The sequence below is a fragment of the Euprymna scolopes genome, chromosome 10 (genome assembly GCF_053919585.1).
Source record: "Euprymna scolopes isolate OS-2025 chromosome 10, ASM5391958v1, whole genome shotgun sequence".
In the NCBI taxonomy this organism is placed as follows: domain Eukaryota; kingdom Metazoa; phylum Mollusca; class Cephalopoda; order Sepiida; family Sepiolidae; genus Euprymna; species Euprymna scolopes.
Genome location: NC_136491.1, coordinates 101088570 through 101232748, shown reverse-complemented (window position 1 = coordinate 101232748; position 144179 = coordinate 101088570). Strand labels below are relative to the sequence as shown.

Genomic DNA, 144179 nt, shown 5'->3' with positions numbered 1-144179 from the left:
ATAAACCGCATATATGCATGTGTGTGTGTGTGTGTGTGTAATCAAATTTTCGGTGATATAACATTTTCTTATTTTCTTCAGGAGTATTATAAAAAAAATAAATGTTTATTATAAATTTACTTCAACTCCAAAGGGCTTTATCAACTGAGAAGAGCTAATTGACGTTATACCTTCACTAAACTTTTCTTGTTTAATAAAGCATTTCACGTTTTATGCAATTCAAATGAGTATTTTGTTTGAAAACATTGTATGTAATCTTACAATTGAAATTTAATAGCCCGAAACTGAATATGCGAATAAACTTAAAAATAACACCTGAATAAATTTAACATTAACAATGATATTATTCATAAATTTATTAAAATTTTCATTTTTGCATTATTTCAGAATATATATATATATATATATATATATATATATATATATATATATATATATATATATATATATATATATATATATATAAGAGCTACATGATAAGCAGCTGATGATCCTCGTTTTCTATTTACAAAAAATTTTAGTTAAGGTTTTCTCTTTTCATCCTTAGGTAGTTAAATTCTGTTTTAAAATTAAAGACTTTTGCGAAATCGGCTTATGCAAGTGCTAAGTCTATTTAACAATTTTAGTTAAGACCTTTTTTCTTTCTTTTTTTTTTAATCCATATATAAATGAATTCTCTTTGGTCATTAAAAACTTTTTTAGAAATCGGATTATGTAGGTGCTTAGTCTGCGATAGGTTGAAATTAATTTTTTTTTTTTTCCTTCCGGGAATCTATACGGCATTCTTTATTTTTGCATTTTTTTTATTCAAAGCTTATTTAGGATATATATATATATATATATATATATATATATATATATATATATATATATATATATATATATATATATATATATATATATATTATTGAAAATTCGAGCATGAAAAGTAATGGAAAAATAAAGAACTAGTTGTTAAAACTGGAAAAGTAAATGATAAGATATTATAGTTAAAAATATAATGAATTTATAACTTAAAATATTTCAGCATAAAGAATTGATTATATAATGGTATAAATTTAATTTTTTTTTTAATTCTTAATGCTGCAATATTTTAAGTTATAAATTTATTATATTTTTTACTAGAATATGTTGTCCTTTTCTTTTTCAGTTTTAACAAGTAATCCTTTACTTTTCCACGTTTAAGCTTAACCATATTACTTTTTATGCTCGTATTTTTCTATAATCCATGATTTTCCCAGGTTTCCAATAAATTCACATGTTCTTTGTTTAATTTCAGTCTTATTTTTTTTTGCACCCATAAACACCTATGTAATAATATACGGCACTCGTCTGTTTTCAATAAAATACCACCAATTATCTCCCTTTCATACTTTTATTCTGTCTTTCACGAGTTACTTTTTTCGTGACAGTAGTCGCTGAAGCGACGATGTTGCTACGGAAGCAGTCATAAAAAGCGTCGCTCACCTCCTTACATATTTTTACGATTTTGAACACCAGAAAATTCATCATAACTTTTGTTTTACTGAATGAAAATTGGAAATCTTTTTTTCGCAATATAGCTGAGAAGGTGATCTATAAACTGTAATAATTGTTTGAAATTTGATCGAAAATGAGTTTTAAAGCAGTTCTAAATGACTAAAACTGCTACTTAACCATATATTTCTGTGGAAATGTTTTATTTTTTTCAATTACATTTCACCTTTCATTTAAACCAATCCTTACTTTATGAAGTTCAATGTAATTACAGAGCATAAAACAAATAAATGACAAAAGTCTATATTCCAAATTTCATGACTCATAGTGTTGATCATCTTAGAACTCTGAATGTCAACCTACCTAAAGGAATTAATTATAAGATGGTGAACATCATGAATTTTGAATATAGACTTTTGTTATATATATATATATATATATATATATATATATATATATATATATATATATATATATATATATATATTAGTCATTTTTTCTTAATTTATTCTTCGTCTCTTTTGTTATTTACAATGAACATTTATTTCCTTTTTTATCTTTCAGAAACTAAAAGCATGACGCAAAAGTTTACACAATTTTAACCTGAAGCCGCCAAAAGTATTATTATTATTATAAAACCTTATTTTTATTAAATTTTATCTATTTGTTATATGTATATAAATTCAATAAAAACACACATTTTTCTATTATTTTCTGAATTTCTGTTATTCATTTTCCTGGAACCATATATACATATGCAGTATATTATGCAATAATAATAATAATAATAATAATAATAATAATAACTAGCAGAACCCGTGGAAATTCCGCGGTAGTTGCAAATTTTTAAAACACACATCAGTCAGAAACTTATCACATAATCAAATAATTATAATGAGGTTGGGCCATGTACCATTAAAACCTTAACAAAATCACAAAGCTCTGGGTCTTCAGATCCTGATATCTCTGCTGACACAATTGTATCAGATTGTTGAACAGTTCTGATCTGATAATTAACTTATTCGTATTGTAATCTGCACCGACCAAACACTGGCTGGAAATAACTAACTTTTTTGTTTTTGTATTGTGATCTGCACCAACCAGACACTGGATGACAATAAATAACTTGTTAGTATTGTGATCTGCACTGACCAAAGACTGGCTGACGTTAATTAACTTATTATTTTGATATTCACCTACCATACACTGGCTGGTGATAACTAACTTATTAGTATTGTGATCTGCACCAACCAGACACTAGCTGGTGATAAATAACATTATTTTGATCTGCATCCACCGTACATGGACACCTGTGGCATGCTAATAAATGCCATTCTCCAAGTTTCCAATCAAAGCTGCCAAGCAATCCAAAATTATTCTTTTCCTTGGCAAAATCCATGACTGAATTATTGGGAATAATGTTTTCTGATCCACGATCCATCCTTTAAATCGCTTTAATGTTGCATTTGTAAAGACATGCCCACGCTTCACCATGTGGAATCGGGTGCACAACATCTGTGATTGGGAAAATAATGTCATATGCTCGCCTTCATCACAAATTTAAGAGTAAGTATGAAGTGAATTTCGTGTTGCCTCGTCCAAAGATACGCTTAAATATGATATTTTAATTCAGGCAGATTACGTATTTATTATTATTATTATTATTATTATTATTATTATTTTTATTATTATTATTATTATTTTTATTATTATTATAGAGACAATTCTCTATTGATTATTATATTGAACCTAATATACAGTAGCAAAATAAATAAATATACAGTTGCTGCATAAATAAAGTAGTTGAAAGACAAATTTTTTCTTACAATTCATCAGAACTGACTTTTCCAGGGGATTTTTGTGATGTTAAAACCTTATAACATTAAATGTAGGAGATGAAAAACGAAAAAAATGTCCATATAATTAATCAGAAGTGACTTTTCCAGAGTATTTTAATATTAATCAGAAAGAAATATTTTTAGGGCATATTATAATTAATCAGCAGGGACATTTCCAGGGCATATTATAATCAATCAGAACAGACATTTCCAGGGCATTTTATAATGATTCAGAAGGGACATTTCCAGGCAAATTTTATAATTATCCAAAGGGACATTTCACAAAGCATTTTATGATTAACCAGAAGAGACATTTCCAGGAAATTTTATAAATAATCAGAAGTAAAACTTCCAAGTCATTTTTGTAATTAATTAGAAGAAACTTTTCTGGGACATTTTTGTAATAATCAGAAGTGAGTTTTCCAGGGCAATTTGTAATTAATCTCCAAATTATTTTTCCAGGGCATTTTGTAATTAATCGGAAGGGGCATTTCCAGGGCATTTTAGAATTAATCTGTAGGTGTATTTACAGGGTATTTTATAATTAATCAGACGGGACATTTCTGGGGAATTTTATAATTAATCAGAAGGGAAATTTCTAAGGAATTTTATAATTAATCAGAGGGGACATTTCCAGGGCATTTTAGAATTAATCTGTAGGGATATACCCAGGGCATTTTATAATTACTCAAAAGGGACATTTCCGGGGCATTTTATAATTAACCAGAAAGGACATTTCCAGGGTATTTTATAATTAATCATCAAGGACATTTCCAGGCCATTTTATAATTTAACATGAGGGACATTTCCAAGGCATTTTATAAATATCAGAATGGCCAATTCAAGGGCATTTTATAACTAACAGGTAGGGACATTTTCAGGGCATTTTATAATTAATCAGAAGGGACATTTTAAGAGCATTTTATAATTAACCAGAAGGGACATTTCCAGGGCATTTTATAATAAAGCAGAAGGGGGGTTTTCAGGGCATTTTATATTTAATCAGAAAAGACGTTTTCAGGGCATTTTATAATTAACAACAATGGACATTACCCGGGTATTAACCGGGAGGGACATTTCAAGGGCATTTTATAATTAACCAGAACAGACATATCCAGGGCATTTTTTTATTAACCAGAAGGGACATTTCCGAGTGCATTTTTTAATGAACCAGAAGGGAAATTTTTAGGGCATTTCATAATTAGCCAGAAGGGACATTTCCAGGGCATTTTATAATTTATAAGAAAGGACATTTCCAGGGCATTTTATAATAACCCAGAAGGGACATTTTCAGGGCAGTTATAATTAAACACAACAAAACTTTCCGAGGATATTTTATAATATGCTAGAATGGACATTTCTGGGGCATTATATAATTAACCATGAGTGACATTTCCAGGGAATTTTATACATTACCAGAAAAGGGACATTTCAAAGGCATTTTATAACTAACCAGAAGGGACATTTCCAGAGCATTTTATAATTAAACAGAAGGGACATTTCCATGGCATTTTATAATCAACCAGAAGAGACATTTCCAGAGCATTTCATAATTGACCAGATGGGACGTTGCGAGGGCGTTTATAATTTACTAGAAGGGACATTTCCAAAGCATTTTATAATCAACCAGAAAGAACATTTTCAGTGCATTTTTTAATTAATCAGAAGTGAAATTACCCGGGTATTTTGTAATTAACCGGAAGGGACATTTCTGAAGATTGCATAACTTTCCAGATGGGACGTTTCCAGGGCATTTTAAAATTAACTAGAAGGGACATTTCCAGAGCATTTTATAATTTATAAGAAGGGATATTTCCAAGGCATTTTATAATTTACCACAAGGGACATTTCCAAGACATGCTATTTATTAACCAGTAGGGACATTTCCAGGGCATTTCATTAATAACCAGGAGGAACATTTCCAGGGATTTCATAATTTACTAGATGATACGTTTCCAGAGTATTTTAGAATTAACCAGAAGGGACATTTTCAGGTTATTTTGAAATTAATCAGAATGGATAGTTTCAGAGCATTTCATAATTAACCACAAGAGACATTTCTTGGACATTTTATTATTAACCAAAAGGGACAGTTCCAGAGCATTTTATAATAAACTAGAAGAGACATTTCCAAGGCATTTTATAATTAATCAGAATAGTAATTTCATGGGCATTTCATAATTAACAAGAAGGAATATTTCCAGGGCATTACATAATTAACGAGATGGGACGTTTCCAGGGCATTTTGGAATAAACTAGAATGGACATTTCCAAGGTGTTTTTAAATTACCAGAAGGGACATTTCCAGGGCATTTTAGAATTAATCTGTAGGGATATTTCCAGGGTATTTTATAATTAGCCAAAGGGGACATTTCCAGAGCATTTTATAATAAAACAGAAGGGTTATGTCTAGGGCATTTTGTAATTAATCAGAAGGAACATTTTCTGGCTATTTCATAATTTACCAGAAGTGACATTTCCAGGGCATTTCATAATTTACCAGATCGGACGTTTCCAATGTATTTAATAATTAATCAGAAGGGATATTTCCAGGAAATTTTATAACTAACCAGAATAGGCATTTCCAGGGCATTTCATAATTAACCAGATGGAACGATTCCAGGGTATTTTATAATTAACCAGAAGGGATATTTCCAGAGCATTTCATAATTAACCAGATGGGACGTGTCCATGGCATTTTATCATTAAGCAGAAGGGACATTTCCAGAGAATTTTATAATTAATCAGAACGGACATGTCCGGGACATTTTTAATTAATCAGAAGTTACTTTTCACGGGTACTTTTGTAATGTTTTAACTTTGTTACATTTTAAATATAGTAGAAGAAAAACAAATTGTTTTTGTTAGTTTTGCTGTAAAGCGACACCAATTGTTTGGTTTTATTGGATATCATATTTTAAGAGGTGTTGTCTATGATAATAACGGCTAAAGTGAATTAGCATAATTATTATTGACTAGTATGGGTGTCCGGCGTTGCCCGGGTGTTTGGAGGTGTGCATTGAGCAAAAAAAAAAAACGTGGTAGTAGGAAGGCAGGCTCGAACCTATACCGCGAAGGAGGAAAAGAACAGGAAAAAACGTGACGTCTTTACTGTTACGACCACCGCCAAACCGGAAGTGATGTAGATTTAAATTAAGGCTAGACAATCGAAAAGAGGTGATGACTTTCGAAAATATCGATGAAAAAAGCGACCCCTTTCTGTAGAAAAGTGCCCAGTTGAGGGTGAAGAAATTAATGTTTTTTGCCAATTTTTCGGTATTTGTCGTCTGAAGTGTCGAGCTTAAAAACGATCCTGATCTTGTGAAAATCCGTCGCCTCTGTCGAAAGTTTTAGACAGACATGCAAACATACATACATACATACTGGTAGCTCAAATTTTCGAACCAAACCGATTAAAAAGCTTGCCCTATCTCTGAATACCCTTTATGTCAAATTTCAAATGTTTAGACCAGAAATTGTCTGAGTAATTTGGTAGAGACCACAGAGGTAAAAAAAAAATTTTAACTTTGACCCTTATTATGACCCCTTAATATTTATTGTTTTGGGCTCAAATAAAGTTATTAAGCTAGATCCATGTACAAGGAACCTATATCTAAAATTTCGAGTGTTTATACTCAAAATTGGAGTTTGGTAGAGTTCTCAAAGGTCAAATCATTGAATTTTCACCCCCTTATCAGCCAAATTTCTGGCCGAAAACTGATTACAAAGATTTTCCCAAATCTCAGTACCCTGTATATCAAATTTCTAGTCTGTAGACTTAAAATTGACAGAGTTATTGCGTAGGGAAATGTACACATATAGACACACAGACAGACAGACAAACAGACACTTCCACTTTTATACATATATAGATAAGTAGATAACCACTGATACAAAAAGACTGTCCGAAGCAACTACAGGCCTATAACTTCCCTAACAACTATGTGGAAAATTTTAACAACATAACTGAGAGAACACATTTATCATCCCCTTAATAATCATGGACTACATCTTGAGGAACAGAAAAGATGCCAAAAAGGAAAAAGAAGAATACATGCTCTATTATACAAAAATAAAAAAAATTTTGAAGGAGGTAAAAAATAGAAATAAGAATATAGCCATGGTATCAATAAACTATAAGAAAGCACATCACAGGATCCCTCAAACATGGATAATAGGATGCTTGGGGATGTACAAAATACTTGAAGATTATTAATTTGATTGAAAAAGTAATGAGAAAAGGAGGCATGAACTGACTGCTGTAGGACAGTACATAACTGAGGTAAAAAATACAAAGAGGTATTTTCTAATGAGATTCCCTCTCACAGCTATGATGTTCTTCAACAATATACTAAATAATGTCAAGCCGGATACAAGTTTACTAATACAGATGAAAGAATGCAGCACTTAGTGTATATGGACGATCTGAAACTTTTTGCAAGACAAAAAAAAAGAACTAGAAATGCTAATAAACACAAATAAAATTCTCAGCCAGGACATCTAAATGAATTTCGGTATGAAAAGGTGCACAGAAGAGGAAAACTGAAGACCACGGATCGTATGGAACTATACAACCATTAGGGGAAGCTGCAAGTACTTGAGAATTTTGGAAGCGGATTTCATCAAAGTAACAGAAATGATAGAGAAAATTGGAAAAGAATACATGAGAAGAACAAGGGAAACCCCTAGAAACCAAACTATACAGTAAGAACGTAATAAAAGGTATAAACACATAAGCAGTATCACTAGTAAGATACTCTGGACCATTCATAGGCTGAACGAAAGAAGAACTGAGGCATCTCGACCAGAAGACCAGGAAACTGATGACCATGCATAATGCACTACACCCAAAAGATTATGTTGACCGATTCTATGTGAAAATGAAAGACAGAGAAAGAGAGCTAGTTTGTACAGAAAGACTGTGGATGAGACCAGAAATAATTTTTAAAATACGTAACACAGAGCATAGCAAGAATAGTTACTGCAGTAAAAGACATCGAAAAAAAATGAAAAAGGTGGAAAGCAGAGAGACAATGGATAACACGAGAAAAGAAAAATGAGAAAAAGAAGCAGTTACACTGACATTTCATAAGGATGACAAAAGATGAGATTCACAAAAACACTTGGACATCGTTATAAAAAAGGCACCTAAACGAAACTTCTCATCAGGCTTTTCATCCGGTTTATTCCTGGATGTCCCATGTGAAAGTCCTTGAGAATCCTTTTTTGAAGGGTTTTGGGGATGACAACCCTTTCGCCGTATAGCAGCATTTCGTCACAAACAGAAAAAATGTCTGAAACGGTATCAAACCAGTGTTAACTTGTGCTTGGTGGTTTGCATGAAATTGTCATTCACGGGTTCTGCCTTAATTTCCTGAAGTGTGACCGGCAGTTCGTGGATAATATTATTAACCATAGTTTTCAATTCACTATTAATACGTAGTGCTGCGATTACTGAGTCTTCAAGAGGTTCCATTTTGGCAGGAATTAGTCTCGACAGACCGTCTGCATGTGCCAGTTGTTTTGAGGAGAGAAATTCTATTATAAAATTATAATTTAGTAGAATAGTTCCCCATCTTGATAGTTGATTCGCCGTGAATGTGGGAAGTCCCTTTTTTTATCCAAAAATGGGTATCAAAGGCTTATGGTCGGTTTGTAGATAAAAATGTCTACCGTACAGGAACCGGTGGAATTTTGAAACTGCAAAAATAATTCCTAGTCCTTCTTTCTCGATCTAAGAATAATTTTTCTCTGCTGGAAGCAGAGTCTGGGACGCGAAAGCTATTGACTGTTTTGAACCATTTGGCATTCTATGTAACATGCAGGCGCCAACGACATATTGACTAGTGTCGCTAGCCACTATTATATCTAACTTCGAGTTAAAATGAGCTAGGAACAGTTTTGAAGTAAAGATTTTTTTATTTCTTGGAATGATATCTGGCAATCCGCTATCCACTCCCAAGTCTTATCCTTCTTTTGTAATTGATTAAGTGGTGCACACAATTTGTGCATGTTGGGGATAAACTCTTGGTAATAATTTGCCAAACCTAAAAAGCTTTGTAATTGTGCTTTGTTTTCCTGCGTCGGCATTTCTCTAATGGTGGTCGCCCTGTCCAGATCTGGGCGTCTGCCATCTTTATCAATGATATGTCCTAGGTACTTGATTTTTTTGTAAAAAGAAATCACACTTGTCTTCTTTGATCTTAAACCCATAATTTTGTACTCAACTGAATACTTGTCTGATATGGTTTGCGTGTTCCTCCATGCTTTTGCTCGCTATAATGATGTCATCTAGATATGCTATGGCGGTATCCAGGTTGCTCAACATGGTATCCATGACTTGCTGGAATATCTCGGGTGCTACCTTGACCCCAAACGCAAGTCTTCCATATCTGTACAACCCCCGATGAGTATTAATACAGAGGAGGTCAGCGCTTTTGTCGTTTACATGAATTTGTAAGTAAGCGTCGCTCAGGTTGATCTTAGAGAAAAATTTGCCGCCATTTAATTTTATGGACACTTCCTCTGGGCTAGGTAATGGATAGTGAAAGTCTTATAATGATCCATTGAATCCAGTCGAGAAGTCAGCGCAAACACGGATTTCCCCGGACCTTTTTTTTTACGTAGACTGCTGGAGCAGCCTCCTCACTATATTCAATTTTAGCCAGTATACCGATGTTTTCTAATCTATCCAGTTCCTGATTTATCTTCTTTTTTTTTTTAACATCGGTTGTGTGCCCAGTTTCAGCTTTAAATCCACAGCCATTTTTGTGCATCTCTCAAGGCCAGGAGAAAATACATTTGGGAATTCTTTTTGAAAACTGGTTATAAGTTTCTCAGTTTCCGTTGGCTGGGTTTCTATTTTTTGCAAAATGTGGATATAGGAAGATCCCACAAATGAAATTCATCCATGCTATCGGAACTAAAGAGGTTCTCGCTATTTTTTAATACATACATTTTGAGTTTTTTCGTTTTAACCAGCAAGGTGACGTTGGTGATTAATTCACCCTCAAAATTAATTTTTGTATCATTGACGGCCGTCGCCATTCTATTAGTTCTTAGCATAGTCGATTCCCTGCCGAGAATGTTGACCGTTACGTATTTGCATAGGTTTTCATCTACGATGTCCCTAGTTACTGTTTGACGTACTCGGCTTTTGTTCTGATTTTCCCTGCAGTGAGAGCTTTTATGTCCGCTTTTATTAGATATAAGGCATCTTTTTGTTAAGAATAGGCAATCCTTGATCCAGTGTTTACGACCACATTTGAAGCAAGGGCTCGGTGCTTTTGGTTTTTCCAACTTTAGGGGGTAATTTTCTATGTACCGTCTCGGTAGGTTTTGCTTAGTTATTTTTTTTATATATATTTGCGATGCCTGTTTCGATATTTCTCACATCTTTTTTATTATTTCCACTTTTTGACAATCCTCAGTCAATTTTTGCAGTGTTATGTTCGGTTCGTTTTCTAATTTTGTAGAGATTCTGCACCTGGTTTCCGCAACTTTTCCCAAGGTTGTGCAAAAACAAGGCATTTAAAATTGTCTGTTGTTAATTCAGACAACTTAAAGTCATCACAATGCTTGTTCACTACTGCTGCGTCCGTGGCAAAGTCATCTTTATCGTCTCTGGTCACATTCAAACATCTCGATCGCTTACAAAAAAAGAGACGTTTTCGGGGAGAACAGTTCTGTTAACAGATTGATTGCCTCATTGAATGATAAATTCACGGTTTTCCGTGGCAAGATGTAGTCAACGAATTTTTCATGTTCAGCTGTTTCAAGTTTTCGCAGCAGCAGTCTGGTCTTCTTCTGGTCAGACCAGTTACTGCAGTCGACATTGAAAAAGTCTTCATATCTCCTGAAATAAGCTGCAAATGATGTTTTCATCTTCTTCATCCTTAAAATTATCTATTGCGGACCATATTGTATTTTGAGAAAAAGCTGAATCACTTTCTGGGTGCGTGTTATTCTTCACAATTTCTGCAAGTAATTCCTGTTCATAATAGACGTTCTGCAAATAGTTCCTCTGTTCGTAATTGACATTTGGCTAATTGTTTTTGTAATTCAGCTGACTGTTTTTGAGCCTCGGGCGCCTGTTTTTGAAATTCCTTTTGTTGGTTCTCTGTACGTTGTTGACGTCAGCCGCTTCAATTTGTAATTTAGTTAGATGTGCCAACGCTAATTTTAGTTCCTCCATTTTGTCTCATTGGATTTAACAATTTTAAAATGTTCGTTGTCTGGTTGGATTTAACAAAGCGTTTCGATTTTTTTCTCTCGGGACAATAAAACAAGCCAAAAACAAAATATTAATCTAGGGAAACAGTTCATCGTCCAAACAAAAAAAATCAAGTGTATATTTCCCTTTGGAAAGAAAAAAAATAAAGCAACAAATTACTTTTAGTTAGGCACCGCCAAAAATGGCCGCAAAATCAAGCTGTTGTTGTTTTTTTAAACCAAATTACATTTATTAAAATCCATTATTTCTGAGTAACTTTTTTTTTCCAGAAAGATAAAACCCTGAATTTTATCATATAGAAAACAGAATAATGTAAAACTTTTTCTACTATTTTTAATTCAATTTTAAATGTTAAATTTTCCCAAAAAGTTAACAATTGACATTTTTTGTCTTGCACAAAAAACGTACTTAAATATTTAAAAAAGAAGGTTTTTGAAATAATTAATTTATTTATTTAACTAAGATTTAGGATGATTTTCTAAGAGAATATGCAAAAATATTATAATATAAGTACCTGAATTTCAAATAATTCCACTTATTCATATAAGTAACCAGATATTTCGCGTCGATGTAGAGTCTAGATCGACTCTGTTTACGTTTGCGTTTGATAAGAAGAAAACTATGGAAGACCAAACAGGCCAAAAAAACTTATTTTTCAGTGACGAAAATTTCAATATATTATTAAGCTGAGGCTGGCCAGTACCAGATAGGTTACCATTTGTATGAGTTTGGTTTTTAATGTGTATGTGTGTGGGGGCCAGGCTCCCCAAAATGGGGGGGATCAATTTAAATCAGAATAAAAAAACATTATTTCAGCGCGTTTGGTCCACCGTAGTCGAAAGGCGGCAAACGTTTTCAAACGGGATCGAAAAACCATAATGCTATTTTTAACACAAAGGGCACAATATTTATCAAATTTTTTTTTTTTTGTATCGATTATTCAAAGCATGCCCTGTTTAATAATGGTCATGCATTATTCGGCTCGCTAAAAAAAATTGTTAATTTATTTATCAAAAATTTTTAAATGGCTTTTTTCGTATAAATATTAAAAAAAATTTTTTGTTTTGCTTAACTTAAATTGATTATTTTACTTAACATATTCACCGAATTTCACACTTCAAAACTCAAAAGCGGGATAATTAAACACAATCGAAGTTCTGATATTCAGACGTCAAAATAAGGTATGCAAACAATTTTTTTGTTTAATCTATAATTCTGTCCCTTACAACAACACAATATGTTTTGTTCAGTTTCAGATGATTATTTTAAGCATATTTGCTCCCACTTCAAAACAAGGGGGTTTTTGTAAGCAATATATATATATATATATATATATATATATATATATATATATACATATATATATATATATATATATATCGTTTATGAAAAATAAGTACACTGTTATAAAGTTCATTCTTCTCCTAATAATCGCTGAAAATTTCGTATTGATCGGATAATTACCTGATTTTTGGTAGATTTTTAAAAAAACGGTCCGTCAAAAAGTACTGACCTGCCCCCCCCCCCAGTTTTGGCGGTGCCTACTTTTAGTAGTAAAAAAACAGCGGCGAACTTTCTTCTTTTTTTTTTTTTTTTTTTTTTTTTTTTTTTTCTTTGCAAAGTAAAGATTTGCCTTTTTAGTAGCGACAAACCTTATTCTGAACTCCTTTTCCTTCCGTACGTATCTGGGGTTTTTTTTTAAGATCAATTAACACAGTTGTTAATCTGATTTTTTTTTTTAATTCCTGCGAGTCCTTCAGTCGCAAGTGTTATGCTACACTTTCTTAAGTGTGCTAAACATTTGAGTCCAACGTTGTCAATGTTTTCAGAACATTATTTTAGACATGAGTATGTTTCTCGAATCCAATGTCGCCAGTGTTATGGCTCGCAAGTAGCCACAAAGAAGAACAAAACAACGGAGAACAGTTTAAACATGTATTACATGAAAAACAGAAAGGTCACAAACAAAAAAGTGTTACTAATTCCCCGAGCATGCAAGGGTCGCTCTGGAATTAGATTCCCGCCTGGGAATGCCATGAGTAAAGTTTATATGGACGATGGATTAGTCCATTTGGAGAGTGGGTCCCCCACAACACCTACCAAACTACTCTGTCAATTTTCGGTCAACAGACTCGAGATTTTACATAAGGGTTATTGAGATTTGGGAAAATGTTTTAATCAGTTTTCGGACATAAATGTGGCTGTCAAGGGGTCAATGTTCAACGATTTGACCTTTGAGAACTCTACCAAACTTCTCCGCCAATTTTGGGTCTAAACACTTGAAATTTTAGATGTAGGTTACTTGGACATGGATCAAATGTTTAATTTGATTTGAGCCCAAAGCAATAAATTGGGATCAAAGTTGTAAAAAATTTACCTCTGCGGTCTCTACCAAATTACTCGGCCAATTTTTGGTCTAAACATTTGAAATTTTATGTAAAGTATATTCAGACATAGGGCAAGCTTTTTAATCGGTTTTTGGCCGAAAATTTGGCTACCAAGGGATTAAAGTTCAAAAGAGTTGACCTTTGCGGTGGCTAGCAAACTATTAAGCCAATTTTGGGTCTAAACATTTGAAATTTTACATAAAGGGTATTCAGACATGCAGCAAGCTTTTTAATCAGTTTTTGGGCGAAAAATTTGCCGCCAAAAGGTCAAAGTTGAAAGAGTTGACCTTTGCAGACTCTACGAAACTCCTCCGCCAATTTTGGATTTAAATACTTGAAATTTTAGATGTAGGTTACATGGACATGAGTCAAATATATATATATATATATATATATATATATATATATATATATATATATATATATATATGCACATAAAGTTATTAACAGTACAAAGTCGGGCTGAACTGCTAGTATTTAAAATAAAAACAGAAATAAATTTTCCAGATTTCGTATTTAGAGTCTAAACTAATAACAAAAACACAATTAAAAAAAAAAAAACAGGAGATTCTTTTCCTAAAATATTTATAATAAATTATCAGCTGAAAACTCTAATAATTAAAATCACAAGGAAAACTACATAAGTTACATAAATAAAAAACTTAAACATAAGTTACAAAACTAAAACGTTTACAATAAAACAAACTAGTTGTTCTTCAGACGAATGTTTAATTGTCATAAATAGATGGCTCATTATTTTTAAAAAGAGTAAATTCGAGAGATAATGAAATAAAATATTAATAATGATCTCAACATTTAACTTTATATAACTGAGCATAACACAATAGCTTAACTTTCAAACACGTCGCTAGAGGGCGCTCGCATAGCTCAATTGAGGTCTGGAAGCACAAAATGGAAACAATACGTCCTCTTTTTCCCCAAAACTGCTTACGTATATGTTTGGGCAAAATATTAATATATTTAGTTGTGTTTTAAAATATATTTATCAACAGAAACGTGAAGAAACTTTATTGTTTCTTCACGTTTTTGTTGTCGCGAAATATTGTTTTGAATACGTAAACTTTTTTATCAATTTTTACTTACGTGTTTTTGGCAAACTATTTAGATATTTTAAAAATATATTTATTTACACAAACAATGCATCATGTGTCTAGATATTGTTCTGAATTTTTAAACTTTTTATCAGTTTTTTTTATTATTATTATTTATTTACCAACTTTATTTAGAATTTTGCTTACTTGTATGAAAAAAATATATATAGCTAATTGAAATCCCATAATCAAGATTCATTGGTAAACAGATCAAAACTCCATCAAGGTCGTAATTCATTTCCCTGGGTCATTTGGATTTTGCATTATACAAACCCGTTGGTACGCACACAGAAAACAAATTGGTTATCTTGACGCTCCGCACTCCTTTGTTTACTTCGGAAGTGACGTCACACAAATCTTCTAATACGGATGGCTACAATTGTAAAAATAATTTGTTTTATTTTTCTTTCATTTTGAGCTCCTTTTTTCTCCCGTTTGTTTTTGTTTTCTACAAGTAAAAAATAATTTGTTTTACTTTTTAATTACCAGCACAGTAGCGAATTTAATTTTTTTTTCTCTCTCTCTCTCCCATTTGTTATATTGGTATTTGAGCGGAGAATCTAACACTTCTTTTCATTTTGAGAATGCGTTTTAGTTTTTAATTACTAACACAGCGGAGAATTTAACTTGTTTTTTTTTTTTTTGTTTTTTGTTTTGTTTTGTTTTGTTTTTGTTTTTTTCTCTTCCATTTCTTATTTTGAGCGGAGAATTTATTTTATTTTCATTTTGAGCTCTTTTTCCGATCCGGCGTTACCTTTTATAGGTACTCCTGCACTTTACGACCCGAGCTATTTTTAACACTATTATTTAGAAACCTATTATTTAACATAGGGGAATGGAGGGTGTATTGTAACTATTCTGTACTTTCACCTAACAATTAAATTTTTTAAAAAATATCGTGAAACTTGAATTTAACTTGAAAATACTATTAAAAAATAGCGCGGATCGCAAAATGCAGAAGCACCTTTTTATAATATAAAAGTTTGATAAATATCCAGATCCGCTACTACAGAACAGTCAGAACACCGACCACTCTAATTTGTTTTTTATAGGTAATTGAGGTCGCTGACAACGAATCTGACAGTCAAACTTGGGGTAAAAGTAAAACAAATTATTTTTTACTTGTAAACTGGTTTATTAATTGTAGAAAACACAAACAAACGGGAGAAAAAAAGGAGCTCAAAATGAAAGAAAAATAAGACAAATTATTTTTGCAACTGTAGCCATCCGTATTATAAGATTTGTGTGACGTCACTTCCGATGTAAACAAAGGAGTGCGGAGCGTCAGGATAACCAAAAAATTTTATAAATACGATTTATCTGTACCGTACAAACTATATCAAGGGCGGTAATTCTATCTACGGAAGTATAAAATTATTTCCCCTGAACCATTTGGATTTTTGCTTTTTACAAGTTTCTGCAGAGACACACAGAAAACTAGACTTAAAAATTACATTTATCTCTATACGAGATACTAGCAGGTCGTCCAGCGTTACCTCGTAAAACACGCTTAAATATGATATTTCAATTTATGCAGATTTCATATTTATTAATGTAGAGTCGATACTCTATTGATGAGTATATTGTACTTAATGTATAATAATGAGTTCAAAGTTCACAAAAATAAATAAAAACAAAAATATAACTTGAGTGCTATTAGCTAGAATCGAAACTAAAACATATACCTCCCCAGTATTATATTTTACCACCTGAACTAAGTTTGTGGGTATATATAAAATGTTTTAAAATAACATTGTTAAAAGTATAAATGTATATTTGCACATAAGAAACACATTTAATCAACTTACGCCTGCCAAGTTCCGATCTTTTATAATTTTGACTATTAGCAGCTATTTTATGTGCTAAAAACCAAATCGAAATCGTTCCACAGGTCCAAATTCTCTATATATCAAGTTTCAAGTCTGTAGACCAAAAACTGACAGTTTAGTTTGTTAGAGTCCGTACCACACAGAGGCAAACAGATGAGGTCCCTTTTATATTTACAAAGACTAATATTTATCTTGCCCCCAGCCAGCCGCACTTTCAAAATCATGCAAACCGCTCAAACAGGGATCAACCTATTTTAGAGTATTAGTCAAAGAAAATTCCAGATAACTATTATTAATAATTATGATTTTTTTTTTTTTTTATCCTCATTTAAAACCCAGCCTTAAAAAAGAACTATCCATATCTATCAATTATGCAATTACGATTTCGAACAAAGATTTAAAATTATTTACTTTCCATTTTAAAATATACATTCTTTGATACTAAGTTATTTATATGGACGTTTTATAATAAATAATCATACCCACCACGGTGAAGATCAATAAGTTAGTTAACTTAATTAATTTTAATAATTTGTAGTTGTCATTATGTCAAGAGAGATGTGTGTGTGTGCTTTTTGTTTTGTTTTTGTTTTTGTTTTTTTGTTTTTGTTTTTTACCCCAAACAAGGCAAATTGCTACTTTGGTGTACTATAGGGGGCTACTATCAGGGGCAACAACTACTGGGGTACTATGTAGGGATTTGGGCAGCAAGATGTCGGTTCACGTTACACTTGAACTTCTACATGTCAGTACTGTTGGGGAAGCAGGGACCTGGAATGGAATTCCAGAGTCTAGCGGTTCTAAGGAAGAAACTATTGGGGTAAAAACATCTTTTACATCTAGGGATCTCTACAGTGTGGGGGTGGGATTTAGCAGCCTGTCGGGTTTGTCCAGGGTGCTCACGTCGTGGGGGCACAAGTGATTGCAGTTCGTCAGAGCGTTCACCACTAAAATACTTGTAGAAAAGGCAGAGGGATGCAACATTTCGTCGATGGGACAGAGGCTGAAACTTAGATGCCAGTTCAGGGCATATCAGGTTTGCGACTCTCTTTTGAACCTTGTCAAGGAGCGAGAGACTAGTAGCAGATATGCACCAGCCCAGATGTGACAGCAATACTCCATACATGGGCGAATGGTGGTCTTATAGAGGTACAGGATACTTTCGGGTGTTAGTAGTTTTCTAGCACGGTAGAGAGAGCCCACATTTCTTGCAGCGGCTCTGGCAATGCCTTCAATGTAATTGTTCCAACTCATGTTTCCTGTGAACGTTAGGCCAAGGAGTTTGAAAGATGTACTCTTAGATAAAGAGTCGTTGGCCATTGCTATAGGTGGTAGGTGTGTGTGTGTGTGTGTGTGTGTGTGTGTGTGTGTGTGTGTGTGTGTGTGTGTGTGTCTGTGTCTGTGTCTGTGCGCGCTCGCGCGTGAGTGCGTGCGTGCGCACGCGCGCGAAGGATTATGATATATATATATATATATATATATTAATTTTATTTATACAAACATTAATGGCTACATATGTGCATACATGTTTCTGTAATCACCCACGTTGGGGGATTACGTCTTCAGGCCAAGAACCACCTTCAAAAGACTTTTGAAGGTAGTTCTTGGCCTGAAGACGTAATCCCCCAACGTGGGTGATTACAGAAACATGTATGCACATATGTAGCCATTAATGTTTGTATAAATAAAATTAATATACATGCTCTGTTCACTCATTGAGCACTATTTTGGTAGACACGTGTTGTTTCATTGGATGTACTTCTAGGAAACTAAACTCTACTGGCTATATATATATATATATATATAGACAATCCAGGGGAAGTAACTCTATTTAAATATTTGGATTAATATCCTCATTATTATTTCCCTTTAACCAATGATAAATTCGAAAGTCTATTTGAAAATTTTTCAATGGTAACATTTTTATTTTTTACGGCGGTCAACGAAAAAAAAATGGCGGGTGTCGGCACTTGTGCATTTCAGTCTTTGAGAAGAATACTTTTGGGTGCTTCTATATTATAATAACAAAACAATATTGAATTTCAAGTAAAACAAATAGTACCTACGTAATTGCTATGTCGCAAATAGTAACATATCCAAAAATTACGGAAACAATAAAGTAAAAATATTATTATTCAATTGCGATCGTCGTCATTTGTTAAAGGGGGTAACTGAGAGATTCATTCATTTTCTTTATAAGAATTTGGGACGCTAAAAAATTTAATTTTACAAAAGACGATATTGTAATTTTTATTAAACAAAATGGTAAATATGAAGAATTACTCCACCCTCAAAAATTCCTTTTAAATTGCCACTCTTAAAGATTTTCGGGGTCGCTGAAAACAAAATAACGTTTAAAATTACGGCAAACGAGTAGTTTCCAAGATATGAAGAAATGTTAGTTTTAAAAAGTGGGGGGGGTCACTTTTCTATGATAATTTAACGTAAAATGAGCACCCATTTGTGGCCACGATTTAGTTTTTACCCTCGGAAAATCCTTTACAACTACTTTATTATATGTAGCAAAGTTTTATAACATTAATAACAAAAAATGAAAAAATGCAACAATGTTATTTTTATTAAACAAAACATTCGAGTAATTGTAAAAAAAAAATCTTTTTTCAACTACTTTAGTTCATGTAACAAAGTTTTATAACAAAAAAAAAATATATATGCATAAATAATACAAAAAATGAAGAGAAATGTGACGGTAATTGCAAAGAAATTGTAATTAAAAAAAAAAAAAAAGCTGCGATGACTTTTTTTAAATGTAACAATTTAAGTTCCTTTTTATTAAAGAAAACTGCAGCAATGTTTTATGTTTAACATAAATAATATTGCTCCCTGATGCAATTCCATATTCTTGGGAATAAATATAAAAAAAATTATCAGAGATAAAAATTGTTTAGTGTCACAAATTCTCATACGAAATAAAAATGAATACATCTCTCAGTTATCTCCCTCTAATCCATGACAACGATAGCAAAAGCACTACTAGGTGTATCAGAATTTTTGTAGGAATTTTTGACACCCCTAACACGAAACTGCGAATAAAATATAAAAAACTCGTAATTTCTAAGTTAAAAGTGGGTTGTTTATTTTCTTTATGGGTTATACTTCCAAAATAAACTATTAAAGTTGTTTTAAAAGTAATAGAAATATTTTTTTTTATTTTTTAAAATAGTAATGAATTTTTCGAACTCAATATTTTCAATTTTTAAACTTTAAAAATCTATCAAAATTTTTCTATTGATTCTATTTTTACGATATTTTCAGGGTCAATGTGAAATTTTATATTCTTTCCAATAAACAGAATATAATATTTTAGACAAACGTTTTTTTAATTCACGCCCCCCCCCCATTTTCAAGTTTCTATTAAAAAGTAAATAATTAATTTACTCATCGAAAAGTAAATAATTTACTCACAAATTGAAGAGAAAAGGTCAATAAATAATATATTCAAATTTAAAACAAAAAAAAACGTAGTGTTTTTTTTTAATTTTACCTGTAAAGTTTGAAGTTTAAAACCTTTTTTTTCAAACCACGTTATTTGTTTTTTCTTTTTTTTTTTTAATGGAACCTTGGTCCTTGCTCCTTTAATTGAAAAAAAAATTAGGGCTTGAATTACATTTTTCGAGGAGTTATAAGCTTGGAAAGACAGGGGGTCGACTAATTCACGCCTCCCATTTTGAAATGTCTATTAAAAAGTAAATAATTAATTTACCAAAGTCTTATATATCACAAATTGAAGAGAAAAGGTCAATAAATAATATATTCAAATTTAAAACAAAAAAAAAGAACTGTTTTTTAGAAATTTACCTGTAAAGTCCGAAGTTTAAAACCTTTTTAAAAAAAAAAGCACGTCGTTTTTTTTTGTTTTTTGTTTTTTTAATGAAACCTTGGTCCTTGCTCCTTTAATTGAAAAAAAAAAATTAGGGCTTGAATTACATTTTTCGAGGAGTTATAAGCTTGGAAAGATGGGGTGGAATTATTCACTATTTTCAGGAAATTTCTGACACACCTAAAGCACCACATAGCTTCTTTTTTAGTTACCACTTATCAAGGCCCGGAGGCCACTCGGGGATAAGGATTATTGCATGTATTGGATCTGTACTAAGAGGGAGATGACTTATCACCTGAAAGCTAGCTATGGAATATCTGGATGTGTCTTCATAACTATCCATTCCTTTCTCTCTGATAGTTTTAGAAAAGTGGACATTGATAGAAAAAGTCTAAAGCACATTGTATCTCTCTCGTTCGATCTGAAGCACATCAGGCAAGCGGAAAAAGATGGCTGGTTACTTTTAATATGTCTAAAACCAAAGTTTTCTTCTTTTGTCACTAAAGCACAAATTCTAACTTTGCCCCAATTAAAATGAATGGTTTTCTCCTCGAGGAACCCGTCTTATTTAACCTTTATACTGCCTACCATAGAATTTACTTTTCAATTTATTTTTATTTTTAATATAAGTTTATCATAGTTACAGCATAAATATTTTTTGCAGTTAATGCAAAAGCTATACATATGAACTCTGAAAGAAATCAAGTTAATTTAGTGCAAATATGTGATAAAAATCGAATTTGGAATAAAGTTATGGATTTTACACTGCTTCAAAAATTATGTTCCATTTAATGAATGGTAGGCAAATAGTTAATAAGCTTCTAAAACTAACCGTCACTCCAGACCTTTAAATCGAAGGGAAATTCATGATTTACTTTGTGTGTGTGTGTGTGTGTGTGTGTGTGTGTGTGTGTGTGTGTGTGTGTGTGTGTGTGTGTGTGTGTGTGTGTGTGTGTGTGTGTGTGTGTGTGTGTGCGCGTGCGCGTGCGCGTGCGTGCGTGTGTGTGTGCGCTTTGTAGAGTTTGCTTACTTAACAAGAAAAAAAAAATGGTGACTCACAGTTGCTTTTGTACTTGACGATCGCACATAAGTAATGCAGACTTTTGCTGTCTCTATACAAATGAGATAGCATAGATCAGATGCATAAAAGGAACTGGGGAGAGAATGGGAAGTTGAGTTTAACCTACCTATACCAAATGTGTACACCTTGCGAGGGAAACAATGGCTTCTGGAAGGAAGACACTTAGAAAGCCTTTCCAGCTTTGAAAAGTGTGCACTCAGGTGAGGGAGTGACACACAGGTGCCCCATGGAGAGTGCTCCTTTTATTGCGGATGTCAACGTGCCTTGAAATTCTTGCTATGGGTGAAAGAAAGCCTTTCTGATACCCGACTGCTGTCCCGTAAGAAACTACATTGGATTATGGTGAGAGGTTCTGTTCCAGAGGATAAGATGGGGGGGGGCTCGATCTTATAAAATAGGAGTTCCGCATGATTTGGTCTAGGGCTTCCAGGATAAGTTGTTTTGACAATTATGAGGCATCATTCAGATAATAACAAATGCACTCTGGGTCGACAAAAAGCTTCACACAGCAGACTTAACAGAGACACAGAGTTGTGTCTGATACAGAGACTAGGAGGAAAATATCAGTCATGCCTTCTTTTACTGTGCCATCGTGCACCCATTGTGTAGGTTAGTTAAAGGTTATACAGTTCATATGTTGAACAGACAGTTTTTTTGTCCTGGAGGCTTTTTCGGTCACCTACAATTGAGCAGTGGCCATTAAAAAAACGAGGAGCACTATGTGTTTCTTTGCTTACTTACAATTATGATAAATGTGATACGGTTAATGCGACAGAAAGAAATTTACAGGATTGAGACCTTCACTGCTACCCAGCTTGTACACATTGACAAACATTGTTTAAAAATGCATATCATAGAGAAGGTGAAACTCTCCTCGACAAATTTCAATGAAAGGTGAGTGAAAGTTTCATACCCGTGTCATTTGATTGGAGTTAATTTCGAATGGTACTTGGACGTAACTTAGATAGAGAATATTGGGTAGCCAAAACGAACTGCAATACATTTTTTTGACCTAGTTAGAACTAGTGTAAGTTATTTCCTGAGTTTTCCCATTTTTGACTTAGTTCGTGTATGGATGATGTCATAACCACCCCCCCTCCCCCCCCACCATCTTTTTGCGCCCAATTTTGGTTGATAATCCCCATCCCTGTCCCCAATTAGGTGACAGATTCGCTGTTTTGTCAGAGATGTTGGACCACTTGCGTACTTTCTAAAGAGGTGTTTTGAAATTAAGGTTTCGTTTGTCTTTTTTTTGTGTGTGTGGAACCCACGTCTATGTTTTCGACTGACAAAACTACTTATTTGTCACAATCTCTAGTGTGTATGTGTGGAGGGAGGTACTTATACTAACACTTTATTCATTCATTGTAAATATTTAATGTTTGTTGTATATAAATTTCTTATTTCCCCAGCTCCCCACATCATGTATATGTTGTCATTTTTTATTTTAAGTAGGTCATAGAGAGATTTTGTTTTGGTGATTGTTACTAGTTAAGTTAAAATACATATTAGGTCAAGATTCACTCTTCTCTCTTTTTTTGGTCTTTCATGTGTTTTGTTTTTATTGTGAACTAGCAGGAGCCGGTAACTGGCGTTGCCCGGTGGAAGCCTCCCCCCACCCACCCCGTAATCTCTGAAAGTACTTATCACCACAAAATTAGAATGGGATTTTCTTAACATTGTCGAAAACTGTTGTGGCCTTATTTTAGGGGTTCACAATATCAAACAGGAGAGTCGGTAAAGTCATGTCAACGATTAGGCTGGCATGGAATCTCTGATTAGAGAGTCCAAAATGGCTGCCTTTCACAGCGATGGGAGAGTCCATGTGAAGACAGGAATAGGGGTGTCAGTTACCCCAGAACACCCCCCTTCGAAAATTTATTTCCCTGAAATATAATTTTTTCTCTTAGGGTTGACATCCAAGGGGTCTGTCAGCTTCCTTTTTCTAGTGGAACGACATATTTCCGTACTGGTTTGAGGAGGTTCCAGATCAAATGCCTCATATAGGAGGTCCATCGTCTCTTCTTCAGATGGAATTTCACTTGGCTCGTCTGAAGTGCGTTTGCGAATTTGGTTTAAGTGTTTCTTATGTGTGGAGTGTGGTCCTTCCACCATATAGACCATAGGACCGATCCTATTAATGATCGTTCCCCGCTCCCAGAAGGTACTATTATCTTTATGCATTTGGAAAAATATCTTTTCTCCCGGCATGTACTTCTTCTTGGGTATCGTCAGCTTGGTGTGTTTTACCTGCTTTGGTAATAACTTATCAAAAACTGGCCGTATTTTCCTTTTATAGAGTTGTATTTTTACAATCCTCAAATATGCTTTTATGGTCAGTACATATCCACATTGGCACGTTGGTAGAACTTGTTTCAATAAATAATTGTGGGTTAGATGCAAGTGTCCTATGTAGAGTCGGTTTAATGACTTTTCTGTTTCTGTTTTTATTTTTCTCGTTCACCGTAACAGAGAAAAAAAAATGGTTGCTTGCCAGCTAACCACACGCGTGTTCAAAAATATAAAAGCGTAAATTCAAGTTCACCAATAACTTTTCTTTTTCCCAGCATAGAATGTAATCTATTTCGTTTTAAAACAAGAAATTGATTAGGACAGCAATATATATTTTTTCTACTCACAGTTTTGGTTTGGCGATAACTTTCTTTTTTTTTTTCTTGTTGTTGAAAAAAAAGAAGTAAACTTGTTGAACTTTTCAAAGCTGGTAGAAAAATTTAAAGTTGAGTCAGAAAAATAGGAAAATAGACGTTTTTGATTATTAGTCCAAAGGAAAGGGTCCTTGTGAGGTTTTTTCATTCCTACGTCGCCAGATGTTGTGGCCTTATTTTAGGGGTTCACAATATCAAACAGGAGAGTCGGTAAAGTCATGTCAACGATTAGGCTGGCATGGAATCTCTGATTAGAGAGTCCAAAATGGCTGCCTTTCACAGCGATGGGAGAGTCCATGTGAAGACAGGAATAGAGGTGTCAGTTACCCCAGAACAAAAATCTATAAAAGTTGTCATTCTACAGAAAATTGTGGCGGTGGACCTAATGTAAAAATTACCCACGACCTATAAAAAAAAAAAAGATTTTTTCCCAATCTAGTGTGCCCCCTAGTGGGAGAACTGCATTTTCCCCATATCTAAAATAGACCTTGTGTCTGTCTTTCCTCTGCCATTAGGTAATTATTATTTTTATTATTATTACTAGCAGGGGGTACCCGGCGTTGCCCGGGTGTTTGGAGGTGTGTGTGTGTGTGTTAAAAAGAGGTGTAAAAGAAAAAGAAACGTTTTGGTCAGAAGGTCAGAAGGTCGGATTGAACCCAGAAGCCTTGATGCGAAGGTGGAAACAAAAGGGAAAAAAAGCCAGTCACCTAACCATCTGTGCCACGATGGAGAGGAACTGATAAGGGTGATAAGGGCGTTATATGAAGGTTTATGAAGCAAAATGACCTATTTTTGCGCTGCAAGCCAAAGCATTCGCAGACATACACAAGAAAAAGCGAACACACACACACACAGACACACACATTTTCGCTTTTATATTTATAGATACCCCCCTCCTGGTTTAGCTAATCTATGACGGGAGTAAATTTTCTGTAACTGCAAACAGCGGACTTCATTTTGTAAAGAAAATAAACCCCGTAATGATTTATGTTGAATTTGTTGTGTTAGTGTCCAATCTGGCGAAGAAATGAAACTGTATTTGCCCACCCACCCCCCTCTGGTAAGCAAAAGGACCTAAATATGTATAATATTATTTTTATGTGTTTTACGCGCATAAAATGGAAAGAATTAATGGCAAAAACTGGGGGGAAAAATGTAAGAAAGGGTGTTAAGAAATCATTTATAGGTGTTTAGGGCCCAAGAAAAAGTGAAAAAAAAGAAAGCTCCCAGAAAACTTACCGTGTAAAATGCAATTATGTTTATTTTATTTTATTTTGTTGTTATTTTTTTATTCATTTTTTTTTTTTTTTGGTTTGTTTTCTGCAATAAAATCCAAGAAACAAAACAAACAGGGAAAAAGTACAATTGAGAAAAAAAAAGAAACAAATAAAACCAAAAAACTGACTGTTTTTTTTTTTTTGTTTTTTTTTTTACACAGTGATCACCACTTATCAAGGCCCGGGAGCCACTCAGGGATAAGGGTTATTGCAAGTACATTACGTTAGTGTGGAGATTTGATGAAGTGTTTACTTAAGGGAGCGGTTCATTAGAAATTTGTTAACATTGGACTTGAAGACATCCAAGTTGTAGTCCGGTGGGAAGCAGGCAGACGGAACAGAGTTCCACAGGCGTGCAGTTCTAAGAAAGAAGTTTTGTTCATGGAATCCGCGTTTTGATTTAGGCACAGATATAGAGTGGGGGAAATTTTTCACAGTGGATTCAGCTAGACAGGTGTTTTTCGTGAAAGATTGGCGAGGGGGGACCAGAGATTGGAGTTCAGACGAGCACCTGCCATGGAAAAAACGATAAAACAAGGATAGGCTCACAACGTCTCTTATGTGGGAGAGAGGTTGCAGGGTAGAGAAAAGGGCTTCCCCCACTAAGCCACGAAGTCTATTTTGTACTCTGTCAAGGCAGGATAGGCTGTTTTTAGCAGCTCCTGCCCAGATATGGCAACAGTATTCCATCCTTGGACGTACTTGGCTTTTATATAGATAGAGAATTGCATCAGTAGTGAGATATCTTCTGGAGATGTAGAAGGATCCCACCATCTTTCCAGCGACCTTGGCAACAGACTTGATGTACGTGTTCCATTTCAGATCAGGAGTAAAGGTCAAACCCAGAAGCTTGTCAAAACACGGGGCCTCACCCAGACGAGAGCCATCCATCACAATTGATGCCAGATGGGGATCAGAGCGTTGATGGTGTAAGGATAGGAGTTTGGTTTTGGATGCATTAAAGGTAACCAGCCACATCTTCCCCCACTGAACCACGCGCTCGAGATCAGAGGAGAGAGAATCAAAGAGAACTTTGTCATTTACAGCCTTTGATGTGTTGCCGTAGATGGTCGTGTCATCAGCATAGATGTCAACGAATGATTTAAGTATGTGTTTAGGGAGGTCATTGATGTAGATCAGGAAGAGAGTTGGGCTTAGGATTGACCCCTGAGGGACTCCAGCATTTATACTGCAGGCCTCTGATTTTTGTCCATCTACCACTACTCTTATGAGTCTGTGTATAACGAATAAATGTTTAATAGATTTTTGTCATAATTTTTTGTTATTGTTGGTTTGTTTTATGCAAAAACAGTATTTTTAACCGTATAATTGTTAGGTGTAAGTATAACAGTTTGTTATGTGTTTTGTTTTGTTTTCTTTTTTTTATTGATTTCTTTTTTGTCACGTTTTACCAATTGGAATGTCATCTGGTTCCATATCGATAGCGTATTAGTAATTGGGCTTATGAAACCACCAGAAATTCAATGTATAGAAATGAATAATGAATGAGTAACTAATCCGAAAATAAGAAGTCAGCCCCCCTCCCTAGTATCACATATAAAATCACTGAAAACATAATAGAAGGAAAAATACAGTAAATAAAATATATAAATCGAGTAATCGTTTGAACATTTGAAGAACGCTAGTGGCTGACTGTTATAGTTTGTTGTAAAACCTTGAATCCAAGGTTAGTTCGTTTCGTTTAAGTAACCCTAAGAATCGCAGCCCCCCCCCCAAAAAAAAAGGAAATAAAATAAAATATGAAAAAAAAAAAGAAAAGAAGAAATAAACGAAATGGTATAAGTAACCCATGTAATAGACCTGTAATCGAAAGTTGCGTTTCACCCGACAGTAAGATGCCATTCAATTTTTTTTAAGCAACAAAGAACTCAAACCAGTGTTTCTCCCAAATTCCCCTGTGGATGTATCCACAATGGTGTTAAGTGGTCGCAGGGGGAGTATGAATGTAATAGAGAGAAAAGATTTTACCACTTCCATTGATTCTTACAGGTTTTGGCATTGAACTCTCACCAGAAAAAATATAGGAATGTACGGTTATCAAGGAAGTGTAAGGCTAATAGGCCTATAGCACACCTCAGATAATATGCTGCAATTTGTACACATTACATTTGCATGACATGTCTTGAGTTTTAATCCTATTAAGGTCAAACTCAGAGGGGAAAAAATTACTTCATTTTCTTTATATAGAGAAGATTATTATTGTTATTATAATTGACTTTTGGCAATAAATTACTATTTAAATTACATGAAATCGCATTTCATCTTGACAAAACCTCCAAAATAGACTCTCGAGTTGTATAAACTTCAAGAAAAAATAATTACACACACACACCCACACACACACACACACACACACACACACACACAAACACACACACACACAGTTGTGCACACACAAACCTGCAAACACACACTTGCGTGTGCATGCACAAACACACACATACATGTGCACATATGCAAACACACACACACACAAATAAAGAAACGCACGCACACATACACAGATATAAAAAAATTCTCTCATATTAAAAACACACACACATACAAAAACAAAAACAAAAAAAACTGTCTAAATAAAACTAAAATTCACCTAATTTAAAAAAGATACTAAAATAAGTGCAGCCAAAAATAACTGAAAGTAGCAAGTAACCGTTTTGGCAAGTGCCAAAGGTTAGATAATTTACTCTTCTATCTACTTGGATTAGTTGTTCTTTACAATCTATATAAATGCTTTTAGTAGTTTCGAAAAACAGTAAACATTATCTATGTTTGTAATGGAAACATGGAACCATTCTCTAAGGAAATTTAAAGCATTAATAATTTTATAAATCACCGATTTTTCGGATAATATATGATGTTAAGTATGGTACATATTTATGCGTAAGTACTTTCCTTTTTCACCAGTGTTATAATTTGTAACAGGGGCAATTTATTTTATAGTTTGGCTAATTCACACACACACACACACACACACACACACACACACACACACACACACACACACACACACACACACGTGCACACACAAACCCAAACACATACACACAAACAAAAAAAACACACACACAGGTCTAAAGAACACTCTCATATTAAAAAAATAAATAAATAAATTTCCCTAATGTAAAAAAGAAATTTTTAAAAAAGAAGAAATGAATGGAAGGATGTTTAAGGAAGTCAGTAGATCATCTCACAATTTAGGACTCTAAAACCAAGCATCAAAGAAAAGAAAGATTGTCTAACGTAGTTAGAGATTAGTTCATTTTTTTTTCATCTCATAATTGAGGACGCTTCAACCAAACAGAAAAAAAGAAAGAAAAGAGATTAATTCTTTTTGACAGCTCATAATGTAGGACGATGAAAGAAAACATTGATACAAGAAAGCAAAGCTAGTCTTGAATGTAAGAATGTGGGTATTCTAGAATAATAGAATTTTATGTTCTTAGGTAATGAGAATAGCTGGAAATCTGGGGAGAAATTATTATTTTCGAATGGGGAAGTGTAAAAGTAGTTGTATGTGTATGAGTCTGTGTTCCACTTTATAAGGTTGTCAAGGCAAGATAGTTATACTGGTTATATAATTACTCGGTCTTTATTTGTAGCAGTGTGAATACTTTTGATTTAGAGGGGAAAATATGAATTATTTCGTCAAAACAAGTCAGCGATCATGATGATGGCACTCGTAGGAAGTGATGTATGATTTTAATATACTGAATAAATGTGCATGTAACGGTGTTCAAAAGTTACATAAAATGGTGGGTAATAGTTTGGACATGATAAATTTGTATATGGCATCTGTTACTGTAAACCTACAGTGATTTGGTTCAGAAGGGAATTTCTGCAATCAAAATATTATATACAGGATAAATATTGAGTTGGAAGAAGGCGAGTAGTTTACTTTGTTCTCCTGAATTCATTGTAATGGTACGTTAATATTCTACACACGTTTAAATTGTTATTGATTGCTATTGTTATTGATTGCTGTTTACTATTATTTTTACTTGATAACCGATCGATTATTTTTACACGCTTTTTTTTTTTTTTTTTTTTTTTGATAACTTTGTTTTTGAACTGTTAACGTTACGGTTCTGGCCATGGCCACTGTGAGCCACCAGGAGCCAGAAATGACCAAGGGGGCGGGGGAGACGTCTACACACATCCACACACACACCCACACACACACATACACACCAAACTGGAGCAAACTCTCGAAAATTATAACTGACATGCAACAATTCATGGGAAAAGCCAAATCATACAAACATTTAGTTACAGAAAATCGATCTTCCCAAATTGGAACTAATTTCAAAAAGTGCAATCCAAGTATTTGTTGTTGACAAGAAAAAACCAAAAAGTTATTAATTCTCCAAGCGACCTGGCACTAAAATTATTGGTACAACCGAAACAAGACCATTGAGAATAGTAAAACGCAAGGGACTAATCACTTGGAACACATTACTTTCGAAACCCAAAGACTGTATAGAGTTAGCACAAAAAGAAATCATAAAAACGGACCGCACTTTCGTATGGAGTACTTGGGCCAACAAAAGACTTCCATATTTCATGTGCCATTCCATGTAGAGGAAGAACACATTTGGTATCCCTAATGAAATCCAGAGGTATCATTAAGATTGCCTGTGACGAACATTTGTCAACCTGGCAGTTCGAAATTATTTTAGATCACCAAGACTTTAATAAAATCCCCTATTTCAAGGAAATAAGGTAAGACAGAATACCAGTCATAGTCGCAGATAGGAGGCCTTGATATCGGACTTGCAGGCATGTGGGACACTTGATTAACGTATACCCTCAAAAAATCCACAAAACGGCATGTCCAATGGTGAACCCCAAAAATAAGGTGGGGGTTCACCTGAGCAGATCAGGGTATCCATAAGAAAAGAATGATCATCAGAGACCACTATTACGAAAGGACAACATAAACAACAATATCAAATTCCCCGATCTTAGCACAACAACTAAACCACATGGAGAAAATGAGTGGGTACTAATCACTGGGGGAAAACCCCCTCTGGGCGACTAAGCTTGGATCAAAAGAAAGAAGAAGAGAGAATTCTTAAAATGTTAGAAAAAGATCCATGGATTCCTTGAATTAAAAAATTTGGAAAAACATTTTAAAACAAAAAAAACTAGTACTGACTCTCCTCCAAGAACCCGACAGACTCAAGTATTCCTTCAAGAATAATCACCAGTCATGCTAGTAAATCAAAGTCATCACCAAAGATCATGCCACCCTCTATCACAGCGACCATAAAAAAATCAAGAATTCAAATTCATCCCTTTCAGTCCAATACATAAAAGACCTAAATTAAACTCTCCAAAAGCCACTCTTCTTACCTCCCCTCTTTAGACTTCAAGGTGTTAACTTTAGTAAAAATTGTCTAATCCTTCTTTCATCGGATTATTTTAATTATCAATACTTATCAAAAACATTTCGATACAAAACCTATCTAAGAACACTGCCAATCACATAAAGTACCTTTGTGTGAAATTTTATAAAAATCGGCCCAGCCGTTTTCGAGTTCATAGAGAATGAACTCACATACACACACAAAATGCTTTATATATATATATATATATATATATATATATATATATATATATATATATATATATATATATATTATTTTTAATAATTTAAATTTCCTATATAAACAATGCTTACTTAAACAATAACACTTTACTTATTAAAATTTAAAACAATACTATACTTATACTCGTTTTGGGGCGGAAATTCTCTTTCTCTTTCTCTTTCTCTTTCTCTCTCTCTCTCTATATATATATATATATATATATATATATATATATATATCATTCAAACACTACCGTGTTTTAATATATGGTTAAGTGGCAGTTTTAGTCATTTAGAACTGCTTTAAAACTTCACCGCTTACTCATTTTTCGACCAAATTTCAAACAATTATAGTTTATAAATCACCTTCTCAGCTATGTTGTGAAAAAAAATTTGTAATTTTCGTTCAGCAAAACAAAAGTTATGATGAATTTTCTGGTGTTCAAAATCGTAAAAATATGTAAGAAGGTGAACAACGCTTTTTATGACTGGTTTCTATAGCAACTACGTTGCTTCAGCGACTACTGTTGCTACTAATTGAAAGCATGAAAGGGAGATAATTGGGGGAAGATTTTATTGAAAGCAGACGAGTGCCGTACATTGTTATTTCATATGTGTTTATGGAGGCAAAAAATATAAGACTGAAATTAAACAAAGAACAAATGAATTTATTAAAAGCCTGGAAAAATCATGGATTACAATAGAAAAATGCAAGCATGAAAAGTAATATGGTTAAGCTTAAACCTGGAAAAGTAAAGGACTAGTTGTTAAAACTGAAAAAGAAAAGGATATTCTAGTAAAAAATATAATAAATTCATAACTTAAAATATTGCAACATTAAGATTTTTTTTTTAATTCAATTTATAACATTATATAATCAATTCTTAATGCTGCAATATTTTTAGTTATAAATTTATTATATTTTTTACTAGAATATCTTATCCTTTTCTTTTCCAGTTTTAACAACTAGTCCTTTACTTTTCCATGTTTAAGCTTAACTATGTTACTTTTTGATGCTCGCGTTTTTCTATTGTAATATAAACAATGACATTCCATCCTACTAAGTATACTAAAAACATACAACCACCCCTACTAAGTATCTGTATAGTGTCATTTATATTTAGTCAGGCATAACGACTTGACCTCCTTGATTTTATATTTGAATATGAACTTGAATTTCATCTTCCAACATATTATTAACTGAGAATCTATTTTCTTCATAAATTCACACACTCAATCTTGTTCTTTAATATCCGTTCGTGGGTTATTTACAATCAAGTTCAATATTTTTTCATGTTTGTAAAATTGAAAAAAATAATAACAGCAAATAATAATTTCAATGCAATGTTATCAAAAGTAATCATTAATCTATTTTATAAAAGGCAGTTGTTTGTTTGTCTGTATGCATATTTGTTCACCTAAAAGTTAGAAACTACACAAGATACACCGACATATATATATATTTTCTTATTTCTTTTTTTTTTTTTTTTACAAAGGAGTCACCACTTATCAAGGCCCAGATTAGTGACCAGGCAAGGCCATAGAGGAGACAACCGAAGCAGCCAAACTAAAGCTGGCCTACAAGACACTATACATACAAATGTAAGCAAATTTGGGCATATTTTATTGGTTTGAAAATATTGGTTCTTTTTTACCAATTGTCATAAAATTTTAACCATGGAATAGTATTATAATCTTCAAAAATCCTGCAAAATTTCATATAGTTTCGTCTCATAGAACCAAATCAATATTCAATTTGGCTACACGTATAGATAATATACATATACTACTTTTGGGGGCAATTTTATAAATTCCCAAATCTCAGCGATTATTGATCAGAATTTAACAAATGAAGACTTGTTGGAAAGTTAATGACCTGAATTCTGTAGTGGGCTGTGTAACATTTGCCGTTAAGGTGGCACATTAAGAGATCGTCCATCATCCAGAGTCTATTTTTGGTACTTTTTTACAGCCATAAAATGTTTCAATCATAGTCATTTGTTTTCCTACTTTTGCATATGAATACAAAATATCTGATATTTCCCCAAAACCTCTGGCCATGATAGAGGGGAGACTAAAACTTGCTGCTATGGTTTCAAATGGTATGAAATAATAGCAAGGGGAGATTTGATTCCAAATATTTCTGATATGTTAGAGATCATTTGAAACCATAGCAGCAAGTTTTAGTCCATCAAGGCCAGAGGTTTTGGGGAAATATATATATCTACATATATATTAGGTGATGGGCACCCGGTTTTGCCCAGTCAGAAAATATGCTGAAATATAATATTTTAATTTCTCCATATTTTGTATATATAAAGTTGTGATTTCAAAAGTAAAAGAAAAGTAGTTGGGCGTCATCAGTGTAAAGTGGATTTAAAAGTCTACTGAGTTCGAGACGAGCGCTGAATTTATAACACCACATGACGGCCGGTGTTCCACTTTTTCCCAACCCGTCTCATCGGTCATTCCCATTCTCTATATGCTCCCCCCACCTTATGACCACAATACCGATGTTTTGTGGTGACTTGCTGAGACAGTTCTGTATAGTTGTGAGTTAATCCTCGCATTTCTGGAGACAATGGTCTTGGTGGTCATGTTACTCTCATGCTGTGTCGTGAGATCAGACTCATTGGTTTGTGCCTAATCGGATCTTGGTTATCCACCTTCATATCTGTGTCAGATGTGTCGTTTGCCATCACTACATCATCATCCGTATTTTCCATGTCCATTCTCTCATGTATATCACACAGGAATACACTGTCCTCCATTCTTGGCATTTGGGGAGGTGATCGAAGGGGGTGGTTGTATGAGCGAATAATCTGGCATATCCCTGATCGGTTGGATCTTCCGGAGAAAATGATGATTGCGTAGTGTGATCCTGCCACTTCCATCCAACCATATCCGGTATTGTCTATTACCCATAGTCTCGACAACTCTCCCCATTTTTGTCCATTGTCATGGATATGGCCCCTTCTGATTCTGCACCTGAATGGATTCACCAACCTGAAGCTTTTGGAGTGAACGGCTGTGCATGTTGTATTGTTCTTTGTTTAGCACATGCCTTTTTGCCATCGCCCTTTCTCTTAATTCTTTAGTTTCTATCCACTGATCGTGAATCTTGTGATCCTTTATTATAACATTTTGACTGGTGATAATCCGATGTCCTGGTGAGGCGTGTTCCTATGAGTCATCATCGCCTGTGCCGCTCGATCATGACATAGGTGGCCATAGCCATTTATGCAGTCCATGAGCATTCTTTTGGCTGTTTTTATGACCAGTTCGGCTCAGCCATTACTTTGGGGGATAATGTGCAGATTATACATGTCTCTTTACACCCCAATCTCCTAGGAATGATTTATACTCTAATGAGTCGAATGGTGGCTCTTAATCAGATGATATCTCCAATAGTGCACCATACATGCAGAACTAACTCCTCAATGCATCGCATACTGCTGTAGCCTTCCCTGATGGTAGTGGGACAACTTCAATCCAGCAGGTGTATCGATCTGCATATATGATGTAACTCTTCCCATGCATATCCAGCAGGTCCATGACAGTCTTTTGAAATGGGAATTCTGGGTTCAAGGGTGGCATTAGTGGTTCTCTCAGTTGAGACAGGGTCTCTAGTACCTCAGCTCTAAATTGCTTTAGTATTAGAATTTTATCCTCTGTTATGAGTACCCCTTCCAAACCATATAGTTGGTCTGCCATCGTCCTGAATTGCCAGACTTTCGGTAGCAGTTCATATTGTGACTTTGGGAACCCGTCTCGTATATATATCACTAACATGTAGTATTCTTCGTCAGTGGCCGCAACTGCCATGATTCTATCCTAGGTTATAGCTTTGAATTTGGGTTTGGGGTCATGTGTGTATGTGGTTGTGATTGATGCTTGCATGGCCCTCTCGATCTGTTGAGTAGTATCGGTGGTTCTTAATCTGCTATGTCTTCACAGTGCCATGTATCAAGACGTGCAGTCTGGTGTGGCATTAAGTTTTCCAGGAATGTGCTTAATCCGGAACCTGTACATTAATGATCGTTCTTTGAAAGAAAACTAGCAAGGGTTCTTTATATTTTCCAGGACCTGATCTTAGAATATTTTAACCAGTGGCTGGCACCCCAAAACGAACATCCTACAAGACTCCAATCTGTATATCAATGTCAGTTCCTCACCCTCTATGAAGGAGTAGCGATATTCTGCATCCTTCGTAAACTGGGATTTGGCCAAAATCATTTTCCAGTGGTCCTAGTTCCATTGGGAATTGGTAGTAGAAAATACCCGATGCCAACCTTACTATAGTCCGTTGAGAGGCAAGTTGCTCTGTTCATCTCGAATGTTTAGACCCTCTCCTTGATTTTCCGAACAATGTTTTTTATGGACTATTTGAAAAGCTTGTTTAGAGTAGCATATTAATAGAATTTGCGGTCCTTTGTGCACAACAATTCTCGAAAGGGGGACATGATATTGGCCAGTGAAAATGCATACGATAACTGGTTAACTAATCTAAGCCATGATCTAATGCTGATGATGTTCATCAGTGTTGGGAAGTTGAGAATGGCTTCACCATCCGCTATTATTAAAATATCGGCAAATTCAACTTCCTGTAAATTGAAACTTATCAGGATTGAAGACGATTCCATTTCTGCCACAATGGGTAACATAGTCCACTGTGTGCCAGAAAGCAGATTCCATGGTTTTATCCTCGAGAAGAGTATCATCAATCCAACGAGTCCTTTGGAGCATGCGTACAGTAATGCCGTCGAACCAGCAAGTGTACTCGTCACCAGAGGCATGGAAACCTTGGGGTGCTCTAAGGTAACAATAATGGCTCCACTCTGTTATGAATGTAGGGCCGTTAGGGAGAGCAGTAAACTGTGATATCTGTTCCATGCATTTAGCACTGTTTTCTTGGTTTGTGCAAGCACAACAGACACTTGATTAAATGGGGATAGAGTGTGATGGGTTTTCCACCTCGTTGTGGCATTCAGTTTTTGTAGGTCCATCATCTTTCTTGGTGACCTGTCCTTTTTTGGTGCAACCCCCATCCTCGAACACCAGAAACATCTCTGTCTAAATCTTCTTTCACCTTCTTTTTTCAATTATGGGGGACAGGAATAGGTGTGTGTACAGATGATGGTTTTGCTCCTGACGTGAATGTGATATTCAGTGGTCTCCCTGACATCACTGGTTGATGGGTGCAGGTATTGAATGCACTTGATTTAAAGTGCTCCCATAACCATTGTTCCAAACGATCCCTTTTATTTTCAATAGGGATAAACAGGATTCTTCAGAAACAAACAACATTAATAATTAGGGGTGGGAGCAATATTTAGAACGATTTTTTCCATCAATATATAAGCATGTATGCTATACGTTAATAAGCTAAATTACAACGCTATATTTATTTGTTTAAAATTAATATTTCAGCAACATACACAATCATCAAAATTTTATATATTTTTCTTTTTTTTCATAATTAAAATATATAAAATGCTGATTATGGCATATATCACTGAAGTATTAATTTTAAACAAATAAATATTTGTTTATTTTACATGATATTGTGTTATAATTTGGCTTATAAACGTATTTCATACAAATTTTATTTTAAAATTTAAACATATCATGGAGAACAAAACTTTGACTTTCATATTACATGTGCCAAACATAATCTTGCGGACATCAGAAAATATTACCGCTGAAGGACAACATACAGATTCTATACTACTGTATTCTTCCATTTACCACCATGACGAGGAAAAAAAAGAAAATAATATGTAAAATTTTGATGATGGCGTATATTGCTGAAATATCAATTCTAAATAAATAAATATTTGTTTATTTAACATAATATTGTGTTGTAATTTGGCTTGTAAATGTATATCATACGTATTTTATTTAAAAATTTAAACAACACATCACAGAGAACACAACTTTGACTCTTATAACTGACAACTGAGAAGACAGAATTGCGCCAACAAACAACTTCCTCACAAATTTCCCTATGCAACTTAGACACTGCCAAGGAGTATGGGCTGATCTCATCCCTACTATACTAATTAAGAAATGCTCAGCTGAGCTATTTTCCAAGCTCTACAATAAATACCTTCTTGAATCTTGCTTCCCTAATAGCTGGAAGATAGCCTCTGTTGTACCAGTTTACAAGAATTCTGGTGACAGCACAGACCCTCTCAATTATCACCCTATCAGTCTCCTCCCACTCTTCGCTAAAATTTTTGAGACGTTAATTAATCAAGCACTAGTTGAACACATCGCAAAAGCTAATCTTCTCTCTGACAAACAGTGTGGATTTAGGCAATGTTGCTCTTCTGCAGATATTTTAACAGTCATCTCTGAACGCATATACTATGCACTGGATAAGGTGGGTGAAGCTAGGGCTATAGACATTGATATATCTAATGATATATATATGATAAAGTCTGGCATGAAGGGTTGCTACTGAAAATTAAATTGTACGGTATTATTGGATGTATAGTAAATATCTTTCTTAGACAATAGGACCTTCCAGGTTGTCATACATCCAAGTAGCAGAACCTTAATGTAGGAGTACCTCAGAGGTCGATCCTTGGACAACTATTATACTTAATATTCATTAACGCCCTCCCTGATAATTTGTGTCCAAGATGGGTATATTTGCTGATGATACAGTGCTCTAAAACATGCACAAGAAAAGAACACCAGAATTCTTGTACACTGGCACCACAGAGACCAGATGATGGCTCCAGTTAGTTATAACTAGTAGATTGAAACATACTCATGAATATGTAGCGACACCTAAATATTTGTGTAAAAATAAATAAAAAGTATATATATATATATATAGCAAGTTATAAAATATATACGGCAATTAAGCTACACAGAATATTCCGCATTTCATCCACACTAGGATTCATCAGGCTTATGCAAGGAGTTTTGGTTGTCTCTCGCTTTTATATATGCACATTCTATTGAGTTTTTAGTTTGCCAATCAGCTTTCTAGCTTCCACCGCACCCTTCCTAATCAGCCAATGAGCAGGCACTTACAGGACAAAGGCCCAGTTGACCTCTGGTTCACCCCTTCCTTTGTGTGTGCTATTTTAGCAGAAAGCGTAGATATGTTCTAACCTATTTTAAACCGTGATTAAATGTTTTTTTATGTTAGCTTATATATATATATATATATATATATATATATATATATATATATATATATATATGAAAATTTATGTATATGCATGTTTATTTTATTTTATTGTTAAAAACAAAACTTGGCAAGAAATTTCTAGATCTCACCGAAAAGCACTTCCCCGTAACCAATCCCTTACACAAAATTTTCAATAAAAATAACCTAAAGTTATCATACAGCTGCTGCGAAAATTTAGAGATGATAATTAAAGCACATAATAAAAAAATAAAAGCAATGAAAACAACAACAAAATAAACAATAAAAAAGTGGGCACTATGACCAAAACAAAACTCACACAAAGGACACATATGTAACTAGTAGAAATAATAATAATAATAATAATAATAATAATAATAATAATAATAATAATAATAATAATAATAATAATAATAATAAACGAACTCCGGACAATGACAACCATACTAGAAATAAAAATAAAAATACCAATAACGAACAAGCTAAATGCAACTGCAAATCCCGCACACTTTGCCCACTTCAAAATAAATGTCTAACCAAAAGCATAGTTTACCAGGCCACAATATTTGAGAAACAAAACCCAAATAGCAAGAAATATTACATAGGTATGACTTCCTTAGATTTCAAAACTAGATATTATGACCACAAAATTACATTCAAAAGTAAAAAACACCGAATGAAAACAACTCTAGCAAACAAATACTGGGAACTCAAGGAAAGCAGTAGTCGAATAGAAAATAGTAAGACAAGGTAACACATGTAGAGACCTAGACGATCCATGTAGATTATGCCTTCATGAAAAATTGGCTATCTTATACTTTAAAGAACCCCAACATCTATTAAACTGTAGGAGAGAAATAGCGAACAACTGTGTTCACAGGATAAACTTTACTCTAGGATAGCAATACAAAATAATTTTAAGATTAAAAATAACAATAGAAAATAAATAAATAAAATAAACATGCATATACATAAATTTTCATATATATATATATATATATATATATATATATATATATATATATATAAACTAACATAAAATACAAAAATAAAAAAACACATTTAACCTAGGTTTAAAATAGATCAGAACATATCTACATTCTCCGCTAAAATAGTACACACAAAGGAAGGGGTGAACCATAGGTCAACTGGGCCTTTGTCCTGTAAGTGCCTGCTCATTGGCTGATTAGGAAGGGTGCGATGGAAACTAGAAAGCTGATTAACTAACTAAAATCTCAATAGAATGTGCATATATAAAAACAAAAGACAATCAAAACTTCTTGCATAAGCTTGATGAATCCTAGCATGGATGAAACACAGAATATTCTGTGTAGCTTAATTGGCATATATATTTTATAACTTACTACCTAGCTCTACCTACGTATTGAGCACTGTTGAAGTAAATACTTAAAGTTTATGCATAAATTTATACTTTTGTATATTAATTTATGTGATTAAATGAATTAGTCACACACACACACACACACACACACACACACACATATATATATATATATATACACATATATATTTCAAAGTGTTTTTTAACATGTTTTATTTACTATTTGCTCTTATATATATATATATATATATATATACAGTGATGATCATATTTATTGGCACGGTAAAATAAAAGTTAAATTTTGTCTAATAAATTCTAAAAAAGGGATTAAATTAAAGAAAATAACAAAGTATATTATGTATTTTTAACTGGCCTTTCCGATGCAGCAATCGGATTTTAGAAAAAATAAATAGCAAAGGAACAACAAACATAATTGCAAAAAACCCTTGTTCAAAATTATTGGCACGGCTTTGTTTTTCTTTTAGTATCAGTATAATATCAATCAATTTCCGGTTTACGTGCTTTCTGAACTTTTTTATAGCCATATTATGTTTGTTTAACGCTAATTCAGTGAATAATTTTTTTCAGATAATTTTTAGATAGCGATTTATTTAAACTATTATAAGTGACTAAATTATAATTTTCAATCGCCATGGTTAAAACTAAGGAACACAGCGAAGACGTCAGGAAGCTTGTTGTAGCATGCCATACCAATGGGGAGGGCTATGATAAGATTTCAAAGAAGCTAAACCTTCCCAAATCCACTGTTAGAGCCATAATAAACAAGTTCAAATCGCAAGGCCACGTTATGAGTTTAGAGGGTAGAGGGAGAAAAAGGATTCTTTCCCCAAGAGATGAACGGAAAATTGTTCGACAGGTAAAACAAAACCCAAGGATCTCTGTTGGGGAGATTGTTGATGAACAGAGCACCTCTGGAGTGAATGTATCTCGACATACAGTTGGTAGAGTTTTGAAGAGAGCTGGTTTAAAAGCATGTCGTCCGAGAAAGACTCCCTTATTGAAGCCTATGCACCTGAAAGCAAGGCTAGCCTTTGCAAAATGTCATATTGATAAAGATGTTGCATTCTGGAAACGTGTTCTATGGACTGACGAAACGAAAATAGAGTTATTTGGCCATAATAAAGTGTCTTATATTTACAGAAAATCTGGCGAAGCTTTCCTGCCTAAGAACACCATACCCACAGTGAAGCACGGTGGAGGCAGTTTGATGTTTTGGGGATCCTTTGCTGCCTCTGGACCAGGGCGACTTGTTAAGGTCACAGGTAGCATAAAAAAGGAAGATTATGTTAAAATATTGGATGAAAACCTGAAAGACTCTGCTAAAGAGCTCTCACTTGGTCGTCGTTGGTGGTTCATGCAAGATAATGACCCAAAGCATTCGGCTAAACTGACTAAGAAATGGCTTGAGGACAATCATATTAATGTTTTGGAGTGGCCATCACAAAGCCCAGACCTTAATCCAATTGAAAATTTATGCAGAACATTAAAATTGAGGGTAATGCAAAGGAAGCCTAAGAATCTTATTCAATTGGAGGATTATTGTCAGGAAGAGTGGGCTAAAATTACTACTGAAGAGTGCAACAACTTGGTTGTAAACTATGAAAAGCGACTGAGGAAGGTAATCAAGGCCAAAGGCTATACAATTGATTATTAAATAAATCGTGCCAATAATTTTGAATAAGGGTTTTTTGCAATTATGTTTGTTGTTCCTTTGTTATTTATTTTTTCTAAAATCCGATTGCTGCATCGGAAAGGCCAGTTAAAAATACATAATATACTTTGTTATTTTCTTTAATTTAATCCCTTTTTTAGAATTTATTAGACAAAATTTAACTTTTATTTTACCGTGCCAATAAATATGATCATCACTGTATATATATATGTATATATATATAAACAGGGAGACCCGATGTTGCTCGGAATTGAATGATGATCAACAAATGTTTCACACTCCATATTTTTATTGCCATCGAAATCGGTGTAATCGCTCATTTTCAATCAAATCGCAGTGCACCAGAAGGAAGTTCTACATACCTCCCTACAGTGTTTTAGTCCACAAAACATTGTAGTCTAGATTGCACTATAGAGAACCTACTGTTGATTTTATAAAATTATTTTTTATATATAATGTTTGAATTAAAGTTTAAAACACAAACGTTAAGTAAGCTTTAATTGTAATTAAACATTTATTTCAAACGTGCCCCTGTCATATCAAAAAATCTACTGTTGATTTTATGTGTTCGGCCTTTCTGCTTGTGTGGTAATAAATTTTCTCAAATGCACTTGTGATGTTAGGCTGTATGAGGTGTTAACTTTTGCCAAAATCGCCTGTTCCTTTATTGATCGTATTATTTCGATTATCAATACTTATCAAAGACATTCCAATGCAAAACCTAACAACACTGTCAGGCAAATAAATTACCGTCGTATGAAATTTCATAAAAATTGGCCCAGCCGTTTTCATGTCCATAGAGAACAAACTCACAGACAAGTTCCTTTTATATATAGCTTAATCGCCATATATATTTTATAACTTACTAACTAGCTCTATCTACATATTGAGCACTTTTGAAGTAAATACTTAAAGTTTACGCATAAATTTATACTTTCGTATATTAATTTTATGTGAGTAAATGAAGTAGTTATATATATATATATATATATATATATATATATATATATATATATATATGTATATATGTATATATATATATATGTGTTAGTTACACACTTGGCTCAGAGAGAGAGAGAAAAAAAAGAGGCAGTAACTACTATTACTAACTGCTTCATCACTTGATTTGCCCCACCCAGTTTAAATTTAAAGTGAGCCATTGTCCCACACGTTTAATTGCTTTTAAGTCTGACTGGAGCAAGAGACACAAACCCCTTTGAAGGAAATGACGTCTTATCTTAACTTCCGTTATCCACCAGGGTCATGTGTTTAACCTTTTTTAGCCGTTAATCTTTCATCTAGATGATCACTTTTGACTAATCTGCTATTCTTTTCATTCTACACTCACACCGTTTAACACTAATAACAAAAACTAAAATATATCAATGTACAACAACAACAACAAAAAAGCAAATAAGTAGGCAATATGTATGCACTGATTTTTGTATGAATATGTGTGATACCAAAGTAATGGGCTGATAGCAGTTTTTGTCAGTGTATGAATATGTGTTATACCAAAGTAATGGGCTGATAGCAGTTTCTTTGCCTTCTCTGCTTCCCAATGATGGAACAATGTCATGCCTTTACTTTTTGATTGGATTGTTTGATCGTTTGAAAAAAGAGTTGATCTTTGGTTCTGTTAAAAAAATGTTTATAAGTTACTAGCGGCGGGGTACCCGGCGTTGCCCGGGAGTGTGGAGGTGTATTAAGGTCTCCCGGGGGGGGGGGTTAAAAGGTGTTTTAAAAAAAGTGGTACAGTAGCAGGGTTCCCTGGCGTTGCTTGGGTCGAGTAAGGAACCCGGGGAGGGAGGGGGGAATTTAAAAAAAATTAATAGTAGTGGGGGGGGGGTCGAAACAACTGTAGGTAGTTTGGGTGGAGAAGAGAAAAAAGTGGTAGTAGGCAGGCAGGCAGGCTTGAATCTGTAACATAAAGGAAGAAAAAAAAAAACGCGACGTGTTTGCTAATGTCTCCATCGTTCAACCGGAAGTTCGGAACGTTGTAATTAAGCGAAGTCTATCTAACTGATACGATGACTTGCAAAAATGGCAGCGCAAAAAAAAAAACGACCCCTCCTTGCAGAAAACTGCCCAGTTTAAAGTGAAGGAATTAATGTTTTTGACCAATTTTTTCGATATTTATCGTCTGAAGGATCGAGCTTTAAAAAAATGCCAATCTCGTGAGGATCTGTCACCTCTGTCGAAAGTTTTTGTGAGATATGCAAACACACACACACACACACACACACACACGCACACACACACGCGCACACACACGCGCACGCACACACACGCATAAAAGACAAACGATTGATGTTGTACAGATGTACTATTAGAAAAAAGATCACATGACTTGTTATTTTTCTATTTTATCTTTTACTCGTTTGGAGCTGATGTTCTCTCAACAATGTGATAGTTTTCTTAATGATACAAATTTGACGTGTAATGCTATAGTTGTAATAAAAAAAATTGTCAGAACTCACAATTGGCACCAACTCCTCTTAACTTAAACTGTAATTCACAACATATATGCTCTCTCTCTCTCTCTCTCTCTCTCTCTCTCTCTCTCTCTCTCTCCTTCTTGGCTGTCAAAAACTTGACTCCTTTTCCTCTCCGATTCGTCCTTCTTATAGCTGCTATTCCCCTAATATGCAAATTAATGACAGGTGTATATAAAGAATATATCTACAAACGTAAGCATTTTCTTTTCTTTTTTTGCTTCCTTCCCTATCTGATCACTTAACAGGCTAGACAGAGGTGTTGCCACTTATGTGAGTAGTATCTTCTATTACCTTAACCACAATAGTACAGAAAATCAAATATCAAAAAGAATCACAAATTTGATCCATATAAAAATAAATTTAGTTTTAATGGCGATAGAAGTGGAGAAATAACCAAGTATACAGTCACTGATATGAAACAGTTTTGTGGAAACACTGAAAAAAAGAATGACGACTTGGTATTTGAAACAGCTTGTAGCAGAGAAGAAATCTCCCATGCGAGATCGAGTGAAAGTTAAGCTAAAATTTACATATAAATCGACTCACACAAAGAATATAAAACTGGTTGACGTCTAAAAGGCAAACAACACATTCAATGTGAGTATCCACCGCGACAAACAGACCTTGCTAAAGTGGTGACACTTTCTTCGATGAACACGTTATCCGTGTACAAAAATTTAAAAAAAAAAAAAAAAAAAAAAAAAAAAAAAACACAATTCGACCTAACATTGGTTTAAACATTCTACTGGAATTACAAAAGAGCAACTGGCTCAAAAAAAAAAATTTTGCTTCGGACGAACAGATTATGTTGTAAGTCTTAACTTAAACTATATTGAATATTTTGCTTTAGTTTTGATAACATTTTTTTCCTTCAATTAAAAAATTACTGCAATTACTACAGACGCACAAAAGAATTTTTGTCCTCTTGTACTAGGCTGTTGAAACTTTATTACTTTATTCAAAAAAGTTTTGAAGAATGTATGAAAATTTCCTTTTATTTTATACACTCACACACACATTAAAAAGACGATTTTTCCTTTTAGTATTATTTATTAATTGAGACATTTTATATTTGAAAAAAAAAAAAGAAAGTTTTTTGTGCGCAAATTTCTCTTGAACAGCTAGTCCATAAAATTTTCTTTTGTTCATTTGGTCCATTTGTTGTTTTTTTTTCCACTGCAAAAAGAAAAAAAAGAAATGAATTGTATATCTCTACCGCCATTCGCAGAAGATGCAAAATTATGGTTTGCACAAGTGGACGCCATTTTTTCTTTGAAATTCACGATGTCCCCCCCACATAATCAGCTATGCATTTTGTGTTGTGGCATGCCGGCACCATTAGCTAAAACAGTTCAGGATATAATAACTACCCCACCTCCAGGAATGACATACGAAGACTTAAAAACAGAGGTGCTAAAACGAAACACTATTTCCGAGGAGAGAAAATTCAGAGCACTAATGCAAGATGAACACCAGGGTGACAGGCTTCCAACTGAGTTTCTAAGGTACTTAAAGGAACTGTCTTAGAAACTCAGTAATTATTAAAAACAATTTTTTGTTGTTTGCCTCCTGAAGTCCAGGCAATATTGGCCCCAAACTTTGAAATAGAAACTGCCGAACAACTAGCAGCCATGGCAGAGAAAATATTGGAATTCTCACCAAAACCAAAAAAAACCTTTGGCAAGTCATATGGTAACAGCTGCTGTGGCTAAGCAGCAACCAAATTACAACGAAGTGTAAGAGAAAATCAACGCTTTATCAAATAAGCTAGATGTATTGTGGCATGACAGGAGAGTCCCTCATATAAAAAATCAAAATTTTTCTCAACCCCAAAACGACCAAAACATTGGATTTTACTGATATCACTTCAAATACTGTGAGAGGGCACGTTAGTGCCGAGCACCTTGCTCCTTCAACCAGGGAAACAAAGCATGGAGGACCTAAGCACGTCAAGTGTCTCCAGTGAGAGTTTTCAAAATCATGCGATGTTTGTAAAAGATTACGTGTTGAACAAGTTGTTCATGGTGGACACAGGGTCTTCATGCTTAATCTGGCCATTACGCCAGGTTCCAAAGAAACCAGAGAAATCGGACATTTCATTACTTGCCATGAATTTGTCAGTAAATGACACATATGGGTAAATTCCCTGATCCTCGATTTCAAATTTCGCCAAGTGTTTCACTGGGATTTCATAATAGCTGACCTACCCTATCCGATCTTAGGGGTCGATTTTCTAGGTCAGTTTGACTTGATAGTCGACATAAAAAGGCGGAGACTCGTGGAGAACGCAACGTCCCTGAGTGTTCCAGCACATCCCCAAGCAAACACTGTATATGGTCCTCAAAATTTGACTGCCTCAACCAGCGATCAGTTTCACAATCTCCTGGCCTCCTACCCAGAACTAGTGGATCCTATGTTTAGTTCGATAAAAGTGGTGCATTTGATTTCGCATCATATCACCACATTGGGGCCCCCTATTTTTTCTCGTCCGAGACGACTCGCACACAACCACCTAAAGAAGGCAAAGGCCGAAGTCGACCACATGCTTAAGCTTCGACCACATGCTTAAGCTTCGACCACATGCTTAAGCTTGGGTTAATCCGCCCTTCAAAAAGTTCATGGGCATCTCCTCTTCATCTAGTACGGAAGGGTAAAACAGATTTTTGTCCTGTAGGGGATTATCACAGACTAAATTCGGCTACGGTTCTGGACAGATATTTAGTTCCAAACCTACAAGACTTTTCAGCTAATCTGCACGGGTGCACTAGGTTCAGTAAGACTGATCTAATCCGGGCATACCACCAAATTCCCATGAACCCAGAGGACATCCTGAAGACAGCAATAACCATTCTATTTGGGAACGTTGAGTTTCTTTCTATGCTGTTTGACCTCCAAAACGCGACCAGCACCTTCCAGATATTTATTGATGAGGTTGTCCAAGGTTTGGACTTTGTATTTGCATACATTGATGATTTGTTGGTCGCAAGTGACACGGAAGAGAACCATGTGAAACACCTTACCCAACTTTTCGAACGACTCCATACATATAATGTATGTATAAATGCAGAAAAATGTGTGCTCGGACAAAATTCTCTCGAATTTGTAGGTCAGTCAATCAACGAAAAGGGTATTCGACCACTAACAGAGAAAGTTGATGCAATTCAGCGAATATCACAACCCACTACATTATGACAATTACGCAAATTCCTCAGCATGGTAAACTTTTATAGAAGGTTTACACCTAACTGTGTCCACAACTTCTCCCCTGAACCACTTTGTTGGAAGACCCCCCCCCCCCCAAAAAAAAACAAATGCTCAAATACAGCTAACCAAAGAGGCGTTAAATTCATTTGAGTTAGTATAAAAGAAATTAGCTTTCGTACCTTTTTTGGCTCACTCTGTACCAGACACTATTTTGTCATTGACAGTAGATACTTCCAATTCTACCATTTGATCAGTTCTCCAGTATTCCGTACATGGAGTTACCTGACCACTTGAAACCTGCTGAATGGTGCTAAAGCACTGAGAACTACTGGCAATATATCTGTCTGTCCGACACTTTCAACATCAGCTGGAAGGACAGAAGTTTGTAATCTTCACCGATCACAAGCCACTCACGTTCGCCTTATTAGCCAAATCGGATAAGCATTCGCCTCAGGTTTTCCGTCATTTAGACTATATATCACAATTTACCAGTGATATTAGACATATTCCCAGAACGGAAAATGTACCAGCCGATGCACAGTCCCGACTACCGATGAATGTCCTCACAACTTCTGCCTCCATTAATCTAATAGATATAGCATGGGACCAACCAACCTTGAGAAATTTAGACTTAAAAAAATATTCTTGCTGCAAAGTTTCCTACCTTCCACTCCCCAACTCGAAGGGGACTATACTCTGCGACACTGCCACGGGGGTCCCTAGACCTCTGGTACCCAAACAACACCAAACATGGTTTTTGAGGCACTGCAGACACTTACACCTAACTGTGCCCACAAACTTCTCCCCTGAACCACTTTGTTGAAAGACCCCCCCCCCAGGCATTGTGGCATCGGTAAAGCTCGTCACAGCCCATTTTTTCTGGCCAAATATGAGACGAATCATAACCGAGTGGGCCCCCTATACTTCAGTGCTAATGCTCTAAGGTTCACCAATATGTCTGAGCTCCACTCAAATGTTTCCCTTTTCCTGAAGTGCGTTTTCGATACATTCATATAGATATCCTTGGACCATGGCTGGTTAGTTTAGGCTATTCATATATATTGACATGTGTAGACCATTTCTCCCACTGGCTTCACACCAATAATCGATATCTCCGTCGAAACCGTTGCAAAATCTTTCATTTCCTCCTGGATTGCTCATTTTAGCATACGTGAACAAATAACAACTGATCGCAGTCATCAGTTTTAAGCTTCTCTCTTTTGTGAGTTATCGTGAATATTAGGTGTCCAACATAGTCACACAACCAGTTATCATCCAGCTTCAAACAGGATGGTGGAGTGGTTTCATAGACAACTCAAGGCAGCTTTACATGCTTCCCTAGAGACACGGTTTTCGTCAGAAACGCTACCCATTGTTCTACTCGGCTCTCATATGGCCGTTAAATCAGATTTAGGTTACTCATCTGCAGAACTGCTGTATGGCACTAACCTGGCTTTACCTGGTACAATGTTCACAACTAAAAACTCATCCAACACAGACATTTTGTCGTACGTGTCACGGCTTCAGACATATTTTTCCGAAACTACCCCCTCTGTGTCCTTGTCCACAAATGATTTCAGCACATGTCCCAAGAGATATGGATAAATGGATTTATGTATTCATTCGAAATGACGCGGTCCATGGACCTTTGAGCCCTCCCTATCTGGGGCCATTCAAAGTTTTGGCAATAAACAAAAAAGTATTTCAAGCTGAATATAAATGGTCGCACTGAGACAGTGTCTGCAGACAGATTAAAGAAAGCTCATATTCAGTGCGCAACCACTGTGTTGGATGCACCTGACACAGTCATTTACAACCCTTTTATAATCACCAATAAAAATAACTGAACAAGCAACTCAACCATACAAAATGAGAGCAGGGAAGACAGTTCACTGGCCCAAGAAACTCGCAAGAGATTACTGTACTAAAATTCTACAATCATCTTCTGCTACAGACGCATCAATGTCGAACACTAGTGGGGTCCTGTAGCAGAGAAGAAATCTTCCTGCAAGATCGAACAAGAGTTAAGCTAAAATTTATATATAAATCGACTCACACAAAGAACATAAAACCGGTTGACGTCTAAAAGGCAAACAACACATGCTGAGTATCCACCATGACGAACGGACCTCACTAGGCAATGAAGCATGCGAGGTGTAGCATACAAAATTGCAACAAACATAACCAGGAGCAAATTCTCACAGCTCGAGATTTTGAATCCACTTCCTTCCTGGCTTGTCCAATCAGAAGCCAACTCTCAGTCATGTGACCAAGTCTATAAAAGGTTAAACCGGCAACACACTTTCTCTTCCTTCTATATCGTGGACTGACAACAACTCCACATGGAACAGACCTGTCACCTCCAACTTTTCTCTTGTGACTCAACAGGACTCACCCAGTCTTCAAGCTCAGGGTTCGATTTGAACTCTTCTCCCTTTCAACAAACCTGTATAATCATCAACATCTCTACACAGAAACTTTTTGTACCACAGGACTGTCTCTAACCTTTCAGGACACACATCACAGAAGAGATGTTGCGAGTTTGTCTCTGATGTATCGTTATTTTCATGGAAAGTGTTCGACTGAGCTTCAGTCTATGGTCCCCCCCTCGCCAAACTTTCACAAGAAACACTCGTCTAGCTGAAAACACTATCAATAATTCCCCCCACTCTTTATCTGTGCCTAAACCTAAACGTAGATTCCATGAACAAAGCTTCTTTCTTAGAACTGCACGCCTGTGGAATTGTCTTCCATTTTCCTGCTTTCCGGCTGACTACAATATGGTTGTCTTCAAGTCTAACGTAAAGAAGTTCTTGATGAGCCGTTCCATATAAGTTATCAAATTTACCGAATTTTCATTACTAATGATTAATATATTGTCCAATTTCTACTATACACTTTTTAACCCTTATCCTTGAGTGGCCTCTTAGCCTTGATAATGTGGTGATGCCTATGTAAAAAAAAAAAAAAGACACATGTTTTCACTACTACTTTAGGCACAAACACACATGAACACTCTTTCTCTTTCAACAGGCCTATCTAATCTTCAATCTACATCTCCACACAGAAACACTTTCCATGACTAAACCGTTTCCTTATTTTTACTAACAAAGATAATCAATGAAGTTGTTTTTAAAATGTTAGGATGAGATGTCATGTATTAATTTATTTTTATTTTGAACTATTATTCTCATCTTTATTAGTTGTTGTCTTCATCTTTATTGGTTGTTGTTTTTCACGACGTTTCGGCCAACTATTCCTCTGATCGCAATCGTCAGTTTTAAGCTTCTTCAGGTCAGGTGGTAACCACGATGGATAGGAACTTCGAATCTCCTAACTGCATTCTCAGCAATCACTGCCATCCGTAGTTGTTTTGGCCAAGTAAACCTCTGGCACGCTTTGGGTAGGATTGAAACCGCTATCTTCAGACAATGTCCCTCTGGAACCGTAGAGATTCAATGTCTCTATCAACTGCGCCACGGGCCCCAAAGAGCGATCAAGGTTGGATCCTTTGATCTTATAAATCTACGTTTATTTTTATTATCTGATCTTCCATAGTCGGGTCCGTACCGATTGGTATATATATTATTCCTTAATTGGAATTCATTTTTGAGATGAGCATTATATATATTAATTTATTTTTATTTCGGACTATTATTCTCATCTTTATTAGTTGTTGTTTTCATCTTTATTGGTTGTTGTTTTCTTTTTTTTTGAGATTTCATGTCTTCTTTATTTCTACATTTTGGTGACTATAACATGGTAGCGAACATGCATCATTCATCGACATCATATTCTACAAAGATTAACAGCAGACTAAGCAGTTTGAATTTGTTGCCGTCGATGAAATAAAATAATTTGCATAGTTGAAGATTATTGCGAAATAATTGTTAAAATCATATATATATATATATATATATATATATATATTGTTCCAGTTATTTCTTAGCTGATTGAAGCATATGTTCCCACACGGAAATTCTATAGCAAACCCCACTGTCCCCAATGGTTTATTTCTACTTGTGCAGCAACTATTGCACAAAGGCAGCATACATATCACAGATTTAACTGACAGAAGTCCAGTACAAACAGACAAAAGTATACAGAAGCTAGAAGTAATTGTAAGAAAGAAAAAGCGACAGCTAAGAGAGAATATACTGAAACCACCAGAAAACGCACCGAAGCACAGAAATTAGGAACCTGTGATTTCTGGAAAATCTACAATAGTGTAGTAAATAATGGGCAATCAACAATTCCCCAACTATCATGAAGTTTATTCATTTATTTATTGCGGACTATTATTCTCATCTTTTTTTTTTTTTTTTTTGGTGTTTCATAACATTTTGGCCAACTATTCCTGTGCCCTTCGTCAGGTGGTAATCGCGGCGGGATATGAACCCCGAATCTCCTAACTGCATTCACAGCAATTACTGCCTTTCATAGTTGTTTTTCGCCTCACCAAGTTTTGGCCAACTAAGCCTTTGACTGGCTTTGGGTAGGATTGAAACTGCTATTTTCAGACAATGCTCACCTGGAACTGTAGAGACTCAACTCCTCTATCCACTGCACCACAGGCCCCACAGGGCGAATAAGGTTGGATTTTTTGGTACTATAAATCCACGTTCATTTATTATCTGATCTTCCATTGTCGGATCCATACCGAATGATATATATTATTTTAATCAATTAGAATGTTTATTGAGATGAGTATTATTTATTCATTTATTTATTGCAAACTATTATCCTCATCTTTTTTTAGTTATTGTTCCACGACACTTCAGTCAACTATTCCTCTGGCCTTCATTAGGTGGTAAAAAAAAAAGATGAGAATAATCGTCCGCAATAAATAAATGAATAAATAATACTCATCTCAGTAAACATTTCAATTGATTAAAATAATATAAATCATGAAGTTGTTCGCATGGCATCCAAGAAGGCTAACATGCTTGCTAGTTGCCTCAAACTCAACATTGGACCCAGCAAACCACATCCTCCCTGACTTTTGCGGACTGACGCCACACTGGATGATCTGAAAATTACCCCTTCTCAGGTGCATGAAATCATAAAAAACCCAGACACCTCAAAAGCATGTGGACACGATCTCATCCTGGCTGTGCAATTAAAAAAATGCTCCACTGAGCTTGTTCCAGTTCTCTCTAAATTTTACAACAAATTGCTTAACAAATCTTCCTTTCCTGATTGCTGGAAATCTGCTTCTGTCGTACCAGTTTACAAGAATTTTGTTGAAAGAACTGACCCATTAAATTATCGCTCCATAACCTTCCTCCTGCTTTTCGTCAAAATATTTGAGTCCATAATTAACCAAGTTCTAGTCCATCACCTTACAGCTGCTAAACTTTTGACCAACTAACAATATGGATTTAGGCAAGCCTGCTCTACAGCAGATATCCTAACTGTAATCTCTGAATGTATGTAACATACACTGGACAAAGCAGGGGGAGGGTAGAGTGGTAGCCCTAGATATATCAAAGACTTTTGACAGGGTATGACATGAGGGTCTTCTCAGGAAAATCAGATCATACGGTATCACTGGACGAATACTTACCATAATTAAATCCTTCTTAAATAAGAGAAGAATCTAGGTTGTCCTCGACGGTCATACATCTAAACAATATGATATAAATGCGGGTGTACCCTAGGAGTCAATTCTTGGACCTTTATTATTCCTAATATTCATAAATGACATCCCTGATAAAATTGTCCTTGAGATGGGTATATTTGCTGATAACATCATGCTCTATAACAGGCAGGAAGAGAAAACAAATGAACACATATCTAAAGAAATGGCAGAAACACTAGAGGAAGACCTCGAATCTGTAGTGGAATGGGGACAAAAATGGATGGTCACATTCAATGTTACCAACACTAAGCTTGTCTTCTTCAATAATTACAAGAAACCTTCTCAACCACCAATAGATATGGATAAAGATACATTTCTTTCAAACTCCTCAGCTTAACGTTCACAGGGAATATAAGTTGGAACAGATACATTAAGAGCATTGCCAGGGCCGCTACGAAGAAGGTGGGCTCTCTCTTCCGTGCTAGAAAGTTACTTACGCCTGAAAGTATTCTATACTTCTGCAAGGCCACCATTCGCCCATGTATGGAGTATTGTTGTCACATTTGGCCTGGTGCACCAGCTACTAGTTTCTTGCTCCTGGACAGGATTCAAAAGAGAGTCGCCAACCTGATAGGTCCTGTACTGTCATCCAAGCTTCAACCACTGTCCCATCGACAAAATGTTGCATCCCTTTGCCTGTTTTACAAGTATTTTAATAGTGGATGCTCTGACGAACCACAAATCCTTGTATCCCCTCGACATAAATACCCCCGACAAATAGCCAAGTCCCACCCCTACACAGTAGAGATCCCTAGATGTAAGAAGGCATTCTACTCTAATAATATCTTCCCCAGAACTGCTAGACTCTGTAACTCGCTTCTGTACTGACATGCAGAAGTTCAAGTGTAATGTGAATAGACATCTTGCTGCTCAACTCCTTACATAGTATCCCTGCAATTACTGTCCCCGAAAGTAGCCCTCTATATCAAAGTGGAATTGTGCCTTGTTTGGGGTGAAAATTGAATTTAAAAAAAAAAAAAAAAATTTAAATCCCCATGAACCTGATTTTTTTTTTTTTTTTTAACGAACGAATGAAAAGTATGTAATAGATATCCCGATTGTATTCTTTGTTGTATTCAAGAAAAGGTTGAGAACTCTACCATAGACAGGCACTTTCCCATTTTACCTACTTTAATATAACACACACACACACACACACACAATCGCTCACGCACCTCATTATATTGTTAAATAATCAATGGTAATTGGTTAGTAAACCGCAGAAAGTTACAAATATAAATTAACTGGCAATTCGGAAGCTTAACTCATTGTTTTACGGGAAGTAACTCTATTTAGTCGAAAAAAATTATTTTTTACAATTACTATAATGTTTTGTTTAAGAAAAATTACAATATCCTCGCATTTTTCATTTTTTGTTGTTATTAATGTTATTGTTATAAAACTTCGTTACATTAAATAAAGTAGTTGAAAAAGAAAATGTTTTCTTACAATTCTTAATAAAATAGAGTTACCTCCCTTAGCGTTAAACTTCCAAATTGCAAATTAACTTACAATAATATATATTTGAATTTGTTTTTAGAGTTTTCAGTGTTCATATTAAATAGAGTCTATTTTACATATAAGACTTCAGTGCGTACTGCGTCGGTAGCTGTGACTGCAAAATAAATCTTCAATGTGTAAAGTAAAATAAGTTGTAAATGATACAATCATATAAATTTCAGCACCTAAATATATTTATTTACATTTGTGTTAGTCTACAAAATGAATTTTTACTTTAATTTAAAAGTTAATGGATATAAAATGACTATTATTTTTTTAGTCTTAGTTTTTTGTAAATTTTAAAATGTTTTAACTTTTATACGAAACTATGGTCAACTCCTGACTTACCCATCCTTGTCAAAATGTAATTAATGACAGAAGACGAAAACTTTTCTTGTTTTCTATTTTTAATTTGATCGTCAACATTTCTCGATCGGAAATGATATTTATTTCCATAATGGATGAAAATCAAACCAAGCATTATCCATCGGGATATTTTATCTACGAGGAAATCAATCATTCAAATCGAAACTTTGAATAATTTTTTTTTATCTAATAACACACAAACAACACAAAAAGTTTTGAGGAAGTTTTCTGATTTTATTAATTTTTTTTTTTAGGTTAATTTATTGAATTTGCGTTTCAAATCTTTATTTCTTGAATTGTTTTCTTGTTTATATATTTTTAACATAATCGAAAGTATTCATTTACGACTTGAGATTTAAATTTTGCCGATTAAAAAAAGGGCTGCACTCTGCAGTGGCGCAGTGCACTTGTTGATTGTTTTGATGAGCGTAAAAAATTAATTTCCTATTTAAAAAAAAAATAATTTCCTAATTATAAAAAAAAAGTTAATTATCAATTTTTCTTTTGACAATGTTTATATCTCGGCAGGTTATAAAAATCGTATGTTTTATTTTTACTCAAAGTTAATATTTTATTTTATTTATTTTGGAAAATAACTTTTAGAAAGAAGAAATAGAATTTTTCTCTTATATTGTAAAAAAAAAAAAAAGGAAAAAAACTACATTAACTGTTTAAGCACAATAAATATAAAAAAGTAAGCAACAAAAAAAAATCAAGAAATAAAACCATGAATTATTTGGGAAATCAAGAGAAACAATTGAAATTCACGTCTTCATTATTTGCAATCTGGATTTTATTCGGACCACATTAATAAGTAAGTTAATCAATAATATATATCTTATAAGAAATGTGCGTTAATTCCTTTCCGTTGTTTCCTTATGGTCTTTTGGTACTTATGCACTTTTGTTACCGAAATGACAATAACGTTATTATTTAGAAAGCCATTCTTAATTACGGGGAAGGGGTGTTTTGTAATTATTATGTCATTTCACTTAACAATTTAATAAAGTAAAATATAATAAGTAAAAAAAAGTACAATATAATAAGTAATATCGTAAAATTTTAATTAAACTTTAAAAACTATTTTTTAAAATAGCACGGTAACAAAAGTGCATAAACACCGGCCTTTTTTATGCTTTTACAAAATTTGAATTGAATCAAAACGACTTTATATAAATGATAAAAGGCCTAGAGTTTGTCACATAGATTCGAAAAAGTTGTCAAAAAAACAAATATATAACAAATAAATGTTATCAAAAGTAAGATAAGTTACTTTTCTACCAAACTGGATATATTTTTCGTGTTTTTATTCAATGTAACATGTTTATTCAGCTCGAAAACCATAGTGTTTTACCGATGTATTGGAAAATTCAAGATGGCGCCTGACTCTCTCTTTAACACGGTAAGTTATGGAAAAGGTGTTATTAATAAAAAAAAAAAAAACTAGATAAAATACTATTAAACACCCGCTCAATATATGTTACCGTGACATAGGTTGACATATCTAGTTTTTTATTTATAACACCTTTTCCACAACTTACCGTGTTAAAGAGAGAGCCAGGCGCCATCTTGAATTTTCCAATACATCGGTAAATACTATATGGTTTTTGAGCTGAATAAACATATTACATTGAATAAAAACACGAAAAATATATCCAGTTAGGTAGAAAAGTAACTTATCTTGCCTTTGATAACATTTATTTGTTATATATTTATTTTTTTGGCAACTTTTTCGAATCTATGTGTACAGTAATACAAACCCAAGGCCTATATTCAACATTCCAAGATGTTGTACATCTTGCCGTTTATTTCTTTCAGCATGTTAAAATGCTCAATTCTTGACAGCTCCTGTTTCGTAACGCAGAACTATTCATATAATTATTATATCAATTTTTTAATCTTTTGTCATTTATTTGTATATCGAGCTTTATAAATTAAAGGATTGGTATAAATAAAGAGTGAAATATAATTGCATACGCATATTTTTTTATATAAACAATGTTATTCATCTTATCATCTATTTCTTTCAACAGCACCTGTTTCGTAGCACAGAAACAATCATATAATTATGTGAATTTTGAATATTTTCCGCACTGACTCATAAAAAAAATAAGAATTTTTTACCTTAAAAAGAAAATAAAAAGAAATGGGCATGATCGCATAAAGCCGAAGAATATCTGCATTGTGTGTTCTGTTGTCATATCCATGTTTGATTTCATAGGAAAGACATATTTTTCTTGTAAACATAATGCCTCCATCTGGTATTGGAAAATAAAATGCTTTCGTTATTCTAATTAGCCGTAATTTATAATTAACCAAAATGTCATCCATCTACCTCTAAGCTATCTATGTATTTTTCTCATCCTCTCCTCTCACTCTGTGTTGGTTCAACCACTCTCAAATACTTTTTAGTTTTGTTAAGTATTTAGAGAAAGTATTACTCTTTTTCAAAATTGCTATCTAATTTACATAGCTGGGTCTGTACACACTGAGAATGCATATGTAAATTATATAACAATTTAATAAGTCTCTTTACTTCTGTATAAAAATAAGAATACTTATAATGAAGATCATCTTTCATTTTATGTATAGGCCATTATTTACCCGGCTAGGGTATTAAAACCATATGTCAAGATTTTGATCCTCTTCTGTCAAAGAGAGTCCAGTATCACTAATCATAATTAGTGATGGGAAAATTCCAATATTTTTCCCGATTCTGATACAATTTTCAATTCCGATTCTTTATAAATCTCTAAATCTTTAACTATAAAGTTTTTTTTACATTTCCCGATTATTGTAAAAACGCACGTTAAATGTGCAGATATCTTTTTCAAATGTAAAAACGCACATTAAATGTGCAGATATCTTTTTCAAATGTAAAAACGCACGTTAAATGTGCAGATATCTTTTTCAAATGTAAAAACACACTCGTGGGGAATGATCTTTAGATTTTAATTTTACTAGTAGTTTAAAATCAATAAATATTTATTTTATCATTACAACCAGCAATGGAAGATTTTGTTTTAAACAAAATCAAATCAAAAAAGAAAATTAAAGGAATCGTTTTTGGCATTGAAAAATATGCAGAAATTTTCCCAATCCTGATACCGATTCCGATATCCCAAAAAGTTCCGATTTTTTCCATTTCCTGATTCCAATTAATCACCTCAACACTAGTTATAATACTCATAAAAATACTTGAGGGTAGGGTCACTGACCCATTAAGAAAATTTGCAGTAATATAGGTCTTGATGGTCCTTCCTGTTTTGCAGCCAGGTGTGACTTGAAGGCATTTATTGAGGGGGCAATAACGGTGTGAGAACTTAGCCTATTCTAAACAGGAGTAACTCTGTTTGAGAAGAACTGGCTACGTGAGCCAGGATGGTGCTAGATCTGCATCTTCAGGTTGTCTCCTCTGAAGTATATCTTAATATATGTCACAGTTTATGAATTTTATTATCGGGTTACTGTAAAAAGTACACAATGTCCCCAACATCCACTTCTGTAGTACTTGAACAGTTGGAAGCCTTAGAGCGCTCATTGTATGCATAGTTGGCATTGCACTTGTAATGCTGTTCTTTTATTAAATCCATATCATCGAAGTAAATATGTTCATTGATGAACTGGTCCAGATGATGCAGGATCTTCGTGGGAATCAGTACAAGTGATCTAACCTTCCTGTTCAGTGCATAGAAAGCATCAGAGAGCGAGACTGTAGAGACCTGTGCACCAAGTTGAGTCCACTTTGTTAAAGTGTCTTAGACATCTTTCTTGATGACATGCGGATACAATCTTGTTTATAGTTTCAACAAAGTCCAGGCATAGAAGTAATAGAAGTATTGGCTCATCACCTGCTGCATTTGTTGTTTAGAGAGGTGCCCTTGTTTGATTTGTAGTGCTGTTAGTAAGACATAGAGTAGACAGCATGTCATGAGTTGACAATTGCATCCCATTGTAAAAGGTCTCGTGTATGACCTTAAAAGACATCCACTGATGAGACCTCTTAGAGTGCTCTAAGGAATGTGGAGTTGCCCCTCAATTACCATTGCTCCCAGGTTCACTTAGCTCGGAGTGGTCATACCTTTGTGGCATCTGGTGTTACTAGGTCAGGCTGTCTGAAGATATTGGCTTCTGACCAAAAAATACACTAAACATTAATGTTATTGTTGTTTTTTTTTTGTTTTGTTTTTTTTTTTTGTTTTTTGGGGTTTTTTTTTAACTTTCCCTTTGCAAAGATCATTCATGTTCTGCAAAGTTAAAAACAAAAACTTTTTTCTACAAAATAATAAAATAAACACCATAAATAAATCATTGAAGATGATCAAAAAAAAACATGAAGAATAAAAACTTTTTCCAAAATTACTGGATTTGACATTAAATAACCAAAAGAATTAATGTACAATAAAAACAAATCAAGAAAACTAAATTTCTTGAATAAATATTTGGAAGATATAAAGAACTTGAAAAACTGTTTCAAAAATTACTGAATTCAGCATTAAATAACCCAAAAATGGTTGATATGCCATTAAACAAAACTAATCCATTGTGAAAGAGGGGAATCATTCTGGTGAACAACCATCTTGTGAGAATCTGAAAATCTCTCTTTTTTTTTTTTTTTTCACGCTACTGATGTCATTAAGTCACTTTAAAGGGCGACTTCCTTGCATCAGATGTGTCCGTGTTCATCTTAGATCTGAGCATTTGTTTTGGATCTCTTTCCATGCCAAATGGCTGGTGTTAATGAGTTTTGAAGATCGTTTGCTGATCTCCACAAATAAAGTCTCTGCTCTATCGTTATTTTCATGACAAGTGCTTGTCTGAGCTCCAATCTATGGCACCTCTCAGGGCAGAAACTGATGTTGAAAAGAATATGGGTACTGTCTGACAAAGATGTTGTAATCTCAGTATTTGTTGTGGTTCACTGGTGGTATTGACAAGCTGCACCTTCCTGCACTCCTTGTAATTATGAGTTGTGGACAAGTTCTGACTGATACTATATAGACTGAATCCCAACGAGGCTCAATGGCAAACTCCTCATCATCAGCGTCAAGCATAGAGAGTTCTTAGTACTCACTGGATCAAATTGTGGTTTGTTGATGTGAAGCACACACAGCATGAGTAGGTCAGACCTGCCTTATATTAGGTACTGATGCAGTTGAGTCATACCTGATCCAGGTGTCACTAATGCACTTGTCAGATTTAGCAGATCTGACTGACAGGTTGTTCCTATGTACGAATGAAACACCACCAAGTATCTCAGTATTGAGATCTTTGATAACTAAGTCCTCAATATAGTGTAATGTATTCCTTCTCTCCAGAGTAAACCTAGTTTCTCTGATCACATTGAATGGGGGAAGCACCGATTCACTAATTGGGAAGTGGCCATGATTTTTGTGCTAAGGTGCTTGGCTGAGGAATACTGTCTATAACAATCCTCATCTAGTGGTAATTTGTGAACATGTCCATGTCAGGAGGCTGTTCAGTTTTCTCTCACTGTGAGATTATTGTATTTTCATTATATATGTATGGTTCACCTAAAGTTTCAGGATGAGTAGGTACATTATCATTAAGGACTTGACAAGCCTTGATCTTCAGTGTGACTCCGGAAGGTAAGTGTATAAACTCAGGAAATGGTTAGTATTAGACCTTTTTGCCTGACTACACAATGGGAAAGTCCTCTTTGGATGGCCATATAATTTTCATATTTCTAAACCAGGAAATTACCTAAAATAATTTGTTTGTACTGGTGTATAATTTTTATCCAATTGATGTGTGTGTGTGTGTGTGTGTATATTTTCGTGACTATCACTCTAGACAGGTTTAGAGATCAGTACTCTAGACTTGGGATTAATGTCCAACTGTTTTGTTTTGTTTTTTTTTTAATCTTAAAATTGGTGTTGTATTCGAGCCTGTTTCAAACCATTTATTTTTAGTATAATTAGAAGCGTATGCAAATTGAAAAAAAATTCCAACACACTGATTGGATAGTTCTAACCATAAGTACACTTTGTTGTTAGGTTGACGAGAAAGTTCTTGCGGAATTTTTAATTTTGATTTCATATGATGTATTTTCAAATAAGTTTTTGTTATAATACGTTTACTTTATATATAATTTTAAAGAGCGTTTTTCACTCTATCTAATTGTTTAAATTACAATCGTTTTACACAATTATGCCTTCTTTTCAGAACGTTGAATACAAGATGGAAGAAAAGCAAATTTGTACAATTTCCTTATTTCAACTAGGCCGAAAAGCTGCTGAGATAACTTGCGATATCAATGAAATGTTGGGCCCAGTAACCACTACTGAATGCACAGCAAAATAGTGGTTTAAGAAATTTCGTGGTGGCAACAAGAATCTTGAAGATGATGAGAGTAGTGGTTGGCCATCAGATGTTAACAATGATCAATTAAGAACCTTATTTAAGCCAATCCACACACAACTGTTCGAGAACTTGCTTCTGAATTAAACATAACGTGTATGATGATTTCCAACAACTTGAGAGAGATTGGAAAGCCAAAAAACTTGATAAATGGCTGCCTCATGAATTGAACAACAACCAAAAGAAATGCCATTATGAAGTGTTATCTTCCCTTCTTTTATGCAACAAGAACGACTTGTTTCTTGACCTGGTTGTGACTTGGGATGAAAAGTAGGTTTTTAACAACAACTGCCACTGCTTCACGACACTTCCCAAACCCAGAGTTACACCAAAAGAAGATTATGTTAACTGTTAGGTGGTCTGCGACTGGTCTCATTCATTACAGTTTTTTGAATGCAGGCAAAACCATTATGACAGCAAAATACTGTCAACAAATGGATGAAATGCATCAGAAACTTCGACAACAGCACCCAGCATTAGTTAACAGAAAAGGCCCAATTCTCCTCCATGACAATGCCCGACTGCACATTGCTAAACCAACCCTGCAGAAGTTGAATGAATTTGGCTATGAAAGTCTGCCTCATTTGCCATACTCTCCAGACCTCTCACCTACCGACTACCACTTTGATCAAGCATCTCAACAACTTTCTTCATGAGAAATGCTTCAAAAACCTAAGCGATATCATCATCACCGGAATGCAAGATTTTTATGTTACTGGCATAAACACACTTGTTTTGTGGTTGCAAAAATGTGTTGATTCTGATGGTGCTTATTTCAATCAATAAATTTTTGTTTGAGTCGAGATATGTTCATCTGAATTTAAAAGTTAAAAACCACAAGAACTTTCTTGTTAACCTAATAGCATGAATATCATGCAGTGAAATCGAATTGATGTAACCTCAACCGTCTTCAGGTGTATTTTGTCGAATTTGAGAATCTTTCTGTCAAACTCTGAAATCTGCACAGAAATTTTAAACAATCTGTTGCAATATTTTTAAGTGGGTACGATTGAAGAAAATTGGAAGGTTCTATTTATAGACACTAGTGATAGGAACTGACCAGCCAAATGGAACCATGTTTTGCTAGCAACCAACCAGAAAAGAAAAAAAAACTGGATCTGTTAGAATTCCTGCACATAATTTTTTGTGTCCACATGAGAAAGATCTGCACCCTTCATCTGCAAACTTTTAAAGTTCAAGACTTATACAGATCAACTACCCATCGAAAACACTTCTGAAATTAAACATGCCTTTCAATTCAAAAGAATGCTTTATTTAATCTACGGGAGTAGCATGCTCTCGTTCCATCAGCCATGACCAGGTAGAATTTTTAAGTAATTTGCTCTTGTATTCTTAGTATCGCCCACACAGAGGATTGAATTTTCAACCTCCAGAAAAATGTCACTTAGAACTGAATTTAACCTAGTACTTTATTCATGACACTATGGGTTCTTGCAGACTCCCAAGTGTGGATTCTCGAGTTTGACAAAATACACCTGAAGAAGGTCGGAGGTTACATCGGCCAAAACATTGTGTAAATAACACCGAAGATGAGAACAGTAGTCCGATTAATCCTGATAATTAATCCTCATCTCAAAATTCAGAAACACAAACATGAATGTTTGACTGTTATAATTGATCGCTGACTTGAGGCAAATTAAGAAAGATGTTCAGAGTTCACCATGAGAAGTTGCTATTTGCACAGTTAATGGCTTACGATATAAGAGTATACTTAACTTCTTTCGTGGCTTAAAACAAAAATTAACCAAATCATACACTTTAGCTACGAAAAGCAAAAAATTTGGATTAGAGGTCGCACAGTTTTTTGGGAGGAAGACATGGGGCTATGGTAAGTGAGGATAGTCTTGTTATTGGGTTGAGGGAATAGACAAATGGGGAATAATGTGCGATAGAAATATTTAAGATCCGGCTAGAAAAGCAAAAATGTGTCTGTTTTTTTTTGGGGGGGGTCCAGTTTTTTGTCCAATACAGATGCTATTACCATGCCAGGAAGCCCTCCCTCCTCAAAATATACCATGATTATAGGAGTTTATGACTATAAAAGTACCCAATACAAAAATTGACCTATTTAAAATAATAATGAGAGATGCTCTTTTATGCCACTACTATTGTACAGAACCATTTTTTTTTTTTTTTACCATTGCATTTATTAGACCCTTCTCGGATTTTTGTCCAAATTGAAATTACTCATTTCTGGGTGGGATTAGATTTTCCTCACATTAAAAACCAACCGTGAGTCTAACTTTACTCTTGTAGGAAGGCAGGCAAATAAGCAGACCCATCTCTGGTTATTTTTATTCCTCAAAAGTGGAGACTTGTGCAGTGAGATGTTTATTAACATTACATTTAAATTTCTGCATATCAATCCAAAGAAACGAGGAGAGAGGGAATTTCGAAGATTATCAATTCAAGGAAAATAGCTATTATTAAAGTAGAAAGCTTTCTGACATCTGGGGACATCCACATCGGAATTGGCTGATTGTCAGGTTGGTTGGAATATTTACATATAGCGTGCACTACAACAGCAAATTTGTTAGAGTACATTACATTGAATTAAACATTGTGATGCATCATGGCAGCAATGGAACATAAGCTGAAGGTAGACATTGTGGGACCTATTAGATTAAAGATTCTGGTGCAGAATAAGAACCATGCTATCGTCGGAATTTTCTGGGCAGTTTATGCAAACGTCAGAAGGTGCCGAACGAAAGCTTTGATTTTATTTTTTTCAAATCAAGATAAATATTTAATTTTTTTAATAATAAACCAACAATAGTATACAAATATTTTCTTAACGATTTTTTTTTCTCTTGGCTGCTGCGATTTCATAGGCTTTGCATTTTGACACCTTTTTGGCATTCTACAAAAACTACCTAACAAAAATCTGACAATAACACAGATCTTGTGTATTCATTTATTTGCGGACTGTTATCCTCATCTTCATAGTTGTTGTTTCACTACATTTTAGCCAACTCATCCTCTGGCTTTCTTAAGGTGGTTTACCATGACGGGATAGGAATGCTGAGTCTTGCAATTGTATTCCCAGTAATTACTTCCCTCTTTAGTTGTTGTTGTCTCACCATGTTTTTGCCAATTAATTCTCTGCTGGCCTGCTTTGGGTAAGATTGAAACCACTATTTTCAGACAATGCTCATCTGGGACCGCAGAGATGCAATGCCTCTATCAACTGCACCATTTTAATAAAAGTAAAATAATATATAACACAGACCTTATTCTGCATAAGTACCAAGAGTCTTTTTTAGACTCTAAGATGGATAGACTAGTGGTTGGTGCACCAGCTCAGATGTAACAACAATACCTCATGCATATTCAGATGGTGGTTTTGTAGAGATATAAGATACTAGCAGGTGTGAGAAATTTTCTAGCACATTAGAGGGAGTCTACCTTCTTTGCAGCTTTTCTTTTCTTGTTTTACATTTTCTTTTCTGATTACATTAGTCAACTTCAAAATTTAACAATAATATCTTTGTGTTATTGCATGGTACTCAACATGAAAATTCTTTCTTTTTTCTACCATTTCTGCTGAATTTTATTTTATTTTATTTTTTTTTTAGGTGATTCTGACAATTTGAAGACATGCCATCCTCAGTCGAAGTGGGAGTGGCTGTCGTTCAACGGAAGTCGAACGTTGGCAGCGTCACCAAAGAGTTTCATCCTTGCCACTATCAAGTCATGTTGGTGGAAACGATGGTGACTTCTCACGCAAACTTTGGTAAACCAGTTTGTTCCCTCCCAAAGTTTCCGCTCCAGCATAACATCGTTCCACAAGAAGTTATTCTTGACTATCTTTATCTGATGACTAGAGACAAATCAGGTGGCATCAAAGGTAATAAACTTTCTTTTTCTTATCTCCTTCATTTTTTTCATTTTTTATTTTTTCATTTTTTTATTTTTTCATTTTTTTTATTTTTTCATTTTTTATTTTTTCATTTTTTTATTTATTCATTTTTTATTTATTCATTTTTTATTTATTCATTTTTTATTTATTCATTTTTTATTTATTCATTTTTTATTTATTCATTTTTTATTTATTCATTTTTTATTTTTTCACTTTTTTATTTTTTCACTTTTTTATTTTTTCTTTTTTTCTTTTTCATTTTTTCTTTTTTCTTTTTTTTCTTTTTCATTTTTTATTTTTTATTTATTTTTTTCATTTTTTTATTTTTTCATTTTTTTTATTATTTTTTATTTTTTCACTTTTTTATTTTTTCTTTTTTTATTTTTCATTTTTTTATTTTTTCACTTTTTTATTTTTCATTTTTTTATTTTTTATTTTTTTTATTTTTTTTTTTAAATAAAAGAAAAAAAAATGGTATCATTAAGCATTGTTATTACTTTATTATAACCTTTGTTTCACTGATCAACTTCTTTTTTCTGCTATTATTATTTTTTTTTTTTAATTAGTTTTTCCTCTTATTTTTGTCTTTCTAGCACTTGCGAAGGGGAACGCTAATAGTATCACAGTGTGTGTATTTTTCAGCTATGCATAACTGTAAAAAGACACACTGAATTACTTTGTTTATTACTAGCAATTCAGCCCGGCTTTGCTTGGGCCTTGTATACTGTTCATAACTTGCCCTACGTGTGTATCAGAATTTTTGTAGGAATTTTTGACACCTCTAACACAAAACTGCGAATAAAATATAAAAAACTCGTAATTTCTCTTTTAAAGGTGAGTTGTTTATTTTCTTTATGGATTATACTTCCAAAATAAACTATTAAAGTTGTTTTAAAAGTAATAGAAATTTTTTTTTTTTTTTTAAACAGTAATGAAATTAATTGAATTTTACGAGCTCAGTATTTTTCAATTTTTAAACTTTAAAAATCTATCAAAATTTTTCTATTGATTCAATTTTTACGATATTTTCAGGGTCAATGTGAAATTTTATGCTCTTTCCAATAAACCGAATATAATATTTTAGACAAACGTTTTTTTTTTTTTAATTCACGCCCCCCCCCCATTTTCAAGTGTCTATTAAAAAGTAAATAATTAATTTACTCACCAAAGTTTTATATATCACAAATTGAAGATAAAAGATCAATAAATAATATATTCACATTTAAAACAAAAAAAAGTAGTATTTTTTAGAAATTTACCTGTAAAATCCGAAGTCTAAAACCTTTTTTTTTTTTAAAACACATTGTTTGTTTTTTCTTTTTTTTTTAAAAAACGAAACCTTGGTCCTTGCTCCTTTAATTGAAAAAAAATTAGGGCTTGAATTACATTTTTCGAGTAGTTATAAGCTTGGAAAGACAGGAGGTCGAATTAATTCACGCCTCCCGTTTTGAAATCTCTTAAAAAGTAAATAATTAATTTACTCACCAAAGTGTTATATATCACAAATTGAAGATAAAAGATCAATAAATAATATATTCAAATTTAAAACAAAAAAAGTAGTGTTTTTTTAGAAATTTACCTGTAAAGTCCGAAGTTTAAAACCTTTTTTTAAAAAAAAAACACGTTGTTTGTTTTGTTTTTTTGTTTTTTTTTTTGTTTTTTTAATGAAACCTTGGTCCTTTCATTGAAAAAACAAATTAGGGCGTGAATTACAGTTTTCGAGTAGTTATAAGCTTGGAAAGACTGGGTGGAATTATTTAATATTTTTCACAAAATTTCTGACACACCTATAACTTGCCCTACGTGTGTATACCCTTCATGTAAAATTTCAAATGTTTAGACCAAAAATTGGCTGAGTAATTTGGTAGAGATCGCAGAGGTAATTTTTTTTTTTAACTTTGACACCAATTTTGATCCCTTAACATTTATTGTTTTGGTCTCAATTAAAAAAAAAAAAAAATTCAATAAAAAAATATCTATATATATAAAAGCGAAAATGAATGTATGTATGGATGTATGCGCTTCCTCGATGTCCACAAAAGGCTTCTTTCAGAGAAGCGCTCGCTCGCTTCGCAACTTAAAACTTTTTATATCATCTATAAATTGTAATATCTCACACTTAACCACGGAGCTCGCCTGTCTATTTAATTTTATTGACTTTCAAACGTTAATTATTCCACATTTCCCGCATCGGCACGCGTTACATTCGGTTTTCGGTATAAACAAAAAGTGGAACTCCACTCTAATCACCGGCCCAGAGCCAGTGGTCTCTAGAGAGCTAAGTAACATTTGTTCAATGTCGACTTCGTCATATCAGACGGTAGCTTTCATTTCGAGACGAGACACTCCCCCTAATAAACAGGGAGCTGGTTTTCCCCGAACTTAGTTAAAAACAAACAAACCGATTTATTTATTTATCGTAACTGCTGAATAGCTATCGCCATCACGTCAATCAAAAACGCGCACCTGTTTTTTTTATCACCCTTTACTATTTTCCAACTGCGCGTCGTCAAGGCTTCGTTTTTTTTCACGGGCACCTGTTTTTTTTTTTTTACTATGCGCGTCAAGGCTTCCGGTTTTTTTCACACACACCTACAAATACCCGGGCAACGCCGGGTACCCCTCGCTAGTTGAAAATAAAATCGAAATACATTCTTTTGAAATTGCATAGTAGTGTTGTGGATACAAGAGTTACGTCCCATTTAAAGGGACATAACTCCAATTTTTTCGACCCGATCGGCCTAGTTTTTAATTATCACAATTTTTTTTCTCGGGGGGGGGGGTGAAGGGGGGAGTAGTAGTAGTAGTAATGGCAATCATAAATAAAAATACCCCCCCCCCTTAAAAAAAACTTTCCTTCTGTGGTCAGGACTCTCCAATTGTTATATAATACATCCCGGGTTATGCGGGCATGTTGGAAATTGGAGTTGTTGCCAGGTTGGTTAGTGCAAAGAATGGGTCAAGAGGTTATGGTTGACATATGTCAAACAGGTAGCTAGGGTTTGCGACAACAACCGAGGGTAACAAGATGCATGAAGAAGAAAGAAAGATCTTTTTGGTTTGCATGAAAGGCAATCGGTTTTCTGAGTTCGGACGAAGCAGATGTCTCGGTTAGATGCAAAGATACGTTGAAGAAAGAAACGTAAGAAAGTAAGTTATCAACAATGCAATGCTTCCACCCCATTCTCTCGTTAAAGAAAATAAAGAAGCCATGCTAGAATTTGGTATTGTGTTTCTTCATAAGATGTTCTTTCAGCATCAACCAGAACAACAAGAAAGCATCCCCCAGAAAGGACCAAGAACAGAAAAAGAAAAGGCATGGTGACTTTATTGAAATACATATACACACACACTAGAAGAATGTATAGACGATCACAGTAAACACAAGCATAGACACTAAATAAGAGACGCGTTACAAATACAGAGATAAGCAATCAGAATCATCATCACCAGCCCCCCCCCCTCCACAACATAATATAATGGCGAATTTCTCTTTTTTAACACTTTTTCGAATCACTAGAGATTGTAAAATATCCCCCAAATTTTGTTTCAAAAACTTGAATTTTGTCTGGGGAAGGCCTTGAAAAACTTTGAAAAGCCTTAAAAAGTCGTTGAAAATGAACATTGAAACTCTGTCCGAATCCTGAAACCCTTTACCCAGACAATGTCATGTAAATCTAACTAGTCTTTTACAAAATAATACGTTTTATCTCTGTTTCAATATCTATATGTACGAAAAACTATTTCTTTGTGTTACACACTAAGATAGATAATTCGGTATATATTCAAGTAAAATCGTCTCTAATATAATAAAATGTGTTGCTTCTGTTTAAATATAAAATTTTGTTGAACTTCAAAGACTTACATTTTTACTTTTATATAACTTTTGTTTATTTTATCTTGGATCTCTTCATTACAGTCGTTTCGTTAATGGGATGACAATTTTATGTTTGCATAAAAATTTTCTTTCTCATCAACTCGTCAGATGTGATTTCCATCTGATGTTATCAACAAAAAGATGGCCGACCCGTAACCACGTGGGGATGGAATTTCTTTTTCCCAAATGAACGCACCAGGTTTATCATGTGCAAAATTAACTTTTTGTTGATAACATCGGATAGAAATCACATCTGATGAGTTGATGAGAAAGAAAATTTTTATGCAAACATAAAACATAAAATTGTCATCCCATTAACGAAATGACTGCAATGAAGAGATCCAAGATAAAATAAACAAAAGTTATATAAAAGTAAAAATATAAGTCTTTGAAGTTCAACAAAATTTTGTGCTATATATGCTCTGCACCTATAAAATAGATACATTGAGCTTTAACGGGTTATTGATCTCATTAAAAACTGTCCTGCAGAAAATGTTCACTGCTGAATAGCTATTGTTTACGTCGTCGTAACGCTCGCACAAAATGTTAACTCTACGACTTCTACTTGACGTCATTTAGTGCGGGCACCTGTCAATTCTCTTCTTAATTAAATAAATTCAAACTTCTTTCAGTAACTCATTCTTGCTGGCCAAGCGGTTAACGTGTCATGTTTTTTTCACATTTTATTTTCCAACTTCACCTCAGGGCTTCGGTTTCGATTCTACCTAATTACCAAAACTACCCTTGCTAGTTAGCAATATTTAAAAAATAATCATTTATGAAATATATATATATATAAATCTTTCTTTCTTAGGTGAACGAGCTATACGTGTGCATTTAAGCAGTGATGCTTCAGGTTACAGAGACTCCTTTTCTAGCATGGGACTCTACTGTGTGCCACTGAACCACAAGTACAATGGTAAGTACCTTATAGATAAACTAGCCATTGGACTTTAGTTTTTAAAAAAAAATTTTTTTTAATGCTTCATATGACTTTTATCTATATATATATATATATATATATATATATATATATATATATATATATATATATATATTGTATTTTTTTAGAGAGAATTGGACCTGAAGTCTAAAGAGCAGAATTTATTTTTAATGTATTAGTAAATGTACTAATACATTTAAAAGAAAACAATGCCCATTGTACTGTAGATATATAAAAAGCTCAATAGGTATAGGTATCCTAGAGCTATATTAATATTAAGTAAACGATTTATAATTGTGAGTTAAAAATCAGTTTCAAAAGGAAAAAGCAAACAAAATCAACTGTATTTGATTATCGATCGAATTGATTTTGTTTGTTTTTTCCCTTTTCCGTTTTACTCACACACCCACACAGACACATTTTATATATATATATATATATATATATATATATATATATATATATAATGTGTCTGTGTGTGTATTTGTAAGTTGTTATTTGATAGTTATCCAGTTTATGGGCCAATTTCCAGCAACTCTGTGTCTGCATCTTCCAGCAGATTATATAAGCAGCCGGAAGATGCTGAAGCATAGTCTACCAGACAATTCAATGTGCGACTTTCCCCCATCCCTATTTTAAGAATGGCTTTGTCTTTTTATCTATATCACTCTCTCTCTCTCTGTTTCTCCCTTTTTATTAACAATCGAAAGTAAAAAAGTAAGTTAAAAAAATATTTGAATAGTCCATTATAATCAAAAGTGAATATTACTACTGTGCTAGTACCATTATATACAATGCTTATCTATGAATATTTCATATTGGAATTTATTTCTAATAGTATATTATGCATTTACGGGAATTACTCCAGACAAGACATGAAGCCACTTGATGTAAGGAATAAAAAAAAATATTACTTCTAGGTCAAAACTAGCCAATGGTAACTGTCAGATGCATAGATTCCGATCCAGAATACAGCAGTTCTTCCCCCTTTGTCAGAAACATGGCTCAAGGAATGTAAGGACTAAAAGACAAAATAAAGGAAGCAAGAGTTATCAAGCTGCCAAAAGTAAATCCAAGATTCACTTTCTACTCTCCTAAAGTATTTGTTGCTCCAAAGAGCTGAGAATAAACAAAGAAAACCACAAAGTGAAAAGTGAAACTCATATAGGGTTCAAACCTGTGCCTCAGAGAGAGACTATCTAACATAAGTGTCATCTTAGACTGCTTGACTAACAAGTTAAATGATTAGGGAAAATTGGAATTGTATAAATGTCTCATTCTCCAAATTGTACAATTTCAGTTTTGTTTGTTTGGCTTGTTAATCCAGCAATCTAAAACACACATTAGATGCTCTCTCTCTCTCTCTCTCTCTCTCTCTCTCTCTCTCTCTCTCTCTGACAGGTTTGAATTCTATATAAGTCTCATTTTTCACTTCACATTTTATTTTGCTTATTCCCAGCCCTTTGGATTAATCATATTATTTGGATTCTTCAGACTACTGTTCTCATCTTGAGTGTTTTGGTCGATATAACCTCCAACCTTCTTCAGATGCATCTTGTGTAAGGACCCGTGGCATAGTGAATAAAGTACTTGGTAAAATTCAGTTTTAAGTTATACTCTTCTGAAGATTGAATGTTCAATCTTCAATGCAGGCAACACTCCAAATACAATTTAGGACTTCTATTCGGTCATGACTGATGGAACGAGACCATGCTGATCCAGTAGATTAAATAAATGGTTCTGTCTGAAATTCTCTTTAGATTACTGAGTTCGGCAAAATACACCTGAAAAGGTTGGAAGTTACGACAACTGAAACGTTAGTAAATAACACTCAAGATGAGAACAGTAGTCCAAAGAATCCAAATAATGCAAATAAGTAATCCTCATCTCAAAAATGTAGACGCATAATACTTTTGGATTAAGTTAATCATTAATTCAACAATATTATTACTTACATAAACATTAGCATCAACACTAAAAATTAGCATCTTATACATCATATATTGTATTTTTTTTTCTTTGCAGTCAATCTTGAAAAATCGTCCACTGCTCATGTTGCATTCGTTTCTCTTGATGATGCCCTCAGCGGAAACAGTAAATTTACCTGTACGCAAACAACGCTGACGCTTCTGCTTATGCTAAAAATGTAAGTTTTTATGCAGACATTTTTCTTTCATTTTAACTTTGTCTTAATATAAGTAGGTTATTTTAAATAAAACTTTCTTTTCGACTTCTGCTTTCTGTTATGCGGAAGTCTTGCCAGGGTATAACGAGGAAAAGACCCTTCCGATTAATACTTAAATTATTCCAGTTTGATTTTAAAACTCTACATAAAAAAAACTACTCTTTATTTCAAAATGATTCTTTTTTGGAATGGTTTTATTTTTAATAAAATATTAGCAGGTGTGCTCGGTGTTGCCCAGTCGTAAAATATGCTTAAATGTGACATTTTAATTTACGCAGATTTTGTATTTATTATTATAGAGTCAATTCTCTATTGATTATTTCGTATTATATTGGACCCAATATATAGTTATGGTCTCAAAAGCAAAAAAAACATTATGATTTGAGTGCCATCAGTTAAAATGGAAACTAAAATCAAAATTGATGATGATGATTGTTAAAAAATTATAGTGATCGTTAAAAAATTATAGTGATCGTTAAAAATTATAGGGATCATTAAAAAATTATAGTGATCGTCAAAAAAAAGAAAGAAAAGAAGAGAAAAACGTAAAAAAAGATAGGAAGGTGAGAAAGAAAAAAGCAAATAAGAAATATGAAGATACATACTACAAGAAACTCTACCACAAATAGCATTACCTGAAAGTACTTCTTTTAAACTCCTCAGCCTAACGTTTACAGGGAACATGAACTGGAATAGATACACTGAGAGCATTGCCATGGCTGCTGCAAAGAAGGCGGGCTCTCTCTACCATGCTAGAAAATTACTTATGCCTGAAAGTATCCTGTACCTCTATAAGGCCACCATTCGCTCATGTATGAAGTACTGTTGTCACATTTGGGCTGCTGCTTGTCTCTCACTCCTGGACAGGATGAAAAAGAGAGTTGCCAACCTGATAGGTCCTGAACTTTCATCTAGGCTTCAGCTGCTGTCCCATCGACGAAATGTTGCATCCCTCTGCCTGTTCTACAAATACTTTAATGGTGAATGCCCTGACGAACTGCAAACACTTGTACCTCCTCAACGTGATTACCCCCGACAAACCCGACAAGCAACTAAGTCCCACCCATTTACAGTAGAGATCCCTAGGTGTAAGAAAGCCTTTTACTCCAATAGTTTCTTCCCCAGAACTGCAAGTCTTTGGAACTCCCTTCCGGGATTCTGCTTTCCCAACTGTACTGATATGCAGAAGTTCAAGTGTAATGGGAACAAACATCTTGCTACTCCTCTCCCTTCATAATGCACCTGCAAATTATGTTCCCGATAGTAGCCCTCTACTTCAAAGTGGCACTGTACCTTGTTTGGGGTGAAAATTGATTTTAAAAAAATATATATATATATATCTATATAATACTAAAACTCTATGGATCTTGTATGTTTGCAATCAGATTTCCGGTTTTCAACATCCGGTTGCGCATGCGTAAATAGCAACGTCTTCAATCCGTTATTCCAATTCCGGAATTTTTATATCGCTTTTAATACAAACAATTTCATTTAATTTGATCAAATAGTTATTTATATATACAAATAATACATAGATTCATAGATAATTATAATATATATTATAAAATCTATTTATTTATGAATCTATTAATAATATGAAATATTACCCTATACAATTTATGGAAAGAAAACACCTCTCACTTTCCCTCTAATAGATTTCAACACTCCTACTCCCTCTGTTTTCGTTACGTACGCGAGAAATAGTTACGTGTATGTGTGAGAGAGAGAAAAAGGGAGCGATGTAAAACTGGATAGAGTTATCCCCCTTAACTAATGCAGACCTTTTTACTAGAGGGCGTTATTACAAAAAAATTTATTTTTCTTCTTCCCATGTTTTTTAAAGTCGTCTGCTTACATTTCCAAACGGAAAGCTGAATCGGTAAATGCACACATTTCTATTACATTAAATAGTGTTTTCCTTTACACAATGGGTACTGAATGTTTGCTTAAATTAAATGAAAAAAGTTACATTTTATTTTCATTTTCTATTTAAAAAGCCATTATTAACATGTGGAGAGTGTTTTTTTTATTATTCTGTACTTTCAACTAACAATTTCATTTAAAAGATGATATATCAAAATTTGAATTTAACTATAATAAGGATTATGATACCTGTTCAGTGCATATTTACCTATAAGTATGACCAACCACTTATAATTCAGTAACTGTAATTTAAAAAAAAATAACAATTATAATAAACAGAACGACTCATAGAAATCTATCTATATTCTTTTTTCATTTTAATATACTTTCATAGAAATGCTTCTGTTATGTAAAAAAAAACTATTTTCTTTATGCCACAAGTGTCACGCTCATACATGAATTCCATAGCTAATATAACGTACTGACCCAACGGGTCACGGGTGGTCTAGTATATATATATATATATATATATATATATATATATATATATATATATATATATATATATATATATATACTATTATTTAAAAGTCACTTTGTGTATGAGTTCCTTCCTCATAAGTTCCAAAACAACTGAGCCTATCTTTTGCAAATTTCACACAAAGGTAATGTATAAGGTCTGGTAGTGTTTTTAGATATGTTTTGTACAGAATTTCATCCGATAAGTATCAGAAATCGAAAAAATTGGATCCTAAAAATCTTTCTTATAGATAAAAAAGAATTTTTACAAGGGAATATTTTACAGTGATTGTAGCCAAGGGAGATAATTCTAAGCAAATCAACTGAGATTCAATTCTCAGCAAATCTTTTAAAAATTCAAAAAAAAAAACAGAACTATTATCATCTGGAGATATAGCTTAGTGGTAGAGTATTCGACTACAGATCTAATGGTCCCCTGTTCAAGCCCGGATGTACCTCAGCATTTTATTTGATTTTTTTTTTCTTATTAATGAATTCAATTTATGATAAAAGAAAAGGCAACATTTAAAATCAACACAAATCATTTTAAACTAAACATTAATCAGAAGTGACTTTTCCAGTGCATTCATCGTCAAGCCCAAATATCAGTTGATATTTGATTGGTCAGTTCGCATCGCCAGTGTCTATAAGTAGAACCTTCCAACTTTCTTTAATCATACTCTCCTTTTTAAAAAAAATATTGCAATAAATTGTGTACATTTTAATGTAAAAGCCATAAAAATAAATCTATAAATCTCTCTTGAGAGCTCATCCTTCATGCTACTCGACTTAACATTCATAGACAACATAAACGGGAATAAATACATTGAAGACATTGCAAAGGCTGCTGCAAAGAAAGTGGGTTCCCTCTACCATGCTAGAAAATTACTCACACTTGAGAATATCTTGTAACTCTACAAAGCCACCATTTGCCCATGAATGGAATATTGTTATCGCAACTAGATTGGTGCATCCATTGCCAGTCTCTCACTTTTAGACAGGGTCTAAAAAGGGGTCTTCAATCTAATAGGTCCTTCACTATTAACCAAGCTCCAACTCTTACCCCATCGCTGCAATGTTGCATCCCTGTACCTGTTTTTCAAGTGCTTAATGGAACGTGCTCTGAATTCATTGTATTTGTACCCTCCTCAACATGCATTTTTTTTTTTTTTTTTTTTTTTTTTTTTTACACAGTGATCACCACTTATCAAGGCCCGGAAGCCACTCAGGGATAAGGGTTATTGCAAGTACATTAGGTTAGTGTGGAGATTTGATGAAGTGTTTACTTAAGGGGGCGGTTCATTAGGAATTTGTTAACATTGGACTTGAAGACATCCAAGTTGTAGTTCGGTGGGAAGCAGGCAGACGGAACAGAGTTCCACAGACATGCAGTTCCAATACTTCTGACAAACCTGCCTTGCAGCAAAATCCCACCCCTTCACTGTAGAGGTTTCTTAAATGATGGAAAACCTATTTTGATAGCTTTTTCTCTCAGACTGCTAGACTTTGTAATTCCCTCTTTGCTTCCTAAACTGTACTAACATGCAGAAACCGAAACCTTAAGATCCTCAGTCTGATGTTCTACTAACTGAGCTATTCAGATTTTCTCATAAACAAATCTTAAAACATTACCTTAACAAAACAATTATGGCTTTCACATGACGTCCTAGATTTACATCATGTTTCAAAATATCATAATAACAAAGGGCAAAAAGTTACTTCCCTTTTAAATTTAAATGGAGTTTAATTGTTAAGATGCAGTTGACAGATCGTTTTTAAATATGTGGCTTTAAGCCAAAACAACAAAATAACTTAATTGTTATGTTGAAAATATTAATATATCCCAAAATTGCGAAAAATTATCCAGTAGAAATTTATTTCTAGTTAAAAGTAGTAATTGTCTGTATTTTTTGACAATAACAACCAAGATGAGGAAGTCAGTCCGACAATCTCAATCAATGAAAACAACTCATCTCAAAAATACAGACAATTACTATCGAATCGGTACGGACCCGACATTAGGATTGAATGGCGACACCTAGAAAAGCATCATATGAAACTGGCAAGACTCGCTAACCATCTAACCTTCCTGTACAGATGTAGAGACTTAAAACTCATACCAGCAGGGTTGACATTAAAAACAGCAGTGGATTCCAGGAAGGCACGTAGAGTTGCGGAAAGGGCAGGGCATGCCCTCGTTCGAGAAAGGATCCAACACACCCGCTGGAATAAACAAAAACTAAGGAACGAAATCTCCAACACCTTAACATCGTTCCTTGTCAAAGTGACCCAAGAGGAAGACAGGGTGAGAATCCAATCAGATCTGGATAAATCGTACAGACAAGAATATGAGAAGGTCAAAGGACGCCAAATCAAGAAGCTCACAAAGCTCAAAGACCAGAGGATTGTAACATCAAAACACCGCTCACCTGTGAAAGCGGTCATCAACCTCAGCAGCCGCCAACTGAGTCACTCAGAGGAAGCAGTACTAAATAAAGGTCTCAACTTCGCAACAACAACCAAACGCGTTCCATTCTTAGATATCATAACACACATGGAAGATATAGCCCTGAGAATCCCATCAACCCAAGGTGATGAAATAAGATGGAAAGTGAGACAAGTACTCGAGAAAGCCAAGCCTCCTAAATCAAACATCTCTCGGGAAGATAGGCTGGCTATAAGAAACCTACAGGGTGACAGCAGTATAATAATTCTGCCAGCAGACAAAGGCAATGCTACTGTGGTGATGGACATGTCGGAATACTCTGAAAAAATGGCAGGCCTTATCGCAGATGGTAGCTACGGTAAAATAAAGAAGGACCCAACTTTGAAAACCGAAAGAAAGCTGTTACAAATCCTTACGAAAAACAAGGAACACATCGCTCCGATGAGATATAGACAGCTGGTCCAGCATTACAGTAAGCTACCACATATGTACGGTCTCCCCAAGATACACAAAGACGGTATTCCACTCAGACCCATAGTGAGCTGCCGAGGCTCAGCATGCCACCCACTGAGCAGGTACCTTGTGGATATAATAAACCCATTAGCAGGCAAGTCAGCAACACATGTAAAGAATTCTGCCCACTTCACGGAACTGATCAAGGGAGCACCCATCAGTACAAACCAAATGATAAGCCTAGATGTGGTTAGCCTGTTCACTAAAGTCCCAACTAGTGAGGCACTAGCAGTAATTCAAGACAAACTAGCTGCGGACCTCTCCATAGAAGAGCGCACATGTGTACCATTGCCAAACTTAATGGAAATGCTGACATTCTGCATAGAAACGACCTACTTCAGAATGGGTACTGACCTATATCGACAAGAGGAGGGACTAGCTATGGGCTCGCCATTATCACCAGTGATGGCGAACATATACATGGAATACTTCGAAGACATGGCCTTAGGTTCAGCTCCCTTAAAGCCCACCATGTGGCTAAGATACGTTGATGACACCTTCATACTCTGGCCCCATCAGGAAGACATCCAGGCTCTCCTAGATCATGTGAACTCAATAAGATCATCGATACAGTTCACAATGGAGAAAGAAAAAGATAACCAACTGGCCTTCCTTGATATACTCATATCACGCACAGAGCATGGGTTTAAGACATCCGTATATCGCAAGCCTACCTTCACCGGACAATACCTAAACTTCAACTCCCATCACCCATACAGTATCAAACATGGAATCGCACGCTGCTTACAACATCGAGCAGAGACAATAAGTAGCGACACCATTACATACCACCAAGAAATGGTCAGGTTGAAGAATACCCTCCGTCGTAACAACTACCCCGATAGCATACTATCCACCAGACGTGTTAATAGTATAAGAGAGGAGAATGAAACCCAAAAACCTCCAACGGTCTGCCTACCATACATACGAGGCATCTCCGAAAAGATTCAGAGAATATGTGCCCCCTACAACATCAGGACGGTATTCAAAAGCGAGTCAACACTCAGACGACACCTGGTACGAGTGAAGCCCCGCATGGAGGAGAACATGACCAAAAACTGCATATACTCCATCCCATGCAGTTGCAGAAAGGTTTACAAGGGTGAAACATGCCGCCCCCTTAAAGTAAGGGTGGAAGAACACCGAAAAGCGGTAACTAAAGGGGAGACGGAAAAATCGGGTATAGCCAACCATGTCTGGATGGAGAGGGGGGATCATCGCCCCCTATGGGATGAAGTAAAAATAATAAACAGAGAGACCCACTGGAAAGTGAGAAAACTTAAAGAAACAGCTCACATGCTCGGACATAACAACCTACTGAGCAAACCAAGCATAGAGCTGAATGCAATTTGGACACCTCTGATAGAGAGAGAAAACCTTGAATAACAACATAGGTTTAACATTAACAAAAACCAACTAAGAATTGTCCTAGTGACATATGGCTGAGTGGTCCTAGACGTTGTATCAAAGTTTACAGTTACCCAAAGGTGCTGAGTTCAATCCTGAACGAAGGCAGTGAAAAAAAGTAACATTGAAAAACAGAGAATCAGCAACTATGTCCCAAAGCCTAGCTGGAGTCCGAACACGGTACCCCCGTAATAATAATAAAGGGTTGGGTTCGAGACTCCTAACAAACCGTTCACCTGACGAAGGCCGGAGGGCAAAACGGCCGAAACGTTGTGACAATAACAACCAAGATGAGGAAGTCAGTCCGACAATCTCAATCAATAGTTAAAAGTAATTTTTACTGAAAATTAGGTAAAATCGCATTTTTCTTAGATGTTATAAAGTAGGCAGTAGGAGGTTATACACAGGGGACATAACTCTGAAAGAAATATTTTTAGATTACTTATGTCATGGCTGCAATATTTGTTGTCTATAGCAATAGACTTTTTTCTTTTTTTTTATTAAAAACACAATAGCAGTTGTTCTACTTGATGAATTTTTGTAATTTTTGGATATATTACTATTTTCAATATGACAATTAAGTACGTAATATTGTTTTTGCTTAAAACGATATATTTAAAAAATCGATTTGTCAACTATATCATACAAGCACTGTAAATTGTTTATTATTTTTAGGTATGTAGCCACCTCACAGGCAATTTAATAGAAAGAAAAACGAAAGAGTAAGCAGCAGTTAACTGTTTGGCTTAGTCTTAGTGTTGTTTTTTTTAACAACTACCAGCAACGCGGGCAGTACGGCACAATCACATTGACACACCGGTTCTCACCAGATTACCGAAGTTAAGCAACATTGAGTCTGGCCAGTACCAGATGGGTGACCATTTGGGAAGGCTAGGCACTGTATGTACCTTCTGGGAAGGTTGGGCATGGGGCCAGCACCCTAACCCTGTAAAGAGAACTCCTCACTACAAAAACATCTACAAAAAGTTGTAGACGGCCTATGCCCCTCCAGGGGCTCAAGGGCTATGGAGTAAGGCGGGCACCATAGTAAAATTAAAAAGAAAACGCTTGTCTTTTCATTGGAGAATTCTCCTTGCATTTTTGGAAGCATATTTCCCTGGTTTATAATTAAAGGCTTGAAAAATACAAAATGAAGTTTTCATTTATGCTCAGTCTTTAGAAATTGATTCAATATGATGCAAAGAACAAAATAGTCAATTAACTTCATTTCAATGCTCATTTTTAAACAATTACCATTAAAATTAAAAGAAGGTTCTTGTCCAGAATTCCCCCAAACAAAAATAAAGACAAATCTGTATCTGTAGCTATGACAAATTGAAAATATCATATTTCGAAAATCACATAAATTGATCAAGTAGTTTTATTTTTAAATAAAAGAAAAATTTTATGAGTAATCAAAAAGCGACCATCTTATCCACCATTTTGAAAACAATTTCAGAAAACAAAGTGATAACTCAATAATTAAAACTTGCAAGAGTTACATTATAATGTTACAAATTCCTATTAAATAAAAAAAAATCTAATTGTATGAGTATCAGAGAAGTGACTGTCTTATCTACCATTTTGAAAATATCTAAAAAAAAAAACAAGGCAGATAATTCAACAATAATTTAAAAATTGCTAGATTTATGCCGTAATGCCTACAAAATACTATTAAAAATGATAAAACTACTTTATCAATTTATGTGATTTTTGGAATATATTTTTAGAGGTATTTCTTTAGTTTTGTTTTTTAATATCAGAGAAATTCTGGACAAAACCCTAAAAGAAAGTATTTTCTCATCCCTATCCCCACCTCTCAGATACATTAATTTGAACTCTGGTACCCCAAGCATATCGATATTACAGTAATTTTTTAACATAATCCCAAGTTAAGGTCACACTGAATCTGATAATGTAATGTTTATAAATGTACCATCTGTAGTTTCTGACTTTTAACCAAACACACAGACAGATGTACAACTAGTTATAGAAAAGATAATGATGCTATATTGATCAAAGATGTTTCACACACTTCCCTTTTCCTTTTTTTTTATGTGTATTTTAGTTGGCTCGCTGAGAAACACAGGCAAGACGGGAGCATCCAGTGCATCTTCCGCATCCGTGCAGAATACCGCATCTCTATCTGCATTAACAACCCTGTCTTCATTCCACGGAGTAAAGAACAGACCTCAATTGATGGACGTAACACAGCCAATTTTGATGCTCTCACCAAAATGTTGGCCATAGAAAAATGTGATACTGTTGTCATGAACCCGTTATTCGGTTCTGACCTTCTATATAATGCAAAGGTCAGTCAAACTTTTATTTATAAACAAGTTATCAACGAATCAAGATCACCAGAGTTTTAGTAATATATGTTATAAGAAGAAAAAAACAACCAAACATTCAGTCCATTATAAATTTATTTCAAACCAATAGGGCCTTTTCAAATGAAAAAGTTGGTCAAGAGTTTGTTTCCTTTTATTTTTTATTTTGTATCATTTTTTTCTTTCTTTCTTTTTCTTTTATATTTTTTATTTTGTTTCTTTTTCTTTGTCTCATATTGTTTCTTTTTACTTTGTTTCATCTTGTTTTTTTTTTTTTCTTTCTTTCTATTTTCCTTTTATTTTTTATTTTGTTTCTTTTTCCTCTTTTTTACTTTTATCTTTTTTTCCTACTTTTATCGATTTTAATTTTTTTCAGCTTTTTTATCTCTGGTGTTTTTCTTTCTCTTTTCATCCCCCCCTCTACAGTCAAATGTTGTGGTCAGCAACATCTACTGGTCACGAGGAATTCCTGATTATCCCAAAATTATTGCTTACCATAAAGCAGCACTGGAGTCAAAACGTGACATGTATGTATATATCAAAAAGTACAAAAATATATTTTTCATTTTATGTATTCCACTAATATTTTGCTTTGATCTGAAAGATTATTCTCAAATCAAATTTCAAAAATGAGATCTATTAACTAATTTATTTATCTATTTTTTTTTTTTTTTTTTTTTGCTAATAAAGTGATATATTTTTTAAGCAAATTACCAGATCCGATAAAGAAAATGTAAAATTTTAAGGTAGAAATGTCCAGAAATAATGGTGAAAATGAAATTTTGAGAAACTATTTAATGAAAATTTTAACAAAATTTGATCTTGAATGAACAGGTGAGAGGGGAGGAATATAAGTAGAAAGAGACTAATTTTGTATTACTAGATTAACTCTGACACACTTGGCTATTACATAAAACCTATACATGCATTACATAAAACCAATACCACAAACTAGCTCTGTACTCTCTCTTTTTTTCTAGCTACTTATATAACCACTTATTAAATTAATTCCAATAAACTTGATCAAGTTGTTCACCCCACATATGCCACCAAATTTTATCATTCACAGCTCTTTCTATATTTTTTTATAATTTAACTTTTATCTTCTGCCTGCCCTACTTCTCAACTCCATCAATTATGAAAATTCTATTCTGAGTTTATCCTTAACAGACATCCAGTGTTGAGACCCCTAACTTTGTAGTTGGGGGAGGGGGGGGCGCATGTGAAGTCACCCCTTAATTACTAATTACACCCATTTTGACCTGGAGTATTAATATCTCTTATGGCATTTATCTTTCCCTCCCCCTATTTTTTTTTCTGATTAGTCATCACTTAAAGGTTAAAAGCCACTCAAGGATAAAAATTAATGAGATGGATTTGGTTGACAGTTGAGGATTGAAAATAAAGGAATAAATAAAATTTGATGAATTTTGAAGACAAATGTTTGGTTTTGAAGATGGCCATGTTGTAGCCCACTTGTATGTAGTTCCATGGTAACACGTTTCACAGATGGGAAGTTCTTGGAATGTACATGGAAATTTTGTTTGATGTTAGTCACATAGAAGAAGAAAAAAAAGTTCTGTGCAATGGTGATAGGATGATGAGTTCTCACTGTGAACGTTTTACAAGAGGTACCCGAGATGGAAGCAACGTTTCTACTGTGATAAAAGGGGCTCTAGGGATGAGAAGAGATTAGCGTGCTGGGGCAACACCAAGTTAGCTGAACGATTATTATTATGATTGTTATTGATATTTGTAAAAATAGAATGTCGGAAAGAACGTTATCAAAGTGAAATAAAAATTTACAGATAAAATTATTAATGTTAAAATACTTCTTTGTTCACACGGACTTAATAACATAATGAATTTAGTTTAGAGTTTGGGGAGAGATTAGTAAAGTCGGACAAATTAACATGAAAAATGTTGTCTACACATTTTTGAAGCAGAGTGAAGCATGACTTTAGCATAATGTAGGAAATTACAACATCTTGTAGCTCCGATGGGAAGTCAAGAATAAAGTTATATCAAATATATAACCTGTTGTTGTTTGGTTTCCTTTGGAGAGAGATGAACTTAAATAATGAGAAGAGATGAAGACACAACAGAGAGAGGTGTGTTATTTGCTTGTGCACTATACGGTCTGAATGCTAATAAACTGTTTTATCATGTGAAACACTGACACACCTTCATACAATAGAAAAACATTTTAACCACTAGCATTACAAGTGTATGCTGTATTTTCGTGGACATCAGCAATATTACATACCTAATGTGCTTCAACAAGTCATATCTTTTCTATTTTGGGGTCAATTTTTAAAAGAATTACATTGCTGGAAAGAGAATAGAATAAACATTCCAATGATGTTAATTTTATTTAATTTTATGCGTTCAATATTTTTATGCTCCAAGTTAAAAATGAAAAAGCGGTAAAAAATGACAACAGCAAAAAGGGAAACTGTTTTTTCAATGTTTACATTTCATACATTACGTTTGGATACACATGCACAAGGTTAAATTTAATTGGATATGGCTGAAATTTTACAGGCTATATAAGCATAGAAGTCCATCTCTACTGAACTTTGATTTATATTTTTACGACCACAGCAAGCAAAGTTACGATGGAGCAAAGTTGACAAAGAATATTTCAAAATTGATAAGAAAAATCGATACATATCATCCATTTTCATATAGATAATAGTTTCAGAATTATTTTCATGTATGATATGTAAATATTTGATAATTATTAATTGTGCGGAAATTTCTTTAAAATGTTATCTTTTATAGAAATTCAAATCTGCTTAACGAGGAAAAATGGCTCGCTATGCGCGAATGTCTACAGTCGGCGTATTAACGAGTTTGTATTCTCTTAAAAATAGGAAACTTTTTTCTGCTTTCAAAACGAAAGTAGAAAAAAGTTTCATTTTTTATTCTGAGTTTGTCAATTTAAAAAGGTTATTTTTAAGGTTTTCAAATTTGATTTCCAAACAATACTATTTTGTTGTTTTTAACGCTTTTAGTACACATGTACTAAAAGCGTTAAAAAACAACAAAATGTATTAAGTACATGCGTTTGTTTTTTTAGTGGTAAAAAGAAAAAAACAAATATATCTTCTCTTCTATCTTCTTCTATCTATATAAATAAAATGAACTCATTTTTTCCCGTGTGATTTTGACCTTAAGAGGATTAAAAATCAGGAGATTTCATGCAGATGTGATATGCACAAACTGCGGCACATTATCTGAGGTGTGCTATAGGCCTATTACCTCTACACTTGCTCGATAATCGTCCATTCCTATATTTGTTCTGGTGAGAGTCCACTGCCAAAATCGGTTAGATTTAATGGAAGTTGTAAAATCTTTTCTCTATTAAATTCCTCCTTTTCCCGCTCCCCATTTACACCGCTGCTTGATCATTCACGAGGAACTTTTATGGACGCCACCCATTTACGGGTCTATTAGTTGCTTACAAAAGCTGAACTGCTTCCTATTGGGGAAAAAGCACCACTCTTACTTATACGTTGTTCACATTTATACACGAGGAAAGATAAATACATTACTTACATGTTTTACACATTTTTACACTAATACAAACAAATTACAAACAGATTCTTTCCATTTTTTTTTTTTTTTTTTTTTTTTTGGAACCATATATTACATCATTTCCGTTATATTTCGTTTCATTCCATTATATTTTTCTGTTGACATTTTTCCTATCTTACTGGAATGTTATTTTTATATATTTATTTCCGTTCATTTTGATTTCGTTCAGTCCGACTTTTTTTTTTTTTCTGTTTACGTTTTTACAAACTTTCTTGTAAGTTTGACATCATTATTTTCTTTTGTTTTTATGGGGGCGGGGGGATTTCTACTCCCACTGTTAGAAATTACTTTTCCGGTCCAAATAATTATACCATCGTAATTATCGCATTTCGTAATCTAAAATATCAAATTTACACCTAAACCAGGCTTACTTTTACGTTGTTCACGTTTTTACACTAAGACAAAAATATTGCTTACTTTTACGTTGTTCGCAGTTTTACACTAAGACAAATATATTGCTTACTTTTACGTTGTTCACTTTTTACACTAAGACAAATATATTGCTTACTTTTACGTTGTTCACATTTTTACACTAAGACAAATATATTGCTTACTTTTACGTTGTCCACGTTTTTACACTAAGACAAATATATTGCTTACTTTTACGTTGTTCGCAGTTTTACACTAAGACAAATATATTGCTTACTTTTACGTTGTTCACGTTTTTACACTAAGACAAATATATTGCTTACTTTTACGTTGTTCACGTTTTTACACTAAGACAAATATATTGCTTACTTTTACGTTGGTCACGTTTTTACACTAAGACAAATATATTGCTTACTTTTACGTTGTTCACATTTTTACACTAAGACAAATATATTGCTTACTTTTACGTTGTTCACGTTTTTACACTAAGACAACTATATTGCTTACTTTTACGTTGTTCACGTTTTTACACTAAGACAAATATATTGCTTACTTTTACGTTGTTCACGTTTTTACACTAAGACAAATATATTGCTTACTTTTACGTTGTTCACGTTTTTACACTAAGACAAATATATTGCTTACTTTTACGTTGTTCACGTTTTTACACTAAGACAAATATATTGCTTACTTTTACGTTGTTCGCAGTTTTACACTAAGACAAATATATTGCTTACTTTTACGTTGTTCACGTTTTTACACTAAGACAAATATATTGCTTACTTTTATGTTGTTCACGTTTTTACACTAAGACAAATATATTGCTTACCTTTACGTTGTTCACGTTTTTACACTAAGACAAATATATTGCTTACTTTTACGTTGTTCGCAGTTTTACACTAAGACAAATATATTGCTTACTTTTACGTTGTTCACGTTTTTACACTAAGACAAATATATTGCTTACTTTTACGTTGTTCGCAGTTTTACACTAAGACAAATATATTGCTTACTTTTACGTTGTTCACGTTTTTACACTAAGACAAATATATTGCTTACTTTTACGTTGTTCGCAGTTTTACACTAAGACAAATATATTGCTTACTTTTACGTTGTTCACGTTTTTACACTAAGACAAATATATTGCTTACTTTTACGTTGTTCACGTTTTTACACTAAGACAAATATATTGCTTACTTTTATGTTGTTCACGTTTTTACACTAAGACAAATATATTGCTTACCTTTACGTTGTTCACGTTTTTACACTAAGACAAATATATTGCTTACTTTTACGTTGTTCGCAGTTTTACACTAAGACAAATATATTGCTTACTTTTACGTTGTTCACGTTTTTACACTAAGACAAATATATTGCTTACTTTTACGTTGTTCGCAGTTTTACACTAAGACAAATATATTGCTTACTTTTACGTTGTTCACGTTTTTACACTAAGACAAATATATTGCTTACTTTTACGTTGTTCGCAGTTTTACACTAGGACAAATATATTGCTTACTTTTACGTTGTTCGCATTTTTACACTAAGACAAATATATTGCTTACTTTTACGTTGTTCACGTTTTTACACTAAGACAAATGTATTGCTTACTTTTACGTTGTTCACATTTTTACACATAAGACAAATATATTGCTTACTTTTACGTTGTCCACGTTTTTACACTAAGACAAATATATTGCTTACTTTTATGTTGTTCACGTTTTTACACTAAGACAAATATATTGCTCACTTTTACGTTGTTCGCATTTTTACACTAAGACAAATATATTGCTTACTTTTACGTTGTTCGCAGTTTTACACTAAGACAAATATATTGCTTACTTTTACGTTGTTAGCATTTTTACACTAAGACAAATATATTGCTTACTTTTACGTTGTTCACGTTTTTACACTAAGACAAATATATTGCTCACTTTTACGTTGTTCGCATTTTTACACTAAGACAAATATATTGCTTACTTTTACGTTGTTAGCAGTTTTACACTAAGACAAATATATTGCTTACTTTTACGTTGTTCACGTTTTTACACTAAGACAAATATATTGCTTACTTTTACGTTGTTCACGTTTTTACACTAAGACAAATATATTGCTTACTTTTACGTTGTTCGTAGTTTTACACTAAGACAAATATATTGCTTACTTTTACGTTGTTCACATTTTTACACTAAGACAAATATATTGCTTACTTTTACGTTGTTCACGTTTTTACACTAAGACAAATATATTGCTTAATTTTATGTTGTTCACGTTTTTACACTAAGACAAATATATTGCTTACTTTTACGTTGTTCACGTTTTTACACTAAGACAAATATATTGCTTACTTTTATGTTGTTCACGTTTTTACACTAAGACAAATATATTGCTTACTTTTACGTTGTTCACGTTTTTACACTAAGACAAATATATTGCTTACTTTTACGTTGTTCACATTTTTACACTAAGACAAATATATTGCTTACTTTTACGTTGTTCACGTTTTTACACTAAGACAAATATATTGCTTACTTGTATGTTGTTTACGTGTTTACACTAAGACAAATATATTGCTTACTTTTACGTTGTTCACATTTTTACACTAAGACAAATATATTGCTTACTTTTCCGTTGGTCATGTTTTTACACTAAGACAAATATATTGCTTACCTTTACGTTGTTCACGTTTTTACACAAAGACAAATATATTGCTTACTTTTACGTTGTTCACGTTTTTACACTAAGACAAATATATTGCTTACTTTTACGTTGTTCACATTTTTACACATAAGACAAATATATTGCTTACTTTTCCGTTGGTCATGTTTTTACACTAAGACAAATATATTGCTTACCTTTACGTTGTTCACGTTTTTACACAAAGACAAATATATTGCTTACTTTTACGTTGTTCACGTTTTTACACTAAGACAAATATATTGCTTACTTTTACGTTGTTCACATTTTTACACATAAGACAAATATATTGCTTACTTTTACGTTGTTCACGTTTTTACACTAAGACAAATATATTGCTTACTTTTACGTTGTTCGCAGTTTTACACTAAGACAAATATATTGCTTACTTTTACGTTGTTCGCAGTTTTACACTAAGACAAATATATTGCTTACTTTTACGTTGTCCACGTTTTTACACTAAGACAAATATATTGCTTACTTTTACGTTGTTCACGTTTTTACACTAAGACAAATATATTGCTTACTTTTACATTGTTCACGTTTTTACACTAAGACAAATATATTTCTTACTTTTACGTTGTTCACATTTTTACATTAAGACAAATATATTGCTTACTTTTACGTTGTTCACATTTTTACACTAAGACAAATATATTGCTTACTTTTACGTTGTTCACGTTTTTACACTAAGACAAATATATTGCTTACTTTTACGTTGTCCACGTTTTTACACTAAGACAAATATATTGCTTACTTTTACGTTGTTCACGTTTTTACACTAAGACAAATATATTGCTTACTTTTACGTTGTTCACGTTTTTACACTAAGACAAATATATTGCTTACTTTTACGTTGTTCACGTTTTTACACTAAGACAACTATATTGCTTACTTTTACGTAGTTCACGTTTTTACACTAAGACAAATATATTGCTTACTTTTACGTTGTTCACATTTTTACACTAAGACAAATATATTGCTTACTTTTACATTGTTCGCAGTTTTACACTAAGACAAATATATTGCTTACTTTTACGTTGTTCACGTTTTTACACTAAGACAAATATATTGCTTACTTTTACGTTGGTCATGTTTTTACACTAAGACAAATATATTGCTTACCTTACGTTGTTCACGTTTTTACACTAAGACAAATATATTGCTTACTTTTACGTTGTTCACATTTTTACACATAAGACAAATATATTGCTTACTTTTACGTTGTTCACGTTTTTACACTAAGACAAATATATTGCTTACTTTTACGTTGTTCGCAGTTTTACACTAAGACAAATATATTGCTTACTTTTACGTTGTTCGCATTTTTACACTAAGACAAATATATTGCTTACTTTTACGTTGTTCGCAGTTTTACACTAAGACAAATATATTGCTTACTTTTACGTTGTTCGCAGTTTTACACTAAGACAAATATATTGCTTACTTTTACGTTGTTCACATTTTTACACTAAGACAAATATATTGCTTACTTTTACGTTGTTCACGTTTTTACACTAAGACAAATATATTGCTTACTTTTATGTTGTTCACGTTTTTACACTAAGGCAAATATATTGCTTACTTTTACGTTGTTCACGTTTGTACACTAAGACAAATATATTGCTTACTTTTACGTTGTTCGCAGTTTTACACTAAGACAAATATATTGCTTACTTTTACGTTGTTCACGTTTTTACACTAAGACAAATATATTGCTTATTTTTACGTTGGTCATGTTTTTACACTAAGACAAATATATTGCTTACCTTTACGTTGTTCACGTTTTTACACTAAGACAAATATATTGCTTACTTTTACGTTGTTCACGTTTTTACACTAAGACAAATATATTGCTTACTTTTACGTTGTTCACGTTTTTACACTAAGACAACTATATTGCTTACTTTTACGTAGTTCACGTTTTTACACTAAGACAAATATATTGCTTACTTTTACGTTGTTCACATTTTTACACTAAGACAAATATATTGCTTACTTTTACATTGTTCGCAGTTTTACACTAAGACAAATATATTGCTTACTTTTACGTTGTTCACGTTTTTACACTAAGACAAATATATTGCTTACTTTTACGTTGTTCACGTTTTTACACTAAGACAAATATATTGCTTACTTTTACGTTGTTCACATTTTTACACATAAGACAAATATATTGCTTACTTTTACGTTGTTCACGTTTTTACACTAAGACAAATATATTGCTTACTTTTACGTTGTTCGCAGTTTTACACTAAGACAAATATATTGCTTACTTTTACGTTGTTCGCATTTTTACACTAAGACAAATATATTGCTTACTTTTACGTTGTTCGCAGTTTTACACTAAGACAAATATATTGCTTACTTTTACGTTGTTCGCAGTTTTACACTAAGACAAATATATTGCTTACTTTTACGTTGTTCACATTTTTACACTAAGACAAATATATTGCTTACTTTTACGTTGTTCACGTTTTTACACTAAGACAAATATATTGCTTACTTTTATGTTGTTCACGTTTTTACACTAAGGCAAATATATTGCTTACTTTTACGTTGTTCACGTTTGTACACTAAGACACATATATTGCTTACTTTTACGTTGTTCGCAGTTTTACACTAAGACAAATATATTGCTTACTTTTACGTTGTTCACGTTTTTACACTAAGACAAATATATTGCTTACTTTTACGTTGGTCATGTTTTTACACTAAGACAAATATATTGCTTACCTTTACGTTGTTCACGTTTTTACACTAAGACAAATATATTGCTTACTTTTACGTTGTTCGCAGTTTTACACTAAGACAAATATATTGCTTACTTTTACGTTGTTCGCAGTTTTACACTAAGACAAATATATTACTTACTTTTACGTTGTTCACATTTTTACACTAAGACAAATATATTGCTTACTTTTACGTTGTTCACGTTTTTACACTAAGACAAATATATTGCTTACTTTTACGTTGTTCACGTTTTTACACTAAGACAAATATATTGCTTACTTTTACGTTGTTCACGTTTTTACACTAAGGCAAATATATTGCTTACTTTTACGTTGTTCACGTTTTTACACTAAGACAAATATATTGCTTACTTTTACGTTGTTCGCAGTTTTACACTAAGACAAATATATTGCTTACTTTTACGTTGTTCACGTTTTTACACTAAGACAAATATATTGCTTACTTTTACGTTGTTCACGTTTTTACACTAAGACAAATATATTGCTTACTTTTACGTTGGTCACGTTTTTACACTAAGACAAATATATTGCTTACTTTTACGTTGTTCACATTTTTACACTAAGACAAATATATTGCTTACTTTTACGTTGTTCACGTTTTTACACTAAGACAAATATATTGCTTACTTTTACGTTGTTCACGTTTTTACACTAAGACAAATATATTGCTTACTTTTACGTTGTTCACGTTTTTACACTAAGACAAATATATTGCTTACTTTTACGTTGTTCACGTTTTTACACTAAGACAAATATATTGCTTACTTTTACGTTGTTCACGTTTTTACACTAAGACAAATATATTGCTTACTTTTACGTTGTTCGCAGTTTTACACTAAGACAAATATATTGCTTACTTTTACGTTGTTCACGTTTTTACACTAAGACAAATATATTGCTTACTTTTATGTTGTTCACGTTTTTACACTAAGACAAATATATTGCTTACCTTTACGTTGTTCACGTTTTTACACTAAGACAAATATATTGCTTACTTTTACGTTGTTCGCAGTTTTACACTAAGACAAATATATTGCTTACTTTTACGTTGTTCACGTTTTTACACTAAGACAAATATATTGCTTACTTTTACGTTGTTCGCAGTTTTACACTAAGACAAATATATTGCTTACTTTTACGTTGTTCACGTTTTTACACTAAGACAAATATATTGCTTACTTTTACGTTGTTCGCAGTTTTACACTAGGACAAATATATTGCTTACTTTTACGTTGTTCGCATTTTTACACTAAGACAAATATATTGCTTACTTTTACGTTGTTCACGTTTTTACACTAAGACAAATATATTGCTTACTTTTACGTTGTTCACATTTTTACACATAAGACAAATATATTGCTTACTTTTACGTTGTCCACGTTTTTACACTAAGACAAGTATATTGCTTACTTTTATGTTGTTCACGTTTTTACACTAACACAAATATATTGCTCACTTTTACGTTGTTCGCATTTTTACACTAAGACAAATATATTGCTTACTTTTACGTTGTTTGCAGTTTTACACTAAGACAAATATATTGCTTACTTTTACGTTGTTAGCAGTTTTACACTAAGACAAATATATTGCTTACTTTTACGTTGTTCACGTTTTTACACTAAGACAAATATATTGCTTACTTTTACGTTGTTCACGTTTTTACATTAAGACAAATATATTGCTTACTTTTACGTTGTTCGTAGTTTTACACTAAGACAAATATATTGCTTACTTTTACGTTGTTCACATTTTTACACTAAGACAAATATATTGCTTACTTTTACGTTGTTCACGTTTTTACACTAAGACAAATATATTGCTTAATTTTATGTTGTTCACGTTTTTACACTAAGACAAATATATTGCTTACTTTTACGTTGTTCACGTTTTTACACTAAGACAAATATATTGCTTACTTTTATGTTGTTCACGTTTTTACACTAAGACAAATATATTGCTTACTTTTACGTTGTTCACGTTTTTACACTAAGACAAATATATTGCTTACTTTTACGTTGTTCACATTTTTACACTAAGACAAATATATTGCTTACTTTTACGTTGTTCACGTTTTTACACTAAGACAAATATATTGCTTACTTGTATGTTGTTTACGTGTTTACACTAAGACAAATATATTGCTTACTTTTACGTTGTTCACGTTTTTACACTAAGACAAATATATTGCTTACTTTTACGTTGTTCACGTTTTTACACTAAGACAAATATATTGCTTACTTTTACGTTGTTCACGTTTTTACACTAAGACAACTATATTGCTTACTTTTACGTAGTTCACGTTTTTACACTAAGACAAATATATTGCTTACTTTTACGTTGTTCACATTTTTGCACTAAGACAAATATATTGCTTACTTTTACATTGTTCGCAGTTTTACACTAAGACAAATATATTGCTTACTTTTACGTTGTTCACATTTTTACACTAAGACAAATATATTGCTTACTTTTACGTTGGTCATGTTTTTACACTAAGACAAATATATTGCTTACTTTTACGTTGTTCACGTTTTTACACTAAGACAAATATATTGCTTACTTTTACGTTGTTCACATTTTTACACTAAGACAAATATATTGCTTACTTTTACGTTGTTCACGTTTTTACACTAAGACAAATATATTGCTTACTTTTACGTTGTTCACATTTTTACACTAAGACAAATATATTGCTTACTTTTACATTGTTCGCAGTTTTACACTAAGACAAATATATTGCTTACTTTTACGTTGTTCACGTTTTTACACTAAGACAAATATATTGCTTACTTTTACGTTGGTCATGTTTTTACACTAAGACAAATATATTGCTTACCTTTACGTTGTTCACGTTTTTACACTAAGACAAATATATTGCTTACTTTTACGTTGTTCACTTTTTACACTAAGACAAATATATTGCTTACTTTTACGTTGTTCGCAGTTTTACACTAAGACAAATATATTGCTCACTTTTACGTTGTTCACGTTTTACACTAAGACAAATATATTGCTTACTTTTACGTTGTTCACGTTTTACACTAAGACAAATATATTGCTTACTTTTACGTTGTTCGCAGTTTTACACTAAGACAAATATATTGCTTACTTTTACGTTGTTCACATTTTACACTAAGACAAATATATTGCTTACTTTTACGTTGTTCACGTTTTACACTAAGACAAATATATTGCTTACTTTTACGTTGTTCACGTTTTACACTAAGACAAATATATTGCTTACTTTTACGTTGTTCACGTTTTTACACTAAGACAAATATATTGCTTACTTTTACGTTGTTCACGTTTTTACACTAAGACAAATATATTGCTTACTTTCACGTTGTTCGCATTTTTACACTAAGACAAATATATTGCTTACTTTTACGTTGTTCACGTTTTACACTAAGACAAATATATTGCTTACTTTTACGTTGTTCACGTTTTACACTAAGACAAATATATTGCTTACTTTTACGTTGTTCACGTTTTACACTAAGACAAATATATTGCTTACTTTTACGTTGTTCACGTTTTTACACTAAGACAAATATATTGCTTACTTTTACGTTGTTCACGTTTTTACACTAAGACAAATATATTGCTTACTTTCACGTTGTTCACGTTTTTACACTAAGAACTATACATATATACACACAGATTCTTTCCATTTTTTTTTTTTAACCATAGATTAAATCATTTCCGTTTTATTTTGTGTCGTTCCCTCAGATTTTTCTTTTTTCTGTTTACATTCTTTCTGGAAAGTTTGACATCATTAGTTTTTTTCATTTTTTTGACACCATTTACTAATTCATTTCCGTTTTATTTCGTTTCGTTACATTCGATTTTTCTTTTTTTTGTTTACATTTTTCCGAGTGTTATGGAAAGTTTGACATCGTTATTGTCTTTTATGTTTTTTTGGGGTGGAGGGGCAAAGTTTCATAGTTTAACATTGGTATTTTTATTTTGTTTTTTTTTTGGGGGGGGGGGGTACACACAGTTAAACATTTATTTTCCGGTCAAAATAATTATATCATCATGATTATCGCATTTAAGAAATGTAAAATATTAACTTTTCACGAATATCGATTTGGACCAAATCAAACTATGACTGATTTCATAAATTTATCGACGAAGTTCATAATTACTCGATTTCAAAATGTAAACAATGCATACGAAATGCGAATGGATTTGCTGATTTTCTTCTGTTAATATAAAGGAGGCTGTGCTGAAATAAAAACATTTGAAAACATTGTTATTTACAATGCTACTCTCAATATTTCCAAGGGATCTTTTTTAAATCAAAGGTCATTATCAGATGGTAACTACTTAATGCTCACAAAAGCAACTACTTAATGCTCAAAATACCAAAACTACATAGCCATTAAAAATTCCTCTCTACTAATATTAACAAATATATTCAAAATCCAATTACATATTCTCATTTTTCTCATTGCTAGTAAAAAATAAAAGGTACTTGTGCACTTATGCTACCATGCTCGAATAATGTTATTATTTAGAAACCCATTCTTAACATGGGGAAGGAAATGTGTTTTGTTAACTATTCTGTACTTTCACGTAACAATTAAATAAAATATATCGTGAAACTTGAATTTATTTGTAACTCATTGTCAAGACCATTTTTTTTAATCTGTAAGGCAAACCCATTTTTTTTTTTAACTGAGGATATCTAAATAATAATAATAATAATAATAATTAGGCAGTTTGATAAAGAATTTCACTGTGATGCATTTTGTAAATTTTTACCTTGTTTAACATTTGTTTCCACCTTAACATTTTTTTTTTTAAAATGACTACCTTTTAAGGTTTTTGGGTATGCTGAAAACGAACATCGCATTTAAATTTTCCGCAAATAAGTAGCTTTCCGGATATTAAGCAATGTCATTTCTTATGTTATTGCTGGTAGCCATCTTGGTACATGCGTTTGTGCATAGTTTCTCGGAGTTACATCTGCGTGCTCACGCGTAGCAAGATGGCCACCAGCGATAACATAAGAAATGGCATTGCTTGATATCTGGAAAACTACTTATTTGCCGAAAATTTAAATGCAACATTCGTTTTCAGCATACCCTAAAACCTATAGAAGTAATCATTTTAAATATTAAGGTGGAAACAAGGTAAAAAATTACCGTTTTATTTCTTTGTTTACATAGTTGAATTTTCAGTAAAACAACAGAATAGAAATGACAAAAATTACCATCAACTGGTGAATATATAGTTGTTGCTTATCAGGATTCCTGGTACTGTGAAAGCTACATCAAGGATTCATGTAGAATATAATTTATGGTTGCATCTCAGGAAATAGGGCTATATTTTAGGCCAGTTAGACAGGATTTACAAAATTGAAAATTGGATTGGTCCCAAGATGCATAAGTTCTGGTCGACTATGGGAATTTCCATCTTTTACAGAAATCCAAAATCTATATGAAAAATTTTCTTTGATTTATTTATATCTACTCAATTTTTTTTTAATTTTTTTTTTTTAGAGGGGAGTAGTAAATACGGGCCATGAATGCTCTTTAGGCATTCAATGGCTACACCCCAGATTAAGCTCTCCTTTGGTGAGGAGGCAGGAAAATGCCTGCTCAATAAAGTTATATTTAAATACCACCATAATACTTAGTTTTGTTCATGAATAGACACCCACTGTATAATACCATGCGCCAGTTTAAAAAAAAATTGAAATTTGCACATTTAAATTTATAATTCACGGCTTATGGTAAAGAGATACATCAGATTTGACTGCATAATCAGAAAGAGCACACAGTAAAACTGCCAAGTTTCACGAGAATAGCTTGAAAAATTATCGAATTTCTTGAAATGTTGATGTCCATAATTTAGCCCACTTTTTCTAAAGAAAAATGTCCACGGAAAAGCCTAAATTTTGGCACTTAAAATTCTCATAATTTTTGAACTACTGATGGTATTTGCATAATTCAAACGGTTTTCATAGCGCTTTTCATGCAAGTTGATAAAATAACAATTATATAAAAAGAAAAAATCAACATGTAATGCTACTCAGCACAACTATAAAATAAGAAAGAAAAGTTCTGTGCAATGATAATAAGAAGATGAGTTCTTGCTGTGAACATTTTACAAGAGCTATCTGAAATGGAAGCAACATTTCATCTGTGATAAAAGGTGCTTTTGTTAATTAAAGATCTTTTAAGCCTATACATTTCAGGTGAAAAGATTATTACTTACATATCATATTGAAATTAGTACAAATTATTACCTACTTAAGAGTCATGTCAAAATAAATAAAATTGTAGGATGCTTTTGTTGATTAGGGGTCTTTTAAATCTGCACATTTCAGGTGAAAACAGTTTTACCTACTTACAGTTCATGTTAAAATTAGTACAAATTCAAATGCATTTTTGGTGAAAACATTATTACCTACTTAAGTGTCAGGTCAAAATGTTTACAATCAAGGGGTGCTTTTGTTGATTAGGGGTCTGTCAAATTTACGCATTTCAGGCGAAAACATTATTACCTACTTACAGTTCATGATAAAATAAGTTCAAATTTCAATGCATTTTCGGTGAAAACATTACCTTTTCTTTCTTTTTTTTATGGTGTAGTCACCACTTATCAAGGCCCAGAAGCCACTGAGATAAGGGTTATTGCGTGTACAGTAATCAATGGAATAGAGATTTAATAAAGTGTCTTACTTAAGGGGGCGATTTATCAGGAATTTGTTAATGTTGGACTTGAAGACATCCAATTTGTAGTCAGGTGGGAAACAGGCAAACAGAAGAGAGTTCCACAGACATGCACTTCTAAGAAAGAAGCTTTGTTCATGGAATCTTCATTTTGATTTAGGCACAGATAAAGAGTGGGAAAAATTATTGACAGTGGTTTCAGCTAGACCAGTGTTTTTCGTAAAAGATTGGTGAGGGGGTACCAGAGATTGGAGCTCAGATGAGCACTTGCCATGGAAGTATCAATAAAACAAAAATAGGTTTGCAATGTCTCTTCTGTGGGAGAGAGGTTGAAGGGAAGAGAAAAGGAAATCCCCCACTAAGCTACAAAGTCTATTTTGTACTCTGTCAAGGCAGGATAGGCTGTTTTTAGCAGCTCCTGCCCAGATGTGGCAGCAGTACTCTATCCTTGGACGTACTTGGCTTTTATATAGATAGAGAATTGCATCAGCAGTGAGATATTTACTGAAGCGGTAGAAGGATCCCACCATTTTTCCAGCGACCTTGGCAACAGATTTGATGTACGTGTTCCATTTCAGATCAGGAGTAAAGGTCAATCCCAGAAGCTTGTCAAAACATGGAGCCTCCCCTAGATGAGAGCCATCCATTTCAATTGATGCCAGATGGAGATCAGAACGTTGATGATGTAAAGATAGGAGCTTGGTTTTAGATGCATTAAAAGTAACCAGCCACCTCTTCCCCCATTGTATCATGCGCTCAAGATCAGAGGAGAGAGAATCAGAGAGAATTTTGTCATTTACGGCCTTTGATGTGTTGCCATACATGCCTACTTAAATGTCATGTCAAGATAAGTAAAATCATAGGGTGCTTTGTTGGTTAGGGATCTTTTAAACTTGCGCATTTCAGGTGAAAACCTGGTGCTACCAGATCAGGCTGTCTACTGACTTCCTGAGATGAAACGCACCTACATAGATGTCTTTGTTTTTTTATTCCCTTTTGCAAAACTTAGTCATGTTCTGCGAAAACAAAAACAAAAACAACATTCTCCTCCCCCTCCCCTCCCTCGTTTTCTTTTTCCTTCACCTCCTCACCCCTTTTTTTTTTTTTTTTTTTTTTTTTTTTTTTGCCTAGTTGGTAGGGCGATAGAACATACCAACTGCCCCCCTGCAGAGGGTAAAAATCCTTCAATGGGACCACCAGTTGACCGTTGGTGGCAACCCGTAATGCATTAAGAACGGGATCCTGGTGGTTGAGTGGAACATGCCTAGGAAATAATAACATGATACTACAACACACCACTTTGGCCCTTACTAGGCTAGACGGGAGGTTGGATAGGCCCGATCCAATCAATCGGTTGGTCATGACAAGCACTAATTCAGACAATCCAAACAAAAACACACTAACACTCAACATAAACAATAAACTGAATTAATAAGCGATGGCTGAAGGGTCAATCAAGCTGGGAAAAAGGTAACCATCAGGAATAATAAAAATACAGGGAAATCCCATACTTGGGTGGGCATAACCATATATTGTGAATGCTTGGAAACCTCCCCATGTTTGAGTATACCAGCTATGTAGCCCTGGAGAACCGAGGCGAATGGGATTTACCCCCTCATAGTTCTTCCCCATAAGGGGCTCCGAGGAGGGTGGGGAGCATGGCTGATGAATTTTTCAAAAATTATTATGAATACCAAAAAATCCAAGAGACCACACACAGAAATTGACTCTGACAGCGACAATGAAGATACAAACTTTCCAAGATTCATCGTGCTAGAAGCAACGTCTAATATACCGTTAACTAAAATGTCACCCTTCATTATCCAAAAGGTAATATCAAGCAAAATAACACCTAAAAATGTCAAAAAATTAAGGAATGGTACCATATTGGTAGAAGTACTAAATAAAAAACAGGCCAAAACTCTACTTCAACTACAAAAATTGCATGAAACAAACATCAAAGCTTATCCACACCAAACACTAAACTACTCCAAAGGAGTCATAAAAAACCAGGAAATCTCCGTCTGCACAACAGAAGAAATCAAAACAGAACTAAAAAACCAAGGGGTCACAGATGTAAAAAGAATCACATTTAAAAAAAAAGGAGAGGTAATATATACAAACACTTATATATTAACATTCAATTATCCTCAAATACCAGAGACCATCAATATAGGTTATGAAAGAACGAAAATAGAACAATACATCCCAAAACCTTTACAATGCTACAACTGCCAAAAGTTTGGACATAATAAAGACCAATGTCTAAGATTCTTCACATGTGGAAACTGCAGTGAAAAAAACCCAGACCACGATGAAGAAGACTGTCCAAATAAAACCAAATGCACAAACTGTCAAGAAGAGCACCACTCTCACTCAAAACAGTGCAAAATATATAATCAAGAGAAGGAAATAATAACAATCAAATATCAAAAAAATATAACCTTCCAAGAAGCCCGCAAAGAAGTCACAAATCGCACCAAAAACTCATATGCCACAATAACCCAACAAGCAAACAAAATGTACAACTACAATGAACTAAACCTTGCTCCAGAAATTGCAAACCTAGCAAAAGAACTAAAGAACATACTTGAAGAATTAAAATCTTTTTTATCAGAACTGAAAATAAACTCCAACAGCCAAATAAAAGTCAGAAACGAACAACCCAGTATAAAAGAAAACGAAACAAAGGAAATCAGAAAAACTTCCATCAATATTGAGGAATCAATCCCTAAAGAAATGAAACCTCCTCAATTATCAAAACGTGAAAGATCCAAGTCACAAACAAGGACAAAAACAGATGTTAAAAATAAACACACAACAACAGAAAAAATGGAAATAGAACAGAACAACAAAAAAACTACCCCCCAAAAACAAAATGACAAACAAAAAACAGAATTAGTATTAATTGAAAATGAAAATAAATTTGAACTAGTTGAAACTGATAGCCAAAAAAGACAGTCAAGACAAAGTAAATCTAAAAGTCCCAGACCAAAACCCAAAAAAAGCCTCTCACCAGAAACAAGAAACAGACCATCCACTTCCAAAAGAAACACCCAAACTAACATCGAAACTATGGACGTAGACATAAACACCAACAGTCCAAAACCAAAAGAAAATATAAACCATGACTAACAAAATCCTACAGTGGAACATAAGAGGATTAAAAATTAATATCGAAGAAATGCAAATACTTATCAAATCCTTATGTCCTGCAATAATTTGCCTACAGGAAACACACTTAAAAGAAAATGACAAAATTAACATAAAACACTACTCAATATACAACCACATAAACAAATTATCATGCAAAGCCACCGGTGGATCATCAATACTGATAAACGAAAACATTCCACACAGCAAAGTGAACTTAAAAACAAATATGCAAGCTGTTGCAATAACTGCAACACTACACAAAACAATAACCCTATGCTCACTCTATATACCACCAAATGAAACAATAAACGAAACTGAATTAAACAATATAATCAAACAACTACCTAAACCTTTTCTACTGTTGGGAGACTTCAATAGTCATAATATATGGTGGGGCAGTAAAAAAAACAACAAAAGAGGCCAAACCATAGAAAAAATAATTAACCAAAACGATCTATGCCTACTCAACAACAAAGAGAATACATATATGCACCCACCAACGGGAACCCTATCAGCAATCGATATAACACTATGTGACCCAACTATATACATGGATTATAGCTGGAGAACACATAAGGATGCATGCGGAAGTGACCACTTCCCAATCATAATAGAAAACGAGAATCCCAAGCCAGAAGACAAAACACCCCGCTGGAATTTACAAAAGGCAAATTGGGAAAATTTCCAAAATACATGTCAATACAGATTAATACCTGAAGCGAATCCTGACTTAGAACACATCACATATTTCAGCAACACCCTACTCACAATAGCCGAGGAGAACATACCAAAAAGTTCCACTACTACAAAATATAACAAACCCTGGTACAATAAAGAATGCAAAGAAGCTATAAGAGCCAGACGTGCAAACCTAAGGAAATTTAAAAACAGTCCAACGAAAGAAAATTTGGACACCTATAAAAACAGCAAAGCCAAAGCACGGAAAACTATCAAAGAATCAAAACGGAACTCGTGGAAAGATTATGTAACAAAAATTAATCAAAACACAAAACCCAAAAAAGTATGGGAGATGGTCAGAAAAATAGCAGGAAAAAATACAAAGAACCCTATTAAACACCTTATATGCGACAACACAAAGATTACCGACAAACAAAATATCGCAAATAAATTAGCAGAACAATTCTCAATGAACTCATCATCAAAAAACCAAAATAAAAAATTCCAAGCTATAAAGAAAAATGAAGAAAAAATAAAAATAAACTTCAAATCAAAAAATGAAGAAAACTACAATCAATTATTCAACAGTGCAGAACTAGAGGAGGCAATAAACAAATCTCCCGATACAGCAGTCGGCCCCGACGAGATCCATTATCAATTCCTCAAAAAACTACCAAAACCATCACTGGACTACTTATTACAAATTTACAATGAGATATGGATAACTAACAACATTCCAAAAAACTGGAAGCAGGCAACAGTAATCCCAATACCCAAACCAAAAAAAGACCATACAAACCCAACAAACTACCGACCCATTGCACTAACTAGTTGTTTGTGCAAAACTTTTGAAAGAATGATTAACGAAAGATTAAATTGGTACTTGGAAAGCAAAAATCTAATTACAGAAAGCCAGTCGGGTTTCAGGAAAAATAGAAGCCCCACCGATCACTTAATAAAACTGGAAACACGCATAAGAGAAGCATTTGCAAAAAAAGAACATCTAATAGCAATTTTTTTTGACATGCAAAAGGCGTATGACACTGCTTGGAAATACGGAATCCAAAAAGACCTGTATGAACTAGGACTTAGGGGTAGAATGCCAGAAATTATCAGAAATTTCTTAACAAATAGAAACTTCCAAGTACGGATGGACAACACTTATTCAGTCCAAAAAGATCAAGAAATGGGGGTCCCCCAAGGCAGTATCCTGTCTGTCACCCTCTTCAACATTAAAATAAACAATATCATAAAAAACATAGACCCAGGAATTGAAAATGCCCTATACGTGGACGACCTACTTATATACTACCAATCTAAATATATACAAACAGCCGAACGCAAACTACAACTCTGTCTGAATAAAATAAACAAATGGGCCATAGAAAATGGATTTACATTCTCAGAGGAAAAAACTAAATGCATCCACTTTTGCAAATTACGAAAATTCCACCACGACCCCAACCTGAAACTGGATAACAAGAACATCCCACTTACCGACCAACATAAATATTTAGGTATTATATTTGATAAAAAATTGAACTTTATACCGCATATAAAATATTTAAAAGCAAAATGCCAAAAGACAATGCAATTGATCAAAGTCCTAGCACACACCGATTGGGGTGCAGACAAAGTCACATTATTAAAATTATACCAAACTCTAATCAGATCTAAAATGGACTATGGATGCTTCATCTATGGAGCAGCAAGGAAGTCCTACATAAAAGAACTAAATACAATCCACCATCAAGGATTAAGATTAGCCTTGGGAGCATTTAGAACCTCTCCAGTAGAAAGCCTCTATATAGAGGCCCACGAGCCTCCACTGATTCTAAGACGACAGAAGTTAGCGCTACAATATTACCTAAAGCTGGTATCAAGTCCAACAAATCCTGCATATCAATGTACCCTTCACCCACAATACACACATCTCTTCAACAAGAAAGAAGATATCAAGCCCTACAGCCTCCGGATAAAAAACCTTCTCACAGAAGCCCAAATGGACATTACAAAAATACATAAATATAACAAATCAAAAACTCCACCCTGGATGATCAAACAACCACACATAATATTAAAATTAAATAAATATCCCAAAACGAAAACCCACCCATCAACCTTCCATGAAGAACTACTTATCATCCAGAATACATACAAAGAATATACACAAATTTACACTGACGGATCAAAAGATGGAGATAAAGTAGGATGCGCAGCCATCCACAAAAAAATAAAACTAAAGAAAAGGCTCCCAAACGAATCTTCTATTTTCAGCGCAGAAGCAACAGCCATAGATTTGGCACTGAATATAATAACCAATGATGACCATCAAAAATATATCATATTTACTGACTCACTTTCAATACTCATATCTCTAAAAGAAAAAAAAATGACAAACCCACTTATTACAAAATTGCTAAACAAAATAGATGCCATAACCATGAAAAAAAACATTATCTTTTGCTGGATACCAAGCCATATCGGCATATACATGAATGAACAAGCAGATAAGGCAGCAAAGGAAACTCTGCAACAAAACCACATAAGTGGAAAAATCCCCTATACAGACCTAAAGACTAAAATAAACACATTTTTGAAGAGAAAATGGCAAGAAAACTGGAGCTCATGCACCAAAAACAAACTATTCCAAATAACACCAAATATTGGAACGAGAGACACCAAAAAGTTAACAAGAAAGGAAGAGGTAGTAATGACCAGACTGCGAATAGGTCACACTCACATCACCCACTCACATCTACTAAAAGGGGAGGAGACACCAAACTGTATAACGTGTCAAGAACCCTACACAATACACCATATACTGACAAACTGCATTGACCTTGAACAAATCCGAACAAAGTATTACCAAGAAAAAAATCTGAAAACAATATTAAACAAGATTGATCCCCAAAAAATTATCAATTTTCTGAAAGAAACTAAAATATACTCAAAAATATAAGGAAAGACCCCCCCCCCCCAAAAAAAAAAAAAAACCTTAAGAAGAACAAACCAATATTTAACACAACATAACGAACCTTTCGGCATTAAATGACCCCAAAGTGGTTGATATGCCGTAAAACAAAACAAACAAACAAACAAACAAACAGGTGAAAACATTACCTACTTACCTGTCAATTTGAAATAAGTACAAAGCAATTTTTTTGCAAATACAGAAAACCAGATATATTCCTTACTAATCCAAGACGTCCTGAAACAACTTGTTACCATCAGAACTGATACAAAATCGACCTGACAATATCACGTGTGTATCATACACATCTAGCTGAACTTTTGAAAGACATTAAAGACAGACATATACTGGGAATTCTATTTGCAAATGTTTATGTTATTGAATTTCAAAAAAGATGGCTACCACACTGTCACGTGATCATAATGCTGTGAGATCAGAGTAAGATCAGAACAGTTCAACAAATTGATGCAATTTTGTCAGCAAAAATACCTGAACCTGAAGATCCAGTGCTTTGTGATTTAGTTAATATTTAATGGTACATGGTTCAATCTGATTGTAATTGTTTGATTATGTGATAAGAACTTTCTTACTGATGTGCGTTTTAAAAAATTTCAACTACCATGGAATTTCCACGGGTTCTGCTAGTATAGATGGAATTAGTGAAAAAGATCATTTGCATTTATTCATTTTGATAATTGCAAAATTGTTCTATATTTTTTACCATTTTTTTTTTCTCTTTTTTGTTTTATTTTTTTTAAATTAGGGATCCAGTGTGGGCTAGAAACTATCCCATCCACAAATGCGCATTTGAAGGCGATGTGGCTGGGATTAATGCCAGACTGAGTCAATTCTCACATTCCATGAAGGATGATAAATCAGCAGCTCCAATTCACTATGCCGCTTGGTAAATATTCTGTTATTTTTATTTTTTGCTCTGTTTTTCATTCAGTCTTTACTAGATGCTTGTCCAGAACTATCCTCCTCCCTCATGAAAAAACAAAAGTAAAGAAAAATCTATATGTGATGGAAAGAAAATATTGCATATACATAGGCAGTATGTAAAGAAGATAGTGTATTTATTGTTTAAAGTTGAAGTTTTACTGTTACTATGAGAAATAAGCTCAACTTTTGCATTTATTCATTTAGAACAGAGGTCTCAAAAGTTTTGTTTTAGAGCTATGTAGACCAAAAAAAAATAAAATGATCTGGACGTGTTTTATGCTGTTTTGCTTATCAGCTTTTTTTTTTTTTTTTTTTTTTTTACTGATTCTCTAAATCCTCATTCTTTTATTTTCTGAACAAAAAGAAAAACCTACACTATTTTTACACATTTCCATTTAAAAAGTTATTCGTAGATATTTTTACGTCTTCCATAAGAGCTCCATTACAGATTTTGTCAGGCCGGATCCAGTCTGTGTGCTGTAATTTGGAGACCACTGATTTAGAAGATAAAAGAAACCTGTACGGAGACATAATCAATGAACAAGTTTAGTTCTTATCTCTTCTTTCTATTATGCAGAAGAAACATGTAATGGTGCCCATACCTCTGTACTCATTGTTCTAAACCCTTACCATTTTTATTATTTTTTTAAATTTCTAGCATAAAAAGTAACAATTTCTACTTGATCATTGTTAACAGAAGGAGAATGACAATCTATCCCCCTTGATTAACCATTCATTCCAACTTTTGCACAGTCCACATTTGGTTTGTTTAAACATATTTACAACTTTATATGACATCCATAAACCATTTCACCCAATGTCATTTGTTATTGTAATTATTAAATATGATTTGCATGCATGGGACACAAATGCTCCAACAATATTACAAGAAACAAAAACATGAGACAATTCAGTTCCAACAGTATTTCACATATGCAGTAAATTATGGAAATAAAACTATATGTTAATATAAAATGATGATTCATTTTAACTCAAATCTTAGACATAAGTTCATTAACAGATAATATTTGTTATAAAGACCAATACATCTGAATAAAAACCAATACATCTGAATGACAAATGAAATAACATTAAAAAAAAAAAAAAGTTATTCTTTCTCAAATAAATTTTATTTTATAAAACAACTCAAATTCTTCAGGTAGCAAATAAATAACCATGAAATAAAAAATGGGTTCTTCCATTTCTTCTGAGTTCTGAACTAATAAATTGAAACATTTACATAGAAATTACTTTCTCTTGTTGACATATTACATGAGGAAACTCTATTTATGATAAATTCTAAAGCATTCATCAATGCATAAAGGAATGTTTCATTTTCGGCAAATGTAACAAGTCTTTTATCTTTTTCATAGAATGACATTGAACACACCTTCTTTTCTGGTTTCCTTTCACTAGCATATAGTCACCAACATTTGACTTTGCAGTAGAAGCTTTGGAAGGATGGCTATAGGATTTCTTTCTTTTTATATACTTGTGCACTGAACAACAATTCAATGCAAAAACTGATATGATCATACGACTGGCAATAACTTCTTTCAGTATAACCCTGATTAGTCCCATCCCAGGTCATTTTAAAAGTGAGTTTCAGTATTTTAAAATTACTCATGCGACAAATATGTCCCATTAGGAGTGAAAGCGTTGAGTCGAAAATTTCTGTTCTTTAGTTCAACATCGATTCTCAAGTTCAAGAACATACATTTCAAAGAATATTGATGATTACATTGGCTGAAATGTGAAAATAACAAGATACCAATAGTAGTCCGAATAATCCAGATAATATTTATAATTTCTCATTGTTTTTTTTTTTGTTTGTTTGTTTGTTTGTTTCTGTTTAGTTTGTCAATAAGAACAAAACTCCAAAATGACTTTTCAAATTATTTCCAATAGGCGAGGTCATACAGAAGCAGTTGTTGCTCTACTGAAGGCCGGTTGTTCACCCAACATTACCAACAAAGATCTCCAAACTCCATTACACATAGCTGCTAAGCAAGGTCATCCACAAGTGGTCAATGTATTACTCGAGGACAGTGATATTGATGTGGTAATTAAACAAATTTCTCAATTTCATTATCATTTGTATTTCTGCATATATTTTTATTTAGTTTGTAACATCACAGTTGGTTTTAGAGTTATTTGGATTATCTCAGAGTTATCTCCCTTGAATCATTCTAGCCAACATTAGCAAAATACACTATCCTGTTTGGAAGTTATTTTTATTATTTTTGTTTTCCTTTTGTGATTTTACATGTTATAATCATATTTATCTTTTCCTTTTTTTTTTTTTTTCATAGAATCCTCAAGACAAAACCAAAAAGACTCCGTATGATCTTTGTTATAATGAAACTGAACCAGAATTTTTAAAAGCTGCAAATTTGCTCAGTGCTGCCATGGACCGACCGGTTGGTATCAGTCAGTTAATGAATGTATTCTTTAAAGAGAACTGCATTTTATGAACATTATATTTCCTATGGAAATATATTTCATGATGCCTCACTTCAATATTCTTGCAGAAATGCATTTTATGACCTCGCACTTCATTAGTATGCTAGAAATTAATTTTAACACTTTTCACTTTATTATTAATGAACTGAAGCATTTTAAGTTTTTAATTCAATTAGCCTGACAGAAATACATTTTTTATGACTAATAATTCCTTTATTACTATAGAAATACTTTTTATGAGATTTTACTTCTCATTACTGCAGAAATAAATTTTGACTTTTTCCTATGAAAACACATTTTATGACTCATTTTTTTATTCCCACAGAAATATATTTTATGACTTCTCATTTCTTTATACCTACAGAAATATATTTTATGACTTTCACTTCTTTATTCTTTCAGAAATACATTTTATGACTTTTCACCTCTTCTTTTCTTGCAAAAATGCACTTTATGAATTCCCACTTCATTATTAGTACAGATACATTTCTTTTCAAGCAGAATTATTTTTTATGATGCTCTTCATTCTTACCACAAAATTGTATTTTAGGCAACTGTGTAGTGTAGTTAACAGGGCAAAAAAGGTTTATAAAAAAAAAAAAAAAAAATAGAAGTAAATATTACCAAATTCAAGAAACTTTAATAGACTCATATAGTATTTTAGTTTTAAAACTTTTTGTAAGTCTTGTTATTTCCAAATTTGTGCTGTTACTTTTGTCAAAATAAAATAGCATTAAATGTTTCTTTCTTTTTTTAGATGATCGATTATTTCAACTTTAAAAAATGCAAAAATAAAATAAAAGTTGACTATTTTTGACCCACGGGGTGCAATGTTGTATCCCTCTACCTGTTTTACAAGTACTTTCATGGTATGTGCTCTGATGAACTCATAGCTCTTGTGCTCCCTCGATGTAAATACTCCCAACTAAGCCGACAAACAGCAAACTCCCATCCCATCATTGTTGAGGTCCTTAGATGCCATAAAGTCTTCTACTAATAGTCTAATAGTTTCCTTCTTCGGACTGCTAGACTGAAATTTCCTTCTTGTTTCTTGCTTCCCTGACTGTACTGACATGCAGAAGCTTAAATGTAATGCAAAAAGACATCTTGCGGCTCAACTCCCCACATAGTTCCCTGTAGACATGATCATGATTAATAGCCCCTCACGTCCAAATGGTGGTACATCTTTTTGGGGGTGAAAAAGCGTAAACAAAGAATTATTTAGGAAAGTATTTTATAATAGTTAGCCCTCTTGGATTCTGAAAGCCAAAAGCCATATTCTTTAAGCAAGCAGTCAGTTTATGACTCTTACTTAACATTACTTAGTTTGTTTTTTTTGTGTGTTTTTTTTTAATTATTTTATTTATAGGCAAATATATAGGCCTATATGTTTTTCATAAGTGCTTGATATGTTTTTCATTGTATTGATAAGAGATATGGTTTGAGCTTATAATTTGTAACAATTTGGACTATATTATACTTGAAGAAATAAAATCTTTTATTTAAACTCTGGAAATATATAGTGTGAAATTAGTTTTACTTGGTACAAAAGAAAAAATGGTTCTTGTCCAGAATTTCTCCTATATTAAAAATCAAGAAGAAAGAAAAATCTGTATGATGTAAGTATCCGTGATGAGACAAAAATATCATATTCCAAAAATCATATAAATTGATCATGTAATAAAAAAAATAATTTTTAAGCAATTAATGGGAATTTGTAGGCATTACAACATAAATCTAGTCAGTATAAATTATTGTTGAGTTATTTCCCTTGTATTTTTAGATTATTTTTCAAAGTAACGGGTAAGACAGTTACATATTGGATGCTCATAAAATTTGATTTTCTTATATAAATATAAAACTATTTGAACAATTTACATAATTTTTGGAATATGATATTTTCGTTTCATCACAGGCATATATATTATACAAATTTTTTCTTTGTTTTTGTTTTTTAATGTAGGGGGAATTCTGGACAAGAATTGAAAAAAAATACTGGTTGGTGAGAATTTTGTATCTAGAAAAAGATTACATTAATTTTTCTTTTGGAAAAACAATAAAAAAAAAAAATAAGCCTACCACCATGTTTGTGTTCTTATCTATCTTACAGAGTCAGAAAATTGAAATCCATTTGATGGGTGGAGGGAAGAAGACATTGAATCTGACAGCAGGAGACAATACAACCGTGAGTCACTTTAAAGAACAGATGTTACGGGTTAGTGTTACAAATTTGAATGTTTTTTCTGTCAAATCATTTTGGCATAAGTGCACTTTAACTCATTGGAAGTATTTTTTTGTTTTCATTTTCAGAAGAGTTATACTAGAGAAAGGGAAAGATAATCCAAAATTAATACTTGCTTTATAGCCAAACTTTTCTTATAATTCAAAAAAAAAGTTCAATAAAGTAATGAAGTACCGTAACAGAAAACATTAAATAATGAAACACTGAATTTAATTAAAATTGTTAAAAATTTAACAATATTTCAAAATAAATTGTATTTAAAATTTACAAATAATATGTAGCATTCTGTATTTCAAAATAATTATTTTTAAAATTTCACAAATAAAATATAGCATTCGGTTTATAATATTATGAAATGGATGAAATGTATTTTTTATATAACTTCTTTTAAAAAATGTTTTTTAATTAAATAAGTCTTAAGAATTGTAACAGTCATTTGTTTTTGTTTTTTGTATTTGAGACACTGTTTGAAAAATTGCATTAAACAAGTATTCATTTTGGATTGTTTTCCCTTTTTGGTAGTATAACTGTCCTAAAACTGAAAACAAAAAAATATTTTCAATGAGTTAAAATGTATTTGCGCTACCATTTTTTTCTTGTTGATTTTTTTTTTTTTTTTTTAATATAATTTAATCTTAATTCCTATTCGTCACGGTTACCACCTGACGAAGGTCAGAGGAATAGTTGGCCGAAACGTTGTGAAAAAATAACAACCAATAAAAGATGAAAAACAACAACTAATAAAGATGAGAACAATAGTCCGAAATAAAAATAAATTACTATATATAATGCTCATCTCAAAAATGAATTCCAATTAAGGAATAATATATAAACAAGTGAATACGTTCAAAGTTTTAATTTAAAAAAAAAAAAAAAAAAAGCCATGCTATTTGTTTGAATTTAGATTCAACAGTAACAGTTAATTTGCTATTGTAAAAAAAGTATCATAAAACAAGAACTGAATGTTCATATTATTTGGATTCTTTAGACTACTACTGTTCTCATCTTCAGTATCATTTTCACAAAGTTTCGGTCGATACAAGTAACCAATCTTCATCTCAAATTGCAAAAACATAAATGTGTCCAAAGTATTATTTTGAAAAATAAATTCCTGCAAGAGTTAAGTATAAGAAATGAACACATTCAACGCCTTTATCTGAAGAAAAAAAAACCTGCAGTTGTAAAACAGCAAATCTAACCGAATTCATTTTAATTTATTTTGAATCTTAAAAATATCAAAATAAATTTTAAAACTTTTTTTTAATACATTATTTACTGAGACATTCAGGATGCAGTTAGGTCATTTTAGATTTTAATGTTTGTTTATTGGTACATTTTTAAACTTAAGCTAGACATCTATTATATTTTTCAATTCTTGTCTAGAATTCTCCATATATTCAAAAACGAAAATAAAGAAAAATCGGCACATCTTCGTTATAAGAACAAAATTCAAAAATCGAAATATTAAATTTCAAGTAAAATCAAAGTTAATTGTCGTGTCAAATTTAATAACATATCCAAAAATTACAAAAAACAATAAGATAGAAAATTAATTATTAATGAAAATAGTTTTTGAAGCAATTTCAAGTTTATACTTAAGTAAACAGTATAAGGTCAGGGAAAGTAACTGATGTCCATCTTGTTATAATTAATGGTGGATATTTCTGAATCAGTAATTTGTCAAAGTACATGTTTTATGTAATAATGCAGTAATATTTAACTATTTACGACATGACAATTGTTTTTAGTTGAAATTGACATAAAAAGTAAAGAGGTATCAGTGTTTTTTTAATGAAAATTAATTTTTTTCGACTTTTAGATTTTGCTCTTATAATATAGAATATAGATATACATACCCATGATAAAACCAAAAATATTACATGCCAAAAATCATGTAAATTGATCAAATAGATTCATTTTTAGATAAAACAAAAATCATTTTATTTTAGGAATGACTGTCCAACCCGCTATTTGGAAAAAATTTCCATAAATAAACAGGGATAACTCAACAATACTTTAAACTCATAAAATTTTTGTTGTAATGCCTACAACTTCCCATTAAATGCTTAGAAATTATTTTCTTTATAAAAATAAAACTACTTGATCAATTTATGTGATTTCTGGAATATGATGATATAGATGATATTTTCCTTTTGTCACGGGTACATATATCATATATTTTTCTTTATTTTATATAAGAATTTTGGACAAGAACCGTTCTTTAATTTAAAATGAATTATCCCCTTTGCTGATTTTTATTTTTAGGTGATTATTTAAAAATGTTTTTACATAAGCCATCTTCTAGGCTGAATTAAATAGCTTAAAAATCAATTGTAGTTAAGTACATTATCATATTGCTGATAAAGTGATACCGTCATGGTCTGAGGTGTATGTCTTGATGTGGCTGTGCCGTAGAGATATATTGGGGGTGGAATTTAATTGTCCTTGCATGGTGCCACATCATAGTAGACATTTTTAATCACATTTCTATTTTAGAGCAGCAGTTATCCATTGTCTTCAAGATCATTAGGAACTTGTGATGTGATGCAATTATGTTTGAATTAGGGATGTGAACCGGTTGCATTAGGCATTAATCATTAATTCTCTGCAGAGAAATATCTTGACTTCAGAGACGAAGAAACACTGCAGCTGAAAAGTGGAATGCTTGATATAAAAAAAATGGAAATAAAACTCCCTTTTGTCTGATTTTATAAAAAAAAACTTTTACTATATTTTCACAAATCACTGATGCTGGCAAAACACATCTTTTTGATGATTTTTTGTACTTGTGCAGTATAATGGAAATTATCTAGTATATCTTCTACTGGATCATTTTTCGTAATTTTTGGAATTCATACTAATTTCGATATTATACGTGTGTATATAATATTGTTTTTACCTCATTTGTTTGAAATTCTATTATCCTGTGCAGTCACCTAATTGTTAACAAAATTGATTTGTTTCTCACCATAAAAAAAAATAATAAAGAGAACAATAGAAAGCGAGATGGACCAAAAGTCAAACCATGGCTGTATACTCACCAACCTCACCCCAGCTGGTCATTATCACCCATCATCACTGCCTGTCAACTTGCAGATGGCTTGACTTTAGTCTTCTCATACTCCATGACATGGGTTATTTTCAAAACAAGGCTCACTCTACTCCACAAACAAGAAAGTGGAGTGTCCTCATTGATAATCTACCATCACCACGGTGGCTGGGTTGTTTACTTAAGTATAAATAAGATGAACTTTTGGACATTGAGAAAATTGTGCTATAGGCCCTCTTCATATCAGAATTAATCCAAAGATGTGCTAAAAGGAATGCCTCTTCTTGCTTTCTACAATAATAACATGGTACAACAATAACAAATGAAAATTGGCTAGTCAAAAGCAAAATTTGATTTGTCAGCTTAAATGCTATTTTTGTCTAACTTTGAAAATCTAACAAGATAACTTCATGTTAGATGAGTGTTATTATGTGAGTATCAGAGTTAAGGAAGTCCCTCTTGACAAAAATAAAAAGTAAAACTTTAATAGCGGTACTGCTGCTGGAAAGTTGGAGGATGGAGATCACATTAGTGGATGGTATCCTGTTATGTTTGATTCCATACGACGCATCAGTGGCTGTTTATGTTCGACTCCACCACCATCTTCTTTTCTCCACGAACTGAAGTTATTTTCTCCTTGATTGTTGTTGTTGCAGGAATTAGATATGCCAGAATCCTATGGAAACATTTTTTCGATTTGGATCTGCTCACAAAACTTGGGTAAGCAATTTGAATTTTCGTTGTTGTTCATAACATTATATAGACGAACTGGTAAATAGTAAAAACTTGAAGAAGGTGCTCAATACTATTGCAGAGCAAATATATATTTTTTATTTTATTAACGTTTTATCTGTTTAGTTACACATATTTCCGCTAGTGAATCGTATTAGCGATCCAGTAACTTTGTCAGACTTGGACCGAAGTGGTTATTATTATGATAACCACTTCTGTCCAAGTCTGACGAAGTTACTGGATCGCTAATACGATTCACTAGCGGAAACATGTGTAACTAAACAGATAAAATGGTAATTATATATATATATATATATATATATATATAAAGCTGAATGTCTGTGTGTGTGTGTCTGGTCACAAATAGGCTCCTATATGGTTGACTATTATAGAAAACTGATCACATACAATGATAGAAGATGTATTGAGACACAGGAATGGATATGTTTGATCTGGCATAATGATGATTCATTAAAATTGTGAGGTCTGCGTATGCGCTTGGTCCACAAAGTATGGAAATAAAAAATTTAAAAATTAAAAAAAAAAACGTTTACAAGTGTTTTTGATATAGATGTACATAAAAATACTTTAATAAGTATGTTTTAACTTAAATAGTGATGGTATAATAAAATTGTTGGGTCTGCATTCGCGCCTGGCCTCCATAGAATGGAAATAGGCACAAACTTTAATAAAGACTTTTCATATCTATCTGCGTAAGTATACTTTGATAATTATGTTTCAGTTTGAAGAAATATGGTGTAATAAAATTATGGGGTGTTCGTTCCTGCCTGACCTCCATAGAATGGAAATATGTCAAAGTTTAACAAGGTTTTTTAATATAGATTCACAGAATATTGTGATAAGTGTTTCAGTGTGAACAGGTATGGTATAATAAATTATGGAGTTTATCTATTTTATTTTTACTTTCATCATATTTTGCTTTGGTTTTGATACCCCCAAATTCGTGTCTTGATACATCTTCTATCATTATATGTGATCAGTTTTCTATAATAGTCAACCATATAGGAGCCTATTCGTGACCAGGCACACACACAGACGTTCAGCTATATATTATAGATATATTAGTGGCCTGATAGGGCCACAAGGGAGACAACCAAGCAAAGAAAAACCATAAGCAAAATTCATCCTAAAGCAGCAAAGCTGGAACTAGTCTACCAGGACACTATATCAACAAATGTAGGCAAGTTTGGGCATATTTTATTTATTTGAAAATATAGGTTCTTTTTATCAATTCTTATAAAATTTTAAACATAGAATAGTAGTATAATCTTCAAAAAGCCTGCAAATTTTCGTGTAATGTCCTCTGTTAGAACTAAAGATGTAAGCATTTCAATATCCAATTTAGATATATATATATATATATATATATATATATATATGTTTAAATCATAGGCATTTATATTCTTAGTTTTGCATATGAATTACAAAATATCTAATATTTCCCCAAAACATCTGGCCTCGATAGAGGGGAGACTAAAACTTGTTGCTATGGTTTCAAATGATCTGAGAAATATTTGGAATCAAGTCTCCCTTTGCTGTTATTTCAGATCATTTGAAACCATAGCAGCAAGTTTTAGTCTCCCCTCTATCAAGGTCAGAGGTTTGGGGAGAAGTATATATATATATATATATATATATATACACACACACACACACTAAGGAGTCATCACTTATCAAAGTCAAAAGCCACCCAAGAATAACGTTAATGAGATGGATGGATTGTTGGTTGAATCATGAAGAATATGAGAGAAGCAAAAATAATGAAATGGACAAATGTGAATTTTTATGAGCAAGGTTTAGTGCAAGTATTTGTTGACATTGAGTTTGAAGACATGTTGTAGTTTGCAAGGAAGTAGTCTCATGATAGACATTTATCTCCCTCCCATTGCAGGTGGATGTAACACAAGGTCAGAAGGTGGGGAGAATCAAGCCAGCACCCCTAAAGAAGGAGCACTCTGGTCCAGCAAAAAATGCCTGAGTAGTTCCGTCTGCATTTCCCAGTTAGGTTGCCTCAGACAACAAGCAATAAACATGTTCCACCTAAGAGACAAGGCCTGAGAGAGTAGATCTCCTGCAGGTACCCAGAACAGATACACCATCCCAACAAATAAAAGCCTACCAAAATAGTCTAGTTTCTGATTGATTATCAAAATCAGAATCTTGATTAGCGAGCAACATGAATCGCAACAGTACAGCAAATGAATGGCACACTGATGATGTTGCCATATTTGGTGAAAGCTTCGCTGGCATTCAATTAACCATTAACAAGATGCAATCTTATGCTTCAAAGATTGGCATGAGATAAACATCAATAAGACAAAGTTACTGACGACAGGTTTTCTTTCAAATGAAAAACAACTGGTTATCCTCAACATGAAAACCCTTGAAGAGGTCGATCAGTTCAAACCACATGCCTTTGTTGGTTCGACCACACCCTTTGATGACACTCATGTGACTTCATCCATGAAGTTATCTACCTGGCACCACCACAGAGGCTGGAAGAAACATCACGGTAGCCAACTCAAAACTTGTGAAGCAGGATGCTGAACTGATTCTGAACCCTCACCTTATGGTATCCGTCGCTCGAACTGTGAATGGTTTGTATTCATAATAGAAGCAATCTTGGATTGCTGTGCGTGATCAACCACATGGTGAACTTGTTGGAAATTTGTAGAGAACATGGCATGTACATTAGAAACAAAATAGTAATTTTCAACTGTTGAGCTGATTTGCTTGGTGAATTTCTCACTTACTGTCCTCTAACCAAGGCAAAAAAGAGTAAGAAGACAATTATCTCCATTTATTGATTTTAGAAATTTATTTGTGTGTGTTTTTGAAGAGAAAATGGAATGTACTACCCTTTACAGAGATTGAACTCACAACCTTCAAATTATGAGACTTTTCTGTTTATTGTGTCCACCTCTTCTCTTCCTCCCACTACGTCTTGTCCCAGTTTCTTTCTCATATGTAATCATTATCATTATTGATTCTTGTCTAGAAGTCCCCTTACATTAAAAAACAGAAATAAAGAAAAATCTGTATGATGTACATACCTATGGCGAAACAAAAATATCATATTCCAAAAATCATATAAATTGATCAAGTAGTTGTAATTTTATAAAAAAAAAAAGCATTTGTGATTAATAGGAATTTGTAGGTAACAAATTAAGTTAGTATGAATTATTGTTGAATTATCTTCCTTGTTTTGGGAAACTATTTTTTAAAAATGGCAGATAAGACAGTTACGTTACAGATTCTTATAAAATTTGATTTTCTTATTCAAAAATAAAACTACTTGATCAATTTATGTAATTTTTAAAATGATATCTTCATTTCATCGCAGATACATACATCATACAGATTTTTCTGTATTTTTGTTCTTTAATAAAGGAAGAATTCTGGATAAGCACCTTATTATTTTATGATGAACGTTAATAGATGTGTGCTTATTGTGTTAAGAAAAATTGAATATTTGTATCTTACTATTTGAAAGAATTGCAGCTGAAACTGAACCATAAACCTGTGATCCAACTTCACAAATGGAAGCCGTTAGTTCGGATGATGACGGAAAGTGATCCGGAGCTGGAAAAACCTATTTTGGAATGGAGACGGAATGCTAAAGTTAATCTTCAAGAAGAAAAACAATTATTAATGGTAAGTATTTCACCTGTCAGGTTTGTTAAAATATAAGAAACCATAAGAAATGATGGCGTAACAAAAAAAGAAAGAAAAGACACATCTTTTAGAGGGTGGAACGATAATGTTGTCACCCTAAAGAAAACAACACTACATTTTTTTTTTAAACTTTTATTGAAAAATCAATTCAGGTGACTTGATTATGTAGTAGAGCTGACATCTATTCAATGTAGCCACCTTCAGCCTCAATCACTGCCTCAATACAAGTCTGGAACTGGGCGCATGCTTTTTCCACAAACGCCAGCGGGAGTTTGGTGAATACTCTGTGAATGGTAGCAATCAGGCTGGCTTTGGTGTTGTGGGAGGTCATGTTAGTGATGTTCTCAACATATGACCAAACAAAGTAGTCCAGCGGGTTCATTGAGAAAAAGTTACAAAGTCGTAGCACTCCCCTCTGAAGCCAAGCTTGGGTTTCTTTGGACTTGTGGGCCGGCACAGAGTCTTGCTGCCATATCCAGGGTCTGACAGCGACTACCTGATTGCACCAGGGGATCACCACACTCCTTAGCACATCTAGGTATACTTTTGTGTTGACTTTCAAACCGAAAGATGTGAGGTGGCATGATGTGGCCCTTACTTGATGCCAGAACAAAAACCATAACTGTGGCCAGAAACTTTGTTTTCCTCACTTTGGGCACGTCCCTGTTATTCGTGGCAATCCAGCAATGATTTTTGAAAGTGCTGGCAATGGTCCTGTTGTCATAACTTGGATCGGTAGAGAGCATGAGTTGTACAGCAGCGCATCTCTGACATCGCTCGTTGAACATATGTCATTTGTAGACATGATAGAAGATTCCTATCACTTTTGGGAGTTGTACACAACTGGCCAACTAGTAAATGGTTTGCAACAAAAAAAAAAAATCGGTTTTCGTCAAACGGAAATGGAATCATGTTGTCCTTTCTAGGAAGACAATTTTATCGTTCCATCCTGTATTACCTTTTAAAAAAATGCTTATCGTGTTTTATCCCAATATTAATAAAAATATAATTGTACAAAAAATTATTATGTACATACCTGTTGGGTTAAAAAGAAAAGGCAATACACCAAAATTTACATAAATTCGTCTATTACTTTTGTTTTTATAAAACAAAATAAAATTTGATCAGTAAATGATTTCTAACTGAGGACTGTGTGTTAAATTATATCCCTTGGGTGTTAACTTAAATTTAAGCAGAAAATGTTAGATGAGACATTTTGCCATTAAAATGTTTTTTTCTTGTTTAGAAAAAATATTTGATGAATTTGTGTAATTTTAACCATACTGTCTTTTTTAAACGTAATACATAAGTATGTGATAAAATTTTTGTGACATTTTGTTTATTTTCTTTTAGTGAACAGTTTTTTTTTTTATATTGAGGTAAAACTAGAAGTTTAATTGTTTTTGTTAACACTATTTAAAAAATTATCTTTTTCAATATATAAAAAAAAATCTAAATAGTTGTCTAATGCTTCTATGATATCTGACCCATATTAACCCAAATTTTTCCAATTACTATTTACAGAGCAAACTGGATATAGCTGAAATTGTTTACAATTTGAAAGGTAAAAAAAATATGTAAAATGCAGACAACACTAAAAACAATCTCATAATTAAACCTCAAATTTGCAACAAATTCAAACCAAATGCACTGTTTTCGTTAAGTAAAAAAAATTAGCCCCTCCAAAAAGAAATAGTTATAAAAATTTCTTCAAAAAATAAAAGGTCTTGGATATGACCTTAAACTATATCCGATGGTGAGGCCCCAGCTTGCGGGCTTTGGGGAGTGTGGAGCCACCCTTTAATTGCCATTGCTCCCAGGTCCACTCTAACCCAGAGTGGTAGTACCTGTTAGGGTCTCAACTATCGGTTAAATAGAAACCGAAATAAAAAAAACAAATACGATTAAAATATTTTTCTTCAAAATCAACGGATTCGGCATTAAATAACCTGAAAAGTGTTGATATGCCGTAAAACAAAAGCAACCAACCAATCAAAAAATAAAGAAAGAGTAAAGTTGATTTCATTCTTGTCCAGAATTCATATTTAATAACAAAAATATAGAAAAATCTGTATGATGTACATAGGCCTGCCGAAACAAAAATATATTCCAAAAATCACATAAATTGATCAAGTAGTTTTATTTTTATAAAGAAAGTTATTTTTAAGTGATTAATGGAAATTTGTAAGCATTACAACATAAATCTAGTTATCTCCCTTTGTTTCTTGAATGGAGAGCAAAACAATCACTTCTCCAATGTTCATAAAATTTTATTTTCTTATTTAAAAATAAAACTACTTGATCAATTTACATAATTTTGCAGTATAATATTTTCGTTTCAATACGAGTATGTACATTGTATGGATTTTTCTTTATTCTTATTCTTTAATACAGGAAAGCAGGTTTCTGAACAAGAATCAAATAAATTTCTAAAATCAATTGGCGTTGTTTAACCATAATATTTGATTTTCTTTTGATAAAATAAAACTACCTAATTAATTTACATAATTTTTTGGGTGTATAATATTTTCTTTCTGTTACAGGTACATACACCATAAAGATTTTTCTTTCTTTTTTTTTTTTCATGGTGGTGAAGGAGTTACCGGCCTGTATGTATATGTGCACGATTTTAAAAATTGCAATCCATGCTATTCTCTTTATTAATTTTTGTTGTTTCTTTTTTTTTTTTCTTCTCTTTTCGCTTTAAACCTTCCACAGCAAGTTCAACATGAAGTTGGCATCCAACTGTTATTTCACGAAGCATCTCATCGATACATTAGCGGACTTTATATTTTTAATGACCAAAGTGTTTTTGCCATTGCCGCTGGACTTCTCTACATTTCCTGTGGGTATTGTAGTGTTGCAGAAGCTCGTTCACATTGGTAAGTGTGGACAGACATAATTTTTTTTTTTTTTTTTTTTGCAAATTCTCTTTTCGGAATTAATAACAACAACAGATTCTGTAGAAATTCCACAATTGTTTTATGCATTCAAATTAAAATATTTTAAAAGATCAAAATACTATGAAATGTAAGAATTTGTGTGTGTGTGTGTATATATATATATATATATTTAGTAATGTGATTGACAATTTAAAATTCAAATTAGAATTAAAAATTAAAAATCTGTGTTATAAGAAGGAACAACAACAAAGTCAATAATTTGTACGATCGTTTCGGAAAACAATGTTTTTATTGTGATAGACATTAAGCCACGGACAATAATTTTGACATATAGTTTTTTTGAAACAAAGTTTCCTCATCAGCAAAAATATTGAGTGTTTTTTTTTTTAATATATGTAAAAGACACCATAAATAAACCTAGCATTTTTAAGTAAGGCAGATGTATCTTTTAATTCTTCGTCTTTTGAAACCCGTAATTATTGTCAAAGCATTCATTTGGATGTTGATTGTAGCTTATAAATGAATGAAAATATATATATATTTTTTCTTTTCTTTTTTTTTTGTGTGAAATGTTTTTTCAATTATATTTCAGTCTTTGTGTATACTAATCCTTTTTGCTTAGAAGCTCAATGTCTGTTAAATATAACAACAGAGCATATATAAAAGAATAACAGTGTAGCTACACTCCAAGATCCAAATATTTATTTTTCAGGCAAAACAACTCCACTCCACCATGTTAGAGTTTGGTACATTTTTTTACAGATTTGTTTTGTTATGCAGAACCAATCGGTTATTATTATGTCGATACTGACTCTTTTTGTGCATATACTCCTCAGAAAAAATAGAAATTCTTTGCTTAAAAAGAAAAACATGACAATACAATGTCAGTAAAAAGAAAAATTTAAGAAAATTACTAGAAGACTCAACATTGTGTGTTAGTTCCAGAACTAACATATGATGTTGAGTCTTCTATAAATTTTATTTCTTTTTTTTCTTGGTTTATATGTAAGCATTATTTAAGTTTGAATAAAATCTGTATTTTCTGATGACAGCATGCCACAAGGAAGGATAAAGAAAAAGAAAAACACAAACTGATTCTACTCCTAAAGGTGTTATATCACCAAAAATATGATTATGAACAATTTAGAAAAAAAAAAAAAGGTACTTGTACAGTTTAATCAAGACATTAAAAAATTAAAAAATATCGAAAAAAGGTTATATTGTACATATTCGTTATGGAATGAAGTTCTCCGGAAAAAAAATTGACTTAATTTGATCAAGTAGTTTTTTTTTTTTGTTTTTTTTTTGTAGCAAAAAAAAATTTGTGATACAGAGAAAAAGCTAGTATTAAAGATGGGGAGGGAGTGTCGGCACTTTAAGCAGAGTTATCTCCCTCGTGGCATGTTAAAAAATTCAAAGATGGCTACCTTCATTGCGCTCTCATAAAAAGCATGGTGTTCTGTTGTAAAAAAAAAACTACTTAATCAAATTAAGTGAAATTTTTTTTCAGAGATCTTCAGTCCAAAACGGATACATACAATATAACCTTTTTTTTCAATATTTTCATTTTTGAATGTCTTTATTAAACTGTACAAGTACCCCAAAAAAAACTTTGTTGTACTAGCTTTCTAAAATGACAGATTGTAGCATAAATGAAATTTAGTGAACTCTTGCCTCTGATAATATTGCAATCTATTCCTCTCAATATTTAGGGTGTATCACAACAGTGTCAGGAGCATCATGTTATGTCAATGAATATTGGACCCTTTCTCAGCCGTCAATCACCTGATTAGGCGCCTAAAACCTGATTAAAATTTAAAAAAAGGAAAAATTTACAGAATATATTGAGGGTGAAATGTAAGTGTGGAAAGAGAATGTTTTTAATCTAATAGTAAAATTTTAAAATGGTGCAATAAATAAATAATTGGATCATCAACTTAACATATAGAAACTATAATAATTATAACCTAAATAGGAGAAATATAAGTAATTTTAATAATAGTTATGGGTAATAAAATAACACCTGAGTAATTTCAATGCCACAAGAATGAAAAAAAAAACTAACATTAAGTAACTGCAGAGTATTGAGACAAACAGTAGGAGATGTCCTTTTCTCCTCCTTACAACCTCTATCTCACAGAAGAGATGTTGCGAGTTTGTCTCTGATGTATCGTTATTTTCATGGAAAGTGTTCAACTGAGCTTCAATCTATGGTCCCCCCTCGCCAAACTTTCACAAGAAACACTCGTCTAGCTGTAAACACTATCAATAATTTCCCCCACTCTTTATCTGTGCCTAAACCTAAACATAGATTCCATGAACAAAGCTTCTTTCTTAGAACTGCACGCCTGTGGAATTGTCTTCCGTTTTCCTGCTTTCCGGCTGACTACAATATGGTTGTGTTCAAGTCTAAGGTAAATAAGTTCTTGATGAGCCGTTCCATATAAGTTATTAAATTTACCAAATTTTCATTACTAATGATTACTATATTGACCAACTTCTACTGTACACTCTTTAACCCTTATCCTTGAGTGGCCTCTGGGCCTTGATAATGTGGTGATGCCTTTGTAAAAAAAAAAAAAAAAAAAAAAAAACAGATTAGGATAGATTAAAATAGATTTAATCAAAAATATAAAGTTGAAAAATAAGTAAGAAATTGAACAGAGATTGTTATAGAGAAGATAAAATTAAACAAAGGTGATTAATAAATTCTAAAGTCAAAATATTAAAGTATGAATGCTTGGAATTTTAATACAAAAATTGACTAAATACTTATCTCCCTTTGAAGGTAAAGATATTACGGATCATAATGAAGAGGAAAGATAAAAAATTAAGATACTTAGATAATTATAAGAATCGGAAGGATAACTTTAAAATTTGAATTATCGGCATAGCCAGAATGGGATAACGGTAAATTTTAATAATTATTAAAATAAAAAAAAATCATACAAAAGATGTGTAATAATAAATAATTTTCTGAAATATTTAAAAAGTAGAAATACGAAGGCTACTGAAAAATGAAAAAGAAAATATAAGGGTGGTGTGGAGGTAGGTCCAACTGCTTGATCTCTTAAAATAGAGATTATGAATGTATTCATATATGTATAACTAGTGTATTTTGCCATCTGAAGAGTAGCTATTTTGGAATATTTTTAAATGATATATTTAAAATTGTCCAAATGGTTATGAAACAATTGTAACGCATAAGAAAAATACACAATATCATGTTCTCGTTTTATATTTTGTTGTCTTGATTTTTGCAAAAATATTATATATGTATATATACTAAAAATACCCAAAATTGGAGCAACGCAATTCTCCTCCCTTACTACAAAGAAGTCGCTCGCCTTATATGCAGCAAATATTTGATTCCTAGATTTAGAGGAAGGGAAAGGAGGTTTCACCTTCTCACTTCCATCTACTCTCACTATACCTATGACACCATCAAAAAATTTAATAGGTTATACTTTTTCCATATTCACCACTTTTATATGTACATATAATATTTAAGTATTTTATTTCATTGTTTTGCAGTTCAGCAAATTTGTCCAAATTCGTTCCTACTGTTAAGTTACATATTCGAGGCACAAATTGGGTGAAGGAAATTATTGCTCAATACAAATTGCTTCTCGAAGAACGGTCACTCGATATGCAGGTAAGTAAGCATTTCTTGGAAAAAGATAAGAAAAATTGAATGGACATGGTATTAAGAATGACTATTTTCTTTTCTTTCTTTTTTTATTGGTTATTGTTTTAAATGGACATAAGGATAATTCCATATCAAATCATCCATATCCACAGATTTTGTTGCAACTTACCTTTACCTTCAAATCTTTCTTGGAGTCCATATATTCAATACATTGCTCTTTTTGTTTCTCATAAAATCGGTTCTCTCTAAACACTTTCTCACACTTGAAGCTATTCACTATCTCTACAAATCTACTATCAGACCATATATGGAGTACTGTTGTCATATTTGGGCTGGTTAATCTGTGTCCCATTTGAAGGTTCTTGATAAATTGCAGAAACGTATCTGTAATTTGACTGGACCCAATCTTTCTTCTTTACTGCAACTTCTTTCACACAGACGTGATGTTGCTAGTCTCAGTCTTTTCTACAAATACTATTATGGCATGTGTTCTTCAGAATTGTCTGACCTATTCCTTGCTTCCTTTGTTCCAGCTCGTTTGACTCGTTGGTGTAGTGATCTCCATCAATGTGTTTTAATCCATTATTGTAATATAGCTACCTATTCTAGTAGCTTCTTTCCAAGGACATGCAAAGTGTTGGAACTCTCTTCCTGCTCATTGTTTTCCTTCTACCTACAGTCTTGGTCTTTGCAAGACTAAGCTCAATAGGCATCTCCTGTCTTTGAAATAATCATCTTTCGTTCTTCTTAGCTACTTATATAAAGTAGTTTCATGCCTTGTCTCAAGCAATTTCCATGAAAAAAATATTTAACTTTTATTTCAATCTGAATTTTTTTTATAAATTTAGATGGTCTCTCCAACTTCATCTCACATACCTAAACTTGTTTCTCTCAATTCTGAACGCTTACAAAAACCATGTAACTTTAAATAGACACTGTGGATGAAAAAAAACAAGGATGTGTTACCATTTTTGATCCAGAAGTGCTTCATGATGTCTGTATGAATGTACGAAAGACAAAACTCCAGTACCATATCAGCCACATCATTTTTTTTTTTTTTACCTATATTGGTGCACATGTGTGAAACATTCTAAAATCTGATAATATCACGTAGAAGTCAAAAAAATTACTCAAGTGAATTTTCAGGCTTACATCATGTTCTAAAATGCATATATTCAAGAAAATGTAATTATTAAACTATTTCCTAGGTGACGTCTTGCACGATTTACACAAAACAGAAAACGCTCTAAATTGGAAACCGTGTGAAGTTACATGCTCAAAATTTTAGGATTTTATAGTTTTTATGATGTCTATTTGTGCTGCAAGTTACAACAAAATCTGTGGATATAGAGTTCAAAATCCTAAATTTCTGGATGATTTTATATGGAATTTCATTTTAAGATGGCATCAGTATGAAAATTATTCTGACCTGATCAAAGTATTTTCTGAAATGAATTAAATCGAATTACAGTTTATTGTTTTTAACAAACATAAGCAACAATTCATTAAAAGAACTTGTGGACCAGACTCAAATATTGATTTTGTAGGTAAAAAAGCTATCAATAACTAAACTCAAGAAAGATACTGACTTTACTTTATTATTAGTTAACAGCCAAGAAATACATACTGTTCTTTTTTATATTAATTTATTTTATTGCGGACTATTATTCTCATTTTTATTAGTTGTTGTTTCACAACGTTTCGACCAACTATTCCTCTGGCCTTCGTCAGGTGGTAACCGCGACAGATAGGAACTTCGAATCTCGTAACTGCATTTTCAGCAATCACTGTCATCTGTAGTTGGTGTCGTCTCACCATGTTTTGGCCAAGTGGGCCTCTGGCCGGCTTTGTGTAGGATTGAAACTGCTATCTTCAGACAATGCTCATCTGGAACCGTAGAGATTCAACGTCTCTATCAACTGTGCCACAGGCTCCAAAACGTTGTGAAACAACAACTAATTAAGGTGAGAATAATAGTCCGCAATAAAATAAATTAATATAAATAATGTTCTTTTTTTGTTTTGTTGAATTTTTCTTAAAGTTTTATTCATATATATATATATATATATATATATATATATATATATAATGTTTTTTTTTTTATTACAACCTCAAGTGTATTAATTCAATTCATTACAAGTTGTTTCAATAGACAGGATAAAATTATCCATCTATATTGTCAGATGATTTAAGTTAAATTTATATATATAAATACACACACAAGAAAAAATAATTTCAGTTTACAAACTGAATAATTCTGTAAACTTAAAGCAAGTGTAATATTAGGATGACACTATTTTTAACTTTTCTTCATCAAGCCTGAACTTCTTTTAATATATCCTTTTAATCTATTCCTTTCAGTATCTTATCAGTCTTCAATCAAATATGTTTTCAAAATTTTAGTTTTCAATTGATGTGCTAATAAGCTAAATATATAGACTACCTGTAAATATTATTTTGCTAACTACATTTCCTCTGAGGATATGATCCATTCATTGAACTGCATGGAATAAGGAAAAACTTTTAAAATTTTATTTTCCTTATCGAAAAATAAATTTGTTATAAATTTTACAGAATTTAAATCCAATTTTCCTTATATATATATATATATATATATATATATATATAATTTAAAATTTAATGGTCGAAAATACCAGACAAGTGCAAAATTAATTTTAATAAGCATATCTATTAAAATTGAATTCAGTTTTTTCAAATTTTCGAATAATAAAATATTCTGCTTCAGGAAATACAGTTTTTCTTTTTTATTCTTTTGTGTCATGTTAAGATAACACCTGGCATGTCCTCAGGGATTGAAAATTGAGGCTGAATGATATTTAAATGTCCGATATAATATATGTGTGTGTGTGTGGAGAGAGGTCCTGTTGTATAAAGTAAAAGATTGCTGTATAGATATCTATCTTCTGCGGTTATAGTCAGCTAATGTACTTCCTAACTTCCGGTAGAGCTGCTACCAGAAGTATTGCCAAGGTTCCTTCACTTTTTCTCTAATACCTATATCTCCTCCTGTGCATGTACTTTTTTTTTTATTACATTTTTCTGGTCATTCTTTTTTATTTAATAATCATTGAAAAGTTTTTCAGTCTATTGAAATTAGTTTTATTTTTTGTTTTTTTCATTATTGAAAACACTTTTTGCACTTTTTTTTGTTTTAAAGAATTATTGAAAACGCTTTTTAAAATCTTTTGGGAATATTATATACTAGCAGTTCAGCCTGGCTTTGCTCGGGCCCTATGTACTGTTCATAACTTTATGTGCATATGTGTATATATATATTAAAAAGTTTGACTCATGTCCAGGTGACCTACATCTAAAATTCCAAGTGTTTAGACCCAAAATTGGCAGAGGGGTTTGGTAGAGTCTGCAAAGGTCAACTCTTTTAACTTTGACCGCTTGGCAACCAAATTTTCGCCCAAAAACTGATTAAAAAGCTTGCTGCATGTTTGAATACCATTTATGTAACATTTCAAATGTTTAAACCCAAAATTGGCTGAATAGTTTGCTAGAAATCGCAAAGGTCAAATCTTTTGAACTTTGACCCCTTGGCAGCCAAATTTTCAATCAAAACCCAATTAAAAAGCTTGCCCTATGCCTGAAAACACTTTATGTACCATTTCAAATGTTTAGACAAAAAATTGGCTAAGTAATTTGGTAGATTGCAGAGGTCAATTTAACTTTGACCCCAATTTTGACCCTTTAACATTTATTGTTTTAGGCTCAAATCAAATTAAAAAGTTTGATCCATGTCTAAGTAACCTACAGCTAAAATTTCAAGTGTTTATACCCAAAATTGGCAAAGGAGTTTGATAGAGTTTTCAAGGGTCAAATCGTTGAACTGTGACCCCTTTACAGCCAAATATCTGGCCAAAAACTGATTAAAAGATTTTCCCAAATCTCAATACCCTTTATGTCAAATCTCGAGTCTGTGGACTGAAAATTGATATAGTAGTTTGGTAGGAAAATGTACATACACAGACACAGGCAATTTCTCTTTTATAGATATATAGATTGGAGACATGTTTTTATGATGTAAAGTTTATTATTTTTATTTCAATAATTTCATTTGTTATTTTAGTTTATTGATTTTTTTTATACTTTCATAAACACATTTATTCTATAAATTCATATAAAAAACTTTAAAATTAAAAAAAAATTTTTTTATAATTTCATAAACATATTTCTTTTAAAATTTCAAATAAAATAAAAACTTTTATATTTTTAATTTTGTTATTAAAAGTGCAAATAATGACTAATTGCATTATTTTTATCTTTTTATAATTTTGTTAATTTTTATTGTATGCTTTTTAATATTGTCATTTTCTTATATTTTATTTCAATAAATCATTTCACAATAGAAATAGTGAAGAACAATAAAAGTGAAGGAACTGATTTGCCTTGTCATCACTTCCAGTAGAAGCCACGCCAGAAATTAGGAAGTATGTTAGCTGACTATAACCATCGTGTGGTCTTGCAGGAAGAAAAATGGATTGCAATAGTTTAGTTTAGGTACGGGCAAAAATGGACAGACAAAAATGGGGGACCTAGTTTTGAAAGCCGATTTATCATAATTTTTTTGTAGGTTTCTGACTACTTTTTGATTGTATTTAAAAGATTAAGGACTAAACCTAATTTCCAAAAGGAAAAAAATATTTGTACATGTGAAAAAAAAAGTTATGAAAATGTTTTCAGGGCAAGCTACTCAATTCAGCTAAATTTTGAAGTTAAATAAATTCATTGTAAAAATCCTTTAAAAGATAAATATTAGTTTTCTGGGTCTATTTCAAAGATACTTAGTAAAGTAAAATCCTAAGATATTGAATTAATTAAAATTCAATAATAATAATAATTAAAAAAAAATTTTAAAAACACCTTGTTTGTACAAAACAAATTAATTAGCCCAAAAACCGAGTGATTTTTGGCATTCGCAAAACGCAACAAACTAAAATTTTGTAAACACGAAAATTACAATGGCCCAAAATTTCAGGCAGTCAAAAGACTGTGAAAATGACGTCGTGTAATTAAAAAGGAAGTTCTTTTTTTTCCCAGTCGTGCATCCGTACATTTCTTTTCTGAACCTTTGTATTAATTTTTGCATTTTTTAATTTAATTATTTTTCTATGTTCCTGTTCTTAAATGAATTTTTTTTTTTAATATTGTTCAATATTATATAAAAAATATTATATGCAGAAAGTTTTACATTCTTGCGAGAAAGGAAATTATTAAAATCTTGCATATAAAAATTATGCGAAACTCATAATTTAAAAAAAAAGAAAACATATTTTTTGCAGTTATAATTTTTTTGTGTGAAAATATTAAATCAGCAATGCTTAATTCAATGGTAATATCGATAGTTCGAGAAATTCATTTTTCTTCGAGTTATATGGAATTCATTAATACGGATTTCGGGGCTTTTTTCGTAATGTTCCTATAAAAATTATTTTATGTTTATTAAAAATTATGATGCTTTATTTATATAAAAAAAGCAAAAATAAAGTCTTGCATTTTTTATTTACTACTGAAAACCATAACTTTGGTAAAGGTATTTTTTGTTTAAACAAAAGAATACATTTTCACTAAGATTTAATTAAAAATAATTAGTTAATTATATTCCGCGATCATTATTTGATAAATACTGAAAATTTCATTAAAATTGGTTAATTTCTTGATTTTTGGTGATTTTTTTTTAAGTAAAGGGAGGGGTCAAAATGTTTATACATTTTGAGCATCGGCATTCATTTTGCCCATACCTAGTTTAGTTATAAGGACTAATTTCTACAATTTGAATCAGTTTTATTCATACAGTTTCATCAACTGAACAGAGAAAGAGTTACGCAAACAAGAATATGAAAATGTATTGAGTCAGTAGATATGCATGTACAATGTAAAAATTGAGTTTGAGTCTGAGTTATTCATCTTGTCTAGCCCAAGTCATAGTTAAGGCTGAGACAGAAATATGACACCTTGTCACGTTGACGTTTAAACACTAACTGTTGAAAAAAAAAAAAAAAAGAAGAAAATATTTGAGTGGAAGTGCTTTCCACACAAAATATGTTATTACTGAACAAACTATCAATCACTCCAAGAGAACAAGCTAGTAATTATATAACTGCTACAAAGGTATAATTTGATCATTCCATTAATTGAATACAAATGTTTAAATAGGTTGCAATTTTAGACAATTATATAGAAACGCTAAGACAGACATACAGACATTGGTCTCATAATGATATTGTTCAAAATTCTGTAGAGCTTCGTGATAAACCTGAAGAAAGTCGGGGGGTTACATCGATCGAAACATTGTGTGAATAACACTCAAGATGAGAACAGTAGTCTGAAAAATCCAAATAATATGAATAATCAATCTTTATTTTAAAAATTCAAGAACATAATAATGTTTAATTTTTATCTTCAAATTTATCTTTTTATTTAAGACTCTCAAATTGCAGTTTATAAGAAAATGCCAATCATTACAAGTTTATGGTTCAGCATTTTTCAACGGAACCCTCCAGTTACGGGTAAGTCATCTGCCATTTTGCAAAAAGTTAAGTTCTTATTTATAAATCAACCTAATTAAAAAACAAAACTACAGAAAAATCTTTATGATGTACACACTCTTCACTGAACAAAAATGTCATATTCCAAAAATTATGTAAATTAATCAACTAGTTTTATTTTTCTAAAAAAAAACATTTCTGAACAATTTAAAGTGATTAATATGAAATCGTTAGCATTACAAGACTGATTTCAAAAGTTTTAATTATTGTGGACTTATCTTCCTTTTTTCTTTTTTTTTTTTAAGATAGTGACGCAAAACAGTTCCCTTTTGTTTACTCATGAAATTTGATTTTGTTAGTTAAAAATAAAACCAGTTGATCAATTTATATGATTTTTGGAATATGACATCTTCGTTCTGTGATGGGCATGTACATCATAAAGATTTTTCTGCATTTTTTTTTAAGATATTAAGAACTTGATGCATAAAACCTTTTTCCAAAATTATTGGATTCAGCATTAAATAACCCAAAAATAGTTGATACATACATTGACATAAACACCCAACAAAAACCACTGCTCTTCTAAATCTCATGCACAAAATAATCGTATAAATGAGTCTTCTTTACTGCTTTTACAATAATTGTCTCTGGACCTCCATTCTGCAACCCTTGGAACATGAGGATAAAAAACTTTAAAATGATAACCATCACTTCTAATCAATCTGTGGTAAAGGTCATAAAATAGTAGTAGGTGTAAGCAAAGTATGTCTAGAAGGTATGATGGAAGGATGCAAAAATATCGATAGGGGTACATCTGCTACTATTTGTTACTGCGATGTTAGAAAACAGGAAATTTTCCAGTCAAGGGGTCAAGCAATCAACTGCTGAGTTTTTGTGAAGCAAAAGCCAATGAAGCAACTGGACATAATGTTAAACATTATCAATTGAGAGAGTGATGGGTAAAGGGCAGTTAATCTTGGTGGAAAACTCAATGGAGACACAACATATTTTTAAAATAGTCTGACAAAATATCAGGGCTTCGACTTGTACGGCCACAGCACCCACCATCAGTCATCTGAAAAGTTCCAAAGTTTGTCCCACATCAACATCAGTAAAAGAGGTTTTTATGCTAATAATAATTGTTGTTAGTGTCTTGATGTCCAACTCCGACATAATTCCAGGTTTATAAATTTAACCGTAAGAATCCTCTTTAAAACCTTCTGGCAACAAAATATAACTTCTTTTTAAATATTTCTCTGTCCAAAGATACCATTAATTAAAAATGAAACTACTTCTCGGCATACTCTAACCTCTTCCTACTACTAATGCATTTATCCATTTCCCTACCACTGTCATCATCCTAAGAGTTTTTCACAGCATTTTCGCCAATGTAACCTCGAACCTTCAAGCACATCTTTTCAAATTCTGAAATCTATACGGACTTTCACACTGAAACTTTTATTTAATTCTGAAGGATCTGTAGTGCAACGGATAATAGTGCTGATACACATTCAGTTCTAAGTGACAGGTTTTTTTTGTTTTTTAGGTTGAAGGTTCAATCTGTACTATAGTCCATAATAACTAAGAATAACAATTGGTTAGCATTTCTACCCAGTCATGGCTGGCAGGAGGCTAATAATCCATTTCCATGAATTAAATAAAGGGTTCGGTTTGAAATTGTGTATAGGTTCTTGAGTTCAATATAAAGACGTTTTTAGACAGTCCCAAAAAGAGTTTCCAATCTAGTAGGTCCCCACATGATCAACCAAGCTCCACCTATGTCCCATCACTGCAATGTTGCCTCCATATGCCTGTTTTACAATTATTTTAATGGAATGTGCTATGATGAATTCATTGTACTTGTACCCTCTACACGTACATAGTGCTGACAAATGTGTCTAGCAGCAAAATCTCACCCCATCACTGTATAGGTCCCTAGAAAATGGAAAGCCTTTTATTCTAATAATTTTTTACCCTGGGCTGCTACATTTTGGAATTTTTCCCCTGCTTCTTTTCTTCCCTGACTGTACTAACATGCAGAAGTTTAAATTTAATTTGAACAGTCATCTCGCTCATCTCCTTACATAGTCTCCTGTAGACATGGTCCCAAATAGTAGCCCTTTACTCCTACATGGCAATATGCCTTGTTTGAGGTTAACAAGAGTAAAAAAAAAAAAAAAAAGATACTACATCGACAAGAGTAAAAATCATCATCAAATTCAAAACATGCACTCAAAGAAAATGGGAAGTTACATCAACCGAAACATTGTGACCGTAACCACCAAGGTGAGAGTAATAGTCCAAATCATATGAATAATACAAACTCTTTTAGTTTTGGTTTTAAATTTCATTTTTTTTTTTTTTTCATTTTTTTTTTTTTTTGTAAAAAGATTGCTACAAATTTGTGTTTGGAGATGTGGGGGCATATATCTTTTAAGTAACCTTTTACTTATACTTTTTAGGAAAAAAAATGGCTGCGAAAAATTTCAGCATTGAATTAAAGTTTGGTAGTCATGTAATATCTCAAGATTTTAAATTATAAATTTATTTAATGCAATTTACGGCTAACAGCAAATTTTATCCAAAATTTAAGTGAAATCCAAATGAAAAGGATGAGATATTTCAAAGATCCCTATGCCACAATTGAATTGATGTTTTATCTTCCTTTTTCTGTTAATCTTTTTATTTTTTATTTTTTCAGCCCAATCAACAAACGCTTTGTCATATCGGCGTGAACGGCCTTGGGATTCATTTGATAAACACTACAAATAAAGTAAGTATCTATATCTAATATATAAAGTAAAATTAATTAAAATAGTTGATCCATAAAAATATATATATATATATATTTGTGTTCTTGTATATATGTACATGTGTTTAAATATCAAAATAATATTAAAAAAATAACAAAAAACTTTCATAATAAAAATAAATTAAAACAAATTCACAGTCTTCGTTATTCGTCTGTCGTACAGCTATCTTGAATTTGTATTTGTTCTGTTTTTGTGGCATATTTTTGGTTTGTTTTCTTTTTGAAAATGAGAGATATCTCTCGAAATTATCAAAGACATTTTACCATCCTGGTCATAGTTAACAATAAGTCCGTATTTACCAATTCATATGCAAAAGTTTTTTTTTTTTTTATAAAATAAATGGATACACAAACATTTGTAATTTAAATGCTGTCTTTGTTCATATGTCACTTCATATGTAGTATACTACATTGCTGTCAGTTTTCTCACACATACACACATTTTTATTACTATAAACAAATTTACATGGCCACGACACTGGACATGCTAATGTTTTGGACAAATAGGCGGTTAAAATCAGAAGTCCACACAGGGTGACTTAATAAATGCCCTTAAAGTTGTGTGTGTGTGTGATATATATATATATACACACACACACTAGCAGGCCGCATGGCATAGCCCGGTCATAAGATACACTTAAATATGATATTTTAATTCATGCATATTACATGTTATTACTATAGAGACAATTCTTATATTAAACCTAATATATGGTTTACCACAACAGATGAACCAAAGTACCATAGGTTTACAACAACAGACGCCACATACAAATTTGTTATGTCTAGACTATAAGCCACTATCTTATGTAACTTTAGAACAACATTTTAGTTGTTATAATAAAATCTTACATATCATCCTAGGAGCAACACCATTAAAATCGCAGCATTTTTAGAGAAAGTAGTTCCTATTTTTCCTCCTAAATATTAAGTCCTTCTACCGTCCCTAGTCAAGACCGTGAGGGAATATACACATTCTATATTGTGCTTGCCCCCTTAATAACTGGATCATAAACTCATAGACATAACATAATCTTTCCATTTCCCGATTCAAAAATAATAAATTCTCCCTTCTCAAATTCTGCTCATTCTCATTGGCTGAGAGCTGACAATTCAATTATTCTGGAATCTACATTTTAGTACATAAACGAATGCTCCAGAACTCTTCAAATATGGTGGCACTCTCTACAAGAGTCAATCATTTGAAATAAATATACCAAATACAAACATAATAACTGCTCATAAACAGAAAATTAAATACTGATAATCTTACAATTCTCTATGGACACATTAAAACACACCACTACCTCGCCCTCCCACCCCCCCCCCCAAACAAACCCTGAAAAAAAATATTGTTTATTTTCGATTTCAGAGCGGCTTAGCGAACCTTACACGATGCTATTTTTTGTTTTCTTTTACTTTGTTTTGTAAGAGGGCTTCTTTTTTTTTTAAATCTTTTTTATACTTTCTTTTTTTTACATTTACTTTTAATGTAGACGATTTAAATTACATATTTCCCACGATTAGCTAGATTTCAATCATGTTACTTGTCTGCATAGGCGTATGACTATGAGAGAGAGATAGTAGAGAGCGAGAGAGAGTTGGGAAGAATATATACAGATAGAGAGAGAGAGAGAGAGAGAGAGAGAGAGAGAGAAAATAAAAACTGGGTAATTTTACATAAAACCAGACCCTACTTTTCAAACACTGCGGCCCAAATATATAAGTAATATAAATAAGAATAGCGGAAGTATTGTATCTATTTTGTGCTTCTATACCTCAACTGACAGACCTGTCGGCATGTTTGAAAGTTAGGGTCTGGTTTTATGCACAATTACTAATTTTTTTTTTAATGTAAATTTCATCACATAGGGAATCAATTATTTATTATATAATTGTGTTTTCACCAGTTTTGATTTCTGTGGAGTATTTTATTTAATTTTGTTTTCCGGACTGATTTTCGGGATTTCACACACATTACCTTTTTTTCTTGTGTGTGTGTGTGGGGGGGGGTAAATTAGGTCCACCTTCACAAATTTCTTTAGAATGACAACTATTTAGGTTTTCGACTATGCTGACTAAGAAAATCTCTTAAATTTTGCGGAAACAATACTTATGAAGATATAAAGATCTGTATTATGCACTATAATTCACTGGCTGCTAAATTTGTACGCACGGGCGATAAACAAATTTACTTATCTCTTACTGACCGTGCCCCCCCCCTTTTTTTTAGCATTTGCAGGTAGATATGCTGACAACGATTATCACGGTTAAATTTGAAGGAATTATTTTTCCACTCCCCTTCAAAAAAAGGAGGTTGTATACCCTGAAAACCGTTCTTTACATGAGGAAGTTGGTGGTGTCTATTCCGAAAGCCATTCTTAACACGTGGAGTTTGGGATGTCTATTCCAACCGCCATTCTTCTTAACATGACATTATACTCAAAGAAGTGAAGTGAAAAAAGTCATAATTGTTTTGTTTTACATGTTAAAAAAAGACATAAAACTGGAATGTATTTACTTTAAGTAGCTAATCTACCATTTTGTTGGTTTTTTTTTTTTTTTTTCTTTTAATATTGACATTTGACATTTGACATCCAATTTTTATAACCAGCCATGAAATAGGGGAAAAATTTTTTAAATAAGAAAATATTATTTTATTTTATTATTGGAATCCTTTGAGATGAGTAAGTTGCATCCATAAATAAATAAGAAAATATTGTTTTGGAATGTTAATTTTTTTTGTTTTCCTTTTTTCATTTATTTTGTATAAATTTTCTTTCAGGCCGTGAATCAAAGTCATATGTATCGTGACATCAACTGGTATCACCCGACAGAGGACAGTAACCATCGACTAGAAATTCGCTTAAAGTCATCGTCGCAGACAACTATTTTGTTGCACACAAAAGTGGCTGGCCTCATCGATCATCTGATGAAGAAAATGAGCAACTGGCAGGACAGGAACGGAATGGGACACAACGAGTAAATTCATTTTCTTTGACCATCAAGGGTCACGACCTTCATGAATTCATAAAAGAAAAAAATTGTATGAAGATTTCAAAAGGAACAAAAATAAATCAAAATTATGATTTTTACTATTCACGTAATTCCACGTTTCAGATTTTGTTCTTGTCTTGGTCGTTGGTGAAATGCGAACAGTTAGCCCAACAAAATTTGAATTGGATAACCACGTTATGCATTCATGCAATTTCGATGGAGCTGATTTGTATATTTTGAAAGCATATTTAATATTCAAGAGTTATGGTTGCAATTTACAACAGGTTACTACTACGAAAAAAGGGTTACAAGTATGTCAAAAACATGCTTGAGAAGACCACAGAGTACATCAGTCAAAACTTGAAAAATAACAACAGCCAAGTTGAGGGAAAAAGTCTGAAACATGCAAAATGATATAAATAATAACGATCGCTTATCTCAGAAATATTGTCAAGCTAGCAGGGAGATGACATTGCCTGTGATTGAATGAGGATCAATGAATGTTCCATACTTTTAATACTGTTATTGTCATTGAAATCAGTGAAATGTCCATTCGTCAATCAAATCAACCGATTGCCTGAACCCCGCCATAGTGCACTGGGAGGAAACGTCGCCTGCCACACCACAGTAACTTAGTCTGCAATTCATTGTCGTCTACACTGCACTTTAGAGGACCTACTGTTGATTTTATGAAATTATTTTTTTTTTTTGTATGACTTAAATTAAAATTTAAAATGCAAAAGTCAAGTACAATGGTTCAGTTGTGCTCTAAACAGAAACACTTATTTTGAACCCGCCCTTGTCTTATCAAATAACTTACTGTTGATTTTATACGCTGAGCCATTTTCCATGTGTGGTGATAAAACTTCTCAAATGCACTTGTAATGTAAGGCTGTATAAAAGTGTTAACTTTGGTTAAAATTGGGCTGTTCCTTTTTTTAATGACTGGTGCTACCAGATCAGGCTGTCTGAAGATATTGGCTTCTTGAGACAAAATGCACCTAACATTGATGCTTTTTGTTTTTCTGCTCCCTTTTGCAAAACTTAATTAGGTTCTGCAAAACGAAAAATAAAAAAAAACAACCCATCTTTTCCCCCTTTTTCTTCTTCTTCCCATTTCCCCTTTCTCTTTCTATCTTCCCACTTTCTGACTGGTTTCCTAACTTAAAATGTACCAAACATTACTACTGTAACCCTTTTCCTTCTCCCATTCATGTTCTGCAGGGCAGGGAACAAAAACGATGAAATCCACTATAAATCAACCTAACCAAACACTACAAACTAGCGGTTGAAGATATAAAGAGCTTGAAGAATAAAATCCTTCTACAAAATAACTGGATGCAACATAAATACTATTTCCAAAATAACTGGATTCGGCATTAAATAACCCGAAAAGGGTTGATATGCGACAAAACAACCAAACCAAACTCTACAAATAAATATTTGAAGAGATAAAACACTTGAAGCATAAAAACTGTTTCCAAAATAACTGGATTCGGGATTAAATAACAGGAAAAGGGTTGATATGCTGTAAAACAAAACGACCAAACCCTTTTTTAATGAGATTGCTTTGATTTTCGATACTTATTGAAGGTATTCTGATACAAAGCCTATCTGAAACACTTCCAGATATATAAGGTACATGCGTATGAAATTTAAAAAAAAATGGTCTACCTATTTTGGAGTCCATAGGGAAATAACTCTCACACACACACACACACACAAAGTGCCTTCTATATATAAGTAGAGATTCTAACAGTTTTGTATCATTTTGATTATTTGAACTACTATTCTCATCTTGGTTATTTTTGCATTTCATCCAATAATTTAACTTCAATCTTTAGAGGTCCTGGATATGACCTTAAACTATATCCAGTGGTGAGGCCCCAGCTTGTGGGCTTTGGGGAGTGTGGAGCCACCCTTTAATTACCATTGCTCCCAGGTCCACTCTGACCCAGAGTGGTAGTACCTGTTAGGGTCCCAACTGTGGGTTAAATAGAAACCGACGTGAAAACAACAAATATATTCTATTAAAAAAAATTTTTCTTCAAAATCTTTGGATTCGGCATTAAATAACCCAAAAAGGGTTGATATGCCGTAAAACAAACAACCAGCCAACCTACCAACCAATCAATCTTTAGATGCATTTTATTTTGAAATTTTTGTTGAACTCTGCCAAAATATTATGAAAATAACAACCAAGATGAGCATAGTAGTCCAAATAATATAGACTATCAATCCTCATCATAAAATTCTGAGACACTAATATATGTGTTGTTAAATTTCTTGCTTCAATGTCTATATATGCAATTCTGTATGACAAGAGAATCTCAGTTTTTGATATACGCAGATAAAGAATCTGAAAAGAGGAGATGATACGTAGGTTAAGTTAACACTGAAAAGGATGAAAAGATTGCAGGTGTTGCACACGTTCTGCATTTCCTAATTTCTTAATCCGTTAAGCCATGCATCCATATCAATCTTGTACATGGCTATGGCCCATAAAGATATCAGTTAACTTTACACATGTTTAACATCAGAGGTTTATTGCTCCAACCAACTTAACTGTTGTTTCTTTTTTTTTTTTTTTTTCAACCAGAAATAAACAATGTTTTATAATAAAATTGGGTTCTATTTTCACATGGTTTGCAAGAATTTGGATTAAAAAAATATTTGGTTTATTAATAACAACCCAAATTGTTTTACCCAATTCGCACTGTACTGTTATAAATATTGGGGAGGCGGCTGTCAATTTACTGAGGAAAAAAGCTGCTAAATGATTGAATTTTATTAAAACATTTTTTTTTATTAATATATAATACATTTCTATTATATCTTATTGAAAATGTTTGTACAGATTTTAATTTAATTTTAATTAAAAAAATTTTTAATTTACTTTTTGAAGATTTAAATTTTATTTAACTTTTTACTTTTAATTTATTTTTTATATTTTCAATTTCAATGTTTTGATTTTTAATTTACTGCTTTTTATTGAATACTTTTATTTTCCTTTAAATTATCTTATTTATTGTATATTTTTATAATCTTTCGCTTCCATTTTTAATGTTTTATTCATTTTTTTATTCAATTATTTTTATTTGAAGATTTTTATTTCATGTTTTTTAATTCTTACTGCTTTATTTTTATGTATGAATTATTTTTTAATTTAAGTTTAAATTTCCTTGTTTAATTTAAATCTATTTTATTTTTTTATTTCAGTTTCATTTTAATTTTTTCAATTTTTTTTTCAAACTTTTTCATTTTAATTTATTTTTAATTTGAATGAAATTTTAAAACATTTTATTTACTTTATAAATTATTTTTTATTATCATACTTCAATGTTGTCTTTTTTAACTGTCTCTGACAAGATCCTATTTAAAAATAGATAAACTTAATGACTGATTTTATCTTCCTCTGGAGTCATCAGATCTAAGCTGGTCTTTAAAACTCACATTACACGTCGATTGTATCATTCTCATAATTTCTCTCCATGCAACACATATCCTCAACCCTCTCTGGCCATACATCATCCCACTGCACACAAATGCCTGATAGACTTTTCTCTTAGTTGACGGTGGTGTAACCTGGCCATTCCACTTTAACCATGTTGCTACATATAAAACCTCTCAGATCTACGCAGTGTCTAGTACTAGCAAAAAGGAACAAACCCTAAAAAGAAAATAAGGAAAATAAAAATCCAATTTGGCATTTGTGTTTTAAAGTGCAATTGGAAAGCATTTATTCATGGTTCTTCAAACAATAACGCATTTCATTATCTTTCAAAAATGTTTTCTCACACCCATGTGTTTTACGACGCTCTACCATATTACTTGTGCTTTTTAAAAGTCTCTCTCCCCGTCACCTCATGTTGGCCATAGATAACCTCTTATTCACACATTCATCTTCCCCGGTGCGCACTTTTCTTCTCTTTTTGCTTTACCATGTACTGTCCTTTTTTCTCTTTTTTTTTTTCTCCTCCGTCCTATGATGCCAGTGCATGTGCACTTGCTTAATTTGCATATGTGCTAAGACGGCTGTAGCTCCTAATATTTTTGCTAGTCAGTTATCCTACAGCTACTGCTGATTTTCTCATATGCGCATCATACACGCTATGTGACAGTAGTAATACCCTGCTGCTTAGTAATGGCAGAAGTTCCCTGAACTTCATTCCCTTCTAACACTTAAAATCAGATTAGCGCCAACTCATTCCTGTGCTCCACTGGTATCACCACTGTAACAAAATATGTGGACAACCTCAATATTCAAATATAGTTTCTTCAGGTTAAATTAGAAAACCAAATACTACTAAATGAAAAATCTTTTTTTTATACTGAGACTTTTGTTGGAAATTATTATTAATTATAGAAGACATTTTTTTGTCGGCCTTAACTAAATAAATATTAAAACTGAGACTTTCTAAGTATGTATCCATCTGATTTGTTTTTAACATTGTTTCTAATAAGAAAAGTTAATGATCCTATTTTATAAATTAAAAGTTAATCTTTAAAGTAATATAGTTACATTTACAAGATTTCAAAAACATCTAAAAATTAAATAAAACGTTTTTATTAAGAAAAGAAAATATTGATAAACATCATCTTCTATATATATAAAAGGCAAATGCACGCACGCATTTTTTGTATGTTTCGAAAAGGCTTTTTTTGCTGACGGTCCGGGGGGGGGGTACTATCGCTTAGAACTGTTTATATAGCCCCTAGATCATAATATTGAAGATTTGTGAACGCACGTTGCATCTAGATTTATTTACGTCGATTTTTACAAAATTATTGCTATTTCAGCCCGTCTTGCGTTCGTTCAGCTTTTTTGTATAAAACCGAAACTAATTACAAAGCTAAGGCAGGTTCCAGGCAATCGCACCGGAAAACATCCAGAAGCAATCAGCTTTGATCAATGTGGGGCCAAACTCCTTATATCAGACAATTGCTATTTAATCTGGACAATGGGGAGCTGGTTTTCCCCTCTCCAACATCTTGGGGAAACAACCACTCAAAGTTGGGTAAACAAACCCGAAAGCTGCCCCGCAGCAAAAGTTAACTCTGCGACTTCTATTTGACCTCATTAATGAGGTCAAATAGAAGTAGCGGGCATGTGTCAATTCTGTTTTTAATACTTAAATAAATAAATTCAAACGTGTTTCAGTTGCTCTTTGTTGGCCGAGCGGTAACGTGACAGGTTTTTTGCACAATTTATCTAAAGGTTGCGAGTTCGAATCGTGTTGTGAGATGTCTTCTTTTTTTTTTTTAAAGGTCTAATATTGAAACAGGGTTATTTAAGCTATTTTTCACGTTCTATGTTTTTTTTTTTTGTTTTTTTTTGATTTTTAAAGGTCTAATATTGAAACAGGGTTATTTAAGCTATTTTTCACGTTCTATGTTTTTGGGGTTTTTTTTTGATTTTTAAAGGTCTAATATTGAAACAGGGTTATTTAAGCTATTTTTCACGTTCTATGTTTTTTTTTTTGTTTTTTTTTGATTTTTAAAGGTCTAATATTGAAACAGGGTTATTTAAGCTATTTTTCACGTTCTATGTTTTTGGGTTTTTTTTTTGATTTTTAAAGGTCTAATATTGAAACAGGGTTATTTAAGCTATTTTTCACGTTCTATGTTTTTTTTTTGTTCTTTTTTAGATTTTTTAAATAAGTTTTAACGTTCGTTTTTCTGGGGGGGGGGGTTCCATCACATTCGCATTTTCTTTTTTTGTTTTTCCGATTTTAAGAAATTTTAACATCGTTTGTTTGCCTTACGTTAGTTTTTTTTTTTTTTTCGATTTTTTTTTAAGTAGGGGGCTACTATCGGGGATATAAGTTGCAGGGATATTATGAAGGGAGATGAGTAGCAAGATGCCTGTTCACATTGTACTTGAACTTCTGCATGTCAGTACCATTGGGAAAGCAGAATCCTGGAAGGGAGTTCCAAAGTCTAGCAGTTCTGGGGAAGAAACTATTGGAGTAGAAGGCTTTCTTACACTTAGAAATCTCTACTGTGAAGGCGTGGGATTTTTGTCGGGTATGTCGGGGGTATTCACATTGAGGGGGTACAAGTGCTTGTAGTTCATCAGAGCATTTAGAGGGAGGCGACATTTCGTCGATGGGACTGAAGCTAAAGCCTAGATGACAGTTCAAGACCTATCAGGTTGGCGACTCTTTTGAATCCAGTCCAGGAGTGAGAGACAAGTAGGAGATGCACCAGCCCAAATGTGACAACAGTACTTGATACAAGGCCGAATGGTGGCCTTATAGAGGTACAGGATACTTTTAGGCATAAGTAATTTTCTAGCATGGTAGAGAGAGCCCACCTTCTTCACAGCAGCCTTGGCAATGTTCTCAATGTATCTATTCCAGTTTATGTTCCCTGTAAACGTTAGGCTGAGCAGTTTAAAGGAAGTACTTTCGGGTAATGTGTTCTTGGCCATTGCTATTGGTGGTAGAGAAGGTTTCTTGGAATTATTGAAGAACTTTTATGTTGCTGGGCTTTAGTTTTGTTATTAAAAAGAAACATTTTTAAAGGTTTAGTATGGGGTTGAATTAGGTATAAATGAATTATTGAATTCAGAGACTTTCATGTTTATAAACATGAGAAGTGTTGACTTTGGCATAAGTTCTTCTTTGATTCTGAGTTTCCATATCTGTGAACTAGTTTTAACATAACATTTCAAAAGATATGAAAAGGTAGATGATGAGCAAGATAGAATGCGATAAAATCAAAGAGTAATAATAAAAAAATTGTGGGTATTAAAGAAGCCATTAAGTGCTTAGAAGTGTGGTGTGTATATGTATATGTATATTGTTACGACTCGGCTATCTCCACGGGGAACTGTAGAGATATGATCACAACGATAATAAAAAAAAATTTTAAAAATTTTCTTCCGGGATTAAAACATGAATAAATAAATACAGGAAGAAATTATCCAAATTCTTCAGAGACAACGGTAAAACATAAGACAGAAAGACACAACTAAAATAACAAACAAAAGGCCGATGGGAATTATGAATGTAAATTTATTTATAACAACACAAAAATAAATAAATAAAAATGCAATTATTTTGATAATTTAAAGAAGTAATGCATAAAAGAAAATAAATTGTCTTGATCGAGAGAGAATGTTCAAGAAAAATGCCAAAAACAAACTCCTATTCTCTCTCGATTTCGAACAACATATAAAAGAATAATTAATTACATTTTTTTTACTAAAAATGTAACAATATATATATATATAGCATAATCATATTGACACACTAGTTCTTGTCAGATCACTAAAGTTAAGCAATATTGAGCCTAGTTAGCATTAGATGGGTGACCATTTGGGAATTCTACGCGTTGTATGTGCTCTCCGCTTATCTTGGTATTGTTTCCAGTTGTCCTGAACCTCCATTTACCACTAGTATTTAACAATGTCGACTCAGAAGAAGAGGTGTGGTTGGTGATTGCGCAACTCTTGCCACAAAAATTCCACACACATGCACTCTTACAGTGGGTATCCATAGTTTGTCAAGACTTAAGGAAGTTACCATATATATATATATATGAATAACTTGAAGAAAATAAAATACCAGTAAAATATTTGAAGATATACTTGTTATATTTGTGATGTGAAAAGGCTGTCTTTGTTCTATTTCAGAACAAAAAAGACTGTTAGCAATTCAAAGTCTATATGGAGTTGTGAAATATAGTGAGTGAGATGTTTTGACATCATATAGCCATTAGAGATTTGAAAGGAATATGATGCAATTTTGTTCTTTTTGGAATGGATATAGCCGTTATAATTCAAATGTTGAATGTGTAATTTCTGTGGTGTAAATAACTTAACCTGTGTCTAAAATAAGGTTATATTTTTTAATATTAGTTCACTGATTAAAAAAGGAAGATTGTAGAAACCTCCACGTTGTTTAATTGTGCTGATTCAAGAAGTTTCATACAGATTTATCTGAAGTGAATGTAATGAGTTTAGCTCGTTTGAAGTTGAAAGAATGATTATGCTGTGATGAATGAGAGAATAACGCATTCAGGGATTTGCTATTTTTCATATCTCATCTATGTTCACTGCGCAATTTCACCAACCTATATAGTCTGTGATGTGGTTGGTATTATTGAAATTCTTAGTTTGTTTAGCATGTTGCAAATTATTGTATCATTGGCATGGGTGAATA

The 144179-nt window shown here is 32.9% G+C and overlaps 2 protein-coding genes across 2 annotated transcripts in view; both read left to right on the top strand.

Annotated features, from left to right (window-relative positions):
- The window catches only part of LOC145286516 (putative chitinase 10), a 213691-nt gene extending 211505 nt beyond the window's left edge, over positions 1–2186 (top strand). The window contains exon 23 of the mRNA XM_080135415.1: positions 2041–2186. The gene's annotated coding sequence lies outside the window, so the exon portion shown is untranslated. The remainder of the gene's footprint in view (positions 1–2040) is intronic.
- Positions 2187–55367: 53181 nt separating this feature from the next.
- LOC145286179 (krev interaction trapped protein 1-like) lies at positions 55368–136121 on the top strand. The gene is made up of 17 exons (XM_080134969.1): positions 55368–55571; positions 64735–65006; positions 69710–69814; positions 71864–71984; positions 80840–81083; positions 81528–81628; positions 104775–104915; positions 106862–107015; positions 107266–107373; positions 109527–109631; positions 113364–113427; positions 116954–117114; positions 119854–120017; positions 123573–123693; positions 130140–130223; positions 132904–132975; positions 135800–136121. The coding sequence occupies exons 2-17, from the start codon at positions 64757–64759 to the stop codon at positions 135998–136000; spliced, it is 2196 nt and encodes a 731-aa protein (XP_079991095.1). The 5' UTR covers positions 55368–55571; positions 64735–64756; the 3' UTR covers positions 136001–136121.
- The last annotated feature ends 8058 nt before the right edge of the window (positions 136122–144179 follow it).

Coding starts and splice junctions, on each gene's coding strand:
- LOC145286179 (XM_080134969.1), top strand. CDS start 64,757: ATGCCATCCTCAGTCGAAGTGGGAGTGGCTGTCGTTCAACGGAAGTCG. Junction 107,374..109,526: donor GTGCTGCCATGGACCGACCG/GTTGGTATCAGT, acceptor TCTATCTTACAG/AGTCAGAAAATTGAAATCCA. Junction 123,694..130,139: donor AACGGTCACTCGATATGCAG/GTAAGTAAGCAT, acceptor TTTTTATTTAAG/ACTCTCAAATTGCAGTTTAT.